The sequence below is a fragment of the Lytechinus pictus genome, chromosome 10 (genome assembly GCF_037042905.1).
Source record: "Lytechinus pictus isolate F3 Inbred chromosome 10, Lp3.0, whole genome shotgun sequence".
NCBI lineage: Eukaryota > Metazoa > Echinodermata > Echinoidea > Temnopleuroida > Toxopneustidae > Lytechinus > Lytechinus pictus.
Window position 1 is genome coordinate 32,249,294 of NC_087254.1, and position 120,436 is coordinate 32,369,729.

Consider the following 120,436-nt stretch of genomic DNA (forward strand, 5'->3'; position numbering starts at 1 on the left):
CTGAACAATCACCATGCTACTATAATATTTCGAGTGTTACAGTAAGACTTACGAGAACTGTAAGGCGTAATATACAGTACAAGCATAAGCCTGGGTTCTAAATCAACCGTGTACTTCTGAGACTTTCCATGCAGAAATCGGGTATTGACTTCACATCAATAAAATCAGAGGTGGACAGGGTCATAAGATGGTTGGTCTCTGGAACATGTATGGAGTGTATGGAGTTTCCAACAACAGAGCCAATGTCAAGAAAGCATTACTCGATGCTGTGGCTGAAAAGAACACATTTAGTTGGGTTTCTTGCTTTGCACACAATCTGAAACTAACAGTGCAACATGCAGTGAAGACGCATAAATTTCCTGAGGCGGCCTCAGCGGAAAACATACGACGTCAACATGAGGTTTTCTGCGAGTGGTGCAGAGAAGTTGGAAGGGTTGCATCATCGTATATGGAGTTTCCGACAACAGAGCAAATGTAAAGAAAGCATTACTCGATGTTGTGGCTGAAAAGAAAACATTTAGTTGGGTTTCTTGCTTTGCACACAATCTGAATCTAACAGTGCAACATGCAGTGAAGACGCATAAATTTCCTGAGGCGGCCTCAGCGGAAAACATACGACATCATCATGAGGTTTTCTGCGAGTGGTGCAGAGAAGTTGGAAGAGGGAAGGGTTGCATCATCGTATGTGGAGTTTCCGACAACAGAGCCAATGTAAAGAAAGCATTACTCGATGCTGTGGCTGAAAAGAAGAAATTTAGTTGGGTTTCTTGCTTTGCACACAATCTGAATCTAACAGTGCAACATGCAGTGAAGACGCATAAATTTCCTGAGGCGGCCTCAGCGGAAAACATACGACATCATCATGAGGTTTTCTGCGAGTGGTGCAGAGAAGTTGGAAGAGGGAAGGGTTGCATCATCGTATGTGGAGTTTCCGACAACAGAGCCAATGTAAAGAAAGCATTACTCGATGCTGTGGCTGAAAAGAAGAAATTTGGATGCACACTATCTGAATCTAACAGCGCAACATGCAGTGAAGACGCATACATTTCCTGAGGCGGCCTCAGCGGAAAACATACGAAGTCAACATGAGGTTTTCTGCGAGTGGTGCAGAGAAGTTGGAAGAGGGAAGGGTTGCATCATCGTATATGGAGTTTCTGACAACAGAGCCAATGTCAAGAAAGCATTACTCGATGCTGTGGCTGAAAAGAACACATTTAGTTGGGTTTCTTGCTTTGCACACAATCTGAATCTAACAGTGCAACATGCAGTGAAGACGCATAAATTTCCTGAGGCGGCCTCAGTGGAAAACATACAATGTCAACATGAGGTTTTCTGTGAGTGGTGCAGAGAAGTTGGAAGAGGGAAGGGTTGCATCATCGTATATGGAGTTTCCGACAACAGAGCCAATGTAAAGAAAGCATTACTCGATGCCATGGCTGAAAAGAAGACATTTGGATGCAAACTATCTGAATCTAACAGTGCAACATGCAGTGAAGACGCAACGGAACGTATTGCTGAAAATATCTCAAAATATAATAAGAGAAGGAGTATACTGTATGTAGCTTATAACAGCAGCTTTTCAAAATCATCAGGAGACATAGGTCCACTTGGATGTGGTCACCATGGTAACTAATAAAGTATTGTTGATACATAGGCTCTTATTCTTGTAAATGTTGTGTTGTCATGGCGCACATGCTTCTCCCAAGTGTCTACTTTGAAACCATCAAGAGTTGATTGTACACATATTAATGAATTGACATTGAAATTGTTCCATCGGTGCATTATCCATCATTGGTATGAAGGGGATGAGTAAATTGGGAATTAATTCCCATCCTCTACAACAATGAATAATTACATTTTCAGTTTGAAAAGTCATACAAAATCCAAGGTTATCTTTACAGCTACAATAAATAAAGCTTAAATAACTTGATAAAAAAACTTATTCTTACAAATATATTTAACTGCTTTGCCATCCCACTTGTGCCATCTGCTTGTAGCAACTGAAATGGGTTGGGTGGAATGCACATGCAGCAAAAACACAGCAACCTGGATGGAAGGTTTGCTAACAATACTGTTCAAAGATTGGTTTCATACTTCGCGATGAACGAATGCCACCAACACTGAAAAGTGCAGTCTCATTTATGCACTTTCTTGATGGATACTGCTAAAAATAATAAACAGGGAATATCCGTCAATAGCCAGCTATCCACGGACTGCTAGTACTCAATATCTTCCAACTTAGGGGGAAAAAAAACACGTAAAAAAAAAATCTCATATAACATAGTCTATGGACCTTACTGACAATCTTCGTTGTAGTCCCATCTATGCTATCTCCTGGGGGTGACTGCCGGTGAGCGGGGTGCATTGAGATAGCTTGAGATGGCAGACTGGAGTGCGCTAGCCCGGTGGTTCTCCTCCTCTTGGTAGCGTGCGATGTCCATGTCTCGGACTCTCAGCTGCTCCTGTAAGGAATCCACCTCCTCCTGTTTGCTCCCTAACTCACATCTGTGCCTCCTGCTTTGATCTATAAAGAAATGAAAACAAAAAATCTCATATCGCTATTGCATATTGACATAAGACATATTGCATTTATGCTGTGGCTTATAATCAAACAGCATGGTGTGCTTGTGTAGATATTGAAAAATATGAAAATTATATGCAGGACAGTCCATCAACTGGGGACAATTGACTATATTTTGTGATTTGGACAAATAACCTTTGGTGATAAGCTAAAAAATTTCTACACATACTAAGCCAGGTTTAAGTCCATCTGTATCATTAATTGAACAGAGCGAACAAAATGATTAGTATTATAATTATTAGTCACTGCATCCCTAAATTGGCAACACACAGTAAAATCTCAAAATCACTGTTTTCACATACAGATTTAACATGTTTGTAAATTGTAACAACATATTTTATCAAATTTCTCATACATAGACTTCAAAAAGGAAAAAAAGCGATATGAGAGAAAAAGTAGGATACAGGCTGTCTATTGATAATGATTTAGTGTCTGTGCAAAGGCTTAACTTAACAATATAAGAACAAACAGACAAATCTCCAAAACATGTTTATCATCATTTTCAACTAAAAATTAATCTGCTCTTCACCAACGAAGCTAATAATACAGAGTTAAATTTGACTTTCAATAGAAATCAAAATATATATTTTACCTATGAGTTTTGCCTCTAGATCAGCTGCTTTCTCTTTGAATTCTTGTAAATGAGCGAGTTTAGACTCCATCCTCTGGACATCTTTCTGATGTTGAAGCTCTGCCTGGTGCACAGCAGATAGCTTCTCATTGTTTTTCCCTGCGAGCTCCTGATTAAGTGAAAAGAAAAAATATCTTGTACTTCAGGAAATAGCTATGACTTAATGAAGAAATTCCAATATATGTTGATGAAAACAGTAGACTTTAGTCTGTCATGCAGGTTCAAATCAAAGTGAACTTTGAAACCACGTCACAAATTCGATATAAAAATTGAGCGAGACTTACAAAAGACACACAAAAAAGATAAAAAAGCATTGAAACATCACAGCGAGAAAAAAAAATATGATGCTCTGTTTCTATTATGCCTACCATTCCATTGATGAAGGCTGTCATTATCATCAACCAAATTTGTCAACAATTAGAGAGTCCACTGTTTATGTAAATCAATTCACATTAACAGAGGACTCTATTCATGGCAACAAGCATGAAATTAGCACACTGTGATAGAGTCAACATTCAATAATGGACCCTTCCTCGGTATGTAGTACATGCTAAATTAGGCATGCGTGATTAATGCATGAAAATCTTCATGATTAAAGGGATGGTCCACGCTGGAGATATTTACATCTCAATAAATAGAGTAAAATTCAAAGAGCAAAATAATGAAAATTTGATCAAAATCGGATAGGGTTAGGGTTATATATAACAAATTCATTGAATTTTAAACATTTGCATTATTCCGTTGAAACAGTGCTAGGCATGTCTTTATGAATATTCATTAGGTGGGCTGATGATGTCATATCCCCATTTGTTCTTTTGTATTTTATTGTATGAAATTAGGTTAATAAAAAAACATTCTACCAAGAACTGAAACAATTGGATTGGCATGCTGATTAAGTGCATCAACTGCTGCAACTTATTTCATCATAATGGAGACACATCATTTACACATGTATAAAAAATGAAACATTTATGATATCACGTAATAACATAAGAAAAAGGAAAGTGGGGATGTGACATCATCAGCCCACCTAATGAATATTCATGACGATGTGCATATAACTATTTTCACAAAATATTGATAATCTTTAAAATTCAATAACTTCGTTCTTTGTTATCCGATTTCGATGAAATTTCCAGCATTTTGCTTTGTGAATTTTACTCTACTTATTTAGTTATAAATACTCTCAGCCTGGACCATCCCTTTAAGGACCAAAACATTTGATATTGTGTCCCCCCTACTATTTTGGGTAGGGGGACGTGTCCCCCCCCCCCCCCTGGGATTTCCACCCATGCCCATTCTACAAAATGTTAGGCAATATTATGGAGAACAAAATTGAAGAAGATTACAAAGTATTGTAGGCCAATTCATATATTTTAAGTACCGGTAATCCAAAGACAAAAAAGAAGGCTTCAAAATTTTAACGTGTCCGGAAACTTACCTCCCCCCTCCTCCTATAAAATGTTAGGGGCCTAGGCAATATTAAATAGAACAAACTTGAAAGTATTTTCAGCCCGGACCATCCCTTTAACAGTTTCAAAATCGACTTCATGAATTTGTGTCTTTGAGTCTGAAAATGCTGACATTAGTATGTTTATCTATACTGCACTTGTCCCATAAGGTTCCAAGGACAAACAATGCATTAATTTGAGATAGGTATTTAAAGGGTTTTTAATATTAACCTGAGTCATTAAATAATGTTTGAACTTCAACCAACCTTAACAATTATTTGGGGCAAGCTTTCATCCACTCCTGTGGACTTTCTCAAGCAAATCGATTAGTCACACACACTGCTGCCTAATGTCTGTACTTCCATGTCTCTTGATCACTGGACCAAAGATGGGTGACAATGGATATCCAGACTCTCTCTTCAGCATTGCGTGTGACTAATCCATTGGCTTGAAAAAGTCCACAGGAGTGGATGAAAGTTCACCCCAAATAATTGTTAAGGTTGAATTTTGAAACATTATTGAATTTATCATCCCCAATTGATGAAATATTTCTGTATTCACCTGAGTCATTTCCTGAAGATGTCTCTTGAGGGACTCGACCTCCAGTGTCAGGTTATTGTTACGAGCCTGTACTTCAGCTACCATCTGACTCTGGTTGCTTGCATGCTGATGGATGTCATCTTTGGCGTTCTGCAGGACTCGGATCTTGTCTTCCAAAAGCTTGCTTCTTTGATGCTGTTAACAGATGAAATAGACAAATGATAAAACCTGAAACAAGAGCTGTACAGTATTTGGATTGCCTAAAGTTGAAGATGAAATGGCTCTCTCAAATTGATAGCTTATTGTTCTTAATCGGTTCACAGACTAGTCATAAAAACTACATTGGGCTTTAAAATACTGTAAAAGATAGACAAAGTCTCTATAAACCATCTGTTCCATTTGTATTGGTGCACACAAGCCAATATAATCACATTGTAACATCAGTTGGGGAGTGACAAACGTGGGTAAGTGCCTTGTATAAGGACCTAAGGACCAGGTGAGATTCGAACCATCGACCCTTGGTTTAAGAGTCAAGCGACTTAACCATAACACCACCAAAACCATATAAATCTTACCTCTTCATCCCTAACTTGTTTCTTGGTAGCAAGGATCTGTTCCTCCAGCGAGAGTCTCTCTGTCAGCTGCTGTGCTTTGACCCTGCTCAACTCCTCCTCTATGCCTCTCCGATGGTCCTCCAGACGATCGATGCGATCCTTATACGCCCTTTCACTCTCCTCGAATCCTTGACGAAGGTGCTGGATCTCAGAGCGATGTCGTCGATCGATGTCCCCCACGTCATCCCGGTGTTTGATGCGCTCAACCTGCAGCAGTTCTGAGAGCAACAATATAATCAATTAAATAATGAACTGATAAAAAGACTGTCTTAATAATATTTTACAAAACACGTCACCAAACCATGTATTATTTTAATTTCAACAAACAGAAAAAGTAAGCTCTTAATTTCACTCAATACCATTATAAAGTCTAGAAATCAAAGAAAAATCCTCTACCAGAAAAAAATTGCAACATCAGGTGAAAACCCGCTGCTACTTCTTGAAGAAAATACCTGTGCACTATGTCCTGCTTCTGATATTTACAATTTTTTGCATCGCAATTGCAATGCATACAATAGGTACACATTTTGATAATTTTGTGAGCAAGATCATAAACTAGTACATCAAGTAGTCATGCAGGGCCTGACCTTTACTTTTTTTTAGGGAGCCAGCCGGGTTCCTCAACCACTTCTTTAGGGAGCCCGCAAGGTGTTCAGGGAGCCCAAGTTAATGGTCAGTATTAAAACACACCAACACAATTCCTTGTTTTTATAATCATCAATACCAGGTGTATTATCATTATTAAAGTAAATGTGAGGATTAACTGAACTGAAGAATTAATCTTACAGCAATTGACTTTTGTGAAGCCCTTTTGCTACAGTAACAGTCTAACATTGGACTTCAGGTTTCATCAGAATAAGATATAGCACTGGATAAGTCACTCTTCCTCGCTTCGTCTGTTCAAATTTATATTCATTCAATCTTCAATATTGCTCAACAGCTTGAGCAAGCAATAATTAATATCATTTGCAGAGAGGAAAATAAATGACAAAAACTATTGAAAATGCGTTTACCACTAGGAATACACTTTTCTTTCAGAACCTTCCCAAAATATAATATTTTCGTTTGCTCAATCTGTTTCATTCCATATTCAATTTCTACTCAAATGGACATTCATCTCATCCATTATTTCAGAATTGACATCTTTGTTTACATTAAGCTCAGCCACAGGCACTAGGAATGCCCAAGGGGCTCATACAATGACCCCCCCCCCCATGGGGACATACCATTGTAACCAAGCAACACAGGCTCAATGTTGACAGTTACGAGGTCACTCACTGTTTTTACAATGAACTTTCTTGGCTGATACTAGAAAAACTAATACCCCTTTCACAAACCCATCCTCAAATTATCCCACTAAGAGTAATGCGGATAATTCAATAAAAATTGCATTCACAAACTCTGAAAATAATCCGCACTATTTTTTTACGAGCGCCCGACCTGAAAAAGGCGGATAATTGTCATGGCAACTGCACACGCCCCCTCCGATGGGGTTGTGTTGGAAAAGGGTGACCTTTTGTGACCGCACCATGGCAATTATCCGCATTACTTTGGAAATGCGTTCACAAAGCCAAAATCTGGTCCCGATGCTGCTATTATGCGGATAATTGCAGCATCAAAATAATGCGGATAACTCTGGTCCCGCTCCGATTTTACAACCAAATTATGCGGATAATTGGGTTTGAGAAAGGGGTATTAAGGAGCAAGCCAGGCTTTTTTATTTACTTTCTAAGGAGCCCGCCAAGGTTTTAGGGAGCCAATTGCCATCGGGCTCCTGCTATAAAGTCGAGCCCTCAATAGAGACCTTTCGTTTTCTGTGACGAGCCATGTGGACGTACGAGATTAAGGAATTTTGGAACGCTGCGCATGCGCGAAGTAATCTGTGACGAGCCTTCTCGTTCACTGCCCAAATCTGTGACTCGTATTTGAGGGTTTTGACGTTCGGTGTCATAGTGCTCGAACGAGCGCTAGTTCGTACATGATGACGTCATCCAAGCTTAGCAAAAATGAATGAAGCCGCATCAACATTCGAGTTTCGTTGATTCAGCAGAGCTGGTAAACTGCAAATTACTGCTTGTTACCAGCTTATCCATTACATTTAGTGTGTCCTGTTTTCAGACACTACATATCCGATAGGTAATTGATGTTCTATTTCCAAACAACTGTATTTTTTCGGCTTTTTGCGCAAGAGTGCAAATGTTGCACCCACAGTCGCCCCACTGGTTCGTAGCGTGATGCTACGCCCGATTCTCCGGCCGAGCATTGGCCCACGGCCCGCTCACTATCACGCTGGTATATGCTGTGGCCTGGTACAGGTACGTCGACTTAAATCGAAATGTTTTCATCAATGTACTAAAGTGATACTGAACGAGCAGTGTCACCACTTCCGGTGAACTAGGACTACGTTGCAGTCGCAGACAATCGAAAGCTTACTAATGACGTGGAGCTCATCTGGCACCTCGCAAAAATTTTTACACAATTTTCAATTTCAGCCCAGTTGACACTGTAGTGAATTATATTCGTGACAGAAATTAAAGGCCAAGTCCACCCCAGAAAATTGTTGATTTGAATCGATAGAGAAAAATCAAACAAACATAACGCTGCAAATTTCATCAAAATCGGATGTAAAATAAGAAAGTTATGACGTTTTTAAGTTTCGCTTATTTTTCACAAAACAGTTAAACGCACAACTCAGCGATATGCAAATGAGAGAGTCGATGATGTCCATCACTCACTATTTCTTTTGTTTTTTATTGTTTGAATTATACAATATTTCAATTTTTACAGATTTGACAATAAGGACCAACTTGACTTAACCATAAACTGTTAAAATAATGGTAATTCCACATGTTCAGGGAGTAATAAAACTTTGTTTCACATGACAATGGGGAGAAAATTAGAATTTTTCATATTTCATATAATAAAATACAAAAGAAATAGTGAGTGGGTGACGTCATCAGTCTGCCAATTTGCATACCGTCCAGGATGTGTATATAACTGTTTTTGTGAAATTAAGCAAAAGTTTAAAATGTCATAACTTTCTTATTTTACATCCGATTTTGATGAAATTTTCAGTGTTTTGCTTGTTGGATTTTTCTCCTTTTATTCAAATCAACTTTTTGGTGGGGTGGACTTGTCCTTTAAGAACAGAAATGAAATTGATGAAGAAATGATAGAGAAGAAGCATTATTATGATTTATGAATAAATTTCATATAAATAAGCATAAATAATTTTCTAGTTAAAATTTCTAAATTCTGTGAAGAACTTTGCTGAACCTCATGTAGCTCTCAGATGGAACAAAAAAAATCAAAATCTGTCAACCAATAAATAAGAAGCATTTTTTGGTGTTTTGAAAAATATGCATAAATTAGCATATTTAATGAGTTTTAAAATTTTGTGTAGAAATTTTGTATCCCCACCTAGAGCTATCATATAAAGCAAAAAAATTGAAATTGATCAACAAGTGAAGGAGAAAAAGCATTTTCTGTGATTTATTAATAAATTTTGCATAAATTAACATACCAAATTTTCAAAATCAAAATTTCAAAATTCTGTGTAAACGTTTGGTGAACCTCATGAAGCTCTACCAGATGGATGAAAAAAAAATCAAAATCGGTCAACAAATAAAGAAGCATTTTATGTGAATTTAGAAAAAAAAACATAAATTAATTTCGCATATACTATTTTTTACTAACATAAAAAATTTTCTAGCCAAAATTTCAGAATTCTATGTAGAAGAATGGTGTACCTCACGAAGCTCTACCAGATGGAAGAAAAAATATCAAAATCGGTCAACAAAGCATTTTTTGTGAATTTTGAAAAATAAGCATAATTACTAAATTAGCATAATAATTTTTCTAGTCAAAATTTCAAAATTCTGTGTAGAAGTTTGGTGAACCTCATGAAGCTATACCAGATGGAAGCAAAAGAATCAAAATCGGTCAACAAATAAAGAAGAAGCATTTTTTTTAAATGCACATAAATCAGCATATCTTTTTGTGAGTTTCAAAATTCTGTGTAGAAGTTTTGAATCCCCCACATACCTAGTGCTATCATATAAAGCAAACAGAATTGAAATCGGACTTGAAATGACGAAGAAGAAGCATTTATTAAACAATTATTGTATAAGTACAGAAATCTTTAAAAATACACAATTTATAATAAATCATGGTAAATTTCAGAGCGAATAGTCGAATATCATAAAAATGATTGAAAAAAAAGAGTGACAATTGGTAAAAACGATCAACCCTAGTTGTCTGTTTCTCAGCATGATTATCACACTTCACCAGTTCAGTATTCCAAACGTTGCAGCTACTACCAGCCAGTGCCACACTAGAATTAATTCCCACGATACATTGCGATGACACAACAAACATAATTAAAAAAGAACCTTTTCAAAAAAGGAAAAAAATAACAATGATACAAACCACTCAAACAATTTCGTACAACACCAATATCACATATTACGCATGTTATTTAAGCAAGACAATTACTAAATCCACTAAAGACAAGTAAAGCGCAATATTACACAAACAATCATATCAAGATATCATTTAAGAGAGATACTTTCCAATTTCCATCCAATCCTTCTCTTTCTCCCCTTTTCAGACTTAGTTTCGCTTGTCAATCCAGCACTCCACTAGCCTCTGGTCGAGGCCCTGGCTGCTTCCCGAGCGAAGCGAGGGATATCCTAATTCGCGAAGCGAATTAGCCTGGCGCGAGCCAGGGCCTCTGGACATCTGTACCGAATTTCACCGACTTCCTTTTGTTTCTTATTGTTTTACCAATATTCCGACGGTCGGTGAAAATCATCCAATGAGATCGTGGACTGCTTTGACGTCATATTGAATTATTCATGAGCTCATCATGAATTCTGCATGGAGGAAAATGGCGACCCGTGGATTCTGGGCAAAGAGTGACAACGAAATATCAAAGAGCATTGAATATGCCTCTAAAATACTGAAAATTAACCAGTTTAAGGATTTGCAAGTTGATGCAATTAAATATGCACTGAAAGGACGAGATGTGTTTGTAAATCTACCAACTGGATATGGAAAAAGTGTAATCTTTCAAGCGATTCCACTTTGCGTCGACTATCTCCGACTCCGCGGTGTCGGTGAAAGTGAAACTGAAGGAATTGGTGCTGGCCGATCTCCCGGGAAGTTCCGGGGCGGTGATGGGTCGGTTATGGCTACTAGGCCTAGTATTAGTAATACCACTCGTTGTGGCATTTTGCTAGTTATCTCCCCTTTAGTGTCCCTGATGAGAGACCAAGTGAAGTCGTTGAAGGATCGCGGGCTTCATGCCATTTATGTTGGGGACGCTTCGTCACAAGATAAATTTTTAGAAGGTATGATTTTGATTTTACTTAGCTTAACTGGGCCCAGGCCATGCCAAGGCCCAAGCAAGGCATTGATTCTGCTCTTCCAATTCCAGTTCTGACTTGTTCAATTGTCCGCACAAACAATCAATTTTAAACAGCCATTTTGAAAAGATAACAAGAAAAGTTCCATCAATGTTCTGTTGACCATTACTATAAAAAGAATTTCATGTTTCAAGTTGTTACATGTAGGTGCGTAAACTTACCCTAACAATTTGAAACGTGAGTCTCTTTTTAATTTTTATTTCACAAAATATAGTTTCAGTTAATAATGACAATGTTCCTTAATTATTATGAGTTAGTGTACCAAATATCTCATAAAAATTTGAAAGAAATATGGGCTTTCCTGGAAAAAAACCCTTGGGCAGTTCTTTTCAAATTTTAAAAAGAAAAAATCAAATCAATGGTATCCCATGTCTGCGCACCCATTCACTTTGCACACGATTCAGTGATTTTGATGAGAAAGGCTGCATTTTCTGGCCGTCACATGGAATGCAAAAAATCACTATTTTTCCAGCATTTTGAGTCAGATTTTTAAATGAATATATTATCTGTCATAATATATTGCATGTGTAAAATTTGTGTTCGTTGCGTATCTTCTTTTACTAGAATCGCGCAGATACGCGTGTGCGCAGACCAGGGGGACCACGCAGACTTGGATGAACTTGCCATACAGTTTTGTGAAGTAGCCATAAGGCTTTAAAATCAAAATTTTAAATTCATCCGACTGACCGGACAAACTACCCCCCCCCCCACCATCTACATACGCATGATAAAGTCTACATGATGATGTAGTTTTTTAATATCGGTTGAATTGGTCTAAAGACTCTAAAATGCCAATTTGTCCAATTACCAGCTCGTCTCCTATCATTTGCTATCCGCATGGTCTAATTGCCATTTCTTCCACCACCATTTCGTCTTACATGTATAACCAGCTTAATAGTCCAATAGCCATTTAGTCCCTCATGGCATTTTACCCTTTGGTCTATAAATTGGACAACATGTAAGTTATAATTGGGTGAAATGAATGAAAATAAAATGAACATAGACCAACTGGTTATGAGACCAAATGTTCATAGACAAATTGGAGATTGGATGCAGATGAGTTGGTATCTGTGACTGTAAGGTTAATTTTGCAGGATAGACCGGAAGTGGTGCATGATTATTTCTCTTCCCTACAATAATTATCATGATGATTTTCCCCCTTTTTAGCACAGTAAAATAAAACAGATTTATCAGAACTACTGTACAATACATGTGGAAATGATATTGGTCTTGTACATGTATGTCAAACAATAATTTGATGAAATATCAAATTACTCAAACTATTATATTTCACACAGGTGGAATTTCATATGTGTTCATGAGTCCGGAGACAGTATTTGGACGAGGTTTCAAGCTTCTTGATAGCAGCTTCGTGAAGGAGAACTTATGTGCAATTGTTGTAGATGAAAGCCACTGTATAGTGAAATGGTATGTTTTTTTTCCTGTTCCTTTATTAAAATGAGAATTGATTTTTCTTGATTGTTGCATCATGCAGTCAAAAGATTAAATGGGCAATCCAAGGCTGAAAATTATCAGACAGATTAACATCTGTCAAACAATGAAAATTTCATCAAAATTAGACAAAGAACAAAGGAATGAACAATATGTACACTGTACAGTATTTACTCAATATTGATATTGAATTTGTAAAAGAATCTTATTTTCGTTTGATCAACTCTGGTGCACAAGTTATGAAATGGGCATAGTTCTACTTTTTTTTTTCTGCACATTCAATTTCAGGGGACAGAACTCAGATAGACTGAAAGCCTTCCGTAGTGAATATGGACGTCTGGCAGAACTGCGTTCCATGGTGCCATCACAGATACCCGTGGTCGCCCTTACAGCCACCTCTACTATCGCAACACGGAAAAACATCTTGACATCGTTGACAATGACGCAGCCAGCCTTAATTACCCTGTCCCCTGATAGGAAAAACATTAAGTACAGTGTAATGGATGTTCCTGAGAGTGACACTTCATGCATATTTGCAGAACTGTGCAATGAATTGAAGAGAGATGGCAGACAGACTGCCAGGACCATCATCTTCGCCCGCTCTCACAATCAGTGCAGCGATCTGTATAAGAGTTTTAAGAAGAAGATTAATGATGTGAATTTATTTGCAATGTTCCATCTTACCACAGAGGATTGTCGCAAAGAAGAAGTGCTTAAGTCATTTGGAGATGAAAACGGTTCCATCCGGGTGTTGTTTGCCACGATGGCATTTGGAATGGGAGTTAATTGTAGAGGAGTTAGGAGAGTGTATCATCTTGGCCCTCCCGAGGACATCGAAGATTATGTTCAAGAAAGTGGACGTGTTGGACGAGATGGAGAGGATAGCCATGCAGTACTGATTCTGTTCAAGGGATGGAACCGGTGTAAAGTTTCACCAAAAATGAAGGAATATGTGAAGAACGAGGAGATATGCAGGAGGAAGTTTTTGATGGAAACATTTGAGGAAGATGATAGAACATCATGTAAAATTATTCCCCATTCATGTTGCGACATCTGTGCTCAAAAGTGTGAATGTAGGGTTGATGATGCCCATACCATCCCCTTTAAATACTGTGATACAGTTCAGTCCCAGTCCCAACACATGACAACTTGCAGGGATGTGTCGGATGAGGAAAGAGAAGTTCTACTAGACCAGCTTCTGTTATTAAGAGGTGAAGTTCTTGCGCGAGTGTCTGGGGCAGGTTACACCTTGGCAGGCGCAGATGTGACTTCTGGTATACCGATCAGTGAAGTCGAGGCTCTGGTTAAGAATTGTGACAAAATTGACTCGCTTAGCACTTTATGTAATCGTTTTAGTTTTTTTGGTCATGAGGAAGAAATTTGGATTGTTCTAGAGGATACTTTACCCCCATCTCAAACTTCTCAATCCATTGCATTACAAGAATTACACCCCACAGTAATTGATGATATAATTGATACAGATGAGTCTGATACAAATGATGAATATGCAGAAGCAGTTCTCATGTCAGATGCAGAATCTGATAATTAATTTGGATTGTGGTTCATTCATGGACTTTTCCCTTAAGGATATTTGAATCTTAAGACAGTGAAACTGTATTTCTAAGACATTATTTACACTGATGTCATGTATGTCTTGTAATGTTATAGCCCTTCAAAATTTCAGTTCAAACATTCAGATTTAATTGGGAGGGTTACTTTACCGCATTTAGCATTCAACATACATCATTGCTGGTACGTTTTCAATTTGATACATATGTTGCATCATTTGGGTATAAAGGCTGTATGACGTCGCAATATTTATAAATACAATGGTAATATAATGGTAAAGTATATTGCATAAATTTTGTGCTAATTTGGCTTGATAAAATACTCATTGATGTGAAAAAATTTGCATGTACATGTAGTCAGGTGAAATGCTAATGTTGTATGTATATGTTTGCGAAAATAATCCACAGCAAACTGTATGCATGTATTGTGTTAACACTTTGATTGCTCATACATTTTTGCATTACTCTAGAAAGGTTCATAAAGCTGTAAATCTGTTTTTGATAAATACATTATGATTACACTTTATATGAATTGAATTGTACCTGAAGAATGAGTATAACAAGCATGAAACTGAAATCCTTTAAAACTTTTTAGCAACACTAAACATGTATATAATGAGCAAGCTGGTGATGTCATTGATCCATTTTTCTTTTGTTTTTTTTTAAACATAAAACATTATTCATATTTATACAAATATATAGCTGTGTATTTATTGTAATTATGTAAGATTTACATGTATGCTGCATCTTTCAAGCTATGTATTCATCCCCTTCAGGAGGAAAGGTAAAATATTGTTCATTACACACATTCATTCAAAAATACAATTTTAAAAAGGATCGCAATAAGTTTTATCATGCAGATACATGTGTGTGATATAAATGTTTCACCTGTAATCATTGTTCAAGTTAAAGGAACAAACCTGTACATGTACATGAAATGAAAATTCTATTTCTTTTGGTTATGTACATTGCAAACCGGTACATGTATTTGGCCTTTTTTTTTAATGATGAAAAAATATGGCACGCATTATGAATTTGCCCCTTTTATAAAGAAGTGTGTATTTTTTGGTACACTTTAAATTAACAGGTGGTTAACAGTGGAAAGAAGCTACATGTATGGAGGGATATGTTTGGTGAGATTTACCTGAATTTTCAAGTGTTTATGCATTAGACGATTACAAGCAAAAGTGGACATTTTCAAAAAAATTATATTGGCTCTTTCTCAAATCTCGATCATTTTTCTATCAAAACTCAAATGGAATTTCATAATACAAAGGGGAACATTATTACATGTAGCCAGAATTTGTTTTTCTTGTAAATGTATCTCCTTTCTGTTGGATAATCTAAAGGTCATCATTTTAAATCATATTGTAAGAATATTTTCAAATATGAGTTCATTTTACATTGCTTGTATATGGATATTCCAGATGTCACTCTGTAACCGTCACTCCATACATGTAACTGGGTATAGGTTTACGTTTTAAGTCGTAATTGACAAATACACCAATTTTTAATGTAATGCAGCATATTATGCTAGAACAACAGAGAATCCAACCAATAACTCAAACTTGTGATAGCCATTTAAAGTTCAGAGTTTGAGGGATATGTTTTATCCTCAAAAATGCATATCCATTATATATGTAACCATGTTTAATAATATTCATACAGTATCTCATTAATTGAGTGGATCGCTGAAACAAATGTTATTACTTGTATTTTTAAAGTGAGTTTCAGGAAGTACTGTAGGGCACCATTTCTTTGCAAATGACGATTTAAATATGGGTGATAAATTTGTTTGAATGCTAAGATTTGTTTCTGAATATCACTCTGTTTGTTTGGAACTGCCCCATTTATACATGCACATTATTAAATGTTAAGTTCTACCAACTTTTCAGGCAATGAAATAAATGGAATATTTAATTATGTGAACTTCCGTGTTACAATCCTAACATGTTATTGGCAAATGCATATTTTTCATGTTTCTGATATTTTGAGTTTTGGGATTCCGACTTGCAGTTGCATCATCTGGACTGGATGGTGAAGGAGAGTGGGGTTGGTATGGGCACATGTTGAGGAGGGATGGCAGGCATGTTACAAGAAGGGCTTTTGAGTTTGAGGTGGGTGGTTCGAAGGGGAGATGATGTGGAAGAGGCAAGTGGAGAAGAGTAGGAGGGTTGGGTTGAGGATGAAAGATGCACTGTATCAGGCAAAGTGGAGGGAGGGGGGTAAGGGCCATTGCTGCGAGTGTGAGGTGAATCAGGCCATACCTGTTCACAGGGACAATCCCGGATTTAAAACTTACTACTAACATTATCTGTATAACCCATATGTTTAAACTTCAAATCCACCCTACCAGAAATGGAAAGAGAGAAATCAAGGAACACAATTAAAGGGGTACTTGAGGCTGAATCACCCGTTGTGATTCATGAAGATTTTGCAAAATTTGAATATTTCTTATTTTATAATACAAAAGAAAGAGTAAGTATATAAAAAAACCATCTCATTTGCCTATCACTATATTGTACATACATGTACATGTAAAGCTTTTTATGAAAAATAAGCTGAACTTTCAAATGTAAAAACTTTTTTTATTGAAATCAGATCTTGACAAAATTTTCAGGATTAAGCTTGTTTGATCTTTCTCTTTGTATTCATTCCCATTTTTATGCCATTGACATGCTCTTTAACCCAAAATAGACTGGGCAATTTCGACGCCAAGAAGACGGGGGGGGGGGGGGGTTGATTAATCCCCCCTTATGATTTCGGCTGTCAGTTGCACGATCGCAACAAAAATTGGCACGCTCTTTACCTGTGGCATAATCTACACAAGTATAAGATCCAATTCAGCAAAAAATCTCATTGCTAATAAATTTTGCTAATCTATGCATAAAATCAAGTTTGCTCTAATTAAATAATAATGCTCATAAAATTCTAACTTTTGGTACACAGACTCTTTATAGGCATCTGATCAAATGTGCTTTAAAAGAATTTCAACATCACTTTTATTTTCTTATTCAATTTATTATTTTCTAAATTTATTAAGTATTTCTTTGTCTTAAGACTTGTTTTTTTATTGTTTTTTCATTGAAAATTGTCTGGGACTTTATTTTGATGGAATTAATTGATTTTAATCGGTAAAATGAAAAATAATGACACATTAATTAATTTTTGTTAAAAACACTTTGCATTGGATTTTTTCCATTTAAAAATATTCTGTATCCTGGCATATTTTCTCCCATCCTAATATGTTTTCCATATTATTCCATCATTTTTTCATCTACCTAACCACAAAATGAATCTGAAGCAAGACATGTACTGTAATCCTGTCTTCAAAATGACATGCACATTAAAAACTCAAACTATGTCACAGAACAAATTGAACAGAGGCAGTGTGATAAAGTTGATAAAGGTTCATCTTTCTGTACCATTTAATAAAAATATGACAAATGCTTCATCAATATACAGGTACACCTTGGTACAAACTATGTTATGAATTGTCCTCATCTTTTTTTCACTGTTTAAAATGGAAAAACAAATGTTATTCCATGTAAAGGAAGACAAATATGAATACGGATAAAATTACTGACAAGATAAAGAGCAATAAGAGAATACTGTCATTCCCTTTGAAAGTTGTCTACATATATTGCAATCATATCATGAATACTGATGGAGATACTGTTAAGAATCAGTGCACTAACAAGAACAATTGTACATCCCAGAGAATATAATATTGCAGTTCTTTGTAAAGTTTGGTAAAACATATTGCAAAAAAGATGATGATAAATACGTATAAAGAGACTGACAAGATAGAGCAAATTGCAAAGGCAATAATATATGTACATCTTCAGTAGCATCACCTTTACTTTCTTCATGCATGTATAATAGAAGATAATAACCCTTCATATCTACAATACCAATCAACAGATGTATGTGAAATATGATATCAGTGAAAAAACACAAAATTATGGAAGGAAGTGCTTTGTTACAACTTTTTGGCATCAAATGAAATGTTTATATTGCATAAATATCAGCTGTATATACTGTATGCACATAATCACAAATCTATACATGTATAACAAATTTGTTAGCTTTACAAAATTTACTGAAATTGAAAGAACACAAATTCATATTAACTTTGTACTGCACGAAGGGGGGGGGGGGGCTTGCAAGCCCTCCTCTCAACATTTTCTACGCGTTTCACTTTGAAATTTTGCTGAATTTCTTAACTTTGAATCTTTTGAAGTAATTTTTTTTAAATATTGGACTGTGGTCATGGTGCTGGGCAGTCTTTTGAATGTAAGTGCCCATCATTCTGAAAATGGCGTAAAACCATGATTCTAAATGTATATCAAAGTGTATACAGAGTTTTCTCACCTAACATGATTGTTTTCAATTTAGCTAAAAATAAATAGGATACAGAGAATTTCAGTAAAATAAATCTTCCAAAATTAACAAGAAATGTATGTATAAGAAATTTATGAAACAATAATAGTATGAGATAAATTATTACATCCTTTTTTTGCCAATCTGTGTTGACTCATGAAATCCTAATATATATAAAGAAAAATCATCAGTGTTAACATGTACCGAAAAAGAAAGAGACAACTGAAAGAGCATTTTAGTGAGTAAAGACTAATCAACTAGTAATAGCCTCATCTTATTTGCTTTAATGAAATTCCAGTGATGCATGGCAAGGAAGTAGACCTACGTTTTGATTGACCTTTAGAGTGTTGTCCATTCCATTTGAAATCAGTATACTTGAATCATGACGACAACTGTTGTACAACTAAAACATTTAAAGCTAAATGATAATAGTTGCTGTAAAACACTAATTTCGTGAGAAAGTCTGTAAAACCAAGGTTAAGTAACTATATCATCGTGGATGTAGATCTGGTACAGTTACATAAACTGAACTTCGTGAAATCATAAACTCTAAGCTGAAATACGATCACACTGAAGATCGCCAACACAGATAGGCACACGTGGGACAGTGTATTTTTATTGCTGGAATAAAGACCCGATGAAAGTGACGGAATCCGCGCTTATTTTGCTTATTACTCAGCAATTACACAATTTCTTCCAGAATCCTTTGGCACATATTTTTTATTCATACAAACAGACACTTAGGTGGTCATTATATTAGATTCTGTAAAGTCATTTTGAGATTGTTACCAGAACTGGAATTTATCTTTAATGTCAATTTGAGAAGTAAAACTATTTTCAAATCTTGTACATTTACAGATAAATCAAGCTTTTTTAGGACAAACAATTTAAATACATTTTCCACGAGGAATGCTTCAGCGCAACCAAGAATGTGAAATGATGAAAAATGTTCATGTTGGCAAAATGGCAAAAAAGCTAAGTGTCACATATACATCACACATTGCCAAATAATGATAAAGCTTTATATCACTAAATAGAAGTTCAAAAAATAAAATACAATACATACATATGCACAGTTAATGTATATCCAAAGATAAATTTCTTTTATGAAATCAACTTCCAATGAGGTGCTCGGGTTGCAGCAAATAATTCCTATCACCTACTCAAATGAAACATTGCTTTAAGAAATAAACCAAAAGCTGATGTGAATGTTTAAATACTAAATTTGAAAAATTCCTTTAAAAAAAAAATAAGTGAAGCTGTGTGCATTGTTCACTTGGCTGGTTCATATCATATACACACCTTTAGTGGAACAGTCAGTTATTCTTGCTGATACAATTAAAAACACAGTTATAAATAATCTTATATATATATATCTATATATATGTATATAAAATGTCATACAGAAAATATAGGAACTATTCTCATACTTGTAATGTTACATGAGTTAAAAAATTTCTCAGATATATCATGCAGAATTATGTTCTTGAAACAAGCCGTGAATGCATGTACCATCATCAGCCATATGTCACCAACTGTTCCCCTGCAATGTAAGGCGGCTTTTCATGTTAAAGAGCATGCACTTTACAGAATATAAAATGAAATGTACTTTCATATAAATCATGGACACCAGTATATACCATGATAATATAAAATTTTCAAAATAGAAAAGATAGTTGTATCATGACAATTTTCAAATGTCTTTGTTATGTATAAGATAGTAGGATACCTGTAAGCATTTCACTAACATGTCATTAACACTGTAAATAAACATCTACCAGCCAAGTAATAAAGGTAGGTCAGATATGAAGAAAAATTCATTAGAAAGCAAAGTCTTTCAACTTTTTTGACATCCATGATCTCAGACTAGCTAGATTGAGCCTGGAAAGAGGGTTCAGAGGAAAGGAGGGGAAAGCATGATGATGCCTCGAATCCTTTTCAGAGAAGATTTGTTCTCTGTGCATGTGATGGGCCAATCTCTGCACGTCTTCACTCAGATCTTTTTTCTTGTGTGCACCCTTATACGCCCGGGTCTGAGTACCTTCATCCACCTTGGTAAGAATTTTTTCGGAGGTTTGTGCTGAATGACTGACTCTCGCGACACTCGCCTTTGAGACTTTACCATGAAATTGGCGGTATTCTTCTTTGAAGATGCGGTTGTGGTGTTCATTTTCTCTGTCTAGTTCAACATTTGTGTCTTCTTTCCCCACATTGTTAACCACTCTATTCCAAATGAGTTGGTGTGCCAATCGTGGGGAAAGAAGACACTTTACCTGCGCAAGTAGCCTCAGACTGTGTAGGGCATACTTAGTCTTCCCTTCTAGCTTAAAGTAAAGCACAAAGTACTTGTACAGCCTGATGATACGAGCACCATCTCCATATTTTCTCGCATCTTCGAAGTCCATCCACAACAAACACATACCAAGGGCTGCCGAGCTGTAATTAAACATCGAATCCTCTGTGTTGGTGCTTGTAGTTTGTTTGCTGGGCTCGTTTGAATGTTGTTGCTCTGTATGTTTCTGTAGACTTCTCTGATGAACGTATTCTTTGTTACAGAGTGGGCAGACGAATTTCGAAGCTCTGTCAAAATGTGGGCCCTCATGAATTGCATACCTGTCCACCAGACGGCCCAGTTGCTCTTTGACCTCATCCGCAACATTTGTAGAATCCTTGTCAATTATATTTCGAGTTGGTTGTGAATTAACATCTTCCATGCCAAAATGATGCAATGCTGCTGCAACAATGAGGGACTCTGAATATCGTGTCAGGAACTCGACTGACGCATTGACATCTTTCAACGGACTTGCAGGAACATTCGTTGCCCTGAGAAAATTCCTGGAAGCGTAAAGTGTCCCAGGGTCTCTAGCTGACTTTGTAGAGTACAACACTTTCCATATAACCTGAAAGAACAAATATTCATGATTGAATTAACTTCATATTTGATGCAAGTGGACATGCGTAAAAAAACAAGAGCATTGGTTGACTGTAATGTGAAGATGTGGGTATCTATCTACCTATCTGTCTACCTATCTATCTATCTACTGTATCAATCAATCTATCCATCCATTTTTTATTCATCCACCCATCTGAATATCTATCTATCCATCCATCCATCTATTCATCTATCCATCCATCCATTTATCTATCCATCCATCCACCCACTAAATACCTACCTATCTATCTATCCATCCATCCATCCATCCGTCTATCCACCCATCTAAATTAACAAACCTAGCTAACAATTACTGCATGATTGTGAGAGAGCTACGGCCTTTCATGTCTATAATCGGACAGCCCTTAACTATTCACTTACAAGTTTTGTCCATTGATTACAAACTAAAATTAGAAAAATGTACGGGAGGGTCATCAGTGTGTTTTAGTATAATTATTTGCAAATTCTGTGTGAATTTGAAGTAAAAAAAAACACAATCACTTTACATTCCAATAAGATAACAAACGCACAACAATAGAAATGATATGAAGGGATGAGATATTAACAGTCTTCATTATTGCAGTTGTATAAAATCATACATATTTTAAAGTGAAAGATTGGAGAAGAAATATGAAATCCTGGTGAGATGATTTTGTGAATGAAAATTGTCTAAAAACTGACTAATTACTACAGAATTTCTCAGTCTTTTTATGTTGTGTAATATCTTAATGTCAAATATCAGTGTGGTAATCATCACATGTTTAGTAGCTAAAAAATATATTACACCTGTAATTTCCTTACCGCCCCCCCCCCCCCTATTTGCCGATTGAAAAAGTCATTTGAATATTTAAAAAATAAGAGTAAAATAGAAAAAGAGTATGGCACTAAACTAAACAATTACTACTCCTTTAAAATTAGTAGAAATTGTAAAATAGTATAACTATTTTATACCTCTAGAAAATTGGCCATGGCATGGAAATCATCAATGACTGGAATGACGCCTTCCCATTTGCTTGCAGAGGATGTGCTGTCCTGCCTGTCCTTTTTTGCATTGACCTGTCTTTCACAAGTTAGTAAGTCTCCTCCGCTGAGAGTTGGGATCTGCACATTGCTGTCCTTCATCATAGGGATGTAAGCATTCATCTTGTCGAGGATGGCAACAATCCCTTCATGAGTATTTTCATTTTCTGTGATGACGCCCAAGTTAACCTGATGGAAATAATATCAAACAAATAACACATCAAGCATGCATAACAGAATACATGTATGATTTTCCTACATTATTATTAGATTCAATACAACATACATGCATTAAAAATGACTGACAGTGTGACTTCTACAAAATCAAGCCTATTTTAAGTAGGCTATGATTCTTTAATATTATATTTGATATTACTTCAAACCTTCCATGTGATATCCATTGGCAAATTACCTTACACTGAAACACACTACTCAGAATTAAATTTCATTTTCATACCTGAATTTATAAATTTGTAGGAGACATCTTTCGCATCTGGCAAATATATTTATTGGCTAAGTTTTCTTATGTGTGCATTGTATCAAATGCTACTTAAAGAATGATTAAACACTTACAACAGTGCTCTTCTGTTTGGTCTTGTCCATGTACTCATGTTTGATTTTCGTCTCAGTAAACTCCGCCATCCATGAGAGTGCTGGTATGTTTTGTGTCACTACTCGAGCCACAAGCGTTGCCCATTCATCTCTCAAATGGTTGTTATCCTCTGGGGAGGGCAGGAACATGTTCAAGGAAGCATCCTCAACATTCATAGCAGGTGCGACGTCTGACAGGCTGAAATCAGCTATTCGGTTTTTTACCGCGAGGAATTGGTAGAAGTGCAGGTCCTGCCCTTTGTCCTCCATGGATGCTTGCCTTGGCTTGACCTTCACATCTACGTTGTCCCCGTTCAGGATATATCCTGGATGACGGCTGGCATTCAGAGATTCCAGTTCACTTGCTGCAAGAACATCCCCCTTGGCCAGCCTCTCTCTCAGCTCTTTTTCAGATCTAGCTTCCTCCTCCACTTCCTCCTTCCACTGCTTTACTTCGGCATCAAAGCCCTCACCTAGGTGTGTCTGCCGCCTTAATGTACTTTTGTACGATACTGACAGTCCTCTCCCCTGAAGACGAGCAAATGTCTTTGACGACGCTCCCCCTCGTTTGAGGGCCAAAGATGTAAGGGTTTGGGAAGCATTCATCTCCCTGTTTCGAAGATATAACACTGTCCCTGCAGCTGCCAATACTCCAGGGATTATTGTGCCAGAAGACTTTGATTTTCGTTTGTCCAACCTGGGATTGGTGGCAGCAGCCTGAAGGCATGTCAGAAGAACTGGGGCTTTTTCCTTCAATTCTGCTTCTTGTTTATCGAAAGAAAACTCCTGAAAACCAAAAAATTATCAAGATATTTAGAATCAGTACTTCATGAAAATCTGGCTGAAATTTACAACTGCATACAGTAAATACCAGCCTATGTGACATTACAATGAAAAGCATATTGGGTACAGCTCATAAAATTGAGTTCTTGTTCCCCCCACACATGCTCCCCCTCCCCTAGAATTTTTGAAAACTGAAAAAAAAAACGTATAGAAAATGTTGTCATGAGCATCATACTCTAGATGTAAAGTGCTTCAAAACAGCGTTATCACTCTTCAAATTATGAAAATTTTCTTGTACAGTGACTGTTAGCTCCCAACACTGTTAATCTCTAACACAATCTTCCATGACATTATATGAAATTCAAAAGTTTGGCTGTAGGTTGAGATAAATAAATGATGTGTTCAATGACATAACATGGGTCTTAAAAATCCAGTGTTCAAGTCAATATGCACAAATTATTCTTCTTGTGATTCAAGTTGTAATTTTTTGTTTTAGCAAGGTACCGGTATGCATCCTGCATGTCCATAATTTTAAAAAGTGCTATTCAGCTTGCACTTTGCGCTCACATCAATTGTTAAGTCAGATACCCATCCTGTTCATGGCTACAAAATGTGTTTACAAACAGCGGCCAACTATCATCTCAGAATATCTTTTACAATTACAACTCACGAATCACCATCAAATTATTTATTTGATGAGGTATTATGATTCCTTGCAAACATTCCTTAAAGGTAGAGTCCACCCCAGAATAATGTTGATTTGAATAAATAGAGAATATCAAACTAGCAAAATGCTTAAAAATTCATCAAAAATCAGATCAATAATAAAGTTATGAGATGTTAACATTTTGCTTATTTTTCATAAAACAGTGATATTCATATTCATAATTCAATGACATGAAAATGAGACAGTTGATGATGTCCTCTCTGTATCTTTTATATTTGATTTTTTTACAGATTCGACAATAAAGACCAAATAGTATTAAACAATGCTAATTCCACATGTTCATGGAGGAATTAATTGTTTTACTTGACAATAAGGAAAAAAAATATGATTATATCATATTTCATATAATAAAATGAAAAGAAGAAACGAGTGGATGATAGTCTCCTCATTTGCAAACCGACCAGGATGTGCTTGAAACTATTTTGTAAATTAAGCAAAATTTTAACATGTCATAACTTTCTTGTTTTACATCCGATTTTGATGAAATTTTCAGTGATATGGTTGTTGGATTTTTCTCTTTTTACTCAGATCAACTTTTTGTTGGGGTGGACTTGTCTTTTAACAAGTCCCTTTTTCAAGTCAGTAGGGCCTATATTAAAAATTTTAGCTTGTGCTTGTTATATGAAATAAGCATAAATGATCTGTTGCCCTCCATTTGCAACCCCCCCCCCCCCCCGTTTAAAAATCATGGTGCGACTGTCTTTATGTTGCATCTGAGTGTATATGTATAAGACGCTCATACAAATGATATTACTAATAATCAATAAATATTATATTCTCATTTCGTAAAACACTTTACGACGTAAATATTCTTTTGGAGTGAACGCCTCAAATATGCTTTAAAAAACAACAATATACTTACTTGTAAAGCTTCCTTGCTTTTGTTTCGGAAAGTTGATTGGTTGTTCTGTATGCCACACAGGTAGGAACATTCTGCACTGATCTCCTTTGACAGACACTCGTTGAATTCACTACGTAGAAGTGGTGATGATGTCACATGGTGAACGACAGTGTGGAGATCACCTCGATCCAAAGCCGTATGAAGTTCATCTATCATTACAGAAGTTGGCGGAGTGGGTTTTGCCAAGTCCTGTAATGTGAGCAATGCATGGATATGTAATTAAAAGTTTCAGAATTACTTTAACCATGCATTAGGGTAGCACTATTTCATTCATGACTATGATTTTAAAAAAAAAAAACATGGAAATATTTTATGACAATCTCAGTTTTATTTGTGTCCATCAAAGACGTAAATCCTTGCGTCACACCTAGGCTATTCATGGAACGGGGGTGATCTATTGTTGCACCCCCCCCCCCCCCACACTTATAGCATGATGTCATAGGTTTAAGCACATGGTGTTAAAGTATGAGATATTACGCAATTCTATGAGGTAAATTTAATTTAGCAAGGGGTTATGGTGACAGTTATTTAAGATGATTAATTTGTCTGTAAGGAAATGGATTCTCAATTAGCAGAAAAGAAAATTAATGAACAAAAATTCTTAAAGTGACACGTACCTCTTCTCTTGTTTTTTCTTTGAATTGGAGCTGCTTTCTCTTGACTGTTGGGGCACATATGATCGGATTAACTGACAAAGTCAAACTCAAAGGGCTTGTTGCTGCTGTGGACTTTCCAGTTCCAGACCGTTTCTGCTGCCTCATCAATTTGGATGGGCTTTCAGTGATCATCCGCTTAACTCGTCCTTCCGGTAGATCTTCATCTTGATTCTTTGGCTTTGCAATCATAGTTTTCAGCTCAAGTGCTGATGGATCATCATTTGATGTTATTTTGTTTACTTTATTTTTGCATACACCACAAATCTTCTTGCACAAAAAATCTGTGTTTCTTTCAGATAACTCATTTAACTTTGAGGAGATTTCATCGTCAACAATGCAATATTTCTTAAACAAAATTACGTTTCTATTGCACACACAACACACACGGTCAGTTGCTCTGGGACGTCCTCTTCCCGGCCGTATCACGACGGGTTTTGTAGGGGTAACGTTAGGTACGTTGACCTTACCAGCAAGCAGCATCGTGACATGGACTCGAAATAACTTGTTGATAAATCATACTGTCTCAGCTAACTAATGTCCAATAATTTATCAGATCGTCTTGAAAAAAGCGTGGTCCATCCAACACAAATATACATCCAAAACTTTCTATAATTCAGTGGAAAATCTATATTGAAAGTGAAACATCAACAATAGACAACATGAAAACTCCAACTCAATCGAAAGTGTTCACACACGTGTTCGCAAAATCAGCTGTGTTTTGGAAATACATTTGTCTTAGTCTTTATCTCTGTACGTATTTCCGTCTAATATTTGACACCCGAACAACATACAGTACTTTTTAGCATCTAGTCCATGATTTCACTCTGTTTTCTTCTAGAGAGTGACTTTATCAAAGACTAAACAAAACTTCCAAGACGGAGGGAAAGACTCGTCCACAATTGAGCAAAGAGACGGGGGTGAAAATAGGGATACGTTTCATATTATTCTTCAAAATAGATATTCAATACAATTCAACTTTAATTTCTTTAATGCTAGATTTTGTAAAAGTAATGAAAATACTGTTTTTGTCAGAAAATGATTTTTCAATGCATTAAAAAAAAAAAAAATCTTCCACAATTAAATCGATCCCCTGCAAAATAGTGGACTATTCCAAACCACGGACGAAACAGCTTTGACATTTCATTGGTCAATTTACGAGGTGAACGTTAAATATTCATGAGCTCATCTATATTCATTAGGAAGACGTGCCTCATGAATATATAATTCGGTACAGATGTCCAGAGGCCCTGGCTCGCGCCAGGCTAATTCGCTTCGCGAATTAGGATATCCCTCGCTTCGCTCGGGAAGCAGCCAGGGCCTCGACCAGAGGCTAGCACTCCACCAACATAACCAGGCAGTCCCTGCCTTTCTTTTCAGGACCACAAAGTAAACAGTATCTTGTTGCATTCTACACCAGTCATCAAATCCCATTCCCAGTCCTGAAGCTAAGTACACATTCATGATATTTCGGTTGAATTCAACCAATCTACACAATCATAACGTAATGTACTTGCCTATCGGTAAGGTTCTTTTCCACAATTAGAAGTTAGAACACATACAGGGATCATCATGATCACGGAAAAACAGTAGTCAAGACTGAGAAAACTGTGTGCATTCCTCCCTATGTCAGCCAGCAATCAAACTGAAAGCATGGACTTACTACAACTAAAACCAAGGGCCATGCTGGATTTTTTGAGCCAGTATGCTTGCTCAGTTCATGTGATCTTTTCTTCTAACCCTGCTATCCCATAATAACTTATTTTATCCATCCCATCATGACAGGTCCACCTTCCCAAATGATGTTGACCAGACCACAATTCTCAGGGGGCACGATGGAAGAATGTTAATGTCTTTTTGGGAGGGCTCCCTTAGCTATTCTCCCAACCACTCCCTGACTAAGACCCCGTTCTCATTACACTTTCTAAAACTAGCTTACTAGAAACCAGTTTGGAATATCGCTTTGCTAGCTTTCCCATTTGATCACCTGAATGTGGTTTTCAAAATTACTTCACGTAAAGCGGTCTTGTTGCTATAAGAACGCTCTCAGTGGGGTGACACCGCATCATCATAGGCATTCTACACACATTGTGTAGAGTAGCACGCACTAAATGTGCGAAGATCGCTTTCCGAAGAATGATTGTCTCCTCACGTACGCTAAAACCAGTTTCACGAGGCAAAGTGATCTTGAACTACATCGCGAGGTGGTTTTATGAACCGGTTTGGAAGATCACTTCCAAGATCGCTTCGACCGTTAAAGGACAAGTCCACCCCAACAAAAAGTTGATTTGAATAAAAAGAGAAAAATCCAACAAACTTAACACTGAAAATTTCATCAAAATCGGGTTTAAAATAAGAAAGTTATGACATTTTAAAGTTTTGCTTAATTTTACAAAACAGTTATATGCACATCTTGGTGGGTATGCAAATGAGGAGACTGATGACGTCATCCACTCACTATTTATTTTGTATTTTATTACGTGAAATAGGGAATATTCTATTTTTCTCCTCATTGTCAAATGAACAGCGATTAATTCCTCCCTGAACATGTGGAATGAGCATTGTTTAATACTATATGATTCAGTCAAGTTTGTCCTCATTGTCAAATCTATAAAAAATGAAATATTGTATAATTCAAACAATAAAAAAAAAATAGTGAGGGACATCATCAACTTTCTCATTTGAGTTGTTCATATCACTGTTTTGTGGAAAATAAGCAAAACTTTAAAGTGTCATAACTTTCTTATTTTACATCCGATATTGATGACATTTTCAGCGTTTTGCTAGTTTGATTTTTCTCTATTTATTCAAATCAACATTTTTATGGGGTGGACTTGACCTTTAAGCTAGTTTCCAATAAACTAGTTTTAGGAAGGTAGTGAGAACGGTGTCTTAGTCTTCAGGCACAGACCCTAATTAAAACTTTACTCAACAAGATGGTCATAAAACCAACTTACCTCCATGATCTAGCACAATACAACTTGTTATAATGGTGATAATTGCATTTTTGTATTAAAAAATGCAACATACATGTAACACATAGTTCAATTCAGCCCCGGGCCATGAAGGCTTGAAATTCAGACCACTTCAGTGTGTTTTGACAAACCGAGGGCTTGTGCCTGTAGATATTTGCTAGACTAAAGTCGCCCCCCCCCCCCCCCGGGAGGGGGGGGGGGCAGTCAAATATATTGCTGTACACACTCGTGAACAAAGAAACGCGTTTAAAGGGGTGTTTTTTTTTTTCAGTTTTGGACGTGGTCCGCGCATGGACTTGTTAAGGGTATCAAAAACACTGATTTTCAAGAAAAAGGGTGGTTTTTAAAGACTGGTCAATGGTCAATCGCGGGGTCAAACGTATTTAGGGTATTTTTTTTTCCCCAAAGCTTTTTTTCTAAGATTAGCCAAACGTGTTTAGGGTATGTTTTTTTTTCCCCAAGCTTTTTCCCAGAGGTCATATTTTGGCGACATCTTGTTTAGGGGCCAAAATGTGTAAATAAAGCCCACGAAGAACTTGTTTAGGGGGTTACTTTGCACACAGAGAAAAACTCGTTTAGGGGGTGTTTGGAAATTTCTTTGTCACGCGTGTGTACAGCAATAAATTTGACTGCCCCCCCCCCCCACCCTGCACAGACCCCCTTGTTTTAAAAAATAAAAGTAAAAAAAAGTGGGAGTTAATAATGACATCAAGTTGATTTTCATTACACTAAAAACATATTTTTTAATTTATGATTTTGTGAAAATTCACCTGAGGATATATTAAGAGAAAAACAAATTTTTCGGGGGTGGGGGGACTTTGCAACATCACATGCAATACAAGTGCCATTTTCTAAGAAAATTAATAATGACTTTACTTTAGGGCTACATTCTAAGGCTTTTGAACTGAAGATTATTGCTTCGCAAAATCACAGTCCTTCGTTGCTCTCTTTAACACTCAGCAAATCGAAGACACAGACGACAACATTTCAAAAGTTTCGTTCTGTAACAGGACAAACTTTGATTTAACTTTAAAAACATGTTCTTCAGGAGTCGATTTGGTAACAAAGACAATGAAAGAAAAGAAAGAAGAAGAGGGGGTGGCAAATGCTCTGGGACGTGGATAAAATTTATGCATGTGCACGTGCAAAGAGGAAAGGGAAAACCAGAAGATTCTTAATATTTGCTATTATTTTTCCATCCCATAATAATCTTTTGGTCACCTGATCTAACTCCACTGTCATTTTGATGGACAGGGCAAAAACTTTTTCCATTGGTCAAAATATTTTAATTCAAATCTCAAATATCTCATTTTAAACTCTATTCAACGTGGGTACACTGGACTCTCTCTATCCCCTATACTATCGAGAACCTACTGACAGCTTAAGCTCTACGGAGTCAATTAACTAGTGACAGACCGACACCTGCCCTTATTCAAAATATCAACAAATATAAAACTAAAATTGACAAAAATAAATTCTCTGTCCAGGATAGTTCAATATTCTCGACCAATCTCTCCATTTGCTTTGCTATTCATTCTACAAAACCATTTAAAACTGTGAAAACATATTTGTTTGTCGGTCCTATATCCCTTAGGAATCCTTTACCCTCAAACTGCCCTTTTTCTGGAATTCAAGTGCATTTTCGTATGTTCACACTCTACATTATTTTTCACTATGCTACATACATCTCTATCCATCTATCCATCCATTCACCTATCCATTTGAGACCCCCCCCCCCCTTAGCCCAACCAATTTCCCGGGGTTAAGGAAAATAAGTGCAGTGTGAAAAGCATATATGAGACCAATTTTTTCTGTCTCCGTTTGGTAGTCTCTATACACAGGTTTCACTTTATTAAAATAACCTGTCTATCTAGACCATTCACTCTTAAAGACTACCATTTTGTCTCCCTTGGGTGGTTTTTATACACAGGTTCCACTGTATTCCAAGAACCTGTCTATCAAAACTATCTGCTCAATATAGACTGCTTTTCTTCTCTCCTTTGGTTGGTCTTTATACAGGTTTCTCTGTAATAATAATCTGTTTTTATATAACGCTTAATACATCGGTACAACGTCTCTAAGCGCTTTATAGATCTATATATTATTATCCCGGTCATTGGATCCTGGCATGCCTGCATACAATGTATGCATCTTCTCCACTCCCTGGGGAGCATTCCAACAAGAGTTCCAAGACTCTTGCCAAATGATGCTAGGCCATGGTGGGATTCAAGCACACGACCCTCTGATTACAAGGCGAGAGTCAGAACCGCTACACCATGACGCTTCCACGCTGTACTACATGAAACTGTCCATAAAGACCACCTTCTCTTAAAGGTCAAGTCCACCTCAGAAAAATGTTGATTTGAATCAATAGAGAAAAATCAGACAAGCATAATGCTGAAAATTTCATCAAAATCGGATTTGAAATAAGAAAGTTATGACATTTTAAAGTTTTGCTTATTTTTCACAAAATAGTTTTATGCACAATTTAGTCACATGCAAATGAGAGAATCAATGATGTCCTTCACTCACTATTTCTTTTGTTTTTTATTGTTTGAATTATACAATATTTCAATTATTACAATGAGGACCAACTTGACTGAACCATGTAATGTTAAACAATGGTGATTCCACATGTTCAGGGCGGAATAAAACTTGGTTTCACAGGACAATGAGGAGAAAATTAGAATATTTCATATTTCATTTAATAAAATACAAAAGAAATAGGGAGTGATGTCATCAGTTCCCTCATTTGCATAATGACCAGGATGTGCATATAACTATTTTGTGAAATTAAGCAAAACTTAAGAATGTCATAACTTTCTTATTTTACATCCGATTTTGATGAAATTTTCAGTGTTGTGCTTGTTTGATTTTTCTCTTTTTATTAAAATCAACTTTTTTGGGGGGGTGGACTTGTCCTTTATACCATAGATGGCATTTATATACAGGTTTTGCTGCATTACAAGAACCTGTTCATAAAGACCATCTGTTCATAGAAGCACTTTTCTTAAATACCTCTCTTGTGTAGTATACAGGTTTCACTGTATTAAAATAACCTATCCATACATAAATAAAACCACTTTTGTCTCCATTGGGTGGTCTACAGGCTTGACTGTTTTACAGGAAACATGTAGGTGTTTTATAAAGTTGTTCGTAAGTTACGAATGACTGCTGATCCTTTCTTAGGAACTACATCAACATCAATGAAAATTTGGTAAATCGTTTACCACAAGAAAGGATCACCAGACGTTTGCAAAGTCACTTGTAACTTACAAACAGCATTATAAAAGTATAAAGAACTGACCTTTCCATAAAGACCACCTGCTCTTAAAGACAGAGGCATAGCTATGGGGGGGGGGGGCTAAGTTACATTGAATTTTCAAACAGAACCATGCATGTTCTTAGAAGTAAAAAAAAAAATGAAATAAGTGAAAACAAATATATATATATGAGACTACCTGCAATTGTCAGAGCGATTTAGCTACATTACACTGCAAGGGACTGCAAGGCCTGAATCATTGTTTAAAAAAAAGACTACTCTAGGCCTACTAGTATATTACTGGCAGGCACATTGCACGCATACAATCAACGTAGACTTTACCACACATACCATACATGCTGTAATAATTGCTATCTACCATAGATTGCAAATTCACGGTTGATCCATATCTTTGTACACACGTAGGTTCGTGACGTGTGCTAAGTTCACTACCACACTTCAGGCGCATGCACTGTACTGTACCAGAATTCTAGTACATGCATGTGCATTGTCTGGCTGGAATTAGAGTCTGTATGCTGTTGGCCTATGATCCATCTTGACTAGATCTTAGTATCACTTCCAGTCCTTCAAAAGCAAGACACGTGTAAGTAAAACACTAGCCTCATTAATTTAACCCCATCCAAAATACTTGTCTTGTATTAAAGTCAGGTCTTGAAAACGTCGGAGATGGAGAACCAGAACATGATCATCTTCCAGCTGATGTATTGTTAGATAATCATGAACATGCTGGTAACGAAAGTTATATTAATATGTAAAGTGACAGAAGCATGAGCGATGATGACATTCAAACCATTGCTGTTTCACTAGATTTGGTTGATAAAGGCGCACCACAGTTTGCTGAGGGAAGAAAAGTGCCTGGACCAAGGGACATATCAAAGACTCCCACTGATGGACCTTCCCAGCCAAAACTAAACACTTATCCTCAGTCCCAGTGTGGTAAAAAACAGAGGTCTTTTCGCTCTGAATGGTTTGATGAATATCCTTGGTTGGAAAATTCACAAAGCACTGATAGCGTGTATTGCTTCGTATGCCAAATTTTTCATCGTCAGGGAAAGTTGAAAAATTATTTACTGCCAATGGATACGCCTATTGGAAAAAAGCAGACGGAAAATCAGGACAATTCACAAAGCACATTCATGCAGACTATCAACATTTTGGCTTGGACTGAATTCAATCAGATGCAAACTAAGGGGACCTCCGTTGCACAAATGATGAATAGCGCATCAGACCACAGTTTAAAAAAAAACTTCATTAAAACACTTGGCCAAGTCATTTTGGTGACTTGCACTAAAAAAATTGCACAACAAGGACATAAAGAACATATCTGAGCTGTTAATCCAGGCAGTAAAACTCCTGGAGCTAGTTGCATCCCATGATGAAATCATCAAAGATACACCAGTCCGGAGATTCAAAACAAAATGATACAAACTTTCGCTGATATCATTAGGAAAGAAAACATCCCAAGAGGTTAAGGAAGCAGGAAATTTGCAATACTGGTTGATGAGACGAAGGATATATCCAAACAAGAGCAAATTTCCCTGGTTATAAGATACCTTTATGAGGGAAAAATCCATGAGAGTTTTTTGGAGTTCAGAGCTACGTTTTGAGTTGGATGCTGAATCACTGACGAATTATATATTGGACATTCTTAAGACCCATGGATTGGACTGTAAGCAATTCCTAGTTGGTCAAGGTTATGATGGAGCATCAGTCATGAGTGGGAAGATAAGTGGTGTCTCGGCTCGAGTCCAAAAAGAAGCCAAAAACGCATACTATGTTCATTGCCATGCACATTGCCTGAGCCTTGCACTTATAGATGTCCCAAAGGAATACCAGATGCTGCTCAGTTCTTCTCTTGGCTAAAAAAAAGTCTATGAGTTTGTGAGCGAATCGTATGTTCATTCCAAGTGGATAGATATTCATCAGGACGTGTATCCTGGTGAATGTACTCATGAACTGAAAAGACTATCAGATACACGCTGGGCCTGCAGAGTGGAAGCATGCCGGTTAATAAGAGACAGGTTCCCAGCATTGAAACGTCTTCTAGAAGAGATTAGTAACGAAACTCATGCTGACCAGGCGATTGATGCCAGATGACTGCTGGCACAACTCAATGCCGAATTTCTCATGAAACTTGTCATTATGACGAATATACTGATCATGACAAATCGACTCTCTACAATGCTTCAGTCTGGCGATGTTGATCTGGCAAAGGCAGCAGACCTGACAAGAGCACTTGTAGCAGAGCTCTAGGACATGCTATCCAATCCTCAGTCATTCAACTGCCTGTGGGATGAGGTCCAAACATCAGTGAGAGATCAAGGGTTTGACGTAGATGAAATAGATCCATCTCACAGGAAACGAAAATGTCAATTCCCAAAGAGATTAGAGGAAGCTGTCCTCCTTGATCCTCTCCCTAGACACTCAAGAGTCCAAGATTAATTTGAAGGTCAGTTGAAAGACAAATCAAAACAAAATTTTTCTATGAAATTATTGATAGAATGCTTTCAGAACTCAACAGATGATTCGACTCGGAAACGTGTCAATTGATGAAGTCCATTTAAGCGCTGAGCCCAAGAAGTGAGCTTTTTCTGGATTTCGTACATATGGATGAATTTGCCCAAATGTACCATGTGAACTTAGAGGATCTCAAGCACGAAGTCCATCCAATTCAGCGACTTCTGGAACATCGCTCACAAGATGGCAGAGAACTTCTTCAAACGCTTCCGGATTTTGTTGACCTGATCCAGCCCTTCGGCGAAGCATTTCGAGAGATCAACTGATTAACGAAGCTAAAACTAGACTTTTTCATGGACAGATTTGCCAAGAAAACTGAAATAGGAAAAGGCATGTTCATTTTTTTTCATGTACTTTTTTAATTAGATCTTTTTCTTGTTTTCCCCCTCTTTTTTTACTATTACTTGTATCATCATTTACATTTCTTGCTTAAGTGTTATACATATTTCTCTGACAATGAGAGTACAGATTTGAAACAGGAAAATCATAACAATCACTATGCCTATATGTTTTTCACATACTACACAGAAAAAAATTGTTGGCTCCCATTAAAAGCAAGGACCCCCAGTGCCCCCCCCCCCCCAGGAAAAAAAATCATTGCTACGCCAGTGCTTAAAGACCACTTTTCTTGCCTCCCTTGAGTGGTCTCTATATACAGGTTTCCCTATATCTTGCCTACCTTCTGTCCTTGTAGCTTGCATCTTCACCTCTGCCTGTGCTGCCATGAGTTCCTCCTTCAGCTCATAGATCTGTTCTTGCTGATGCTGACATTTCCTCTCCATCTCTTCATTCTTGGCCTCATACTCTCTGTATCTCTCCTTCACCGATGACAGTTCTGTGATCAGCTTCGTCTCGCAGGCCACTTTCTCCTGTTGGATAAGATACATATTACAGACTGAGTTACATCACATATTAAACATCATTTCAGGGAAAACACAAACATATGTGGTATGAACTTTACATACATGTATAGACTTCACTTAAAATCAATTAATCATATGGTAGCCAAATGTTAAAAAGTATTCTAAGAGCAGAGAATCTTGCTTTAACATGGAAAATTGACGGAAAGAAGATTATGCTAACAGGATAATTTGGATATAGACAATTAGCAAATTGTTGCATAATAAAAGAGAAGAGTGAAAAAATGGGAGTGGTAGAAAAAGCTAGGAACCGAGGGTTATGGAATAGCAGGGTGGGAGTTTCATCAAGCTATTTGCAAGTTACGAGTGACTTTATGTGACTGGTGACCCTTTTCATGTAGATAAGATGTGTCTAATTTACTCACTTCTGCTCTGGAATGTATTTTAAAGTTAGGGAAATGGAGTAAAAGTGAAAGTATATGATCTCTGGTGTGGTGTAATAATACAAGATATCTCTTTTCTCAAGTCTTCAAGGAAAAGGTCAAGGCCAATTACATGCATTTGATCTAATCTGAGTACCTACCTCTCTCAATGCCTGCATTTCTCTCTGGTGTGATGTCATAATAGAAGTCATCTCTTGTCTTGTATCTTCAAGGACAGTGTCAAGGTCATGTGACCTCTGATTCACCAAGGACAATTCAGCCTCTGTCTTTGATAATCTAAACAAATAAAATAAATGAAATAATATTATGCTTTTGTACAGTATATTACTCAAAACAAGATCAGTACATATCAATGCCATCCATTATGGCACAATAATATAAACCTATTTAAAACACTATTTCCTTTTTATTCAACCATTCTATTAAAATAAAGTGTTAAGTGTTTATCATTCACAACATTTTGTCTGTTCTTTGAACATATACTTTTGAAGATATATTTTGCTAGCCATACCCACACCTCTTTACAATGTGGATTGACTTTGGTACATGCTTTTTTAATAAGGTTGAATAGTGAATGGTTTACTATTAATTCCAATGTAACCATCTATTAATAATAAGTATGAAACAATAGGCCACTGATGATTCTGTCAAAGTACGCAATGTTCTGCAAAAGTACAACTGAACACATGAAAAGACAATCAGCAACCATTAGATCTTTGTTGAACTTACTTAGCTGCTACTGCATTGAAGGCTGACTTCCTCTCCGCCAATGCCTCTTCCAGGAGACGTATCTTCTTGCTTGTCTCGCGCTTGTTTCTCCCGTTATGATCATTCTGCTGATCGATCCTCCTTAGAAGATCCCTGGCCTGTTGATGTTTCTCATTCTTGAGTTGTTTGATTTCTCTTGTCATGATATCCTGTCTGGTCTGGTGAGTGGCTGATAGACTTGCTCTTTCTTTGTTTCTCTCCAGCAAAAGTCCTGTAAATTTCAATTTCAAAAATACAAATAACAGGAACATGATAAATGCAGTCTTATATTTTTCTGTTAAAGCGAAGTTTGAGTTCTGGTATTTGAAATCTAATTTCAACGGGTTGGATGCATTTGGTTGAATCACTCCAAACCCAATGGAAGTTCCTTTCTGTCTGAACCCTGATACAAACTCCAATACTTCCTCTGAACCAAGAACATTCTCTTTACATTCATAGATGTTTGTGATGAAATTTACTTACCAATGGCTTTTATGATATCCTGTGGTATATCATTGCCAGCGAGATCCAACTGAGTTATAGTCTGGTTGTGCTGTAGGCCCGCCAGAAGGGATCTACCACCAACAATACCAACATTATTCCATCTCAGATCTGTTTAGAAACAACAAAGAAATACTGGTAAATGAATAAAAATTCTGACTTCATATGTGCTTCTCCTCTTTCACTTCCTCAGGCTCTCTCTCAAAAGCCACATCGTTTTGTTTTTTCTACGAGCATCCCTCAGGCATATTAGTTTCCATGTGCAATCAATAATGAGAGATGTTCTATTCTCATTCATTACAAAGTGCCTTGAGCATTTAATCTCCATGGATATAGGAATACAAAATTAGTATAACCATTGCTCTTTTTAAAGTGGAAAGGTGTTTCATTAAACATTAGCTTAAGGACATGGTTAAGTGCTAATATCTAACATATTTTCTTACTAGCAGACTATCTGACAATGCACGACTCTGTGCATGATCAGATCAATGTGTTGAGTCATACAATGTACAAAATTTTATTCTATAAACTCTATGCCCAGATGCATATTTATTTACTCATATTCTGTGCATAGGACTTTTTTAGAAGTCTTCACACAGTCTCTCGAAGAGAAAAATTGATCAAAATTAATGAAGAATAGTAAGAAAATTTACCAACAGATGTTGTCCATCTAGTCAATAAATTATGCCCTTCAAATTCCACTTAATAATGCTTTTGTCACAAAATAATCTAGGAGATAGCCATCAACTAAAATGCATTTATTAGTTGACCATTATTTACACATCTCTTGCATGTCATTAATTTTTAACAATTGATGGGGAAAAAAGCATATTAAAAAAAAAACTACCAACCATTTCATTCAAATATCAATATTGTGTACCATCAACATTTACAAGGCAGGAACAATACTTCTTCTTTCCTATGAATTAAATCAGCATATTCTTATCAAAACACAATCGTCAGACACTGTGACCTCAAGACTAACCTATATTCTGCAGAGAGCTGTTTCTGGTGATAGCTGTAGCAAGCTGGCTGGCTCCATCATGGCCAATCTGATTGTTCCTCAGATCAAGGACTTCTAGACTACCATTTGCCGAGACCCCTTCAGCTAGGTTGGCAAACCTTGAACCATCTACACCTACAGCATTCCACTCCAGACAGACCCTGAAAAGAAAAGGATGAGACAAGAGGATATCAGACTCGCAGACAGAGCTGCTCCCTGAGGAACACCCAATTTGAGTGATGGCAAGTGATCACTAAATAAACTTAAATGGATGCTCCGGGCTGAAAATACTTATATCTAAATAAATAAAGTAAAATTCTAATACAAAATGCTGAAAATTTCATAAAAATCGGATGACAAATATTAAAGTTATTGAATTTTAAAGTTAAGCAATATTTTGTGAAAACAGTGGTATGCACATCGTCATGAATATTCTTTAGGTGGGCTGATGACGTCACATCCCCACCCTCCCTTTTCTAATGTTATCACATTATTTCATACATTCGTGAATGATATGTCTCCCTTGTAATGAAATAAGTTGCAGCAATGAATATCTAATTCGCTTGATCAGTTTTCAATCCAATGTTTTTAAGTTTATGATGGAAAACATTTTAATAAACCTTAGAATACAAAAGAACAAGTGGGGATATGACATCATCAATTTGCTCATTGAATAGTCATGAAGACAAGTCTAGAACTATTTGAATAATGCAAAACTTTTAAATGTCATAACTTTGTTATTCCTTGTCCGATTTTGATCAAATTTTCAGTGTTTTGTTTGTCTGATTTTTCTTTATGTTCAAAAAATATTATCCTCAGCCTGGAGTATCCCTTTAAATCAACATTTGAGGCACCAAATAAAGAATATCTGAAAAGAGATAAAAAGGTTACTTGAGTAGTTGGTGCAAGGTACTGGAGTCATCAAAAAAATGATTAAAACTTCACTGGCGAACCCTATTGCAACCCTAACCCTACATCTCAGACCAACGTTCTCGCCAGGTTCAACTCTGACGCTTGGCGGCGCGAAGCGACGCAAGCCGCGCAGCAGCCTCGGTGTGTGCGAAGCACGCACGGGGGGTAGCTATCGAAAATATCAATATCGACGAGCTTAGATTGCTGCTAAATGCACCACATTTTATGTCTATTTAATGCTTCTCCGGCCACACAGCCGTAACGGTTGCGCGAATTGCGATTGAAGCAGAAAGGCAATTACTGATAACTTAAAAATTGAAGTCAATCTCATTTTATACTTACAGTTTATAGACTATTTACATCGATAAATTAACTCCATACTTTCCAATGTTCAGATCGATATCGCTACATCCTTAGAAAGTGCGATTAATTTTGTGAATGCGTGTTGTTTCTTATGTCAATGACCGACTGCATCTACGGACCGCATGCGTAGCCCTTTGAGCTTGCGCTGCGTCACGCCCTTACTAAATCCAAAGATTGTTCCGACTTTATACCTCGGTCACATTTGTTCTACGGCGGCCGTACGGCGAGTCGAAAACAGCCGTTTTAACATTTTTTGTACCAGCTGAATATAGGTGGTTACCGTGGTTTGAATAAAAATGAATAAAACGGCTGTTTTCGACTCGCCGTAGAGCAAATGTGACCGAGGTATTATTTGGAAGCCTCGGAAGTTTTCTTCCGAGGCTTCCAAATAATGGGCATTGGTATTCATGAGACGGGGTCCCCAACTTATATAATTTGCATGGTTTTTGCTTGGTTTATTCGATACTCACTGAAACTATAACTCTCATAAGACTTCTGTTGATGATGTTTATACTAATAATTTCCAATCGAGATTCTTTTATCACTGTCAATTATTGCTGTGTTCCTTTGTATTGTTCGTTACTCACCTATAAAATAATGAATGTGCTGTGCTCATCACGAGCGTGAGAAATATTTTTAGTCATTCATTATACTCTAATATTACGAATTTGTTTTTCTTAACTGCGATTTAAAATGTTTTGAAAGTATAGGTTAATTGACAGGAAATAAGATTTCTATTTTTACATAATACATTATGTAGGCCTACAAATACAGCGTGTGAAAGAGAGGAAGAGGGGTGGGGTTGTAGGATGGTCGAAGGGAGAGAGCGATAGGGGAGGGGTCGTGGCGTGGACAATGACAAGGGGATGTTGAGATCGTACGTGTGTGTGGGATTGGTGAAGAAGTCAATATTCGAAGCGAATACATTTTTATAGACGTGTCTATACTTCTACCGATGATGACGGCCGAATAATCTTTCTTACATGTATATTTTGGTGAATTAAAAAAATATTTTCTTGCACCATGATAAAATAAATTGCATCACAATATCACTATAGGTGTAGTTTGAAAATCACGAACAGTTTATTAAAAATGAATAAAAGAGAAAGATCTTCTTAATTTTATAGCCCCCATCCAGTGTAAACACCATGAAGAGTTTTTGAGGTCACGAAATCAGCTGATTCGCACTCAAACAACAGGTTAACAGGTCACACACGTGGGACACATTCCAAGGGCGAGAATTCGGGGAAGCCCGTTTTCAAGCACAATGATTGGCTCAACCCAGAAAGTGAATACTAATTAGATCACGTGCCATCGGCTTTGGGGCGTCTCGTTCACATTCCAACTCATTTCATAAATATCATCCACTCGCAGTATAATTAGGCTAACGACGTTGCCAATATATAACTCATACATGTATATTAAAAGCACAATTCCGATATAAAACATAAAGACATAAGTGAACTTGAAAAATTCATCCAACGATATTCAAATTATACTAGCAACTCATTGTGGGCGTGAAAAAACGATATACATATCCGATATCCTCTAAAACGTTCACACATATCAACTTCAATAATTCGTACTTGAAACGAATATCTGTGAATGAATTGCCAATTCCACTTTGTTGAATGTGTACTTCTATCGAAATCTATTGAATCACGTACCTCTCTCGACCTAAGGTGGATTTTCCAATCGCCATAAAGATTATGCAGCCACAATCACAGTAGACACATCCATAAATGAATATTAATTTCATTCGCTACGAATTTAATCCCCTACCCACAACAAAGTCACAAACATCCCATCATTTTCATCTGCATTGCCCACGGCCACCCCCCATTCTCTTTTTTTCCTTTACACAAATTAATTTCAAATGATATTTTGTTTTAAATCGTAGTTAAGCAATTGTACAACAAATTCATAAAGCATTCACTGTGATAACTAAAAACATTTCTCAGGCCCGCGACAGGTGCGCTCATTATTTAATTGGCAGGCAAAGAGTAATAAAGAACAATACAAATGAAAATACACTGTACGTATAACTCACATTAAAAAAATGAGTCGTAATGATAAAAAATGTGAATAATATTAATAAAGATTATTACTTATGAAAATTATAACAGATTCAATGAATATATGAAAAAAATCAAATTAAATTAGTTTTGGATCCCATCTAATTTTGGAAGACTATCGGATCCCCGGATCAAGGATTTTGATGCCATGTGCGATTTGTATTATGAATGTGACCGTTGCGAGCGCGAGTGCAGCTGTGGCACAGAATTTGGTAGACACGCCGTCGCTAAATTAATCAACAGTTTCAAAAGATCGACGTAGAGATCAAGACTTTGGAAATAATGGAGTAAAATCGGAATTTAAATGTGAATAAATCATTTTGATGTAAGTAAATGAGTTGGACATTATATCAATCCATTCCATTGGCTTTGTCATTATTAACGTGATCTTTGAATAGTTTTTCTCAATTCGCTCTACGGCAGTGTCATCAGAAATGCATTCAATGAATTCATGTAGATGTAGCTATAAAGGCTGGGGCCTGGGACGAGATGAAACTATATTTCGATCGAATTTTGATAGTAATTTTGACACACTTTATTTTTGACATAATAAGTTACAATATCAACTGAAATTCGTAATTTAATCTAAAATTACATTGCCCAAGCCAGTAACCCACGATACCTCTCTCCCCTCACTTGTTTTTGAGCGTATTTACTACCATTTTAAAGACTTAAATAATGTGAGCAATGCGATACGCAAATGCGAGGTAAACATCTTCGCGCTTCCCACAAAAGAGATTGGGCCTCGAGTCGAGGTCGTATCGTATATAGCGCACTAGTAGTAGTGAGTCAAAGAAATCCCGGGAAGAAATCGTGGACGAAATAATCGACAAGTTTATTTTAGGATCTGAAAAGCAGATTATTTCTTTATATATTATTCAGTTTTTGTGTAGATCTAGGCCTGCTTTACAGTTGTCGGCCACGGTTGTCGGGGAAGTTCAGGGTTGGCGGATTTGCCCTGAAAATTTTCAGGCTTGGCGGCGCCCGCCAACCGTGACGCGTGGTAGCGAGAACGTTGTCTCAGACGAAATAAAGCCTGGAGCCATTGTTGCAGGAGCAAATGTTGTCACCAATTTTTTTTTATACACATCACGCCATGAACAAATGCTGTATGCATGAAATATTACAACTATAAATCATAGACAACTGGTCCTATGTGGAATTTCGTTTGCATTGAATTCCATTGTGTGAGTTTCACTGCCTGATAAATGGGAAATGCTATCATCTGAAGACTTATACATGATATGAATGATATGTAATACAAGGCAAAAGCGATTTTGTGTCTCGCCCACTTATTAAAATAACCAGAAACATCGTGATTTGCGAGAGCACGCAACAGAATTGTATCAAAACTTCATTGTGAAATGACTTGGATGGAATAACACTTAACATAAGAGTCTTGCACATAAACTTTAATGTTGACCTCAAAATGAACTTTGACCATACCATGTGGAGTTATATGTCATAAGGTTTGTGACGGACGGACGACATTTGGATCCCTAAGTCTCGCCTTCACCTCTGGTGGGCGAGACAAAAACTACAACTATCATTCATCTTTATCAATAATCATCTCGTAAATGATTCCTGTTTATTCCTCCATACATTCTTCAAAACCCAACCTGTCCAAATGATCTCTAAAGTGACCATTCTGTTCTTTCACTAGAACCAGATGACTAACTTACCTCTTAATAGAATGGTTCTGCCTGAACAGTTTCCCCAAGGCCTCAGCACCAGCCCCTCTCATGTTGTTTCCTTTCAGGTCCAAGACTCTGATAGACGTATTGGAACACAGCCCATGGAGGAGGTGTTTGCTACCTACAAAAACACAAAATACATCATTCATATCAGATTCTATCTTTCTGAAGCCTTGCTGTTTTAATAGACCAGTTCGGAGTTACCTCATGGGCAAGTTTGTACAATTGACCTTTCCTTTCTTCCATGAGGATAGGCAGATTTCAAAGCGAGGTATTACAAGAGTTAGCCTGACATAGCAGGATGCACAAACATCATAGACCAGATGACTAGAATAGCACATCAGTGAACGCTTTATGAAGGTTTTTGTTGCATTTCTACTTTGATTGCATTCGCATGTTGCTACAGTATTACAAATTTACAATGTACTTGGCGAACTGGTAAATACCATACTTGTTCGATCCTACATCTCACCTTCATCTCCAATCATGCAATCTGACAGCCTAAGCTCCTGAAAGATGTGATTCGTTGACAGGGCCCTTCCTAGCACTGAGCACGTCTGAGCAGTCAGTGATGTCGTAGATAGGTCTAGAGTGGTCAGGGAAGACCTGGACCTGGACCTAGACCCGCTTCTGTGAAGTGAGGACTTGCCTTCTGGATCTAGCTGGTCGAGGACACTCTGCTGTGGAGCAATCCCATTCTCCCTACAGACCTGAAGATAGACCATCTTAAAGGAATCCATGTTGTCTATAGATATGGAGTCAATCTCAAACCTGCATCTGACCAAAAGGTGACAAAAAGGACATCTATTACTTTAATATTGCATATTAGCAACTGTTGAAGGAGTAGAATCTATGTACTCTCATAAGATAACCTGAAATCTGCATTCCTGACCAACACTAAACTTGCCCTAAGCATTAGTGCTTCTATCTTCTAACTAAATAAACAATGAAATGTAAATCTGAGACACTAGTTTAATTTTGAGAAATATTTGATTGAAAGGTCCAATTTTTATAAATGGAAAAAAAATCTAAAGCTATGCCGGTCCTAAAGCTACACACCACTCATCGCACATGCAATTTCAATGGCTAAATGCATGCTCTTTCTGTGGAAATGCAACTGCAGTGTAGCAAAAGATTCCTATTCATTTTTCTATGTACAGAGGCAGTGAAATCAAGAGTGTTCGAAAAACACAGCAGGATTCTCATTTTAGTCAGTTTTGTGATATTTTCTTCTTGGTCAATGATCTTTAGAATATTCATCACAAATTAGAGTAAGACAAGACAATATGTTCAAATATTAACATTGTCATAGTTTTTATTGTTTGTAAACAAATTTCAGCATCGAAATAATGCGGATAACTCTGGTCCCGCTCAGATTTTACAACCAAATTATGTGGATATTATCCGCATAATTGGGATTGTGAAAGGGGCACTATTATTTAATGAAGGGCGGTTCAAGACTCCAACTAGACAGGAATAACCGTCGTTTCTGGGGATTTATTCAACAATTTCTGACATTTTACTGTAATCCCCATTTACCGACGGTAGGGTGTACGTGTGGGCTCGCATGTGTTCTCATTCCCTCCCTTTTGTCAATTCACAGTCCAAAGTTTGATGTAATTTTACACATCGAATTTACAATCTAAGGTCTTAAGGATGTATAAACAACAAACTTTTAATTGATGATATTCCAACGTTTAAATACTTTAAACGATATAGATGAAAAAGGCATGAAAAATATACTTTACCGATGTTTAATTGGGTTGAACACGATAAAAATGGTCAAAATGGCAGCCAAACTATAAAATATTTACAAACGAACGTCAACAATCACGAATGTGATATCGATATTGCTTTCGATATTATACGATCTGCTCCATATGCGAACGAAACCGAAGATAAACGATACTAGTTATACTAGTACGAGTACTAGTTATAATCGCGATATATCGATTCGAGACATTAAGTTAATAACGACAATGACGTCATTCAAGATGGCAACTTGCAAGAAAAACCGTCAGGTCAGGTGAAAATGTCTTAGATGACAGATTTCTCAATCATCCAGAGGATTTTTTTCAATAACTCCGGCCCAAGGTATGCAATTACTTAAGTTATATATATTTCCCTGATAATGGAAACCATGAAACTTTCAATTTTGCTTAAAAAACAGTTTTAAATCGCGATCTATAAAACGCTAGTTCACTATACGTTGGCTGTAGGTACGGGGCCCCATCCCCTTCAGTCTATGTATGGTGAGTGGAGCCAACGTAGTTCAGCGGAACAACCAAAATACAGAGACTGAAGCTTTTGGTCTAGACTCCAACATGTCCAATGATGAAGAAGTATACGTACTTTAATATGTCAAAGTATTTTTTAAAAACATCATCATGGAGTCCTCTAGACCAAAAGCTTCAATCTCTGTTATGTTGGTTGTTCAGCTGAACTCCGTTGGCTTCACTCACCAAATACAGAGACCGAAGTTCTAGCGCGATCTGTACAGGGGACTCAATGGCCATATGTTTATGTACTTAAGATCGGATAAAACGGGGAAGTGAATTTGCGCGACAGCCGAGGTAAGTCACTGTTTTTGTTCCTTTTAACTTGATTTTTCTCCGTTTTTTGGCAATTAATGCCAAGAGGGAATATTAATTTGCATTTTGGTCACGTTCATTTTCAAAATTTTTATTCATTAAAGACAAAAATTGAAGAGCCCCGACGGGGGGATTTTGCATTGCAAGTCTTCTAATGGTGGCTGCACGATAGCGAGCCGTCTGTGTATGAGGAGAAATTAAAAAAAAAAAAAAAATGTTAAAAAACTCCTCAAAACAGACGGCTGCCAGCTGTCTAGGAGTCCTCTAGACAGCTGGCAGCCGTCTGTTTCGAGGAGTTTTTTAAACATTTTTTATTTTTTTTTTATTTCTCCTCATACACAGACGGCTCGCTATCGTGCAGCCACCATTAGGGGACTTACAATGCAAAATCCCCCCGTCGGGGCTCTTCAATTTTTGTCTTTAATGAATCAAACTTTTGAAAATTAACGCGACAGAAATGCAAATGAATATTCCCTCTTGGCTCTTGGCATTAATTGCCAAAAAACGGGGAAAATCAAGTTAAAAGGAACAAAAACAGTGACTTACCTCGGCTGTCGCGCAACTTCACTGCCCTGTTTTATCCGAACTTAATACACATAAACATATGGCCATTGAGTCCCCTGAACAGATCGCGCTAGAACTTCGGTCTCTATCTATATTTGGTAAGTGAAGCCAACGGAGTTCAGCTGAACAACCAACATAACAGAGACCGAAGCTTTTGGTCTAGGAGTCCTCAAGACTACACCCGCCAGCAGGAGACAGATCCCACCGTGAGAGCGGAGCCGGAGAGCTCCGAGTCGAGTCGAGTCCACTCACTCAAGCATGCGAGGACTTAGACCAAAAGCTTCGGTCTCTGTTATGTTGGTTGTTCAGCTGAACTCCGTTGGCTTCACTCACCAAATACAGAGACCGAAGTTCTAGCGCGATCTGTACAGGGGACTCAATGGCCATATGTTTATGTACTTAAGATCGGATAAAACGGGGAAGTGAATTTGCGCGACAGCCGAGGTAAGTCACTGTTTTTGTTCCTTTTAACTTGATTTTTCTCCGTTTTTTGGCAATTAATGCCAAGAGGGAATATTAATTTGCATTTTGGTCGCGTTAATTTTCAAAATTTTAATTCATTAAAGACAAAAATTGAAGAGCCCCGACGGGGGGATTTTGCATTGCAAGTCCCCTAATGGTGGCTGCACGCTAGCGAGCCGTCTGTGTACGAGGAGAAATTAAAAAAAAAAAAAAAAGTTAAAAAACTCCTCGAAACAGACGGCTGCCAGCTGTCTAGCGAGGACTTAGACCAAAAGCTTCGGTCTCCGTTATGTTGGTTGTTCAGCTGAACTCTGTTGGCTTCACTCACCAAATACAAAGACCGAAGTTCTAGCGCGATCTGTACAGCCTACAGGGGACTCAGTCAATGGCCATATGTTTATGTGTATTAAGTTCGGATAAAACAGGGCAGTGAAGTTGCGCGACAGCCGAGGTAAGTCACTGTTTTTGTTCCTTTTAAGCTCTGCCCGAGTTGCTACACTGGCACTGGCAAACGATGTCGGCGGCCGGTGCGGTGGTGACGCCGCGTCGCTTGCCTTCAGCGACGTGCGACAAATACAAACGAGATCGAGAGACGAGACAAGAAGAATTTTGAGATAACAATATATGAAGAAATAATATCTAGCACTGGCCTCTAAGGTTGATCTAAATTACTTGTTATTCCCTTACCCGTACTAAGTGAATCACTCACACACGCATGCGAGCTTAGCGAATGTGATATAAAAATGAAGAAAATCCGGAGGGAGCTCGGAACTTTGCCATTTGCGTGCAGTCTTGAAAATCAATTCTTGTTTATTTACGAAACTATGGTGTCTGTAGCGTAGCAAAAAGAAAAATGAATGTATACCCTCATATATCTGCAGCGCAGGCGTTGAAAAAGGTGAAAATTACTGGAAAATTTTTGACAGACATATTTGCTAGGTTCTCGACAAACAGAGTTCTCACATGAGTCACATTCGAATAAGTTTCTATTTCTTATAAATCTGTTTTTTGGGTCTCACAAAATACATATCATTTTACGAGTAATTATTTTGTTTCATATTTCTTGTAAAAAAAAAGAAACTCGCAAGCTAGTAATATTATAATTTAATTCTGATCCCCGGTTCTGATCACAAGAAAAACCTATTGCAAAATAATCTTTTTTAAATAAGAGCAAAATTTCGTGACGAGATTGCTTACGTACCTGAGTGGGCAGCTCTGCGGCCTCGTACTTCCCCTAACATAGCTTAGATGCCCCCAACAACAACATCAACATAAATGACCAAAAATTGGCAAGTAGAAAACAGGGGGGAGATAGGTGGAAAACAGAGTGAGAAGGGCGGAGGCATACTTGGATTATGATTGGACGGGGGTGTGAGGCTCGGGGCTTGAAACCCTTACCAATTTCTAAGGATAATTTGATCGTGGGGAACAGGCACCCATGCATGTCTAAGGATTTTCTCAAAGTACACACCTATGCATGCCTAGGATTTTCATTAAGACCCATTTTCCAAATTAGGAAGTCCAGAATCTCGTGCAGAATCTTTGTTCTCCGAACATCATCAGGCCGAAATTACCGGGTAAATCCCGGGGCAAATCCTCGCGCCACGGCTGCATGGGAATGTGATATCCATGCAACCCAATTATGCCGGGGCTGGCAGCCTTCGCCAAGAGGGGGGGGGGCATATTTTTTTTTTACTGGCCACATTTTCCCGGATCGCGGCCGCTCGAAGTTGATATTTGTTTGTTTCTATGAAGGAGTAGTCCTAATAGTTCTTAGCTTTATTGTTATAAATCAACATGAATATATAATAATCACATAAACCTTACTTAAATCACGAAGCTAGCTCTATGCTTAAATTGTGAGCGCAAAGCGCGAGCTATTTTTTTATTTCATGTATTTTGTCCTAAAATTTAAACGATATCTGTATCGAACTATATAATAACCGCGAGCGCGAAGCACGAGCAGACATTTTTAATTTACGTCTTTATCTGATCAAAAAAAGGATATGTTAACGGCTGCTTGCAGTTAGCCATGAAGACGTTACATATTTCAACAATCAAATAATGCGATCGCGAGCTGAAAATTTTGAAATTTCTACCTGAAGAATGGAAATTCTAAGCAATCTTTGAAATCGTGAAAATGGTTAACTATATAACTAAACAATAATGCGAGCGCGAGAGGAAAATTTCGAGATTTACACCTAAAAATATGATACTTTATTCATGTTTTGTAATTTATTAAAAGGATGAGTAATTGGAAATCTTCCTACATTATATAATGCGAAAGATTTACACCTAAAAATATGATACTTTATTCACGTTTTGTAATTTATTAAAAGGATGAGTAATTGGAAATCTTCCTACATTATATAATGCGACCGAGCGCAAAGCGCGAACATAAATTTTGGATAATGTGATCTGAAACTGTACATATATAGGCTCATAGGCCCGAATTCACAAAGGTGGTTTTGAAAACCCACGGTAGAGTCCATGGTTTATGCAGATTTCCTGTATAAATTACGCTTAATTTAGCGCGTATCGGGCGCGTGTATAAAACATGTCCTATGCTGATGCGCGCATTTGTCACAGTGCGCCAAATTGACGCCTGTTACCATGGTTAGATACGCTATTTTATTCATGAGTCCACTGTTTTTAATCATGAGTCCACTCTTCAAACAGTGGACTCATGAATAAAATAGCGTAAATTTTACAGAGCACTTTCTAAGATTTGTAAATCAAACAAAATTAAGTTCGATTTCCGACCTGAAATATGTTTTGTATATTGACTTCAAAATTTGATATTTAAGCTCCATATTGAGCAAGATGTGTTAGCACCTAAAAGGCAATGTGAGCGCGAAGCGCAAGCGAAAATTTTATATAGTGACATGATATGTTTTTCTAAAAATGATTTTAAGTCTTCCCCTCATTTTATTTTATTCACTCGTCTTCCTCCTCTTATGTTGATCCGGCCTTTTTTTATCCTCTTTTTCCCATTCTTTTTTTCTTTCCCTCTTTTTTTTTTGCTCAACCAATAGGGGGAAGGCCGGGCCCCTCCCCCCTGGATCCGCCTATGCAATGTGCCACATTGTAAAAAACATGCATAAAAATTATGTACGATACAGTATACGGTCGGCCGAGTGTGCCAAATAGGCATAGAAAAAGTACCCCGGTGCCCATTGCTATCGTACTAAGATGTGGAAAGACTACAGGTAGAATCTACACGTCCCGGGTTTCCGGCTACTCGTACTCTCTAAGGGTCTTTTCCTGGGGATTCTTATAGATACAAGTATTTGGGGCATTTTTTTCAGAAACGGACCCATGTCTATAAGGTTTATTCAGTTGAAAAATAGGACCCATTGCTAAGGATATCTTACAATAGCAAGACCCATGTCAGAGGGTTTTTTTTTTTGCGAAACGACCCACTGGAGCGGCACATCCCCGTATGCGATATACACGAGTACCCCCCCCCCCCCCCCCCCACACCCGATGGAAGTACACAGCGGGGAGAGGATAGAGGGCAGCCCCATGAAAATTTGAATTCATATATTTTTTACATAAAATTTTTACAAAATATATCAAGAGCGGTGTGCAGGAGTCCTTTAATTTCATTTTAGAAAATGCAACAACGCTCCATGACAAACTCGGTTGATTCGTTCCCTTAATTGCATTCGAGTTTCTTAAAAAAATCGTATGCCTTAAAAAAAAATCATGATTAAAACTGTTCGCGTCCTTGAACAGTCACATTCAATTATTCATTGATTCTTCTGCTATCAAACATTTTTAAATAGCATACATTTGTTCACGCAATTTGTTCTTAATTCTCTCTCTCTCTCTCTGCAGTTGAATTAAGTTACCCCCTCCCCTAGGCTAATATCCGAGACATTTTAATACTTGTCATCATTGCATTGGCGGCAGAAGCCAAACAATTTAGAGGGGACCACCAAAAAATTTTGACATGCAAAAAAAAAGGTCATATATCAACCAATATTTTAGGGGGGACCGACAAAAAATTTTGACAAGCAAAAAAAAAAAAAAAAAAGGTCAACGAAAAATTTAGGGGGATCGTCCCCCCCCCCCACCTCAAATTTAGGGGTCCCCCCGCTTCCGCCGCCTATGCTTGTCATGACCAAAAGCATTCAAAATCTGTGTTGAAAGACTTCTTGGAGTTACATTTCGATCCATCTTTTTTTTATATAACTATAATTTGTCATGAAACATTAATTTCGTTTTGTATCAGCACCTTAATTCATTTTGCCATAGCGAGGAAATGACATTATACATCTGTGTTATAGACAAATAAGCTAATATACTGTTTATATATTTATACTGTTTGTATATTTTCCTCCATTTATCTGGATATATTGGATTCAAATCAGATGACGCAATGCCTAATATGGGGGATAATTGTGATTATACGGCGGTAGATCAAAACCAGTGAATTTCCTGTTCTGTAAAACGAATTGATGTAGGCCCAGATATGGGTTAATGTAAATTATCCTGTTCTCCTTTTTAACCAAACATTCTTGCTTAAAAAAAATATATTATTTCTGCGGCGAGCAAAGCGTCTATAGTATAATCTCATTAGAAATTTATTGTTAACTGTGGTAAGCATATACGTATCCAAAATCCCAAATTATGAGAAATAATGGTACATAAATTAATGCTATATAACGACCGAGAGAGGATATCGTTCTTCAAGAAAAGACAATTCATCTTCAGTGAAGCGAACGTCCTACGTATTTGTCCCATCGATCAATGTCAATTAATTTCCCTCATGTTCCAATCCAGAACAGCTGCCCAAATACAATACAATGAGGATCGAGTAATTCGTTATTGTTCTGTCTCCCTCTTTTGACAGGGTTTCTTTCTTTCTTTTTTTTCGAAAGAATAAAAAATTAATAATATCAAGAGAAATTATTTCACTACGGAAGTCCATTGATATTTTATACTTGACCTTTCTATTTTCCCAATACGATCTTCCTTTTTTAAATTTTTATCAAAAAAAAGAGCTATATTAAGTACTGCTCATGCATTGCAGTCCCATTTTCTTTTGCTTTGGCCTAATATTACTTTGTCCTTTAAAATTGTTTTTTTTTATCTTTGGGCCATACATACCGGATTATAATGATCTACCCAGCAATACAACAGGAAGGGAAAAATACCAACCTCTATAATTTCTGTAAAATAGGCCAGTGTGATTAGAAAACCCATGCTCAATTTATTTCTCATTAAAACCATATGCTCCGCCGGAGGTGATGATAATGAGAGTCCGTTTTCAGCCTTTGGCATGAGTTTATTCATGTCGAAATTGCAATTGCGGTGTTTAAATAGGGTTTGCTGTTCACCATGAACTCTATACCCCCCCCCCCCCCGATTATGTCTAATTATCTTTTATCCAGAGGTAGTCAGAACCCCGGGCACTCCTCTTTAGAAAGAAAGGAATAAATGTAACGTATGCAGGGGCGGAAATCTCTCCCAAAAGGTAGGGGGGGGGGGGGACAAGGGGCTGAGAAAAATTTGACAAGCCAAAAAAAAAAAGGTTATCACCACAAATTTAAGGTCATTTCGACGAAAATAAATTTGACAAGCCAAAAAAAAGGGTTATCATCCCAAAAGTAAGGTCATCTCGTCCTAAAATACATGTTTTATTTCGATTTTGAATGATGTATTTATTACCATCATAAAAGACCAAAAATATTAGGGAGGACATTTGATATTGTGTCCCCCCCTACTATTTTGAGTAGGGGGGACACGTCCCCCCTGGGATTTCCGCCCATGAACATATGACGGCCATAATGTCCTACCATTACCCCCCCCCCCTTTGCCAAATTCTCGATCCATAACCTGGAGGGAAGGGGGGGGGGGGTGCGTCATACTGAAGTTATTGTAAAGATTGGGTTTTCAGTAAACCATTTTTCTTGGATGTCCTTTGAGCAAGGAGTTACCAGCATTTGATTTGAGAGAAATATCTCTCTTTATCTTTTGTTTGGAAAACTAAATCTGTTTCTTATTCTTACTATAAATTACAAATAAATTATAAAATCTTCGTTTTTATAGGGCCTATACTTTCTGGGGCAAATTTGCCATCTTCATAACCATTGCTACATCACCACTACCACCATCTTCATTAGAGTGATTGTTACCATCGCCATTATTATCACCATATTCATCATTACCGTAATATTCACCATCTTCATCAGTCACTTTTGTCATTCTCAGAATTATTATTGCCATCATCTTTATCATAGTCATCATCTTCATCATACACAGTCTCTATTGCCATATCTCCATCATAGTCACCATTGTCATCATCTTCACTAGTTATCATTGATATCATCTTTATCAAAGTCACCATTGTCATGATCTCCACCAGTAATCATTGATATAATCTTTATCATTGTCACCATTGTCATCATCTCCACCAGTAATCATTGATATCATCTTTATCATTGTCACCATTGTCATGATCTCCACCAGTAATCATTGATATCATCTTTATCATTGTCACCATTGTCATGATCTCCACCAGTAATCATTGATATCATCTTTATCATTGTCACCATTCTTGATATTCTTGCTCCCTTAGTCGGGTCCAATGGACATGCTGTCCATAACTCTGCATCGTTTGTTGATTTCCTGCGCAGCGAAACCATACAGGAACACGAGGTCATGGTTTCATTTGATGTGGTGTCATTGTTTACCAATGTACCCATCGACGCCGCATGCAAGGTCGCACTTAGCAGACTCGAACGCGATGAGAGTCTACCCGAGCGCACACAGTTATCTCCGGCCCAGGTAACTGAGCTTTTGAGTTTTGTTTTACAATCTACGTATTTTATGTTTGCCGGCAATTTCTACGAACAGCAAGAAGGAGCAGCCATGGGCAGCCCTGTTTCCGCAGTAATCGCTAACTTGTTCATGGAAGCTTTTGAGGAACGCGCACTGAGTATTTGCCCGCCCGACTGCGCCCCTAGAGTTTGGAAGCGATACGTAGATGACACGTTTATTATCACGCATAGATCCGCCGCCGATGACCTTTTGAGCCACATGAATTCGCAGCAGCCATCCATCCGTTTCACCATGGAGATGGAGTGCAACGAGCGCATTGCCTTTCTAGACACTATGGTGCACCGTGACACCAGCGGCCGATTGTACACCACCGTATACAGGAAGCCCACGCACACCGATCAGTACATTGCTTATGATTCGCATCACCCGAAGTCCGTTAAGCGCGGTGTAGTGAAGTGTCTTTATGACAGAGCTTCACGCATCGTTACTAAGCCCCATTGCACAGCTACAGAGAAGCAACACATCATCTCGGCTCTTATTTCTAACGGTTACCCGCGCTCCTTTGTTAACCGCGTTGCTAAGAAGAAGAGCGCTCCGTCCGAACAGCCTGCGCAATTTAAATCCGCTATAGTAATCCCATTTGTTGATGGTATCGCGCATCTTCTCCGCCGGCGCTTGGAGAAGCATGGCATCCGAGTTATATTCAAGTCCGACAGCATCCGCAGCCAGCTGGTCCGTCCGAAAGACCGCCCGATCCCCGACAGACGCGATGGGGTTGTTTATAAGATCCCATGCTCGACTTGCGACAAAGTCTACATCGGTGAGACTGGTAGACCTGTGGGGGAACGCATGAAGGAACATCGCCGTGATGTTCGGCTTAGGCGCACTGATAGCTCTGCTGTTGCAGAACATGCTTGGGACTCCGATCATCCACCTAACTGGGATGAGGTCAGCTGCGTTGCTTATGATAAGCATTGGTATACGCGGCGCGTTAAGGAAGCGATTCAGATCCGTTTGCACCCGAGCAATATCAATAGGGACAGCGGCATTGAGATCCCTGATGCATGGTTACCGGCCATCCGACGGCATACTGCATCCACCGTTCAGAGCGCACGGTGCCCGCACCAGCAGGTGCCTGACACCAGCGCAGATGCTGATTGGCCGGCCGCATCGGCCAATCACAGCTCACGGTGCACGCTCCAGCGGGCACCAAGCACCAGCACGGACCCTGATTGGCCAGCGGCTTCGGCCAATCACAGCGCGGCTCACGCCCGAGTGGAGCCAGACAATAGCTCCCGACGCTATATAACCCGTGCGCAGCAGCGTATTTGCTCATTGCCTGACGAAGTCTAGCAGCTTGCAGACGAAACGTCGCTTTCGCACTACGTTTGCTACATCGTGAGACAACTGGTTAATTTCTTCTACTCAATCCTTCACCACGATGAACCTCTTCCACATCATTGTCACCATTGTCATCATCTCCACCAGTAATCATTGATATCATCTTTATCAAAGTCACCATTGTCATCATCTTCACCAGTAATCATTGATATCATCTTTATCATTGTCACCATTGTCATCATCTTCACCAGTAATCATTGATATCATCTTTATCATTGCCATCATCTTCACCAGTAATCATTGATATCATCTTTATCAAAGTCACCATTGTCATCATCTTCACCAGTAATCATTGATATCATCTTTATCAAAGTCACAATTGTCATCATCTTCACCAGTAATCATTGATATCATCTTTATCATAGTCACCATTGTCACCATTTACATCATAGTCATATTGTCATAATTTTCATAATGTCATTTTGCCATCACCTTCACCATCACCGCCACAAATCGTCAGTCACCATTGCGAATTTCTTCATCATGGTAATTATTGCTATCATCTATAATCATCAGCATGATGATGATGATGCTATAGCAATAGTAATGATGGTGATGGTAACAATGACAATAGTATTAATGATGGATAATTTCTTCAATTTAATTGATTTTAGATATAAACAAAAATCATAATCATAATCACATCACCAATGTCATCAACTCATGGCCATTAAAATTCAAACACAAAATTACTATATTGCAGCAACTATAGTTCATCAGTTTCATTCTATCCTTAACAAGAACTAACCAAAACCATTCAATGATTCAATCAGAAGCTTTTCAAACTCTACTGATTAAAAAAACCCACACAATTTCATCATTGAATATAAAACACAATATCATTACACTATGTTGGATGGTTTAAATTTTGTTTAATTGACTTTGATATAACTTTTATATTCATAACATATTAGGGCATGTATACTTCACATATTTACATCAACATAATAAGGCACATAACAAAAATTAGCATAGACACAACCACAACCGATACAGGTAGGATACTCATAATAAAATAGTACAATTGAATACAGAAAGAGTACAGATACAGACTTGGATCATGAATCAAAAATCATAGTCCATCAATGCGTAATTGAAGGCCAGAATGGGAAAGTTTTTAACAAAAAGTTGAACATGTAAATTTCATTAAAACAACTGAAACAAAACCATTCAAGGATTGATAGTGAATATTCTTGAACATGATCTAATCGGATCAAGAAATTATTTCAAATACATCGTACTCAGTCGTTGGGTTACAAAACGGGGGGGGGGGGGTCTTTGATGGTGGAAATGGGATCAGACAATTATAACCTCCCCTCTCCTAAAAATAAAAATGCTTTAGCTAGCATAAAATCCATGTTCATTGAATAATGCTTTCAGGACTTGAACTCTCACACAAATCAGAATTTTGCATAATATGCATTCAATTTACATTGTAAATTTCATTTCATTTGCTGACATTGCTTTTTGCCAATGATACATAAGCTTACATTCACTGTACAATTCATTCTACACTGTTATAAGTCATTGTTGAATTGACTTCAGCAAGGTTTACTTTGATTTACATGTAGATGTCTATTGAAGTTCAAGGTATTCCAAGCTGGAGGAGCTCAGACACAAATACAATTATCCTGAAATTAACTCAGTTGATAAAGTGACAAAAATACATCATGTCATTAAATGAAAGCAAAAACAAGGTAAAAGACAAGTTTAAGCATTGACATAATGATTCATTCTTAAAAGGTTGTTTTTTTTAAGAGAAATACATCTGACCATTTTAATTAATCAAGGCTTTGTGAAGATATAATCAAAAGCCATGGTAACAACAAATGTGCCAAGGAGGTGACTTCTGTTTGTTCAAATTTTCATTGAAAATTTGGCAAGCCTTAAAGTTCAAGCAAGTGTCCATCAATGATATCTTCCAATCATATCACATTACAAAAGGGATTAATAAAGTCTCTTAATTACCGGTTCCTTTTACAGTGCAGTTTCTTAAAATCGATCAGCAAACAGTGTTATGTAACCGACTCTGCTGTTTTTGTAATTAGTAAATCTACAACAATGTCGTGCTATGTACATTACATTTACCATCGTACTAATAATTCCTTGATCTAACAGCCGTGAAGTGAGGGTAGGTGAAGCTATAAAAAGACTGCTAATTAATGTAATGCCATCCGTTAATTTCATCACAGTTTTCATTTTCCGTCATTGTTTGATTTTGTGTATCTCTCTGTTTTATCTCCATAAATGCAAAATCATATTATTCTTAAATCATTAATGGTTATCGACTCTAGATCTTCTTTACATTCTGCATTTATTTTATATAATCAAGGCAGTATATTGTACAGGTTACAAATGTAGATACTGTGTGATATTTGTTATAATATTAATTATTTATCAATTGTTATGTCAAATGAATTAAGCCTTACAAAATATTTTCAAGGAAGCCAAAATTACAAAAAAAGAAATAATTATTTATCAGGAACATTAAAATCATTCATTATATGTGATAGAAAATCCATCTGTTTGTCAGAAAATTGGATACACTGTATCTCTATATCTGAAAAAAAATCAAACATGCATTTATACTGTTTAATTTTTAGTTTACAACGCATTTCAGTCACAATTCTTTTGATTCCTATCTCACAATAAATACTGTTTTTTTTTAGCAGCAGACGCCACTGCGAACTCGCTAAGTGCATGTAAGTTTGCAGTACTGCAGAATCATCCAGTTATCATGCACAAACTTACAAAATACAGTTTGTGGTTTTTTAAACACACATGATGTGGGTGAGATTTAAATCAAAATGTGTTAGTACACTGTACATTAATTAAATACATTTGATGATACATTAACATTAGATGAATATAATTTCAGTAATCATTATTATCTAATAAATAGTACTACAGTAAAAAAATATTTCATGTCATATATGATATCAGAAATGTCAGTCAGACAGCAGGGAAAATTAAATTTTCATTTTATACATCTGCATAAATGCATTTGCACATCTTAAAACAGATGCACAAGCACAGACTGTCACAGAATAGAACACTTCATGTTTTTCATGAAGTCATCAGTATTGTTTCCATGGAAACAAGGAACCTACTCTATCTCGAAGTTGTATGTGTGCCTACAGTATTGCAAGCTTGCTAACATTGTGATTTCAATAGATTAAATGGTGGTGCTTGTGCTCTTTTAATACCTGGAACTACATGGAGTAATCATAATCAATTTTGTCAAATACTTGTACTGTAGGTATTTTCAAAAGCCCTTCGGTATATAAATGCAAAAAAGAAGATACTTTAGATTGAGGAAAATGTTAGCAACTACACAGAATGGCAGGGAAATACATGTACACAAAGTACTGGAAAGTAAAAAAACACACACACATATTATTAGACCCATGCTACCTTTAAGGGTGGCAGTACCAAAGAACACACAGCGGAAAAAGGATCAACATCAACTTTAAGTTTGAAATTGTCATTTGAACACATAGACAGAATGACTACTATGGATGTAGCATGTTGTATATATGAAACAAAACTGACACCAGTGACAAGTAAAAAAAATACCAACAACATGGCTTTCAAGGTATACAGACTGCCTGCATAACTGAAATTTACCATACAGTTTTCACCATATGTTCAACTTTGAAATTCAATTAAAGGCAAAGAAAGCAGTTTGACACATGTATATTCATGCATGCTCATGTGACATTTAACAGCATGAAGGTCTATGCGTACAACGAAACAAAGGATCTCTATTTGTCAACTAGGCATCCCTGGATATTCATTCTGCATTTTTTCTATAGTATACCCACCACAAATGTGTGCTTATTGGGACACAGCAGCAAAACTTCTTAGCTTTAAAGACGCCCCTCTTAAAAATATAACCATTGATCTCTGTGTAAGAGCATCCTATTATTCTCTTTAAAATGGCATTATATATTCTCTTAGCTAGCATATAGGCTATATGCAACTTACATGTATACAGCATTGCATTTAGCAATCAATGTACAACCAGTATCCAGCGATTTACAAGAATGTTAGAATTTGATTGGCCTTTCAACATTGCATTCATCATAGAAAGCAATAGATGTTGCCTAGCAACAATATCAAACCATTTCTCTATACTATGACTGCTATGATTATACTATTGAAGAACCATGATTATGCTCTGCAATAATTTTCCACTTGATCAATTCCCAGCACCTTTGAAGGTCATATTAATGTAGGTGGGTACATACACACTATAATTCCTTTCAATATTACAAGGTACCTATATAAATCGTTGTATATCTTCCAAAAGAGAGTGCAATGCAGAATGTAGACATTATCCAAATATCGTTTGATCACGAGAAATGAAAATATAAAACCTACACATTCAATTACAAGGTACATCAGTGATTTCATCAAAATCAACTGGTAAAATTTCATGTTATGTCAATTTTCATGTTAATTTATTGAATGATCACAGTGAATATCATTCCCCCTAGCAAGGTGTTTCTCACTTTCTCCCCAATGTCAAGCTAAAGATTGTAGACATGTATGTACTAGTACTGTGGTCTAACGGCAAGTTGCCTAATTTTGAAATCATATTATTAAAGCCAGCCATGCAGCTACCAATATATTGATTTTTGCATGTAATTTGTGCCTCTGGATGTCTATAGATCGATACACACTGACGAGGTACACATACATTGCCATGGTACCCTCAATCTATTGCTTTATAAGAAAAATGAATCAACAGATAACAACCCCATTCAAAGCCAGCATGATGGTGTAATGCAATAGTGTGATACAATTCAATTTTATCAACACACCAATTGAGCGAATATAGGACTTAGAGGATTGATTTTCATTTTGTACTTTACGAAGAAGGAGGTACATGTACATTACTTTCTTCTACAATTTTATACCCAGTACTAAATAAATTAGGTTGTGATGTCCAATATTACCCATTATTGTTACCCATGGTTACCTAGAATAGGAAAAAAAAACACAACTAATGATGATTTGATCAATTTCTCACACTTTGTATATTCATGAAGCCCAAAGATCATTACATGTACAATATAATATGTTTATCAAGTAGATTTTGATATAAATAGAATATAATTTGATTAGAATATTGAATGTCAATGATGCCAATTTCAAACCCATGCTTGAAATACAGTGGGAATAATGATGGAATGCAATCAGAGGGGCCTATATGCCTACATACAAAAAATATTAGCAAAATTGAACTATCAATAATTGAATAACTCTATATCAACTGTCAAAGACCTACATTGCATAGGCCTATAGGAAAGTAGAACTTTTCTGAGGCAACATACAGAGAGAGGAAAAGGAAAATGCAATTTGGAGATTCATTCATCACAGCACAAATAGTACATGGGTATTCCATTCAGGATATATCCTTCATCAGTCCCTAATTTGCAAATGGATAAAGGTATCAAATCGCCCAGGGAAGTCGGTAAATAGTGTTGGCAGAAACCCATTCATTTGTAGAATGGTTGTGGATAAAGAAAATAAAAGCTTTCTCTGAGAGTTAAAAATAAACACAAAGCTTTCAGGTTAATTCATCTGAGCGAGATTAGTGTAGCAAATGAAAAAGCACTGAGAGCTTACTTGAATAATGCCCAAACTTCAGTTGCTCTGTGCTACATTCACTTTTTGTAGCTCAAAAGAAAGAGAGTGACTGGAGAGCTGGAGGAATGGGGGAAGGAGGCGAGAGGGTGGGGCCTAATAGAAAATATATTGTAGAAGAGGGCAGTTGTACAGGAATGTAATCAAGAATTTAATGAACATGGCAGATAGGCAATATATGAGGCAGTGAAACAATATTTTTATTGCACCAAATCAATGAGAAACCACATGTCAGAAACCTGGAAAATCTGATCATTTGAAACTTGTCTTGACAGCAACAATGATTTCAAAATTCAGATGTGGTATTTTTACATTTTCTTCCACCTCCCTGATGTAAATGTAAGAAACTCAATTCATTTTCTATTTGTACAATATTTAGGCTGAAAACAAGGAAGATGTACATGTACAAACGGCAGATGGTGATTGGTGAATAAAATGTACTCTACAACATTAACGGTCAAAATCTATGGGCTGCTAAAGAATGCAACTTATTCTCAACAATATCATTCATAACATAAACAAAACACCCTTTGTGAATGCAAACTGGGCATTCTCCAAAAATGATTAATTGCTTCACTGTAAATTACAAGCCTGCTTTTGAAAGCCAATATGATATTTATGATGCCATGTCTGTTATCAATGTAATAAAATAACAAACAATACTCTCTGTTTTCACTGATATCCTTGTGAGTGATTTATGGCAGAGTATGGCATTTCATTCTGCTTCTCTGTTCCCTAATGTTTATATGAAATGTTAGTACAGATTTATACTGGTACCAACAGGCCATATGAGTACATGTTTCATGCAGGAATCAAACATCAATTCCATATTTGATAATCTCATTGGAAAATATATTTTACACTATTACAGGTTCCAATCTCAATTCCAGGAAAATTTATGACAGTAATATTGATTGTCAAATGGAGCAATTTTTCTTATCAATTGATGTACATCAGCAAAAATATATGAAATAATATTCCCTCTACCTCTCCCTTCTTCATTCTCTGTTAATTGTAGTGCATAATCCCTAATTCGTTCATCTTTGTTATCAAATCATTACATAATTATAATTATTTGTTATCCTTATCATAAACCGTCAAATTTATGATTCTACATGTGCTGTACATGAAATAAGTAGGCCTAAGTAAAGACCACACACTTCTGCAAAAATACATTAATATTTGCATAAAAGTGTTTGAATTTGTCTTATCAGTTGTAGATAATTTTTTTTTAAACGTTCATGATGTCAACTGCATATGTTTGTGCAATGCGAACACACACATCTCAATCTCAGGATGTGAAATAAATGTAAACACAAAGGCCTACAAAATGTGAGTAGACTATGGACCTACAGGTACCGACAACTTGGTACATAACCTGGCAATTCTTCAACTGCGCTACACATTGTAGAACTTAACCATTCATATTAAAGCCAACCAGGTCAGACAATATCGCACCCAAAGCCAAGTGAATCAGACTTGGATCTTCCACCTTGAACCCTTGTTATCATAACAATTTATGATCCAGTGAAGAGAGCTTTTGACAAGTGTTATCTAGATTCTAGAGTCTAGACTATACTCCGGGACTATATACTCTATACCGACTGCGAATATTATTTTGTTTACTTTAAGTTTAAGTTACATGTTCAATGCAGAATTTATAATCCTACAGAGTACATTTATTGTGTTTAGGGGGTCAATATGTCGTCAAAATTGTATCTCTTAATGATCTAGAGATCTATAATTGCAACCATGCACCCACTGTAATCCACAGGTTAGCGGAAACACATGGTTGTATCTAGATTTAAATCAAGCAAGCAATGAATTTAACATGTTGACTATCAAAGGCCTTGAAATACTTAATACCACCTTGCCTTTTACTTTATTAAAAATTTTAAGCATAAATAGGACTTAACCGAAATTCTAAAATCTGGGCAAATACATTTCAACCTTTTGCACCTATATGTACACTTTTTTTCAGGAGCACCTATACAAGATGCTTCATGGAATTTCTGTTGGACCAAGGTGGTACACATTTTTAACAGTTTTAGTTGAAAAATGAGAAAGAAGCATATGATCACTGATCACTATTCAAGATTTAAAAGGCAAAAACTGTTATATTGCAACTGTCACTATAATGATTTTGATGCACAGTGACCAATATCCAATATGATTGGATTTCTAATCAGCAGTATAGTGTTAAATGGGCAGGATAATGATCTGAACAGATATTCCCACATGCGGCTTTGCATCATTAGCAGAGCGTTTCTTTCAACGTTTCAACTGAATAGAGTGACTTCATTCAACTTTTTTTTATCTATCTGTAATATTGGAAATGAAGAAGTGATTTCAATGTTTTGGTTGAGTAAAGTTTGAACAATGCTACATGTAGAGTGCCATAGTATCTGCATTCACTCATTTCACTGCATTGATAATCGAGCCTCCATTACACAAAACAATGTCCATTCATTAAGCCTGTTCATCCTTGTCTCGGAATAAATTGTGATACCTCTGATTTTGCTTTTAAATTGCTCTTTACCATCAGCCTACTATAATACTTATAGTCTATGTGTGTTCTGTGGAGTTCTACTATTCATACTCTTTTCTACCTTCCATCAAATAAAAATAATTCAAATTTAATTTTTAAAACTATGTATCTCATCAAAATGTGTTACCTGGCCTTAAAATGTAAAAGAGAATGGAGTCTTACATTGGATGTAAGGTTCCAACATTGGGCTTCATCCAGCTTTGGCTATATTATTGCTATAATAAAATGGGGGGGGGGGCTAGAGTCGTCAATAGTCATTTAAATCTTAGATAACTATTTGAATACATGTAGCATTACATGTATCTTGTCTGTATATAACAGATCATATCATAATTTTTATATCCCTTATTTTTTAACCCAGGACCCAATTTTATGAATGAATTTCTGTTCATCGATCACTACAGAAAAGGAATGAGGGGTATCAGAAATCACTAATCAGAATATTCTTGAAGGAAGGTAATGAAAGTCTTCATTCAGCTTTATGCAACTATACATGTATGTATGTATTACGGTATTGCAATCTGTTGTACAATATACACTGTATGCATTTACATTCACATTCTTTGCCCATCATTCATTTCATATTCAGTCATGAATAATACATTCATCTCAATGATCGATACAGAAATGCATGGAGTACTCTTGAAGATGGCTAACGGTACAAGAATGCATAATCCAGCTTAGACAACTACGCTTACTTCCTTCTTCTAGATAACGATAGGAATTCATTACTTTGTTCTTAATGATGTGCACTTTTGTAAGAAATCTGCTGGTATGAGATAGACGGTTGAAGCCATCTAAATGTTAAGATACAGTACAAGCAGAAATGCACCACAAGGTCAAATTTAATGTACATAGAGAAATTAAGACAGCTGCATGGACTGGTCTCCCACAATCTTCACCGAATGGCTCAGTATGGGGGCTCCAAGCATCACTTTGGGTGGAGCTGGGTTAGGTCCGAGATGGCTTGAATAAAGTGAATGAAGTAGACTTTCTTTCTTTCCAACTACACATGTATGAATGAATTCATGTTGTGATTCGGTACTGTTGTTGGGAGAGTGGGCATGGATTGCTGATAAAAATACATATTACATCAATACAATTATAACAGGAAATGAGGATAATGAACTGTGTTTTTTTTAGTGGTAAAGGCAATGATAATTAAAGCATTTCACACATTATTTACCAAATGGCGGAGCATGATTAGATAAATAAATATTATAATTTGTTAGTTGTTACCATTAAAAAATGATGATTTTATTATAAGTCTTGGTCAAGGGTAGAAATTCAAACAAGGCCAATGAAATTGATTCAAATATTCACTCTCAAAGGAGTCTATGTAGCCTACAATGTATGAGTGCATGTTTGATCACACTCTGATTGTAGGAAATTAGGAATGATTAATATTATGATCAATACACTAATACAGGCACTGTAAACTCAGAGAAAATGGAATTCTACTGAACACACACAATCAAGATATATCCAATAACCATAATTTACACTTTTAATCAACTGAATTAATAAATAATGGCAAAGGTGTATTTAAACCAAGGTACTTCTAGAGCATACAATGTACTGCATCTGCACATCACATATTTCAAGGCAATATTGATTGGTTAAAGATCAGTAAGAGTCACAATTAATTCAAATTAATGAAAGATTCTGTCAAAAGAACAAAGAAAAGGCCTATATTTCAATGAAATAATTCAAATGACAGAAATGTTTTTTTGTATTAATAACTCCTCCACTCCAGGAACAAAGAAGTTACCCTAACGTGGTTATCTTTAATTTAGGTTTCCTAAATTCCTACACTTACCCCCCCCCCCCGGCACCCTTCCCAGGGGGAGTCCTATGGGGAGGATGATTTGTATACAAAGAAATTAGAAAATTACATAATATGCAATAATTCATGAGTGTTTTTCACACACACTCCACTTTAAAATGATGCATTTCGTTGAACATCTGCTGCAATATAACATACTGTACTGTACTCAAGTGTTAGAATAAAATAGATAAGGCAGCAATACATAATGGTTCATAATGAGGTTACAAATTATATAAAACTTAAAGGTGGGTCTTTGTGGGGGGCAACAAAATACTGCGTTCAAAAGGAATGAGAGAGATGGTGATGAAAATGTTACCCCAAAGGATAATATAGTCCCCTCTCTCCAGCATCGGTTATCTCCCTTTCTTCTGTTGCTTCAGCAGTTTCCGATGCTTATCGATGATATCTTTCAAGGTGTCGAGGACTTCTTCAAACCCTTCTCCTGTCAACGCACACCCTGCAAGCACATTCACTGTATGCTGCTGTGTCCTCAGCTCAGGTATGCTCAAAGCCACTTCGATGTTTGCCGCACCAACTGCTTGCCTCAGGTCCTGCTTGTTTGCGATCAGCAATATCGGGACACCCTTTGTCTCCTGAAGTTGTGCAACCTTGAAGAGTTCACACCTGGCTTCATCAAACCGTTCCTTGTCCGTGCTGTCTACGACGTAAACAATCGCATCAGCAGCTCTTGCGTACGATTTCCACAAAGGACGTAGCTTCTCCGCTCCACCCGCATCCCACAACTTGAACGTTGATCCTTTGGCGGAGCCCTTCTTACATTTGATCTTTTCTGTGTTGAAGCTGATCGTTGGGACAGTGTTCACATATTCATCCAATTTGAGTCTGTACAGCACCGATGTCTTACCAGATTCATCCAAGCCAAGGATGACAACGTGGTATCCATTAGCAAGAAGACTCCCAAATATATGAGCCATTTTGGTAACTGGTAATCATTACACCTGGGATGTGATGATCAACTATTTCCTGATAAAACTCTGCCAAATAAGTGCAATTTCACATTTGGATGACAAAGAACACACAAAACTTAATTCACTGCATCAGATATCAATCACTTTACTTGTTATATAGTTTTATTTTGTTCCCACAAAAATCAAGAGTCAAATGTGATGTGGGTGCTTCCAATCTGGTGAACATCAGCTCCCAAAAAAATGCAGAGTTATAAAACAGAACCGCTATAAGGGTTCTCTCTCTATCTGGTCAAGAGAGGCATGTAGTAACACTGGTTGGTTTTTATCAATTGAAACAGTTGATCAGTAGATAAAGACGTGTTGAATAATGCATGTTCAACTCAACTCACTCAATATTTTTTGCAGGTACCCACAAACAAGGGAAGGCCCTACATTAAACTAAGTATAGAACTAGTAAAGACAGTATTAGATCCGGGTAGAGTGAATTCCAGACAGTAAATGACATCTACAAACAAGACAGGAAACCCTCCTTTCCAGTTTAATTAGATCTGGGGTGAGTTTAATCCTTAATGATAATCTCCTTTACAAGGTATTGTGACGTCGTAGGTGAGTGATCTGGTTATTGTCTGACGTCTGTGATGTCCACTCCCACTCAAAAATTTGATTCAATGGGACAATGGCTTCCCAGTTCCATTCTGATCCTCCTTCCCTGTGTCTTGATGCAATGAAACGGGAGAGTTAATAACCCGCTGAATTTATCATGAGGCATGTTGATGATGACACTGCAGATGCAGCGAAGATGATTTGAGCAGCTCAAATCGCTTGCCGTTGCTGGGAAGCGCAGCGGCTGAAGTCTACTCCGCGGCCCCCGTCTCGTACCGGTATATTCATTTCATGATGTTCCTCCGGCCGGCCTCGAGAGGAAAGAAATCCGAAAAACGAGCTCCAGTGCATTAAAATGGTGTACCCTGTAGGTCATAGGGGTCGAACGTACGATTTATAGTGTTCTGGATGAAGATGATGACTAAAACCAGTATACTGGAAAAGAGTTCCACTGGGTATCACTGCATGCTATGCCTGCCTAGCGCCTCTATGCACAGACGTAGGGCTAGGGCTCGACTGGACTCACTGGTTACGTTGAGTCGACACCCATCGCGTCGCACCTGTTCCCTGTATAGGAGATCGTTAGCGTTGAGCGAGCGTTTATCTGCATCCTTCATGCACCCCCTTGATATCGATTTGTTTATGTTGATTTTCAAAAGGCTTTTCGGATGGGTTCTGATGTAGATTTTCAATGTGAGGTCGGCGTTAAATGATAATACGAGAAAAATTAGGGTATTACACTCGCAATTTATGGCATTAAATGTTCGAGGTCAGGAGCCAGCCCCGGGGAGCCAACCTTCGTGTAAGGGGGTATTAGGGCGTGGTCAATCTTGAGCGTTAACTTTTATAACACAACGACTCTGACAACAATTATGACGAGGAAGATGGTGACCCCAAAAGTAGTTTTCTTTATGTTCTTCGGGATATATCGCTAAAAATCCCACTTCTGTATGTATCATTATTTCAACAATTAAGAGTCTCTCAGTGCATGTCAAATTCCCGGGGTAAAATTATAGATCATGGCTATAATAATTGCTATTATTTGATGATGATGTGCACTAAAGGATTGGGGGAAAATCGAAGAAAATTATACTTTTGTTAAATTATTACTTTGCATTTACAGCATTATAATTTATATTAAAATTCACTTGAATATTTGACGATATTGACCTCATCATACAAAACAACAAAAATAAATAATATTAGATGCATGGGGACATAGATCTATGATCTATGTTCCCATGACAATGTCCCATGTCCCCTATGTCCCTAAAAATGACAAGCCCCCCCCCCCCTCCCAGGAAAGACCCGCTCCCCTCTCCCAGAGATGCGTCCTCATGTACATGTACATGTTCGAGTCTTCGGGACATAGATATCTTTTTGCTCGTATATAGGAGTTGATTTCGAACCGAAATACCTCAAGTGAAATATAAAATATTTGGGGGCTCACTCCTTCACACTCTTAATTTCTTCTTTCAATATCGAAGTGTCAACCATTAAATCCCTAAGTAATATCCAAAATCCTGTAGTCAATGAGCAGCACCATCCGATTCAAGGGGCAGATCAATGATTATTTGGCTGGATGAGACAACCCAAATAAAAATAACAATCACAGATATAAAGGAACAAGAAAGTAAGTAGCCACGATGCCAATTTTCTCATGAAAAATGACAAGCCCCCCCCCCCCTCCCAGGAAAGACCCACTCCCCTCTCCCAGAGATGCGTCCTTATGTACGTGTTCGAGTCTTCTATTCCATTTTTTCTTCGTTAGCACGGTATTGCTTTCTCTGATCAATGAAGTTCAGAGACCGGAAAAAAAATAAGTCTATGTCGGAATCCCTCTTCCTCGTAGGAAGAGTTTCTGGGCCTGTTTCACAAACATTGATATAATAACGAATGCATCATTTCTATAACAAGTTTACTATATCAGCCAATCATATTGATGGATTTCAATAGCTTTAAACTATTATTGCAAATTTGTTATAACAAGTTTTATGAAAGGGCCTCTGAATGCATATGTGACCTAATGTTGACTAATTTGATGGGTTAAACAAATCAGAAGGAGGACATACGTAAACAGTTGTAACTTTTCATTTCGGGATACAAACTCCGTACAAACTGCAACTCAAATTGACAATTTAACCCTCCTCTTGTTGACCATTAAACGTGAAAAAAGGCCCCAAATAATGAGAAAAACAACTAAACCACTGTCGGCCAAATTCTCGATTAATAACAAAATAACTTTTACAGGCCTATTTTTGAAAGAGTGTCATTCATTCGATAGAGTAACGTCACCGCGAGGTTTTGTGTCTTTGAATGGTTCTGACAATCTTTTAAAAGTATTCAGCTCAAAAGGGGGCAATTCTTGCCATGTAATTGTCTCTCGGCCGAATAAACTCCACTCCTATACAACAGTTCTTACACAGCCGGGTGAGTAGCTAAAGTAAAGTGAAAAGAGTGATTTAGCTCGAAGTGGTCAGTGATTCATGTGACGTCATCATCTGTTTTTTGTCTGACGGGGAAGGGAAAGCCTGGTTAATTTGCAGGCGGCATTTAGAATGGGACTTTCAAAGGAACCAAAACCTCAAGATGAATTTAAAAAAGAGGAAACTAACTCGTGGCAAAGAGACTTCCAAGACAATATAAAAAAAACAGATAATAACTACTTTAAGACCCAATTCAGTACGAGAAGAAATAGTTTATTCTTCTCAAACATTATTATGCACCCTTCCGGTGTCAAATGAAAATGCCGCCCCCAAAACAACTTAAAATCCGAATATGCCTAAATTTGCCAGCCTAAATGTAATTTGTTAGAAATATTTCACCCTCCCACCTTAGACTTGTCTCAACAATAATAATTTATATTCTAAATGAATATAAGCCCCCAACAAATGACAAAAGCAAACAAAAAGACCCATGTTTGCTTGTGCAATAAGTTTTATATGATTTTATACTAGTATTGTTATGTCCACTTGACAATTGAATTGAAAAAAAAAAAAAAAAAAAAATCCACTTTATCTTCAAACAGCATATATGTGTAAATATCATGTATGATAAGTTCCATATTTTTTTATGTTACACCCCCAGGTTAGTAATATTTTTCCTTTTCATTTTTATTTGACTATTCAAAATTTAACAAAAATTATTCCAGACAACTAAATGCATTTTCAAAACCTAAAAACCTTAGGAAAAAACACAGAAACAACCTTTAAAGGAAGATAAGATAATCACATTTCAGTTGATTCATTGATAAAGGGTTATTTGGGATAAACCTTCACATTACCATCAAACTCATCGTTCACCTTTTCATTATGCAGCAATAACTCCAAAGTATCTTCCAACTCATTAATTCGTTCGTAAATTCGTGAGCAAAGCATTTCACATTTTCATCAATCTCATTCCTCCTTGTGAAGCAATCTTTTCACACGACCATCAAACTCCCATTCAGGAATCCATCCATTTATTCATTATGAGTAACTATGTTTGTACTCAATTCAACAAATCAACCTTTCAATTAATGAATAAAGCAATAAAAAAATAGGAAGGCAATCAATCACTCTAACAAACAATATATAAATAAATACATAAGTGAATAAATAAAATATTAAATCAACCAATTAATCACTCGCTCATTCATTTGTCAATAAATAAATACATAAATGAATTTTATTAATTCATCCATTCACTCATTTAGTATGAGTTCAACCAGTTTCATCATCAAACTCTGGGTAAAAAAAAATGCCAGTTGAAAAATGACATCTTTGAAAGTTGTCATATTGTTGTGAAAAAAAAATGGGTGGTGATGTGCAGTTTAAAATCCACAAGTACTGGGTACAATACATAACTTCCAAATAACAACATTCCAGAAAAAAACAAACATACTAATTACTTATGGAAAACAAGTTTCTTTTTATTACAAAAGCATTTTTCTGAAAATAATATTTACAGTGCTACAGGTGTACTGAATATTCAATACCTATAATTAATTTTGAAGTGAAAACATACAATTATCTAATTCTATACAGGAACTGAGAAGACATAATTATACAACATAATAGTAAAGAAGCATGTCTACAGCTGGTTTTCTGTAAACAATCATGTCTCCAACACACTTTCCAAAGGAGAATGTGGCTATGGCTAGGTAAATTGTGATTAATGCCTATTTTTCAAAATTTTCAGAGATCAAAATTTAATAGCAATATCAATCTGCCCAACTTTGGCAAAAGGAAGCAAGTGACACATCAGTCAGATTTGAGTTATTGTTGTTTCTGAAACACCCTTTGTATGTTGCACGTTCAGACAAAATTTTGGGAAGAAATTATCGTTCTTTGGAACGATATTGAAGAAAATATGCTGTTCAATTGCATTGACGTCTAGGTAAATGACGAACACACATTGCTCATTTACAACAAATGATACTTTTGTAACTTGCTTCCTTTTGCCAAAGTATGGCAGTAATTGTTAACAATGAAAATTTGATTTAAATAAGTTAATGTTGAGTAACATCTGAAAATTAAACTGTTTTATCATAGGAACAGTGGTATGCACAAAATGGCATGTATGTTATGAGAAAGCTGATGCTACCACAAACTTGCTAATATATATGACATTATATTATCTGAAACAATTTTCGAGATTTTATGAAATACCAATTAAAAATTTGAATTATAAGATAAAGTAATGAAGTTTCCAATTTATCACATGTTTCATGATAACTGAAACCATATTCAATATCATTTAAGCAGGAATTGAAATGAATTACTAAAATTTGATATCACAAATACAAAGGATATAACAAACTTGCCACATCACTGGCCCCCAGAGAATGTGAACTGAGTTATGTATACCACTGTTCAGTGAAAATATGCAACTTTCTTATCTGAAATCTAATTTTCACGTTAGTTTCATTCTAATGCAGGGGACTTTACCTGTAAAATCAATATGATTTTATCTAACATACTTATATTTCTGAAAAATTATTCAAGAAATAAGAAAATGCAGGAATGAAAAAGAAATAATTCAAACACGATTTCTGTAAAGTATACAAGAGGGTATCGGCACTGCCATCAATATGGCCATGTCTTACTCATATTTATTCATCGTTTCATTAGGCTGTTTTGGTGTCGAGTTCATGTAAGTGGTTAGAGATAAATCTCTCCTTGATTGGTGCCAACAGAGCAACACCGCACTGAACTTTCCCTTGACAAATATTTCCCCTTCTGTCAACTCTATGGCACTTTAATATGTGTTATCATATCATTGATATCTCTCCAATTAGGTGGTACTGCATCTACTTTATATAGGTAGCATTCCTGTATCACTCTCTCTTTACCAATTTTTAGAGCTCACTTGATTAACACGAGTGGCTGGCCCATCGGGACATCAAGTTCTACTCAATATACTTCTTGATTTTGCATGAAGCGGGGAGCAGTTGCGATCCTTCAACCCTTCAGAATAAAGAGAGCCTCTCAAGGTAATTCATTGATCTTTCCTAAGATGTGGACAGAAAAAGCTGTTGTCTCGTCAATAGGCGGTACAGATCAACATCATATTGGCCTCCAACTAAAAATATGAGCTTCAAGGTTTTCCCCATGTCTCCAGATCACATAAGGTGATGCTGATCAATTCATATTGATATATTCATATAGCTGTAATACTCTAAAGTTTTATGTTCCATTCCTTCTAAGAAAGTTTAACACTGATAGCTATTTCACTGTTTGCTTCTTGACTATGAAGCACTCTGTGTTGGCGTTGAGTCCATTGATAATAGTTGTAATGTTTCTGCAATCGGTGGTACTGTATCAATCTTGTGGTGAACACCGACTAAGAAAGCTTGCTGGAGGATGGTTGTTGCTTGTTCTGTGAAAGAAAGAAAAGTTAAGGACAGAACATTGTGTAGGTTAGAGCTAATAAAATATAAAATACAGCTCCTACAATTGTAATAGAAGTAATCAAATCTACGCACCATTATGTTGCTGTAAATTCAGCATATTGGACCAGCAACTATCCAACAAGCTACAAAACACTAAGTCACTGAAAAGTAAACACCTGAATTTCTAAATGTAAAAGCTGATTTTATTTTGATGTTTTCATTTTCATCAGCATCTTTTGTCACAAGTCTGAGGATTCACCCTGTATTTTTCTGCTGTTAACCACTGATAAGGCCGTGGGAAAGCTATCATAGTACTTTGCTTCCTATGTCAATTCTGTCTCCCTCCCCCATTTCTTTCCTAATTGTTAATTTGATCATATTATGAAAAAGAAAAAAAAAATCAATAACTCCTAGAATTCTATGGAAAATCAAAGAGTAGGTCTTTGGAAGTGATAACAAACCTCAGCTTCACTGGCGTACAGATAGGGGGCCCAAGGACCACACCGCCACACAAAAAACAAGAACTACAGAGAAACAATAATATTATTATGGGGAATATTATTGTTGGCTCATTATGCTACGGCTTACCTTGACAGAGAGCAGTGAAGTCAGCAAGGTATTTGAGAGCTGTCTGGACAACGCAGCCATCGTCAGAGGCTAGGGCATCAAGGTATGATGGTAAACACTTCTCACCACAACTATATAAAAGAGAAAATGATCAAGTTTGGTCAAGTCATAGACAATAAACATTACATATTTCCCATTTTCTTTTCAGTATAATTATACCCAGAGTCTTCGACTAAAAGAGCTATTTATTTTTTTACAACCTAAATAAATTTCCTATGGTTATATAAATGTGAGTCACAATGGCATTAACATTTTTACCAACTCAAACCACCCATACAGATATACACAACACTGAAAGATTTAGTAAAAATTATCCATACAAGCTCAACATTATAAAAGTTCTAACAAGCTTGAATTGATTGTTGACCAATGTTCAAAGAATTGGAGTGCAGCATTTGTTTTTAACAGTCATCATGAGGATTCTTGTTAATCGATAAATCATACTGACCTCAAACCCAAGCCCATAATATTTTACTAATGATTGCTTCCTATCAGTCACAAGTCAAATTACATGTTGAGAAAAACAATATAATTTAATCATGATCCAATTAAAATATATATAACTGTTCACCACAGGATTATTGCTGTTTTATTGTCCATTAAGGAAATTCAGCTCATTTATATTTCATACATCTTATCATTATTACTAAGTAGCTAGAATTGATTATTAAAAACAAATATCTAAAAAGCAAGTTCACATCCTTTCTTAAAAATATAAACCAAGTGCAAAAAAAATCACTGGGTACATATGCTAATTATGAGAATTTACAAGCAAATTCTGACATCATTATATTTCTATTATTTATCCTTGATTGTTTTGGAATACCGTTATAGACTTACTTAGGATTGTACCGGAGGTAGCGTATGGTAAGACAGAAGGCCATACTTCTGCAATCAGAGTTTGTAGACGTCAACAGGCTTGCAAACTCAGTCTGTCAATGCAATAAAGAAAATATTCAGTAAATGAATATTAAAGGGGAATCCAACCCAAATAAAAACTTGTTTTTATAAGAAAAAGAAAAATCAGACAAGTTGATAGGTGAAAGTTTGAACATTATTGGACAAACAACAAGAAAGTTATAAATTTTTAAAAGTTGTAAATATTGGTAATCACTATACCCATGGAGACTTCAAATTGGCCACATATGGGATGTCATAGTGATGTAAGGCAAGGACTACTCTTCCATGTACTCCAATACATATTATGGCTAAAATGTAATTTTTCCCAAAAGTTTTATTTCAAATCATATTTTTCTTTCATGAGGACATAAAACAATATACTACCTGGATTATATTTAGATTACTGCCCTAGGAGAATGGGTACTTAGGAGAAAACCACAAATCCCTGATAATAAAGTACATGGCCTATGGGAAAGTTGTCCTTGCCCCTTGTCATAATTTACTTACCCAGTTGCCAATTTGAAATCCACATACTATTACTATTAACTCCACATCAAATAAACCTATGCCCTGCTCCTGAAATGAGTTTTAGCTTCTATGTAATTGTTACCATTATTCCCATATTGTCTTATCATGCAATGTCAGAGCAAATTTAATGGTCAATTTATCTGGTCTAATTCCTATACAATTTTAAAGCAACTATAACTTTCTTATTGCTTGTCCGATTTCTTTCAAACTTTCACCATTCTGTTTAATTTATTTTTCTCCTTCCCAACACAACATTTTGTTGCCAAGGCTGGATTCCCCTTTAATATATCTATATGATTTGATTAATGCATGAAATCATTTTGAGACAATCATATTTACATACTGTATACATGTGTGTGAAATGCTTAACATTGGTTGGTAAAAGGAGTCAGATAGGAGCACATGAGATAGTAGAGCCTGATCCTTCTTTAATTTTCTCGGCAATTATTTCAAGGGACTGACACAGAAATCTTCCTTCCATTTAAAAAACTCCATATTCATGAAATGATTTCTTGGACTTTACATGAAGAATATTACCAAATGAATAAAAATAAATCCATCAGAAAATGGACAAATGAGTAAAACACCAAGTAACACAATATGTAATATGTTATAACTAAGGCAGAGTGAGTGTTGATACGGAAAAAAAGAATAAATCCAATTGAAAATGTTAATGGAAAAGAATGAGAGAGAAATGGAAATAGGAGTAGAAAATGATCAAGGATAACTGAATACACCAAGTCGCTTTTGCATCAATGTATGAATGGATTGATCAAACAAACTACAATTTTAACTTACTAGTAAGGTAACTAACTATCATGGAAGACTTGAGCTCTTGATCCCTGTAACCATTTATAATTGTGGTATATTATTGTGTTCATAGTAACTTTCTTATAATCCCTCTTCTTCCAAACAGCTGGAAATTGATATAAAAACATAAGAGTATAAGTTTTGATATTTTGCTTGCATAGTGTTCCAGATGACCCTACTAAAAGGCTTAGTATCCATCATGTAGTTAGTCTTGAAAAGGATTGTTGGATGGTGGAGTGATAAAGATGGAAATCTAAAGGTGAGGAAGAGAAAGATGAGAGTGATAATTTAGAATATATTTTTTTTCTACTTACAGCAAAGTGATGTAACATTTCATGTTTCCTGAAGGATGCACCATCTATTTCATTCAAAGCATCAGTTATATCTATCAACGAACAAAAGAAGAGTTTAGAGGTGACATTACATTCATATAAAGATGAAAATTTCTTCTTGTGTCTTTTACAAAGAATGTCATAGTAGACAGATTTACTGCAAAAGAATACTCTTCAAATGCTGTCATAATGGAAACATGACAATATATTTTTTTTATAAAGTTAGAGGCGGACATTCAGTAAACTTCAGCAATATGGTAACAGTCAATAAATGGCAAATTGTCAGCACTGACAAGGTCTAGGTGTACCTCTAGCTCTAAGTGTATCCTGACATAAAATACTTACATTTCAATGCCCCCAACAACCTCCTTCTATTCCATCTTAACTGTACAGTCAAACAAATGTTACATGAAGCATCGTTTCAGTGTTGTTTTTTTAATTATATATGTTGCAAGCTACTGAAATCATTGCATCTGATTGGCTGGGAGGATGTCTTAAAGTGAAAATCACTGATAATAATAATTAATAATTAAAGGTCAAGTCCACCCCAGAAAATTGTTGATTTGAATCGATAGAGAAAAATCAAACAAACATAACGCTGCAAATTTCATCGATATCGGATGTAAAATAAGAAAGTTATGACATTTTTAAGTTTCGCTTATTTTTCACAAAACAGTTAAATGCACAACTCAGCGATATGCAAATGAGAGAGTCGATGATGTCCATCACTCACTATTTCTTTTGTTTTTCATTGTTTGAATAATACAATATTTCAATTTTTACAAATTTGACAAAAAGGACCAACTTAACTTAACCATAAACTGTTAAAATAATGACAATTCCACATGTTGAGAAATAAAACTTTGTTTCACTTGACGAGGAGAAAATTAGAATATTTCATATTTCATATAATAAAATACAAAATAGTGAGTGGGTGACATCATCAGTCTGCCAATTTGCATACCGACCAGGATGTGCATATAACTGTTTTGTGAAATTAAGCGAAACTTTAAAATGTCATAACTTTCTTATTTTGCATTTGATGATTTTTTCTCTTTTTTTTCAAATAAACTTTTTGTTGGGGTGGACTTGTCCTTTACAAAAAAAAAAAAGAATAATAGTGACATTTATATAGCACTTGTTACACTTTGTTTAAAAGCGCTTTACATTGAAATTATAAGGCACTTGATAATATACACAACAGATCCCTCATTTACCATCAATGTTGTTCCGTAGAAGCAACCTGGCTGACATCTTCCTGATGAACTCTGGTGTCCATACACTCTCCTCACTGTCTCCCTTAGCCCCGGGGATGGGAGAGTAGGTCTCCTCCCTATTCCCCACCCCAGGGATGCCTTCGATGAATGGTAGCTGCTCAGTGGGGGCGGGGTCATCTGGGGCTAGGATGCTGCCCTCTGATTGGTCCTTTGAGGAAGATGAGAGTGAGGTGCTGGCGAGGATGGATTTGAGCTGGGTGTTGTTGGGATGATTCTGAGCCATGGTGCTATCAACACAAAGATTGAAAAGCAAATTAAAGTGATAATAAGACAAAGACATTGTAACTCTGAAGGAGCCCACTTAAACACCTATCATCAACTCTTACTCTTGGAAGAGCTTAGTTGCATTACAAAAATTATTCCAAATAACACATTCTTAAATAAAATGCAGCAAAAATTAATTAATTCACAGACATAGTAAAGCCTAATGCACATGTAACAAGCTGAACGAAACTACAGCTGCATAGCTACAAGCTTGAAAAGTTAAGTATCACGTTTCATTCTCTACTAACAGAATCATCTTGAAAGCAACAGTTCAGAGAAAGAGGTGAAAGTTGAAGTGGAAATATGCCTTAACATAAATCGGAGTCGTGTCTAACTGAGATTTGTTACGGAAATTTCACTAAGCTTCTTTTTCTTTCCAATCCTCTAATTTCTGCTTGGACGAAAGAATGGATAATAGGGGAGCATTTCACGTAACAAATAGTCAGTGATTTTCTCTATTGTTAAAAGCTATTAGAGTTCCTTGAGTCTGATTAGCTGAGAGCAAACTTCTTAGTAGAAATCATTGAATAAACTCTTCATTAATTGTTCTCTAGGAATGACACTGTAAAATCCCACATGAGGCAAGCACATGTACACAACTTGCTTTAACCCTAAAAAGACTGGGGGGGGGGGGGGCTGATTCAGCCCCCCCCTCGACATTTTTCGCGATAAATCTGTAACGCGAAAAGCTGGCGCCGCGCCGTTCCATGACTTTTTTCTTTCAAGTCTTGCGCAACTTTTGAGACCAAATTTGCAACGCTCGGGTACGTGGTTCCGAAATTACGCAACATTTTGTAAGTGCATGTCGACCCAAAATTGCTCAAAAACGTGAATTTGTGTACAAATCCAATGCAAATTGTGTTTTTAGCCAAAATTCATAAATGTATCATTATTTTCAATTTTACTAATCAAACTCAATTAATTTCATCTTGTTTATGGTCAAAATAAAGTAGCGGACGATTTCCATTGAAAAAACAATAAAATACAAAAAGTCGAAAAACAAAGAAATACATAAGAAATTTGAAAAACAATAAAATACATAAGAAAAGAATTGTGATATTGAATTTTCTTTTAAGTACATTTGATCAGAATCCTTCAAAGAGTCTGTGAATAAAAAATTAGCAGTTTAGAGGCCTTATTTAGTTAATTAGAGCAAATCTTGGATTTTACGCATAAATTAGCATAATTAATGAATTATGAGATTTTTCGGAAAATTTGATCCTACAGACTTGGAGATTATGCCATGGGTAATGCACGTGCCAATTTTCGTCGCGATCGCGCGGTCGACGGCTGAGATCATAGGGGGGGCTGAATCAGCCCCCCCCCAGTCTTCTTAGGCATCGAAATAGCCCAGTCTATTTAGGGTTAAGGTACCCAACTCAGAATGGTTTCAATTCTATCTTTTGTAACCCTAGAAAATGACCAACACCATTATTTTTTCCTTTTCAAGTTGGAAATATAGTTTTAAAATGCTCAGATTCACTCTATCAACACTGTGATAGGCCTTCAGAAGGGGTGTCAGAGTGAGTTTCATCATAGCACAAGAGACTTAGCCTCAGCAGGAGGGAACTTATCAATATGTAATGCAGAGCTGCCAAGTTGTATTTTGCATTTTCAGTATTCTTATCCCCCAAAATCAGTATTTTGACAAAAAATCAGTATTTTTACCGTGTGAGATAAATATTTTGTATTTTTCCCAAAAAAAGTGTATTTCATAATAAAATGCTTGGCGCACTCCCCCATCACGGCGCTCAAGCTACATGCAAGCTAAAATGTGCACTGCTCTTGCAGATGAAAAAAGAAAAAAACATTGAAACTTGTGTATATCTCACCCTGGTTTTTACAAAATGATTGAAAAAAAAAACAAGTTACCTGAAATTACATTGATCTAATAACCATATTTGTGTACGTTTTGTGAAATAGAGACATATAGAGATGATTTTTCTCCATAAATTACGATTTTGTATAAAAAAAAAAAAAAAAAAAAAAGTTTTTATTAATTTTTTTTTTTTTTTTAAATACAAAAAACATATTTTTTAAAGAAAAAACGTACTGCCGTATTTTGGTTGCAAAAACGTACTAAATACGGAAAAATCGTACTACTTGGCAGCTCTGGTAATGTAACTTGAATGGGTGTATTTGGTCAAATAGGTGTAAGCATGATGGTTTAACAGCAATGGAGATGTTCTTAACTTGGTCCTAAAGAAAGAAAGGACCATAAATTTGACTAAATGTCTCCATTAATGTAGCTGTTTAATAATGGTTTCAAGTGGTAAATTCTACTCACTTTAGAGTTGCACTGTGTTGCTGCAGTACGGACCTTGCCTGGGAGGGGTTGCTGGTGGTGTACTGGTAGAGTAGGGTTACAAACCGTGTTACCAGACTCTCAATCGGCTTCTTGGAGGACCCATAACGCTGCAGAGGGGGAGGATGGTAAACAGTGTGCAGACAGGGTGACACAACATTCAGCAACAGAGATTGTGGGGGGAGGGAGACTGGTCTCTTGTGGGGATAAGGCTGTCTCGATTCTTTCCAATCCTGTCTGCCCTAATAACTCCACATCAAATAAACCTATGCCCTGTTCCTTAAATCAGTTTTAGCTTCTATGTAATTGTTACCATTATTCCCATATTGTCTTATCATGCAATGTCAGAGGCAATTTAACCCTATCCAGGCCGGGGGGGGGGGGGGGGGGGGGCTTGGAGGCCTCCCTCAACGATTCGCCGCGCGAATTTTTTTTTTACCACGTCGCTCGCTGACTTTTTACTTTCAAGTCTTGCGCAACTTTTGAGACCAGTTTTGCCTCACCCGGGTACGCGGTTCCGAAATTACGCAACATTATGTAAGTGCATGTCAGACCAAAAACGTGATTTCATGAACAAAGTCAATGCAAATTGTGTTTTCAACCAAATATAAATGTATGATTATTTTTAGTTTTGCTGGTCTAAATTTTTTTATTTTATGCTGTTTATGATCTCAGAAGAGTCCCAAACAAATTTCATTGTAAAAATAATAAAAAACAAAAGGTAAACAAGTGGAATGCCTCTGGCCGTCTCACCTGCATCACGCGATTCAATATAGCAGCAGTGCTGATTTTGAAAACTACTATAACTCGCACAAGATGTTCAGTGATACTTGGTTACTCTTATTTCCACGTTTTATGAACTAGACCAATACACTTATAGAGATATGATGGCAATTCAACAAATACCCCCAACGTGGCCAAAGTTCTTTGACCTTACATGACCTTTGACCTTGATCATGTGACCTGAAACTCGCACAGGATGTTCAGTGATACTTGATTACTATTATGTCCAAGTTTAATGAACTAGACCAACACACTTTCAAATTTATGGCTGTAATTCAACAAATACCCCAATTTGGCCAAAGTTCATTGACCCTAAATGACCTTTGACCTTGATCATGTGACCTGAAACTTGCACAGGATGTTCAGTAATACTTGATTACTATTATGTCCAAGTTTCATGAATCAGATCCATAAACTTTCAAAGTTATGATGGTAATTCAACAGATACCCCCAATTCGGCCAAAGTTCATTGACCCTAAATGACCTTTGACCTTGGTCATGTGATGTGAAACTCATGCAGGATGTTCAGTGATACTTGATTAACCTTATGTATAAGTTTCATGAACTAGGTCCATATATTTTCTAAGTTATGATGACATTTCAAAAACTTAACCTTAGGTTAAGATTTTGATGTTGATTCCCCCAACATGGTCTAAGTTCATTGACCCTAAATGACCTTTGACCTTGGTCATGTGACATGAAACTCAGGCAGGATGTTCAGTAATACTTGATTAACCTTATGGCCAAGTTTCATGAACTAGGTCCATATACTTTCTAAGTTATGCTGTCATTTCAAAAACTTAACCTCAGGTTAAGATTTGGTGTTGACGCCGCCGCCGCCGCCGTCGCCGTCGGAAAAGCGGCGCCTATAGTCTCACTCTGCTATGCAGGTGAGACAAAAACAAAGAAATACATAAGAAATTGCAAAAAACAATATAATATATAAGAAATTGATCTGATATCGCAATTCTTTTCATTTACACTTGCTAAGAACACCACAAAGAGTTTTAATACCAAAAATTAGAACATTTGGAGCTTTATTTAGGGAGATAGAGGGAAAAGTATGATTTCGCATACTAATCACGCATAAATTAGGGTTAATGGTCAATTTGTTTGGTCTAATTCCTGTTTGGTCCAATCATCACTTGGTCAAGACCTTCTTGGGCAAATGTTATCATTTTACTTTGTCTAGTTTTCCCCTAAGCTGTCTGATAACTATTTAATCTGTTACCAATCATCTAGTCGGCCCAAATAGGTGGTGTCAGACCAACTGGGTATTAGACCAAGTGAGTATTAATTAGGTTTATCATATGTAGCTCAACAGGAATTTTTTAAAGATGATAAATGGGCAAAATGCAATCAGATATTTCGGTGCCACTTGTTATTAGATTAGTTGACTGAAGATGAGATGGAATTGAAATGAAACGGGCATGAGACATGGAGGAAATAGACCAAGTGGTATTAGATGAGGTGGGAATTCAAGCCAATACTGACCTGTAAGACAGTGAAGAACTCGTCCATGATACCATTGACAGCCTGTTCATCCTCCTGGAACAACCCAGGCTGAAGGAGAGTCAGAAGACCTACAACATGGTGGAAGAATCCAAGATGGCCGCTGCCACGGAACTCACGCCAGTTCAGCTGAGTACGCCCACGCATCAGGACCACAAGGAGTGACAATTGTCTAGAGGATAATATAACAAGAAGGTTACATATCAAAATTTGAACATAAGGCCAGGGTAAAGATGACACAACAATAAGCGGGGATAATAAATGAACAAGGGCCTGAATAACCTTAAATTCATATTTTAATTTGGTCGTTTGTTTTTTAAGTTCCAAAAGTAATGATTAATACATCATGCAATATGCAGTCATGAAGCCTGGTAGGTGGTGCACAAGGCAGTTCGTATGTTACGAGTGGCTTTAAGGATTACTGTTGATCTATTCTTGTGGTAAATGATACACACCAGATTTTCATTGGTGATGATTTTCTTCCGAAGAAAGGATCACCAGTCATTTGTAAAGTCGACTCTATGACACACCCATTTGGTCTGCAGAGAAACAGTTAAGTGTACATGGCAGACTGAATGCGTTCTAAATCATACCCTTATCACAAAGCAAGTCTAGCTGCACATGTGCGAAATATCTCTCAAGTCCCAAAAAACAGGGGTCCGTTGCAGAAAGAGTTGCATTTAAACGCAAGTCAAAAAATCAATCGCAAGTCCCAAATGCCCGCTGTTGATTGGTTGAAAATCAAGTTGCACATGATTTTAAGAGTAGCGATTGATTGCAACTCTTTCTGCAACGGCCCCTGATCAATTTTTCAATTAGAGTCTGCACCTGCAGACTATCACACTCACCTGAAAAAGACTAGAGGATGCATAGTTGCCAATTTGCGGCAGATCACATTGGCATCCTCTACCTTCTGTTTGTTGTTATCATCTCTTTTCCTTTCTGACAGAACAGTCAGCAACCTGTCAACAGTGAAAATGATTGAGGTATTAAGTCAGGAATCTATTCCAACTATAGTGGAGACACCAAACCATTGTGAAATTCTAATATCATTTCAATACAACATTTGTTTGTTTTTTTTTATTAAAAAAAACAAATATTCCATTTGAGGAATGATACCTCTGGTGTTCTACAATTCCTACTAAGCAAATGGGAGGCTGAAATCAGCTACAATCCACTTTGCAAAACATTTGGAAACCTTGGGGACTCAATTTTTCAGTTTACAATCAATATATTTGAAAATCTTGCATAAGTTTCAATTAGGTTAATGAATCTGGTAATAATAATCAAGCTAAAGTTACATTTATCTTATTCAGAATATCAGAAAAAAGAGTAGCAAAATTAGCAACAACAAAAAATATTGTCTATATTTGTGCAGTCTAAAAAGGTTAATACAAAAATTGTGACACGTAAACAGAAGATACAAATACTCAAGAACATAACTTAAATACTGAATAAAATCTAAATGAACCACTTTGTTACCTATGAACGAGTGAATCAATGTAGCTGGCGGCACCTATACCATGGGACTGGGACCTCGTAGTTGAGATGTCATCCATGAATCTCTCCAGAGCCTTGGGCATCTGGATATAGACTTCCATAAGGAGATTTTGGTACAGACTAGCTGACGTACTAAGAGGGAAAATATATCATATTCATTATAAACATAATGAGCTCTTTTTCAAGAAGGTGATTCAATCACATGACCAGGGCCCTGTGGCACAAAGATTAGTGATTGATTGTGGGGCTGATCTTTATGATTGATCATAAACAATATTTAATGCAGTCAATCATAGAAATCAGCCTCATGATAATCGCTAAGCTTTATATCACAGGGGCCTGTGCTCCAGTATACAAAGCATAGGAATTGATCAATAGTAAAAATTAATCATACAACCATTGCTAGGCGTTGTGTTACGTACCCACTAATGGGGCCACTTCATTTTAGCTTGATCAAAATCGACAGTTGTTGATTTAAAAATATCAAGCCTACCCTAGATAATATCAAAACCTCTTCGATATATCTAACAAGCCCCCGACAGCTGTCATGACTTTGTTTTCAGGAAGCCTTCACTCCAGCTGCAGTGTCTGTCAGAACATTGAGTGGCACTCACTAATTATTAGTATTGGTTGATTTATTTATGAAAAGGTTGATGAAACAACTGACGAGCTTAAAATCACCAAAGGTGAACTTTTTGCAGATCCAATGCTTCACTCCACAGACTCCCAAAATCACATCCATAAAATGTCAACACTTACCTCGTCTCTTGAGCTTTTCTACTGAGATGGTCCACTAGAGAGCCTATCAACTCGGAACTTCCTCTGCAGCAGTTCAGAAGCAGTGGCAACCTGGCAGACAATGTAGTGTAACCCTCATCACTTGCCACAGGGACTCTCCCAGAGGGTGGCACAGTTTGGTGGGTGTTTCCTATAGATGTTTGACATTCTGTGATGATGAAATCAGCCAGGGTACAGAGCTGCGAGGGATCTATCATGAGGATATTCTCATCAGCATATCTCTGTATTAAGTATAGAGGAATACATCACAATGCACTGTCATTATAACATTGAAAATAAATACAACATTTCACACTCTACATTATATCATATCCTGTGTCATATCTCAGTCTTAGATGCAATGCTCAGATTCACTCTATCAGCATTATGATTGGCCTTCAGAAGGGGTGTCAGAGTGAGTTTCATCATAGCATGATTATATGGTAACAATCAAATACTATTTCAAGAAATGGGAGAAACAGGTCCACATAAATTCAAGTACTGAAAAGGCCCAGCATGTATAAGCCATTAAACCTCTGATGCCTGATAAAGTGATACTTCAAACGATTTGCTTAGTCAACTTGAGAAAAAGATCACTTTTTACTTGGTGGTTTGGTATCTGAGGTAAGACATTCACAGCTTGACTACTGAATTCTGTGATTCCCACAGGTGTTGTACAGGGAACAACCTACTACAGTAGGCAACAGTTTAATCAAGATTTGCCACTCTCAACCCAGGTGATGCAGGTGTATACCTAATAGTCACACGTACATGTATGATATGGTAACAGTACCCATGTTCTTTTTAACCACTGGGTAAATTTGGTCTGTGCAGGTACTGAATACAGTCACTACAATCATTTAGAGAAACAGTAGTTGCTTACTTGTAATCACACAAATGTTTTGCAAAAGCTAAAACAACCAACCAATCATCAACAACTAAATTTAATGGAGAATATGAGAAAATATGATTGGCATATACTAACTTCAATTTAGAATATTGGCTAATATGATTGGCTAATTCTAACTTCAAAGTAGAATATAGATCGATATGATTGGTTAATATCCCATCATATGACTCACCTTGGGTGCTTTAGTGTCTCTTCCTTGCCATATCTTTGGTATATGAACACAAGCCCACAGGAAGTCCAATACTGCTGAATAATCAAATCTACAGGAAAAAGAATGAGATACAAAAGAATCTCTAAATATCAAGAAATGCTAAAATTTTCATGAAATACATAAAACACCTTTTCAAGAAAGATCAAATACAAATTCAATCCTGCAGAACTGAAGAACATCAATTTAAGTTGTATGAATCCAAATGATTGAGCTTTGAAAATACTATATATCAAGTTTATGTTGATGGTATGGGTATGATTTTTCAAAAGTATGTTTAAGTTTTGACACTATATCTTTATTCTCTGTTTAATATATATCTTTATATTGACTAGTATACAATTTCTACAAAGCAAATGGCTTGACAGGTCAGTGAAAAAGAGAGATAAGAGAGAGAGAAAAGTCATATGCATTATTTACAATACAAGGGAAAAAAGTACAAAAACTGTAATCCATGTCAGTTGTACATTGCCCCCCCCCCCGCACTAAACATGATTATGCTATGATAAAGCTACACATTTCAATAGTAGTCACATACCATACCCAACCACTATCCTACAAACTCTGTAAAGAATCCTGCCTTCCCAGAAGACTGCTGGGAAACATTTCATCACTCTTTTTGTTTGACAACTTTCCTTGATTTTGATTGGCTAAGAAGCACAGTTCCTATGGTAATGGTTGGATAAAATAAGACTTGTTGGATAAAAGGTCTGACATGTCCTTTCATGAAACATTCCCCCAGATACAGCTATGTAGAGTATCCCAGCTGGTCTGGTAAGTCAGTAGAGCCAGGAGATACCCACTCCCTCTGCTACCAGAGACACAACCATCAATATCTTCTACCACCACATCCCCAACCCCCATCCCAATTACCTCTCGAAAGAATCCTGTCTCCCAAGCAGACAGTTAATACAGCTATGCAGAGTATCCCAGCTAGTCTGATGGGTCAACAGAGCCAAGAGATACCCACTCCCTCGCTACCAGAGACAAAACCACCGGTATCTTCTACCACCACATCCCCGAACCCACAACTCACCTCTCCAAAGAATCCTGCCTTCCCAGTAGACAGTTGATACAGCTATGAAGAGTATCCCAGCTAGTCTGATGGGTCAACAGAGCCAAGAGATACCCACTCCCTCCGCTACCAGAAACACAGCCACTGGTATCTTCTTCCGTTTTCTCCAGAGGGGTCCTAGACCTGAACATGACCTCCTCCTGGATGTCGGGGCATGACCTTATGACCTCTGGGTCAATGCGGGTCAGCCAGTCCATCAACAGGCCACAGGTGGAGGTTTGTTTCTTGGAGGAGCTGATTTATAGGAAAAGGTGTAAACGATGAAACATATATTTCAAATTACTTTGAAATGTACAATTTCTTTTCTTCTAATAGAGTAACTGTTACTGGACTAGTATCCCTGATCTGTGTGTGAGCTCTATTACATGTACACTATTTTTTCATTAATAATGAAAATGAGTGATGTAAAAACTTCAATCCAACACACAATTATTTTATGACTGCTGTGTCTGTAAACCATTTCAAAAAGATGTAAACTGATTTGATATCAAACCATATCCTCAATCCAATTTTTAGAAAGATAAGGTCATCAATGTTATGATTTACCTGAATCCTGTGTCTTTTCGATCAGACTCCTGGTGCATGAGTCTAGTTAGCATGCTTGCTCGTGCATGTGGGTCCGGGGACTGTGTGTTTGTATTCCTACCAAGGCATTCATCAAGTAAATCCTCAAGACGATTCCTCTCAGATGAAGGCTTCACCATTTCTGTACAGGTAGGACAATTATCAAATTAATTCAATATTTACAAGCTATTTGCATCTGGACTCAGTTGCCCGTATTTTGAAGTAGGGTTTAACTTAAACCACAGTCTAAATCTGTGATAAAACTATGGGGAGCCAAAGATTCAAAATTTCCGTTTTACTATTTTGTTTCTTTTTGCTTTCATAATGAGGAAAAATACTTCAGTTATCATTCTCAGACAATTATGAATGATTTTGGTGTCATATGAGTCAATAAATTAGATGTGTATTGTTAAGGATTTGTGCCCCAAATGGCTCTCCATAGTTAAACCACAACTTTAAAATAGGGTTTAATTTAAACCCGAGTTCAGAATACGGGCCAGTGTCACAAAAAGTTGGAATTGATCCAATCAATCTGAACTAGGGAAAGCCAGCACTATCCTCAATATAGAGTACACATGCCTGTTTAGAGCACTCTCTAAATATAATGAAAACCTGTGAATATATCAGTTTTGAACAATCAGTATGCTCCTTTTCATTTACAAGGGGGCACTGAACAAAACTGTACATGAGGAATTATTATATTGATGGCTTGTCATAATTGGAATTGATTAGAATAACTTACTAGTCTTTGAAAAAAATAACAGGGCAAGAGCAGGGCATCAAGCCATTGACACTACAATTGGTGATATTGGAGGTGTAGGAGGAATTGCCTATTTGGAAACATACTGACTGGTAAAATTGATGATATATGCATCTAAATACTCATTATTTTGTTCCAGTATCAATATCAATTATGCCACATGATAATTTGATAAGCAAATGCATGTCGTCCATGAAACACAAATTGATTAATCCATGTATATTACTATTACTACAGCAATACTAAAATTTTAAGAGACAATATTTTTAAAGTAAATGCTCAGATTCACTCTATCAGCATTATGATTGGCCTTCAGAAGGGGTGTCAGAGTGAGTTTCATCACTGCAATAATTTCTGAATTTTTCAAAATTATCATAACAATCCAGATTTTTCTAACAGGGCCCTAATCATACTAAATGGCACTCTGCATTGAACCAAGTAGTAATTTACACAAAACTCTTAGGTATCATATGAGGGCTATCTTTGACAATTGGGGCGGATCATCCTTTGACCCCATTGCATATTTCATGTAAAAGTGCCCCCCAAAAAGAGAAAAGAAGCATGACAAAAAAAGAATGACAAATGACCAAACTGACCTTCCTCAAGGCAGCGTGTCTCATTCCTTTCCATTATCTTCTTCACTTGGCTCTTATTTCCTGCTTCAACTTTCCTGATGCATGCCTTGATAACTGTCATTACTTGGCCGGTAGAGGGCAGCATGTTCCGTAGCATCTCAAGGACAGCAATAAACTCTGACTGAGATGACTTTGATGATGACTGGTCCGAGGATAAAGCAATGGAAAGAGAATGCAGTGGAATTGATTAGGAATCGTCATCAAAGTATTCCTTGCAGGCAAATTGTTCCATGTTATCTAAAGAGAATATCTCACCCTTAAATTCATCTTAATGGTAGAGAATTTATTACCTTTTAGAAAAAAAATGATGGATAGAAAATCCAGTTTTTCACTTATTATCTTTCATATTTTTGCATCTTTCAGTCTCCATTGCAACAATGTGATTTTATTGTACAAGGCCCAGACCATGTGACGGCCATCTGGTGCTAATTGGGGACTCATATTTTACAGCAAATGGAATCAATCATGATGCCTTTCATGGTCATGCTCAGATTCACTCTATCAGCATTATGATTGGCCTTCAGAAGGGGTGTCAGAGTGAATTTCATCACAGCATAACTTTAGCATAGGTAATAATACATGAACATGAAAAAATGAATACTTGCAGAAAATAGAAAAGCTAAAACTTGATCAAATTCATTGACACTGTGAAGATGTCAAACTTATATCACTTACAATTTGTGACTTTCAGAATTCTGATTCAGATTATATTAATGTTCAACCATCCTCTAGGATTGATTGTTGCATGAAGAGATATGTACTGAATAATGTATATCATCATCACCACCAACATCACCATCACCACCACCATCATCCCCATCACCACCACCACCACCACCACCACCACCACCACCACCACCACCACCATCATCATCATCATTTGGCATCACCTGTGCATGGAGGCAACAAGTAAAGTGAATCACACTGACCCATTGGTATTTCCTCCCAGTAACATCTATGAATGATCACTTTGCATGAAATGACCCTAACCTCATGAATATTCATGTCTGGTCAATGAATCACTAAGGGTATTTCACTATAAAATCCCAGAACTTACTTGGATAGATGCCATATGTTTTAGAAGAGCACATGGATAGCTAGGATGAGCAAGGACAGCTTCAGTGAAGGCCTTTCTATGATCGCCAGTAAGAATGGAGTGTAATGCCTGGGTAAGTCCATAGCATAGTGTTTGACCTGAACTGTCGCCTCCCCTCTTTTTCAACATGACCTGTAAATACAAATTGACATCTAGCTGGTCAAAGAATGTAGGGCTTTCTTTTACATTTAATAATTCAATATCAGGGGCTTGAATATTGAAATAATTTACAATACAAAACTTTGGTAACGGTAGAAGATTATGGTTAGCCATGGACTTTCAGACTGTTACGGTTCTCTGTTAAATGTTAACCGTATGCAACAGAGTCCTGGGTTTCAATAAAACAGAATATACATAATATATCTGTAAAATGCTTAGAGACGTCATTCCTGTATTAAGCGTGATATAAAAGCGGATTAAAATGGTATAAATTTATAAACATATTAAGTATTCCTTTGAAAATGGCCAAAGCCATTGTTTCTCCTTTTTAAATTGAAAATAAGATTTTAATCTGCTCAGAGTCACTCTATCAGCATTATGATTGGCCTTCAGAAGGGGTGTCAGAGTGAGTTTCATCATAGCATTTCCTTTATAATGCTGACTTAACAACATTTTGAATTATCTAGTTTGGATTGAATGTATTGTAAATCTTGACAATACTGAGCATAGGACATTTAATATAACCATACCTTTTGGATCTTTCTCCATATATCTCTCTTATCGGAGAGTGTGGTCGATACAGGCAGATCTACAAGCTTCAGGACCAGGTTCTTAAGCTGGTCCTGGTCCTCGACATCCTTTAACATTGCTTGGTCCAGAGTAGGCTTCTTCTCTTGCTCCGAGTCTGATACTTCCATAGCCTTTTCCTCTTCTGATTAGGGTTAGTAAATCAGAAATACACAGAAGACAGAGATGTGAATAGAAGATAAAAGAGCATGGACTTGTCTTACGGAAGCTGAAATAGTTTTAAAAGTCTGGTCGAGTCATCATAGTAAACAGGTGCTAATTGAACATATTTGAGTAAATGCTTCATTCAATGGAAACGAAAATGAAGGCTCTAAGGAAAGAAATTTGTTAAAGAAATATAAGTAAAACCCTGTGTTAGCACCTCTGTAAAGCAGCCACCTGCCTATGGTGACCACTAAAACTGATTCCTATAGAGGCACATAATGTGCATAATAACTTGTCAATAAACACCCACTTTTCCTTTACACTTGTGTTTCATTTAGGTGGTCATCATAATCATGTTTCACTGCACATTCTCCACTCACGTGTTAGAAATAGGTGAAGACATATACACGATCCCATATCCATACCTTTCTTATCTTCTTTCGGTTGGTGATTGAGTAATCCAAGGAACTGGTTGCCCCCCTGAGCAACAAGTTCTACACTTTTGTTTCCATTAGGTGGTTGCCATAAACATATTTCACTGTAGATTCTGTATTCACTTATTAGAAATCAGTGATGATATATACAATCCCATAAGCATACCTTTCTCATCTTCTTTAGGTTGGTGATTGAGTAATCCAAGGAACTGGTTGCCCCCCTGGGCTCCTCTCATCTGCTGGACCTCAACAAGCTGTGCCATGTAGGACTTGTCCACCACTGCAGCGTCCATGGCATGGGGCATCTGGACAACCGCTGCATCCAGATGGGCTAGTAGTTTGCTGTAGTGTAGTTGATACATTTAAAGGGTGTGATTCCACATTGATCATTGGTTAGTCATGTGATAAGAAATCTTCCCCCACTTATAGTGAGCAATGATATCAAGATTAAGTCTTTAAAATCGAGGTGGATTGGTGCAATATCAATGTTCAGAGATCTTGATCTACAAATATTTTGACAGTTTTAAAAAGATTTAAGAGAACAGTCTTACATTATAGGTCTTGGCATAAAATTGATTAAAATAAATTTTTTTATGGAGTTTCCCTTGTCACAGAGAGCAATATTTCTTCCAGGGAAAAACCTTTGAAACCAAATGGATTTCCCAAAAGGAATGGAATATCATCACAGATGCGGACACCATTTTATGAAAGTTGCCAGCACAGTGAAGTTGTCATTATCCGACAGTTATGTGAAATGTTGAAAAGCCTATTAAATCCAATACTGCGCCACTGAGTAGTTGGTAGATAAGTACTGTCCAGTATGAAAAGAGTCAGGAACTAGAAATGTCTTACCTCATACTCTGAACTGGGATACCAAAGGACTGGATGAACAAGACTAGCTGAGCCGGTTCCAAATCTTGTAGAGCTGAAGAGAGTGATATATGATACATCATGGTAAAATCAATCAAATGACTAATATCTTATTCTACATCATCCATAGCATCTGAATGTAGAGCAATAACATTTTTGAGAAAATTGGGACACAAATAATTTACAGCTGAAACTTGTTCTTCTGGTAAAAATATAAATAAAAGCAGTCCCTATTAAAGTTTTTTGTATGTAGTAGTAGTAGTAGTAAAATGGTATTTATTGGCAAAATCAACACATCGCAGCCCAAAGGCTGAATTACATGAAGTTTACAATTGTAATGATACAAATTTGATTACACATTATTTTCACAATTCAATTACATAATAATATAAAATAACTGCATCTTCAGACTAAGTACAACTTTTAACAGACTAAGGGTTGAAAGAATGGCACAAAGAAAGAGAGCAAGAGAGAAAGAAACATTGAAATGAAGGAGAGGAATGAAATATATGGGATAAGAGAAAAGAAAACGGGGAGAGAGAAAGAGAGTAAGAGAAGGAGAGATGTTCAGAAAGGATAAATCATGGGGTGGAGAAGTGGAAGACCTGAATGAGTTGACAGAAAGAAGAAATGGGAAGAAAGATACAAAGTGGGAATAGTGAGTTGTATGTCCAACTCCCATGTTTTCTCCATTCTCACTTCAGTCCATGAACTGCTCAAGCCATGGTAATTTGAGAGCACTGAAACCTTTCATACAAACGAGACAACACAGACAAATCACTTCAGGGTGGTTTCACATATAGGGGTTCGGATGAACACACTGTTGGATTTCAAAGTCTGGTGTGAACTAATTACAATCTACTCCCCATGAAAGGTGTTGGGTTTATGTCTTAAAAACAGGGACAGCTGGCAAGAATGCAAAATCATATTACTATAATCTCTTTTAATGCTAACTTCACAGACATGTGCAAACATCTTCTCGATATTAATACATCCATAAAAAAAACAATATCTGACATGAATAGAATATATGAAGTCGGGTGAATACTAAATAATTATAATTACCAGCAATGACGAGCTGATCGACGCTTGATCTGATCATCCGAAGCTTGAGCCAATCAGGAAGCAGAAGAGCCTCTTCCGAGGTATCCACCAGATACGCTGATGGGGGCAGGGCATTACTAGGACACCAGGTGTTGAGGAGGTAGGTGAACTCACTCTTCACTAAAAGGGGGAGGATTGGGATTGAAATACAGTTCCTAGTTCTCACTTTATAACAAATTGTATATTTTCCACTGACATGTACAGCAGACAACAAAAAATACAAGTCCAGTTGATAGGTTGTACACATATCTCATAATCTAATCTACCAGGATGATTGATATAATTCATAGACATCACAGACAACAAAGCAATTTTGAAACATTCACATGTGGGATTTCACCCTATGTCTAACATTTTGCACATACAATTGGGGTAGCCGTATTTTATGAGAATACTAAATAAAGCTGAAATGTAGGTGTGCTCCAAGTTGACTGAGCTGTATTTATGAATAAATCAGATATTTAGAAAGTATTTTTTTTTGCAAGGGAACAGAATGTAAGATGTGATTATTTGAGTAACATAAAATGGCATAATTAATGGCAAATGAATTTAGTAATCATTTTGAAGTTCTTTGTAGAAGTTCCACAGGCTTTGCGTTTGCAGTTCTAGGCCCTGTCTCATAATATCTACTATTGTGGTAATTTTGCCTTCTAATGGTAACTTGCATGGAATCTTTGATTTTGATTGGCTATTAAGCTTCAGTACTATGGTAGTTACAGGGGTGTGAGTAGTCACAAATAAAAAGATCTGAAAAAAGCTGAAGAGTGCTGAAAAGAATCTGTAATAGAAAGAGCTTCAATACTTTTTGTACAAAGGAAAGCCAAAAATAATCTGAAATTAGGCTGAAAATTAAAACAAAAAAATCTGAAATCAGCTAAAAATCTGAACTCACACCACTGGAGTTAGCAATGGGTGGCAAAGTTACCATTATTTATTGCAAATTTCCTGCAAAAGGGCTCTGCTGAGAACAATCTATATTTTAAATGAATACCTTTAGGTTCTCCATAGGTGAGTAGTATGATCATAGCATGGACAACCAAGATATGCATGGTAGCTGAATCCCCATGAGGCCAACGTAAGAACACCTGGTCCTGAGATTCGGACTAAATCAAAATATACAATGAGAAATCAAAACATCAAACTAATTCAAATATTCTGAATCTGTTCATAATACAGACCCTGTTCTAAAAAGTAAAACTAAGATGTTAAATTTGAAATTCAGATCATTTGTTTATAATTAAGTCCCTTTTCTAGAAATAATAATAGTAAATAAGTTTTTCCAGGAAAACATATTCATAATAATGTAAACATTCAATGAGAATTAATAATAATAAGGTATTATCTAAATATCTCCCTTATAGTACATTATTATGGTATAAATGACCTAGTTATTCAAATTAATTAATCTAGATTAATTCAACAAGTATGCTGATTGAGTCTGGTTCTGTTCATATCAATATTTCATCTGAATTTGTTTCTACATATCTTATCTGTTTGATATTATCATTGGAGAAGCATAGTTAAAATTCTGATTATTTGCTTATAATACAGACCCTATTTCAAAAGCAGGAGATTTTGATTGAGTTTCCGAAGGAAAAATCCTAAAATATTGCCACTATTTCTATCATCAGTCCTGAATAAGGCAAAGTCAAATGAGTTGGGAAGCACATTCTTACCCATCTATATCCTTCCTCTTCATCCGTCGACTTGATAGCCTTGATGACGTAATTACTGAAGATACGCAGCATGGCGGCCAAGGTCTCGTCTCCCGCCGGTGCGTCGCCCTCATGTGGTAGGATGCAAGACAGCATGGTTGGGCGCTCTACGATGAGCTGAGCAAGGTCCTGGGCTAGGTCGTTCAGGTCGGCAGGCAAGACATGATGGGATAGGAAGATGATATAGGAGCTTACGGCTCGAGGATCAGTGTCAATTTGGCAAGCCTGAAAGAAAAGTAGAGAGCAAATCAATTTTTTTCAGATAAATTTCATAATCAATGCAATATCCACAGAATTTCAATGATCAATATCTAACAAACTTCCAACTGGCAACATTTCAATTCAATAAATTCAATCCAATTCATTGAGTATTTTTTTTTTCATCATTACTATTTTTGAGGTTACAAAGTTCTTGACAATAAAGACCGGGTTTTTGAAATCAGGGGAGTGTTTCATGAAACAAATAGTGATTTTCACTGACAAATAAGCTCTGAGCCAATAAGATGCAATGATTTCAGTAGCTTATAACAGTAGTCAGTAAAAATCACTATGTGTTTCATGAAACACTACCCAGAATTCCATTTCAAGATTCGCTGTCTATGAGCAACTTACACTTCGGAGAGCTGTAGTGGCCTGGCTTTTGACAGTCTCGAAGTTGGGGATGGCGGGCACGTCTTGTAAGAGCCACTTGTGTGATGACAATGGAGAATCAGACTCAGATGGCTCATCCACCTCCATTGCATCCTCCCCTGACCTTGGAGATAACACCATTGCAAGTCCCTAATATATGTTAGGCATAAATATTGAACTTCCATGAAAAAAAAAACATTACTACATACAAATACATATACCCCCACCCCCCCCCCAAAAAAAAAAAAGTATTATGAAATAGTAGTATTGCAAATGTAAATAATGGAAAAAATGTAAACAAAATAATCATGCCATTATATTAAGGGGTTGATATAACTACTGCATTAATCCAGTTCTTTGGAATTGTATACAGACATTAGCTCATGATGCACTTAACAGATTGACAAAGATTAATACCCTAAGAAAAATCAATGGTGTACACTAATGAATGTTGACCTATGACCTGACCTTGGAAGCTAACATCCTGGCTGAGTGTTGCTGGGAAGAGAGTCTGGTGAGGAAGTATCCTAGGACTTCAGAGGTGTTCATGGGATCAGTGTTTGTATCAAAGACCAGGGATTGGAGTCGAGTTAAAAGCTGCTCCTGTTTGTGAACCTTCTGCAAGAGTCAAACAGAGGGGAAATACCAAATTTATTGGGTTAGTGTGAGGTTAGGAATAGTAATTGGAGCAGATTTGCTGCTTCTGTTTGTGGACTTTCTATCACCATCATCATCATCTTCATCATCATCAGCATCGTTTTCATCATCATCATCATCATAAGCATCCTCTTCCTCATCATCATCAGCATCCTTTTCATCATCATCATCATCATAAGCATCCTCTTCATCATCATCATCATCATCAGCATCAGCATCCTTTTCATCATCATCATCATCATCACCATCACCATCATCACCATCATCGTCAGCAGCAGCAGCATCTGCATCCTTTTCACCATCATCGGCATCCTTTACATCATCATCATCATCATCATCATAAAAAATTGCAGTCGTCATTGTCATGATTCATCATTATCATCCATCCTCATCCACCACCAATACCACCACCTAATTAAATAATGCCTAATCTGATACAGTTACGCATAGAGCATTAACACGTACCAAGTACTTACAATGTCAACAGAACACAATTCCATCAAATGCAGGTGGTATCTTACCTAATGATGTACAATACTTGATAAAAGTCAGAAGAATATCTTACCTGTTTTGAAGATGAGCTGCTCTCGCCTCCATCTGACCCTCCCGAGTCTTTGTCAGCCTCTTGGTTGATAAGGAATTCACACAAACACTGGACAGGCAACACGTCTAAGGAACCCTCAGCTGAGTTCACCAGCTCAGCCAACCATGGCATGGATTGGGATGTACCCTATCAAGAACAAAATCTAAACTTAAGATCTCTCAAAGTCAAAAACTGATTGTGATTATTTGTCTTACATTGTGAAAATTTGAAAGTTATTTTGAATAAAATCAAGGTTTTAGATTTAAAATTTATAGCCAATTTGACTGTTTCACATTCAATATCGAAAACTGTTAACCCTCAATCACCCGGGGTATTTTGATTCTTGTCATTCCCGGGGGGGGGGCCATTATGGCCCCCCCTTAAGATCTCGGCCGCTGATCGCTCGAGCGACGCAAAAATTTGCATGCTGGTTGTGTGCGATGTAATCTACAAGGCTGTATGGTAAAATTTTCCAAAATAATGAGATTTTATTTTATATGAATTAATTATGCTAATTTATGCATAAATCATACTTTTTGCTCTAATTCACTAAATAAAGCTCCTAGAATGCTAATATTTGGTTATAATATTCTTTGTAGCATTCTTAACAATCGCAATTAAAAAAAACTTCGGTTTGGAAATCAATTTCTTATGTATTTTATTGTTTTATGAATTTCTTATGTATTTCGTTGTTTTTTTTACTTTTTGTTTTTTATTGTTTTTTCAATGGAAATCGTTCCAGACTTAATTCTGATCATAAGCAAGGCAAAATTAATTAAATTCAATCAGTAAAAGTAGAAATAATGATACATTTATGAATTTTGGCTAAATACACAATTTGCATGGGATTTGTACATGAAATCACGTTTATGAGCAATTTTGGGTCTGACATGCACTTACATAATGCTGCGTAATGTCGTAACCGCGTATCCGGGCGTCACAAATTTGGTCTCAAAATTTGCGCGAGACTTGAAAGTAAAAAGTCAGTGAGCGGCGAGGTCAAAAAATTTTGCGCAGCGGATATATCGCGAAAATTGTTGAGGGGGGGCCATTATGGCCCCCCCCCGGGAGAATTAGGGTTAAACACTCTGTAAGTAAAAATAGAGATCAAGATCTATACTTCAATTTTAAATGACTGACTGACTAATTCTTTCTCTTTCCCTCCTGCATTTAAGCATTCAGTGACAGAAGGACTAACTTACAATTCACAAGGTTTTCAATAGACTTCAACATGAGACCTCTTACAGTTAGTCCCCAGTAGGTTAAGCCAAGCAGTCAATTATTCATCAACATTTTTATGATTTTCCAGTAAGAGTACCATGGTACTGTTAAGAATAAATAATGGCTTTAGACCATACATGCATATTGAAATGACCTTATAAATTTGTCCCATCCCCATCACCATACCTAGCCATCATTCACCAGGAAAAAAAAACTTTTTCAGGAGCTACTTACTACAACCTACTGCCCAAATCTGCTTCTTTGGATAAGCTTTAACACTGAAGTGAATGGAGATCTTAAACAGGCTCTTTATAAAAATTTCCTGGGCTCTTTGGGGCATTTGGGAGGCAAAATCATCTCTGAGCCTACATGTAATTTTTCTTTCTGTTCACCACATACCTGGCTCTGGATGATGTCCAAAAGGAAGTCAGGGTTCCTACTCCTGCACAGCATATGACCTAGGTGAAGCACCTTGTTGTAATGCTGGAGCTGGTCCAGTATCTGAATGGGAGGTCTTCGAACAGGTCCACTACAAACACGTACATTGATAAATGCAAAATAAGTCATTTACTCTAAGCCTTTAATAATAACATCTTGAATTTTCCATCAGTTTGAAGACACAATCGTTGATTGGAAAACTTGATTGAACTTTATAAAAGACTGTAAATTATGTCAACTTCAATACCATTTTTTGGAGAGTTGACAGGGAGGTTTCAGATTTCTCAAGCATGATGTGGAATCTTCTGATTTGGGAAAAAATCAGCATACATCAAAGCTGGGTTGGGGGCTAGTTTTCTGGTCCCATGTGATATATGTATTCATTTGAGTAACTTTTCTACAATTAGTTTCATTTTAACCTGTAAACATGTGATAGCACTAATAAATACATAAATCAAACTAAAACGAAGAAATCATATGAAAACTTACTTAGGTTCCATCCTCATTAGCTGTGTTAGCAAGAGACTGTTACCCTCCATGATCTGTACCCTGGCAAGATGGTTCTCAAACTCTAGGATCGCTTGCTTCTCAAGCTGAGCAACCTATGGGTTAACAATAAACAGATATTATCTCATGATCTGTACCCTGGCAAGATGGTTCTCAAACTCTAGGATTGCTTGTTTCTCAAGCTGAGCAACCTATGGGTTAACAATAAACAGATATTATCTCATGATCTGTACCCTGGCAAGATGGTTCTCAAACTCTAGGATTGCTTGTTTCTCAAGCTGAGCAACCTATGGGTTAACAATAAACAGATATTATCTCATGATCTGTACCCTGGCAAGATGGTTTCCAAACTCAAGGATCGCTTGCTTCTCAAGCTGAGCAACCTATGGGTTAAAATTCATAATGAATAGAGATTATGTTGAATCAGATACTCTAGAAATATTAGAATGGCCTCACAGTTTCTTGACATCAATGCAGGCGACTAATTAGTTTTTACTTTCAGGGATACTTTTCATAACCTACTGCCTGAATCTGCTACATTTGATAAGCTTTAACATGGCAGTGAATAAGGATTTTCCATGACTCTTGAGCATTTTGGGGAAATTGTGCCAAGGCAACATCCATTATTTTATGGGAATTGAGCCAAGGTGAATGCGTAACTTCAGTACATTGGTTGGGACAATGAAATTAGTTTCTTTGGCTTTACTTTACCTACATGTATAGGAGGGATGTGGTCTAGACTGGCCTCGAGGCCAGATTTTGCCTGCCTTGGCCTTGGGTAGAGTCACATGTACAATGCCTATGGGAGGTTTTGTGACCAACTTCAACTACATCCCTGATTTATAGATCTATTTTGGCTCTTTAAAGTTTTTTATTTATTTCACACAAGACACTAACATACTGTCAATGGCATAATGCATTGCCATAAACATAGGACATCAAAATTAAACTGCCTAAATTGAAATACACGAACCTGTAATTCCATGTTTTTTAGTTCTTCTGCTGTCTTCTCATCTTTGGCTCGTGTTGCCATGGGAAACTTGAAATTGCTAGTCAAAAGAAACAATATAATAAAATAGATTGTTTTATTGCAAGTGGTTTCAAGAAATTTGACTTCATGATCAGATAACAACTCAACCCACCCCCAGAAACAAGTCATTACTTTTCATTAAAAAAGTTTGTCTATTTATCACTGTTTTTTGTCATTATTAATTATCTATCTATCATCATCATCATCATCATCATAATCATCATCATCATCATACGAGTATTCTTCTCAATATTATGCATTTTATTTCATTTTTTTTTCTTTGGGGGTGCCTGCTCAGATTCACTCTATCAGCATTATGATAGGCCTTCAGAAGGGGTGTCAGAGTGAGTTTCATCATAGCAAATATCCTTTAATTAAAATTACTTTCACTAAACAACACTAGACATCCATGCAAATTAGATAAACAATGGCAGATACAAATACATACATTTGAATCAAATTCTTCATTTTTTTTGGGGGGGGAGGGGATGATTTATACTTTCTTACTTTGTCATGACCATCTCCATGAAGTAACGCAGGATTGGATAGTTATCCCATCCAACACGACCTAAAGAGAAGATAAAAGCAGTTGTATGAATAGTACTGAATATGTTTTTATTCATAATCATATTTGTTTTCGCAATAGTTAAATAAAGAATTTTAGTTTACATATTGATACACTTAATTTGGTCCGCTTTTAGCCCATGTTAATTCGTTTAATCATAATCATAATTTTTTTTCAGGAGTTATCAAAAAATAGTTTACATGTGACCCATTTGGAAGGACACACTGTCAGAGAGTAGCTAAGGTGGAAGCGGCGTAGTGTAGCGGTTCTGACTCTCGCCTTGTAATCAGAGGGTCGTGTCTTCGAATCCCACCATGGCCTAGCGTCCTTTGGCAAGGCGTCAATCCACAATTTGCCACTCTCCACCCAGGTGTTAAATGGGTACCCGGTAGGATGTGAAAGCCTATATGTAGTAGGCCTACCAATTGAGTCCTGAAACTCTTGTTGGAATGCTCCCCAGGGAGTGGAGAAGGTGCATACATTGTATGCGGGCACGAAAGGATCCGATGACCATGGTAATGATATGTCTGTAAAGTGCTTAGAGACGTTGTTACGATGTATCAAGCGCTATATAAATGCTGAATATTATTATTAAGGTAATATTTATCTGCTCAGATTCACTCTATCAGCATTGTTAATTTCAGAAGGGGTGTCAGAGTGAGTTTCATCATAGCAATAAATAAGCTTGTTTTTATCAAAATATATTACAAATTGAAATCAATTACAATTAGGGAAGAATTCAAATCTGAAATATTTATAATCATAAAAATCTAAACTCTTCCCCTAGACAACAAAATCCTTTTTAGTTTAGTAACAGTCTTCCTCGTGCTCAGAAAAAATTATCTTAAAAAAATAATTGCACACAACATAGGGCTGCCAAATCTATCATAATACCTAGCTCACAATTTGGATCACAGAAATGCAATTTCCTTTCTTTGAAAATCTTTGTCAGTTCAGAATCATTCTCCTACTGTTGAACTTCCTGATTTTGTTGTTCAGTCACGTAACAATTTCTTGCACTATGACTGCATACCAAACATGATGAAGTCTAAACTACTGTCCCTTCATTAACCAGGGGAGCACTTCATTAAGATTTTGCTGTCTGACAACTTTCCTTGATTTTGATTGGCTAATAAGCACTGTTGCTATGGTAACTGTCAGATAAAATGGGACTTGTCAGCGAAAAATGTCTGACAAATCCTTTCATGAAATGCTCGTCTGGTCTCACGAACAAGAGGTTCACACCACATGATGTGATAGAGAGAATTCTTCCATCATTTAATGACAATATTCAGGGTTGGGCTTATCTTACCTATATTACTGGGATTAAAAGCAGCTAGGATTAGAAGGAGAATCCAACCTTTCCAATAGAAGTTTGCAATGGCAAGACTTGGTACCTGGTATCTGAAACGAAAAATACAATACAGAAGAAACTGGATAAAATTTGAAATGGGGAAAATGGGTTAAAATAAGGAATAATCAATGTAGCATTGAGCTAATGTGCACACGCTCAGATTCACTCTATCAGCATTATGATTGGCCTTCAGAAGGGGTGTCAGAGTGAGTTTCATCATAGCATAAGAAATATCCTGTGACATATAAATCAAAGTTGCATTCTTTTTGAAGTCACACATCCTCACTTCATGCCCCAAAATGATTCCATGCTAACAAGCTTTTAAAGAATGACTTTCATGATGCATTGATTGATTTATAATTTCTTTATTTTTTTACATGGCTACAGCTTGTGTTAGAAAAACATCAGTTTGAACCATTTTAGGTACATGTATATTCTCATGTAGTATGACACAGATCAAAACTTGTATACAGAGAAAGCAAAAGAAAGAAAACAAAACAAAACATTAGGATATTGCAGCAATTATGTGCCTTGTCTACTAGGGATGTAGTCAAGGCTGGCCTTGGCTTTGGGTCGAGTCATGTGACCAACATTACGTGAGGTGCTTTTCTACAGTGGCCTCATGAATCGGAAGTACCAGCCATGTCTGCAGTCAAACAAAGTTTCCCATAGGGAGTGACGGGAGAACGAGGGAGAGGACAGTGTGAAATAAAGAAAATCAAAATGAAATAAAGTATGTTTTCTTACCCCTGAGGTAATGTGATGTTTTCTGGATGATGATAGACACATGAATTCAGGACAACATCAATCAGCGTGGTCCTCTCTATCTTTAACACTTGGAAATCTAAACAAAAAATAAGAATTCACAATGACATCAATCAGCATTATATCTGCCATTTGAACATCTTACTACAAAGGTGGAAATAATCAGGAAAAAATGCCATAGAATGTTTCCAATCTTGGCAGCTGGCTATACAATCAGCAAGAAATCTGATAAGAGAATAAAAGGAAGAAGAAATTCTTGTGTAGATTCAAGGAATAGAATCCAAGTAGTATTACAAACTTTGTTTTGTTTTAAATTTTTATTTCAATCAATAAGAATGGATCTGCTCAGAGTCACTCTATCAACATTATGATTGGCCTTCAGAAGGGGTGTCAGAGTGAGTTTCATCACAGCATAACCACACATGATCATGACAGATACATCGAGAACAGAATGCAACACAAATCTTAGAAAATACAATGCAAGAATATTTTCAACACCACAATATCAAAATAAGCAACAAATCTCTGTTCTTAAACTAGTTTCTCATGTTTTTGAGTGAGAGTCCTTAGAGAGACCTTTCTTGCAAGCACTGCATAATTATCATAGTATTATCAAAGACAGGCAAATCTTCATCAATTATCAAAGCAAATTTTGAAGACAAATATTTGTTTTTCTTTTTTTCTTAGAAAATACAACGCAATAATATTTTCAACACCACAATATCAAAATAAGCAACAAATCTCCGTTCTTAAACTAGTTTCTCATAATGTTTTTGAGTGAGAATCCTTAGAGAGACCTTTCTTGCAAGCACTGCATAATTATCATAGTATTATCAAAGACAAGCAAATCTTCATCAATTATCAAAGCAAATTTTGAAGACAAATATTTGTTTTTCTTTTTTTTTATTTCGCTATTCCTCCAACGTGGAATTTTTTTAATAGATGAACACATGAAATATTTTTGTTATTGAAATCAATTCTTTGATTTATGATATGAGAACACAAAATATATTACCCTCTGATTGCAATACTGCAGCCCTCTTGACAAGTTTATCAACCAGATCCAAGGCCTCCCCCGCAGCAAGTGGAATAGTCCTCTCAAGCCCCATGATTAGTAGACGCATCAGTGTGTCCTCTTGGACCGGCACTTCTGACAGTAGGGAGAGCAAGAGACTGCATATGGAGGGACAGAATATGAGTTAAAAAGAAAACATGCATTTTAATACTTGAAAGTTTAAATAGGTATACAATCCTATGATAAAGTTCATTTGAACAAATGTTGTAAATAAACGTTAGGTTGAGTGGCATGTTATCAAAATTCAAAATCAAATGGAAAACAATAGATTATGACATCTTTAGAGCTTCAAATTACTACCTAAAGAAGTGGTAAGCATATATGTAAATAAGTGAACTAGTGATGCCCTTATGTTACCCGTGATTCAAGAAATAGAAACAAATTTACAAATAATGTTTCAAACCTCATTTAATTTCATTTTTTTATAATCAATGAAAAGTGATGTTATAATCTGCTCAGATTCACTCTATCAGCATTATGATTGGCCTTCAGAAGGGGTGTCAGAGTGAGTTTCATCATAGCAAAACAGATATGCCCGAATATAATAAATTAAAGAAGAAATAAATAACTAACTGAAAGGAAGATACACAAATGAATTTATGTATTAGCAATTAAATCAATTAGTAAATTAATTAATCAATCAATCAACTGAAAATAAATAAAATAAGAAAATACCAAAGGGAAAATACACAAATAACAAATACATCAATGAATGAATCAATCAATCAATCAATCAGTCACTGAGTTACTGAATTAAAAAATCCACTAATAATAGTATGAATGAAAATAAATAAAATAAAACAAATAATTTCTATGATTATCTTACCCTCTGTCTGTTTCTTGTGGCCAGTTATCCTTACTGCAATAACCTTCATGTGTGTCTAAGAACACAAGCTTCTGAATACTAAAAGAAATAACAACAACAAAGTGAGGTCAGGTCACATCCTTCACAAAGGCTGCATTGCGTTAAGATCAAGGGCGCATTGCAATGGAACCAACTTGATTTTCAACTAATAAGATGTGCACATTTTAGACTTGCAAATGATTTTTTTTTTAAGCATTCAAATTTTTTTAAATTGCAACTCCATCTCCTCAGGCTGCAACTCCATCTCCTCAGGCTTTGCAACTCCATCTCCTCAGGCTTGACTATCTGATAATAACATAACGTTGTTTATTTAAATACATTAACACTTCATATTGACTGGATATTATAATTGCACATGGAAACAAACACTCTTTATTATTAAGTTCTTTGTTTTAATAAGTAATGCATCTAAACATATATTGCCATTTTATCTGATTTTATTTTTGTATATTTGTAAACCCCGACTAGTGAGGAGAGCTTCATAACAGAAACTAGTTTTTCTTTTAGTCATCCTCAGGCACTAGTCGGTGGTAATTTATTCCTCTTGTATATATTTTTATTGTCTTTTGCCTGGAAATAAAATAAATAAATAAACACAATTTATTCTTCAACAAGCCCCAGATGTTTTGACCAGGAAAGTCAGCTCAACATTAACTTTCTTTTAATTCAAACATAGTTTATAATACGGTGTGATTTTAATGCTCAGATTCACTCTATCAGCATTAGTGTGATAGGCCTTCAGAAGGTGAGTTTCATCATAGCAACTGAATGACTGGAGAGATATAATTTATTATATTTAATAGATTTAGAATCTAGCTGTCTAATTGGTTAAAAAGCAAACATTTAAAAAATGTCATTCGGCCCATGACTCACCAGAAGGTGGGCTGTATTTTGCTGATCTCTAGCTACTCTTTTCATTTAAGTTGCAACCAACGCCATAATTTTAAAATACAGTGTTCTCTGAGCTACCCTAAAAATTTTGAGAAACAATTTTACCTTCTCGGTTTAAGCCATTTACGCAACTTCCCTCAGCTCTACAGAATGGTAAAAAATTTACCCCCCCTTCTTTTTAAGATACAGTTAGTTAAAACAAAATCTATTATCATTGTTGTGGGGATATTCCTTTATGTTTCCATGACTTACACTTTATTGAGTTCACCTTGATTGAGTGTGAACATATTGATGGCGATGGTATGTATCCACCAGACGCAGTCTCTTTGAGTCATGGACACTTGGGCCTGGAACGCCCGCAGGGATTCCATGTCTGCAGCTGGAAACAAAATGATTTCAAGATGATTAAGGACTTCTCAATGATCAAATATGGAAGTGAATATCTTAGTGATTGAAGAATATAAAAAGAATGACTGTGTTGGGCCATGCAGAGTCAGAGGGGCAGAATCTCTTTGGTTCATCGAGATCGAAACTCTTGGACTGATTCTATTTCAGATGCTTGTTAACAAATAACAAATTATTTCAAAATGACTATCGACTTCTTGCTGTTCAAACATAGGATAGAATATATTGGTTGTTGGAGAATTAAAAAAACTAAACTGCAGCAAAAATATATGAGTAGACAAAGCTGGGGGTAATAGTGTGTAGCACTTTGAAACATTGTATTAAGCACTATTAACTTTGCATATTGGATGGATGGATGGATGGATAGATAGATAGATGGCAATTATTATAATTCTCCACATATTGCAGTTAAAAATGAAATGCATGTGAATAACACAATTAAAAACATATGTATACATTTCATTACTTACATTTTACAGTATTATTATCACAGTACAGTGAGATGCTCAGATCAACATTATGATTAACATTCAGAAGGGGTGTCAGAGTGAGTTTTATCATAGCATAACCACACAATTAAATCCTAACAAAAAAGTTATCTCTCTGAATCCCCTGGTCAGTAAGTAGAGTCTCCACATCCAATCCATTGCGGATAATTATATCACATTAGGCAGTCAAAAAGAAAGTGGAGAGAAGGATGTTTGTGTGCTACTGCTTCATTTCGTCCAATGGGAAGCGAGATCGCCTGACACACCGTTCAGAAATGCCAGAAACTTATCATTGGTTTCAATTAACAAGTATAATACAATTCCTGCCATCTGATTTTACAATGAAAGCAAATTTAACATAGATTTCCAGCAGTTGTTATTGATGGTAATCTTATTACAAAACAAGGCCTAGACTCCTTTTCAAGATCAGTGGCACTCTTCTACATGAAATTTTGTCTGTTCAAAGATACTGTAGAGCTCTGATTACCTTTTCTCTCTCCTCTCGTGTAGGCTGCTACAATCTCCCTAATTTGAGGTGTAACGCTGAGCAGGGATGCAAGACAGATCAAATCACACAGTGATGCAAACATCCGATCCTGAGAGTGAAAAACAAATACATATTTAGACGAGGTATATAAGCACACAGAAAAATATTGATAATATCCCCTATTAGTAAAGGCATTATTGTAATGAAAAGATAGATATGTAGAAGTATATAAGGAAATAGAAAACCTTTCCTGGAACCTGGATATATATTGATATTACATTTTAACTAAAACATCTCATCATAATGACCTATGTGAAAATATAATTTGAGGGAAAGCATGAAAATAATCATATTAAAGAGAGATAGAAGTTCTTCCAACAATGAGGAAAGAGGAGAACTTTCAGAATCTTAGTAATTGTAAGAGAGGATTTTAACTGTGATTCAAACATAATGAAACATCTTTCTTATGTTGATGATGCTCAGATTCACTCTATCAGCATTATGATTGGCCTTCAGAAGGGGTGTCAGAGTGAGTTTCATCATAGCAATGGTATCGTTTCAAATTTTGAATCCAATCTGTGACAGCAGTTACCATTTTTATTCTAATTATTTCACATCACAACAACAGGGTTTTGCCGTTTGTACTTGAACTGCTATATTTCTTGGAGTCCATTTCACAATACAAACATTCATGCATACATACATGATTTCATATATGAATAGACATTACATTGTGAGTTTTGAATAGGGAGTGTATATTCCCATATACAATTCAATTCAATTCAATTCAATTTATTGACCATTAAAAAGACATCAAAATATTTACAAAAATAACATGATACAAACAAACTAATTCAAAATATAACAGGTTACAAATTACTAAATGGTCAGGACCCCTAAGAAGCAAGACTGCTTATAGCCGGGGCCCTACAAATACACAAATAACATAACTGGTAAAAAAAAGGTTAAATAAACAAACACACACACACTTTCACACATCATCACACAATGCAAAAACACAGGAGATAGAATAGAATAGAAGATAAGACAAGATTTAAAAACAAGATAAAATACCATTACAATTACAGGGTGGGATTGGAGTTCTTTAAATAATTGAACAAAAATGACTTTGATAGTAACTTAAATCATTAGAGTGTTGTGCTGTTTTTGATATCAGAAGTGAGAGAATTCCATTCTTTCACCCCGATATATCTGATGGAATTACGAATAAAATTAATTTTAGAAAAAGAATACGTAAGCTGTTTTGATGTCTAGTAGAGTAATTATGAATTTGAGAATTTGTTTGAAACATTTGTGAGAAATTTTCTGGAAGGGTGCCTTTGTGAAATTTAAACATAAAAATCCATGTATTTAAACGAATTAACTCAAATAAAGGTAACACTTTGTGTTTAACAAAAAGAGGCGCACTTGGACTCATATAATGAGAATTTGTTAACAAACGAACAGCTTTCTTTTGTAAAATAAGCAATTTAGATAAATTTGATTTAAAGGTGTTACCCCATCATTACCAAACTATCATAAACATCAAAATGAGTAATGAATTGTTTTGCTCTCTAACTTGATAATTTTTATAGTAAATCCTGTTTTATCCAACACCAGCCCAGAAAAAACACATTAATCTCAAATTATGGATTAATACTAGTACCTCTTCCCATTACACTCAGCCTAACATCTTCATACAGAGCCTCAACTCGAGTGAAAATAGATTGCATAATGGACTCATGTGCAACTCACGTCATTTGTATACTATTCCCCTTCCACAATGTAGTTTTTCATAACATTCAGAGTGTCACTCTACCTTGACTGGTTTTTCAAGTTCTGTGAAATTTCTGTCTGACTTCTCTGTCATCAATCCACGGCAGAAGGCAACAAAGTCAACGTCATAGCGCAGTGACTTGACGATCTCTCTGAAGAGCGCCCTCAATGCCCGCAGGTAGTCATCCCGATTCATCAACAGATCTTGAAACACTGATGCAAGATGCTAGACAATTTACAAAACATAGGTGTTGTCAATAAAGCAATAATATATAAGAATACAGATTTCAGAATCCTTACAAATATATAAAATATAAGATTGGTAAAAGGTTTAGGCATTCACGGAAAAGACAATGTGGTAATTTTCACATTCTATCTCATCAGCTCTATTCTATAAATTCTCTAGTCATTCAAAATATAGCATATACCTATGGTCCACTGGTCCACTTATGTGGAATTTGATTTGAAGTATTTATGTTATTATATTTATAATGATTTAAAACAGTTATGCAAAAGAGAACAATTATTCTTGATCTCATTTCATATCAAATATATGGCAAAATGTATAATATCTAACTGTACAAAACATATTTACTATACAGCTTTGCACTTTTATATATCACTTCTATGATGCGATTTTTTAATTCTTTGTTTCAATTTACTTTTTTGCTCAGATCAAGTTGTTAATGCTGTGGACCATCTCTTTGGTACATCACATTGTCAACAAACACCAATAAGATACATTCACTTTTGCACATATTCATACTAATAAATAAAAAAAGTTACATTTAATCAAATCAATTATTCTGTAGATAAGTATTCTGAGTATTCTCACCTTGGCCGATAGTTCCGGTGAATGTTGAAAGAGTGCCCCGAGAAGAGCCATGTTGTTAGGATTGCGTGCGTTGGATAACTCATTGTAGATGACGTGTTTCAGGACTGTTGACAGGTTATCCTTGTGCTGGCTCAGTAGCTCTCTGTATACAAAAATAATAAAGAGAAGAATAAATGTCACCATCAATACTCAATAGATGTGATGTATCACAGCTCCTTTCAATACTCTTCTTCAATGTGACATAACATAGCTGTGAAATCGCTACTCAGCATGTTATTTGAAGACATGGTACATTTGCTCTTGCAACACTTGCTTAGACTTTTTTGTTATTGCTCTTTAAAAGGAATAGGATTATTGGAAGATCTAGGTTTGGTTTAAGTGTAATTTGAGGATAAAGATTTGGATACGGTTTGGGGCTAGTTTTCATGACTGGCATATAGGTTATGTATATTTTCTACATGAACAATGGTTTATTCCCATAATACTAGAAATGCATTGAATCGTGGAATGATGGTTCCACAGGCACACATCAAAGCTGGAAAAAGAGCTTTCTCCCACAGGGTGCATGCCTATGGAATCAACTTCCTAACACTGTTAAAAAATCCACTTCAAAATCTTCTTTTACATTGTCATATTGGAGGCATAGATACACCCATCCACTTGATAAATGAATGAATGAATGAATGAATGAATAAATAAATAAATAAATATTTAAATAAATAAATGAATAAATAATAAACTAATTACAATATGGCAAACTAGCAACAACAGTGTACGATCAATTTTAACAGCACTGTATCAAAAGGAAAGTTAGACGAACATCAGATAAAAATATACTTCTGTTTAAGAACTATTTAGAGAAGGCTTATAATGGTAAGGGACTTACTTCATACTGATGAGGTAGTGGTTGATCAACGGTTTAGTCTTCAGTCGGATCTTAATGAGATGACTTATGACCTCGACATCCTCTTGGCTGTGGGTGCAGCAATTCACACAGGTCGAGACAAGCAGCTCCTGAGCTGGCCTTGTCAACTGTGCAAAACAAGATAATGATGGAGAGTAAATACATAGAATTACGTTATTTGATTACCAGAACACTAATGGCTTGCAATAATCAGGTTCCCCATTCAATCAGAATCACAAAATAACACACACGTGTGTACTGCATTAGTCTCTAAAAACAATGTCCAAACAGGTGTTTGTTCATAACACTTATAGTAACCAAATAAAATTAAAATTTCATGAAGACACGAATAATTAACAAGACATAACAATTTAAAATTGCATAATATGAAACCTTGTTTCAAGTTGCTCACATTCAAATTTCAAATTTTTAAGTAGATGAAACATTCCCCCATGGGGGGTTAAAATATCACCTTTTGTAGGATTAGAATATACAGTGGATATGTTTGTAAACAGGGATGCTCAGATTCACTCTATCAGCATTATGATTGGCCTTCAGAAGGGGTGTCAGAGTGAGTTTCATCATTACATCCAACTTAAATATCAATATATAATGTATAACATGACAAACAAGCATAAACCATGGAAAATATGATCCAAGACCATTTCTATCTCATAAGAGTTCATTACAAAATCAAGTGAGGGTTTCTCTTTTGAAATAGGGGTTAGTATAATGAAAAGATGGTTCTAGATGTTAAAATATAGACAACTACTGCATGACTAAATTGAAAATAATGATGAGAATATATTATGTTAGTGCCATGTACTATGGCAATGTCAAGAATTCTTTCGTCTCCCTCCACCAGGGTAAAAAAAATACATGGGGGCTTTGGCAACTTTGCCCCTAAACGCCCCAAAGAGCCCTGGAAAATGAATTAAAGCACCTGAAAATACCTATTCACTATAATGTTAAAGCTTATGCACTGTTGCAGATTTAGGCAGCAGGTTGTGAAAAGCTGCCCCAGAAAATGAAAAAAAAAAAGAATTGCCATCTACCTCAGCATGAGTTGAAATAATTAAAAACTATGCCAATCAAAGGGATTAGGTTTAATAAAATTCACTAAACCATGCATCCCACTATATCAAGGATGGTAAGAATAGTTCATACCTTAGGGTTCTGAAGCCACATCTCAAGCCGTTGCGCAGTAATGAGCCTGACCTCACCGAATCCACAGGTTGATGATAGTAGCCTTAGAAGGTTCCTAGGTGTGTCCATACCTTGTCTTCTGACCAGCTGCTCCTTCACAAAGTCAACTACATCCTTCTCTATCTCATCTCTTAACAGACTGTACCTGTGAGGGCGGTATATACATTGGTTTGTATTGTCTAATTCCACTTGGTATTATTCCAAGATTTCAATCTTAATGGTTCCAATCAAAGATTAGGACAATGATTACTCAGCCTAATTAATAAATGGAACCACTTTGTCTCTTCATAATTTGTATTGTATCATGACAAAATGATCTCCCTGCCTCATTTTCAAGTCATCTTTATCTCCTCTATAGACTATTTGATCTGTTGCATGTTTATCCCACTGAAAAGTGTTTTAAGAACAAGTAATCGACACCTAAACATTCCTTTGGAATAGTGCATTTGTTTAACTAACACACTTCACTATTTTATTACATAAGTCCTTTTTTGGCAGACTTTATTAACACAAATCATTTGTCATTATTAAAAACACAGATAAATTGATAGTTTCTTCTTTGATCTACATCAAATATATGCAAAAGTAAATGCAGAACAAGTGTAATGGGTTGACTGACTGGGAAAGGAATGATGAACATTACTGAAATTAACCTTCCTGTAATGAACATCATGCATCCTGTAACTGGACATTCCAAATCAACAAAGATGTTAATTACATCATGCCACCTGGCAATTGTATTGTGAATTTCACCTTCTTGGAATGTTGGCAAACTGATGATGTACCAAGTGTGATATCATTTAAAAAAGATAATTATTTTGTATGTCATTGTTTTTTAATATATCTCAAGAGTATCATGATGAAAAATACATACATGCCAAGTTTCACGTCTTAGGCATGAGACTCCCGCTATTCCAGATTCATGCTCTGCCCCCGGATCTCTTTCTCATGCCTGTATCATGCACATTATACACAATGCCCGATAATTCACGATATATAAACAGTTCCCTGCCTGGAACCTCACGCCTCGCTGGACTTTGAACTTGGCATCTCTGAAAACATCCAGAGCCCAAATTTAGTAGGAATCAGTTCAACTGGGCCTGCTGTAGTTAATAAATCATTGGCCTGGTTCTAGTCATTTTTTTTTGCTTCCTATAGTTGAGACTGAAGTGAATCGAGTACAATGTGTGTATGAAGGTCTTACCTTGGCATTGTTTCTTGTGATTCTGTACCAAGATCACCTTCCTCAGACCCTAAGGTGGGTGTAGAAGCTTGACTGCCCTCTGCATCATCACGGCTGGGACTTCCACCTAGTTGCAGGAAATAAAATGAACAAATTTAAAAATCTAATCATCAAGTCAATTAGTGAATATTGGATGAAATCATCATTATGTGATAGAAAAGACTTCTGACTCCAAGAAAAATACAAAGGTGATGGAAGGAAATCTAATACCATCATTTGCAAAAAGGTAAAATAACAGAAAATTTCAAACTCTTGGGTATTATTAACTAGTAACTTATTTTGGCTAATTTCATGACCTTTGACACCAAAACAACATTCTGCTCACTGGAGGTAATCTATCAAGCCCAAGAATTATAAATGGGCAAAGTGTCATGAGTTTATTGAACATAGAAGATATTCGCCTAACAAATTAAAATTTTACCTAATTTAGCCCTTGTTTTTAAATGGTCTTGTAAGTATCCTGTATCTAACTATGGCTAAACATAATCAAGTTATTTATGTGTTTTGAAAGAATAGCAGTTTGAGTGGTAGACTGACGAACAAAGTCATTTTCTGATATTATTTTGCTATTATTGTGCAAAGTAAGAAGTAGATCAAATAGAGGATTATCATTGAAAAGGTAAAACAAACACAGAAAATACAGAAAAGACTGAGGAAAATCGCAGCATCACTTACTGCCAGAAACATCCGAAAGGCTGCCACGCAGCGGATCAGTTGCCATCTGGAGATGAGATGAGGCCTGCTTCGTTCCGAAGGCAGTTTGGATGTTGGTCACAAACTCCTTGCAGTAAGGATGATCAACCCACACCCTCTCACCATGTGCATCTTCCAGGTATACCTTAGGCAAGGCATAAAATTAGTTACACATTAGGTTCTAGTACTGGGCGATATTTCAATATTATTGACATTATGTGGTACTTTAAAAAAATATTGAATATCTGAGAATGATTTTATGATTATGTTGATATATAGCGGTAAACATGATATGACCAAACTATTGTTAACTATGAAAATTTAATCACTTTTTATTGACCACAAATGCTGCTCTGTATTGCTTTAAACCAACTCAGAACTCGTAACTTGCTACCCAAATTCCTGCTTTTCCTGTAAAAGCACATATAAAACCCTTAAATTCATTTCCCCAACAACAACACAAAAACAGGAGAATTGTGTCTTTAACACTTACCTTCACAAAGATATCAGGCCAGTTGTGCTCATAAACAAAGGCATGCATGAGTAGATTACACGCTACTACAGAAACCAGGGGGTTCCCCTTGCTCTTGAAGCTAATTCCTATGTCTCTTTTGAGAAGAGAACAAGTTGTCTAAAAACAAAACAAAATCAGCAAGGGGTAAGAGACAATGAGAAAGGAGAGAGAAATGGCATATTCAAAGGTTAAAAAAGGGGAGATTAAAGAGAGAGAGAGCTAAACATATATACAACAATGATCAAGGCAGAATTTGTTTTTTTCTGCGTATTTCCAGAAATTACCTGACCCAATGAAAATGTCACGCTGTAGTGAATTCAACTCTGGTCTTCAATCTGAGGGTCAGGGATCTCAATCCTACTCCAGGAATTGATTTCCTTCAGCAAAAAGTTCATTCACAATGTGTTGCACTCAGCCAAGATGGGGTAAATAGGGACCTCACAGGAATCTATTCCGTAATCGTAACAATCGAATGATCAAATAAACTTATGGTTTAACAAAAAAAATAAATAACAGCTACTCTACTAAAAAGAGGGTTATAGCAATCATGTTTAATTCTAGAATGTGCAGAGACTTTCAATGGAGAAAATAATATATACTAGATAACAAGCATGATTGTTATCATCAGAAAACTCTAAAATTATGATAAGCATTTCATGGTACTCCACATTACATATCGATTGCAAAGCCATATACTACTTTCAGTATTGATAAGTACTTGTTAACAAAAAACTAACATAATAGCAAGAAGAAAATTATAATACTTGATGTTTTTACCTCAATCACATTCTCTGACTCAAAAAACATTGGTTTGACTTTGGCCAGGTACATGAGGCCAAGGTAGAGAGCGGGTGACGGCTTGGCTCGGACAGTCTTCAGATTCTTCAAGGCCCCGCAAAGAATCTTATCGATGCTCTCATCATCTTCCGCTTCATCAGCAGCTAAAACACGATCCACAAGCTCTATAGGAGGTACTGTAAGTGTGAACATTTACATAATGGATTATATATGTTTCCAACTACTTTTATACTAACAAAATTTGCTCTTACTCTCCTCTCCTTATCCAGGCCTCTACAAAAAAAAAATTCATCACTTGCCCTGTCGGGCAAGTGATAAAAAAATTTGCTTGCCCGATAGAAAAAACTGCTTGCCCAATTTTTTTTCAATAATTCATTTGCTCTTAATTATTCTTTTCTGTCCTGGCTGAACTTGATTTACTGGCGCTGCCCTTGGCATTTCTTTTTCTTGACTCTTGTTCAAGTTGTTCTGGCCTTCATTCTTGGAAAGAAAGAAGAAAACAGGAAGGAAGGAAGAAAGGGAAAGAAAGTATAAGGGAAAATAATAAGGACAAAATGAAATAAATAATGAAAGAAAGAAAGGAAGAAAGAGAGGGAGGAAAGAATGAAGGGAGGCCAGAATGAAAAAAAGGAAATAATGGAAGGAGAGATAGAACGAAAATAAAAACGAGTGGAAGGGAGAAGGAATCCCAGGAATGAAGGAAATAAAAAAAAGGAAATGTAATAAAGAAGGCAAGTAAGAGAAAGAAGGAAAGAAAGAAAATGAACAGAGAGAGAGAGAGAGAAAAAGGATCAGAAAATAAAAATAGATATGTAACAAAAAAGGGCAAGAAGGAAAGATAGAAGGATAGAAAAGAAAGAAAGAGGAAAAAGTTCAAACTTCAAGCAAATAAAAACAATCCAATCATATAACAAAAATCCTAATGATATTTGGTGTTTCTTTTATATATAAAAAAAAAAAAAAAAAACTAAAATGTTTTAGAAATGAATAAAATACGGGACGTCTGGTCCTGGCCGAGTCAGTCCGAAGCTTGCATGCATTCAGCGCGATCTAGCTCGAGACTCGGCTGGCTCGATCGCGATCGCTCGTGTACGTCCGTACATGCGCTCAGAGGGCGAGAGAGGGGTTTCCCCAGCTAGCTCCTTCGTCGATTAGTAGCGCATGCGCACATTGTAGTTTAGAAAGTAAGATGGCAGCCTCCATCGAACGGGACCGCTGGCGATAAATTGTCGCCTTTTGTCGGTAAATTGGCGCTGATTTGACATGTTTCCACTGTTTTTTGACTGGTATGACATTGTATGAGAGATAATTGGCCGATAATTGCAATTTATCAAAAAATTATTAAACTTTACTGTCAATCTATCTTTTTTTGTTATTTTCAAAACAACCACTTGCCCGATCGGGCAATTGACTTTGAGAAATGCTTGCCCGCACGTCATTTTCACTTGCCCCGGGCAAGCGGGTTTGTCGCGCCCTGCCTTATCTACCTTCTGTCTTTCTACTTTTAATATGCATAAATCTTGACCCATTCCAGGTTATTTCTTTCCCTCATGTTCTCTAAATGCAGAAATATTTAAACAACCTGACTGATTAGTACTTGTCCAGTAGTATTGATAGTACAGAGTTTGTAGAGGACAGCACTGCTTACAAGTCTGCTGTGTTAAGGGCAATCCAGTTGGATATCCAAATTTTGATTCACCCTTGATAGTCTTGTCTTGATGACAGGTTTGTGGAAGATAGCAATATTCAGATCTATACTGACCTTATGACAGTCCTATGGTTCAAACTCCCCAATATTGTTTTTATTGAACATTTATAACATGATGCATGAATGTGGATGACATTGCTTGAAGATCTACTGATCTTATACAAATTCTGAGGTACAACTTGAAATGCATATTTCTCTTCATTAAATTTTTCGATATTGGTTTGTTTGAGAAACAGCAACACTAATCTTGGGACAATTCAGAGATGCCAGCTGACAACAATTTGCATCCATATACCCTTGGTTTTCACATAGTGCATAATGCCGAGTCTGAGATAGGAGACTACACAGACAGAGGGTTAGGAGTCTAGTCTCTATCCTAAGACATGTTAAGATTTATATAATAAGTGTCAAATTTGAGTCTGAGCTAGCAGACTATTAAGCTAACATTATAGTACCCACCTTCAATAGTCTTGATTCCTGGTTTATGGAGGACGGCACTGCTTGATGGTCTACTGATCTCAGGACCAGCCCTTCCAAGGGGTGTTAAGCCTACCAGCTTGGTCTTGGGGGGTATCACATGGCTCGGCAGGGGTGCGCTGGCCTCCCTCTTGCGGTCAGGATAGACTGAAGGGGTGGGCTTTTGATCCTGTTCAGGGCGGCCTTTACTCCCCAGGGGGATGATCTTGTCGGGCAACGGTAGGCCTAGTTACAAAGCAAAATGAACATTAAAAAAGCTTTCTTAACAAGCAACTTTCACGTTTGAGCAAGTTACACTCTAGAGTAGTGGGGTGGGGTGGCAGCACCAGCCAGAATGGGGAGGGGGTACTTATCAATTAAACACCACCATACTTACTCTATCCCTCTTCCTTCTTTTAATTCTTCTGCCTTCATTTACTTTCAGTTTCAATCATTCTTTATTTTACTTTCCTTTTTTAGTTTTTTTCCCTTCTTTTACTTTTTCTTGCATATATTTTTTTGTCTCTATTTTTCTTTCTTTCTTTTTTCCAGTTTTCTATCTCTCTGTCTTTATTTCTTTCTTTCATTTTTTCTGCCTTCTTTTAATTTTTTTTCCATTCTTTTTTTCCCTTAGATTCATTCACTTGTTTATTTATTTTTTCTCCTTTTCTTTCTTCATTCTTTTATTGGTTCTTAATAGTAAGTCAAGAAGGGAGAAATAAAGTTATTTTTATCCTTTTTTAATTCTTTTCATTTCTTCCTTCTTTCAATTCACTTGACTTGAATTTAAGCTCCAGCTGGAGCATAACTCAACTTGTGTTCCTTTCTCATAGAGAAATGATACACAATAAGAAAAGAGATCTGATACGATCGTTTTAAGAATACTTTGACGTTTGAGCTATGGAGAGTGGCAGTGCTCCACTGATAGCGATGCCACATCATTTAAAATATTTACTGTTTACATATGTTGTGACCATTCATTTTGAAGCTTGTGACCTGCTCTTCGCAATAAGACTACGTTTTTTCTTAATTTATGCAAATAAGGCAAATATCTAATTAAATATGCACGCATATCATTAAAAATGTCTCTTGCTCATGCGGAATGTGTATTTGCCTTTGTAATTTCACCCATGCTAGTGATTTTGAGGCAATTAACCACCAAAATGTCAATTGGCCCATTCTTTGATTAAACCAATATAAACTATTAAAAAAACAGTGTTTCATATAGTTAAATATGCAAATTTAAAATGCCAAAGATCCTATATGTAAATGAGGGTGTGATGCAATGATACGCATATTGTAAACCTACATGTATGTTAAAAATATTTCTATTCAAACTACATGTATGATGTAATTAACCACCAACAATATGTCAAGTGGCCCATTCCTTGATTAAAAACTAGTATAATATATAATTCAAACAAGATACATGTATTAAAATATGCAAATTTAAATGCATATGCAAATGAGATGACGCAATATACATGTAGTATACATATTGTATATTTTACAATGATGTTTGTTCTTGTGTATGGTCCATTTCATTACAAATAAATTGGATACAAGTATAATCAATGATATGATGTTCAATTGCACAAGAACAAATTCATAGAATATTATCTTCTACAAAAAATAGTAAATATGCAAATGAGATAAATATGTAATTAACAAGTCAAGAGCAGAGGTACTTGCCCAGCTGCATCCATTATTACCCTCAAAAAATTTATGCCAGGGGCCGGTAGGGTTGGACAAAGGTCAAGGTAGCTAAAAAAAAATAAGGTCATGATAGGGGGAGGGGCCAGTAATGTTGGACGACTGAAAGGTAGCTAGAAAAAAAAAATTAGGTCGGGATGGGGGGGCATGGACCGGTGAGGTTGGACGAGTAAAGGTAGCCAAAAAAATGGGGTCGGGGCAAGGGCCAGTAATGTTTGGGGTACGTGTAACATAGGGCCCCCCCCCCCCAAGAAAAAAAAATTGGGTCGGGTGAGTAATGGCAATTATGGGTGAGGGGGCGGGTTGTAATGCCACGCAGGGGCCTGGGGCAAATTATGGAAGGGGTAAACAAAGATCTATAGTAAATTGGGCAAAAAAAAGATGGGGTCTTGGGCCATAATCAGGATTTAAAAGGGCAACAAAGGTCCATCAATATCTGTTACATAATCACCAAAAACCAATCACCCCTACTCAACAAACTACAGTATCCGCATTGACCCTAAATTTTCCAGATTGAGGACAGTGCAAGCCCCAGTCTTTCCCGCTGGCGGTATTTCGCGGTTTACTAATTGGTAACAAGTTTGGCATCATTACAAAGCTTAGAATTCAAAGAATCTTATGATGCTGGGATTTTTTTGGTTTTTCATGTGTAGGGGTACGATAAAGGGGTCAAAACATTCATGTCATCATCAAATCACCATATCAACAAAATCTCAACATATCATTATCATGATATCAAAATGCAAAAAAAAAAAAATCGGATTTTTTAGACATAATTTCAGAGCAAAAGTACTAAGCTAACGATTCAATTTGCCACAAACACTGGTGTAAGTCAAAATCTTGTGTGTCACATGATTATGACAGGAGCAGTACTTTCCACTTCGGGCTTCTGCGATTCAAAATGGTCGCGCGCATCGTCCGATCAGGCAGGTTTCAATGACACATTTCAAGTGCAAAATATCTGGCGATTCTAACCTCAAATCAGAATGTAAAGTGAGAATTTCGTATTTTAATTTGATAATCTGCGGATATTTGTGGGTCAGAGTGTTACTGAATGAATATTTAAAGACTGGAAAAGAGTTTTCTGAGACCATGTTTTACACGGGGGCAGAGCATACCGATGCAAACGCGCGGCCGGTTTGGCATCGCTACAGCACTGATTCGCGCCGCACTTCTCGGTTTTACTTTAGATCTCTTGCCTCTTGGACGTGGACGGTACACCCGCTGCTAATGCAGTGCATCTTCATTGTTCCCGCTTTACCACGTCCACGCACGCGTTGCCCACGACGGTAGTTCAATAAATCAGGATATAAAATGACAAATAAATAACATAAAATAGACGATTTCTGTATAATTGTACGATATTTATTACCTCGCCGAATCGGGGGCTTCTTAGGGGGCAGTTTCCCCCTCTCCATATGTTAACAGATTCCTTTAAATTTGTGGAAAATCACAGAGTTTCACATGCTGTCTTCTCGAACAGAACTCTCAATTTACGAATGGGTACAGTATCCTCAAATGAAAAAGGTACATGGAAAAAATAACAACCCAGACTCGACTGGGCCAGGCCAGAGCCAGCTTTGGTATTGCAGACAAGAGTCGGAGATGCCCCGGGAGATGCACAATCGCCTGTATCGGAGAACGTATTTTTTAACGAATTTTTGAAGTGTTTAGTTAATGAATTTTGATGTTTCCTTGCCTTGTCCCACGGTGGGTTCAAAATTTGTAGTTTTCAAGCCATCTTGGATTGATTTTCATTTTTTTACCCAGGCCAGACTGTGGAAATATTGTAAATGAATTAAGTTTCGCTATGATTTTGAAAGTATAAATTGTTTTAAATAGTTTTCTTAACAGTCAGGTGATAGATTTCGATAAAAAGGGGAAAAT

General features: G+C 36.6%; 7 protein-coding genes across 8 annotated transcripts; 2 read left to right on the forward strand and 5 right to left on the reverse strand.

The window, feature by feature from the left end:
- Positions 1 to 599: 599 nt before the first annotated feature.
- Positions 600 to 12,082, reverse strand: LOC129270495 (leucine-rich repeat-containing protein 45-like). Its single transcript, XM_064106093.1, has 5 exons — positions 12,052 to 12,082; positions 5,779 to 6,035; positions 5,225 to 5,398; positions 3,174 to 3,321; positions 600 to 2,524 (listed from the first exon to the last, which is right to left on the reverse strand). Exons 1-5 carry the CDS (start codon positions 12,080 to 12,082, stop codon positions 2,328 to 2,330), a joined length of 807 nt encoding a protein of 268 aa, XP_063962163.1. The 3' UTR covers positions 600 to 2,327.
- A 479-nt stretch (positions 12,083 to 12,561) lies between these two features.
- LOC135155823 (uncharacterized) lies at positions 12,562 to 14,244 on the forward strand. The gene is made up of 2 exons (XM_064106094.1): positions 12,562 to 12,671; positions 12,984 to 14,244. Exons 1-2 carry the CDS (start codon positions 12,562 to 12,564, stop codon positions 14,242 to 14,244), a joined length of 1,371 nt encoding a protein of 456 aa, XP_063962164.1.
- Positions 14,245 to 17,658: 3,414 nt separating this feature from the next.
- On the reverse strand, positions 17,659 to 28,970 carry LOC129263286 (uncharacterized). Its single transcript, XM_064105846.1, has 5 exons — positions 26,218 to 28,970; positions 25,562 to 25,789; positions 23,172 to 23,975; positions 22,530 to 22,787; positions 17,659 to 21,546 (listed from the first exon to the last, which is right to left on the reverse strand). Exons 1-5 carry the CDS (start codon positions 26,734 to 26,736, stop codon positions 20,467 to 20,469), a joined length of 2,889 nt encoding a protein of 962 aa, XP_063961916.1. The 5' UTR covers positions 26,737 to 28,970; the 3' UTR covers positions 17,659 to 20,466.
- Positions 28,971 to 35,380: 6,410 nt separating this feature from the next.
- On the reverse strand, positions 35,381 to 48,069 carry LOC129270496 (leucine-rich repeat-containing protein 45-like). 2 transcript variants are annotated; one of them, XM_064105848.1, is made up of 8 exons: positions 47,931 to 48,069; positions 44,099 to 44,397; positions 43,615 to 43,747; positions 38,565 to 38,743; positions 37,562 to 37,690; positions 37,061 to 37,310; positions 36,472 to 36,607; positions 35,381 to 35,897 (listed from the first exon to the last, which is right to left on the reverse strand). In XM_064105848.1, the coding sequence occupies exons 2-8, from the start codon at positions 44,364 to 44,366 to the stop codon at positions 35,577 to 35,579; spliced, it is 1,416 nt and encodes a 471-aa protein (XP_063961918.1). In that variant the 5' UTR covers positions 44,367 to 44,397; positions 47,931 to 48,069; the 3' UTR covers positions 35,381 to 35,576. The 2 variants fall into 2 exon arrangements, with proteins under 2 accessions (XP_063961918.1, XP_063961919.1); XM_064105849.1 differs by having other exon boundaries at positions 35,396 to 35,897; positions 44,099 to 44,403; positions 47,931 to 48,059.
- A 5,843-nt stretch (positions 48,070 to 53,912) lies between these two features.
- On the forward strand, positions 53,913 to 55,385 carry LOC135155824 (uncharacterized). The gene has a single exon (XM_064106095.1). It carries the CDS (start codon positions 53,913 to 53,915, stop codon positions 55,383 to 55,385), a length of 1,473 nt encoding a protein of 490 aa, XP_063962165.1.
- A 900-nt stretch (positions 55,386 to 56,285) lies between these two features.
- On the reverse strand, positions 56,286 to 67,761 carry LOC129269493 (ADP-ribosylation factor-like protein 4C). Its single transcript, XM_064105850.1, has one exon. The coding sequence runs from the start codon at positions 66,394 to 66,396 to the stop codon at positions 65,815 to 65,817; it is 582 nt and encodes a 193-aa protein (XP_063961920.1). The 5' UTR covers positions 66,397 to 67,761; the 3' UTR covers positions 56,286 to 65,814.
- Positions 67,762 to 70,882: 3,121 nt separating this feature from the next.
- On the reverse strand, positions 70,883 to 120,054 carry LOC129270499 (integrator complex subunit 1-like). The gene is made up of 44 exons (XM_064105851.1): positions 119,922 to 120,054; positions 116,840 to 117,082; positions 114,652 to 114,848; positions 113,854 to 113,991; positions 113,343 to 113,505; positions 112,629 to 112,734; positions 111,386 to 111,569; positions 110,201 to 110,346; positions 109,315 to 109,456; positions 108,523 to 108,705; positions 106,704 to 106,812; positions 105,576 to 105,702; positions 104,394 to 104,471; positions 103,508 to 103,665; positions 102,475 to 102,571; positions 101,686 to 101,777; positions 100,316 to 100,376; positions 99,752 to 99,827; positions 98,761 to 98,873; positions 98,233 to 98,362; positions 96,595 to 96,759; positions 95,841 to 95,990; positions 95,355 to 95,522; positions 94,704 to 94,967; positions 94,019 to 94,130; positions 92,989 to 93,147; positions 91,906 to 91,978; positions 91,220 to 91,395; positions 90,418 to 90,599; positions 89,690 to 89,860; positions 88,594 to 88,774; positions 87,220 to 87,379; positions 86,635 to 86,907; positions 85,563 to 85,650; positions 84,463 to 84,722; positions 83,686 to 83,835; positions 83,052 to 83,165; positions 82,186 to 82,375; positions 79,891 to 80,018; positions 77,280 to 77,566; positions 76,045 to 76,115; positions 74,333 to 74,424; positions 73,454 to 73,563; positions 70,883 to 72,852 (listed from the first exon to the last, which is right to left on the reverse strand). The coding sequence occupies exons 1-44, from the start codon at positions 119,965 to 119,967 to the stop codon at positions 72,722 to 72,724; spliced, it is 6,444 nt and encodes a 2,147-aa protein (XP_063961921.1). The 5' UTR covers positions 119,968 to 120,054; the 3' UTR covers positions 70,883 to 72,721.
- Positions 120,055 to 120,436: the final 382 nt, after the last annotated feature.

What these genes read in the sequence shown, in the direction of transcription:
- LOC129269493 (XM_064105850.1), bottom strand. Translation starts at nt 66,396, where the DNA reads ATGGCTCATATATTTGGGAGTCTTCTTGCTAATGGATACCACGTTGTC.
- LOC129270495 (XM_064106093.1), bottom strand. Translation starts at nt 12,082, where the DNA reads ATGCGGATAGCAAATGATAGGAGACGAGCTG. An exon ending in AAATGATAGGAGACGAGCTG is followed by an intron (nt 6,036 to 12,051) that starts GTAATTGGACAA and finishes TGTTGCTCTCAG; the next exon opens with AACTGCTGCAGGTTGAGCGC. An exon ending in AACAAGTTAGGGATGAAGAG is followed by an intron (nt 5,399 to 5,778) that starts GTAAGATTTATA and finishes ATCTGTTAACAG; the next exon opens with CATCAAAGAAGCAAGCTTTT.
- LOC135155823 (XM_064106094.1), top strand. Translation starts at nt 12,562, where the DNA reads ATGAGTCCGGAGACAGTATTTGGACGAGGTTTCAAGCTTCTTGATAGC. An exon ending in AGCCACTGTATAGTGAAATG is followed by an intron (nt 12,672 to 12,983) that starts GTATGTTTTTTT and finishes ATTCAATTTCAG; the next exon opens with GGGACAGAACTCAGATAGAC.
- LOC129270499 (XM_064105851.1), bottom strand. Translation starts at nt 119,967, where the DNA reads ATGGAGAGGGGGAAACTGCCCCCTAAGAAGCCCCCGATTCGGCGAG. An exon ending in TGCAGTATTGCAATCAGAGG is followed by an intron (nt 102,572 to 103,507) that starts GTAATATATTTT and finishes TTTTTTGTTTAG; the next exon opens with ATTTCCAAGTGTTAAAGATA. An exon ending in CATCCTCTAGTCTTTTTCAG is followed by an intron (nt 82,376 to 83,051) that starts GTGAGTGTGATA and finishes ATTATCCTCTAG; the next exon opens with ACAATTGTCACTCCTTGTGG.
- LOC135155824 (XM_064106095.1), top strand. Translation starts at nt 53,913, where the DNA reads ATGGTTTCATTTGATGTGGTGTCATTGTTTACCAATGTACCCATCGAC.
- LOC129263286 (XM_064105846.1), bottom strand. Translation starts at nt 26,736, where the DNA reads ATGCTGCTTGCTGGTAAGGTCAACGTACCTAACGTTACCCCTACAAAA. An exon ending in CCAAACAGAAGAGCACTGTT is followed by an intron (nt 22,788 to 23,171) that starts GTAAGTGTTTAA and finishes TATTTCCATCAG; the next exon opens with GTTAACTTGGGCGTCATCAC. An exon ending in CCATGGCCAATTTTCTAGAG is followed by an intron (nt 21,547 to 22,529) that starts GTATAAAATAGT and finishes TTGTTCTTTCAG; the next exon opens with GTTATATGGAAAGTGTTGTA.
- LOC129270496 (XM_064105848.1), bottom strand. Translation starts at nt 44,366, where the DNA reads ATGGATTCCTTTAAGATGGTCTATCTTCAGGTCTGTAGGGAGAATGGG. An exon ending in CAGCTCTCTGCAGAATATAG is followed by an intron (nt 37,691 to 38,564) that starts GTTAGTCTTGAG and finishes GTTTCTAAACAG; the next exon opens with ATCTGAGATGGAATAATGTT. An exon ending in AAATGCAGGCATTGAGAGAG is followed by an intron (nt 35,898 to 36,471) that starts GTAGGTACTCAG and finishes CTTATCCAACAG; the next exon opens with GAGAAAGTGGCCTGCGAGAC.